The 122,688-nt window shown below is 38.6% G+C and overlaps 1 protein-coding gene, 1 non-coding gene and 3 pseudogenes across 2 annotated transcripts; 3 read left to right on the top strand and 2 right to left on the bottom strand.

Annotated features, from left to right (window-relative positions):
• Window positions 1–29,725: 29,725 nt before the first annotated feature.
• On the top strand, window positions 29,726–80,720 carry LOC130707163 (peroxisomal multifunctional enzyme type 2). Its single transcript, XM_057540382.1, has 18 exons — window positions 29,726–29,834; window positions 31,767–31,826; window positions 33,105–33,126; window positions 33,227–33,273; window positions 34,790–34,874; window positions 35,965–36,152; window positions 42,602–42,693; window positions 45,307–45,331; window positions 46,918–47,046; window positions 50,273–50,376; window positions 51,819–52,055; window positions 54,539–54,590; window positions 60,714–60,785; window positions 65,414–65,517; window positions 69,825–69,890; window positions 77,895–77,964; window positions 78,667–78,773; window positions 80,619–80,720. Exons 1-18 carry the CDS (start codon window positions 29,750–29,752, stop codon window positions 80,718–80,720), a joined length of 1,647 nt encoding a protein of 548 aa, XP_057396365.1. The 5' UTR covers window positions 29,726–29,749.
• On the bottom strand, window positions 63,699–63,807 carry LOC130707429 (U6 spliceosomal RNA). The gene has a single exon (XR_009007324.1). It is a non-coding gene; the product is annotated as a U6 spliceosomal RNA (small nuclear RNA).
• Window positions 80,721–80,948: 228 nt separating the features above from the next.
• Window positions 80,949–81,436, bottom strand: LOC130707069 (60S ribosomal protein L21-like; annotated as a pseudogene).
• A 4,431-nt stretch (window positions 81,437–85,867) lies between these two features.
• On the top strand, window positions 85,868–91,352 carry LOC130707071 (protein FAM170A-like; annotated as a pseudogene).
• Window positions 91,353–103,711: 12,359 nt separating this feature from the next.
• On the top strand, window positions 103,712–104,150 carry LOC130707162 (60S ribosomal protein L32-like; annotated as a pseudogene).
• The last annotated feature ends 18,538 nt before the right edge of the window (window positions 104,151–122,688 follow it).

Genomic DNA, 122,688 nt, shown 5'->3' with positions numbered 1-122,688 from the left:
CACCCACCCAGCAGTTATGGGATTTGATTTTACTCTGATTGCGCCCCTCCTACCGTCTCACTGTGGCTTCTCCTCTGTCCTTGGACGTGGGGTGTCCTCCTTGGTGAAGTCCAGGGTCTTCCTGTCAATGATTGTCCAGCAGCCAGTTGTGATTCTGGTGCTCTCGCAAGAGGGAGTGAGAGCTCGTCCTTCTACTCCGCCATCTTGGTTAATCTCTCTCCCATAGGTTTTTGGTCATCGTGTTTTTGTTGTCATTTGTTTCTAGGTATTTTTTGATTTCCTCTTTGATTTCTTCAGGGATCTCTTGGTTATTTAGTAACATGCTGTTCAGCTATCATGTGTTTGTGTTTTTTACAGTTTTTTTCCTGTAATTGATTTCTAATCTCATAGCGTTGTGGTCAGAAAAGATGCTTGATACGATTTCAGTTTTCTTAAATTTACTGAGCCTTGATTTGTGACCCAAGATGTGATCTGTCCTGGAGAATGTTCCCTGTGCACTTGAGAAGAAAGTGTATTCTGCCGCTTCTGGGTGGAATGTCCTATAAATATCAATTAAATCTATCTGGTCTATTGTGTCATTTAAAGCTTGTGTTTCCTTATTTATTTTCTGTCTGGATGATCTGTCCATTGGTGTAAGTGGCGTGTTAATGTCCCCCACTATTATTATTATTATTTTTAAAATATTTATTTATTTATTTTCGGCTGCATTGGGTCTTAGTTGTGGCATGCGGGATCTTTGTTGCGGTGCACGGGCTTCTCTCTAGTTGTGGTGCAGGGCTCCAGAGCATGTGGGCTCAGTAGTTGCGGCACGCAGTCTCTCTAGCTGTGGCACATGGGCTCCAGAGTGTATGGGCTCTGTAGTTGCGGCACATGGGCTTAGTTGCCCCACAACATGTGGGATCTTAGTTCCCTGACCAGGGATCGAACCTGCGTCCCCTGCATTGGAAGGCAGATTCTTAACCACTGGACCACCAGGGAAGTTCCCCCCCAGCTATTATTGTGTTACTGTTGATTTCTGCCTTTATGGCTGTTAGCATTTGCCTTATGTATTGAGGTACTTCTATGTTGGCTGCATAAATATTTACAATTATTATTTCTTCCTCTTGGATTGATCCCTTGATCATTATGTAGTATCCTTCTTTGTCTCTTGTAACAGTCTTTATTTTAAAGTCTATTTTATCTGATATGAGCATTGCTACTCCAGCTTTCTTTTGATTTCCATTTGCATGGAATATCTTTTTCCATCCCCTCACTTTCAGTCTGTATGTGTCTCTGGGTCTGAAGTGGGTCTCTTGTAGACAGTGTATATACAGGTCTTGTTTTTGTATCCATTCAGCCAGTCTGTGTCTTTTGTTTGGAGCATTTAATCCATTTGCACTCAAGGTAATTATTGATATATGTGTTCCTATTACCATTTTCTTAATTGTTTTGGGTTTGTTTTTGTGGGTTTTTTTCTTCTCTTGTGTTTCCCACCTAGAGAAGTTCCTTTAGCATTTGTTGTAAAGCTAGTTTGGTTGTGTTGAATTCTCTTAGCTTTTGCGTGTCTGTAAAGCTTTGGATTTCTCCATCGAATCTGAATGAGATCCTTGCTGGGTAGAGTAATCTTGGTTGTTGGCTTTTCCTTTTCATCACCTTAAATGTATCATGCCACTGCCTTCTGGCCTGCAGAGTTTCTGCTGAAAAATCAACTGATAACCTTAGGGGGATTCCCTTGTAGGTTATTTGTTGCTTTTCCCTTGCTGCATGTAATATTTTTTCTTTGAATTTAATTTTTGTTAGTTTGATTAATATGTGTCTTCGTGTGTTTCTCCTTGGGTTTATCCTGTATAGGACTCTCTGTGCTTCCTGGACTTGGGTGGATATTTCCTTTCCCATGTTTGGAAAGTTTTCAACTATAATCTCATCAAATATTTTCTCAGACCCTTTCTCTTTCTCTTCTTCTTCTGGGACCCCTATAATTTAAATGTTGGTTCATTTAATGTAGTCCCAGAGGTCTCTGAGACTGTCCTCATTTCTTTTCATTCTTTTTTCTTTATTTTGCCCCTCAGCAGTTATTTCCACCATTCTATCTTCCAGCTCACTTATTCATTCTTCTGTTTCAGTTATTCTGCTATTGATTCCTTCTGGTGTATTTTTCATTTCAGTTATTGTGTTGTTCATCACTGTTTGTTCTTTAGTTCTTCTAGGTCCTTGTTAAACATTTCTTGTATTTTCTCAATCCATGCCTCCATTCTATTTCTGAGATTTTGGATCATCTTTACTACTATTACTCTGAATTCTTTTTCAGGTAGATTGCCTATTTCCTCTTCATTTATTTGGTCTTTTAGGTTTTTACCTTGCTTCTTCTTCTGTAACATATTTTTTTGTCATCTCACTTTTTTTGATGGGTGGGGCTGTGTTCCTGTCTTACTGGTTGTTTGGCCTGAGGCGTCCAACACTGGAGTTCGCAGTCCAATGCTGACAGTTGTGTAGAGCCAGGTCTTGGTGCCAGAATGAGGACCTCTGGGAGTCCTCACACCAATTAATATTCCCTGGGGTCTGAAGTTCTTTGTTAGTCCAGCTGTTTGGACTCAGCACTCCCACCACAGAATCTCAGGCCTGACCCTTGTCCTGGGAACCAAGATCCTGCAAGCTGCACGGTGCAGCAAAAAAAAAAAAAAAAAAAAAAAAAAGAAGGCAACAAACTAAAAGGAGCAGAACAGTAACAAAGAATAAAAAATAAAATAAAGTTAGAAAAATAAAAAATATATTAGAAAAAATAATAATATGAATGAAACAACAACAAGAAGGCAAAACAGAACCACAACAGCAAAAAAAAAAAAAAAAAAATGCCGGAAAAGGCCCATGGGGGTGCGGGGCTTAGGCAGGGGCAACTGGGCCTAGGCTCAGTGTGGCTGGAGGGGGCCCTGGAGGATGGAGGCTCAGGCCCGGGACCCCAGCAGGCTTGCCGGGGCCCGAGCAGGTCAGGAAAATGCTGGCTGCATTCCCCTCTGATTCCCTGATCCCCCAAAGTTCTCTCCCCATCCCCACTGATCCCTTCACCATGAGTGGTCCCCTCCGAGCATGGGAACCCCTCCCCTCCCCCAGCTGCCCCTTGGGGTACTGGTTCTCTCTCGCCTCTACTTCTGCTCCCCCCCTCCCTCCCATGCCCACAGGACATGCGTGACTGGAGGGGGCCCCAGAGGGTGGAGGTTCAGGCCTGGGACCCCAGCAAGCTTGCTGGGGCCTGAGCAAGTGGGGGAAATGCTGGCCACATTCCCCTCTGATCCCCCGAAGGTATCTCCCTATCCCCGCTGATCCCTTAGTGGTGAGTGGGCCCCTCTGGGTGTTGGAACCCCTCCCCTCCCCCAGCCGCCCCTCAGGAGCACCAGTCCCATCCTGCCTCCACTTTTGCTTCCCTCTTCCCAACCCCCACGTCCTACCTGGTTGTGCAGGGGTTCCTCCCGTCCCCTTAGGTGTCCAAGGTCCCCCACCAGAGCCTGGTAGGTGCCCTAATTGTGAGAAGATGTGAACTCTGCATCCTCCTACTCTGCCATCTTGACTTCACCTCCCCCCCCATCCCTAGAATAAAGCTCCTTGGCATGGGTCTTGGTAGTAATGTTTTGAATATGATACTTAAAGCACAAGCAACAAAATCAAAAATAAACAAGTGGGACTACATCAAACTAAAAAGCTTCTGCACAGCAAAAGAAACAATCAACGAAGTGAAAAGACAACCTATGGAATGGGAAAAATATATGAAACCCTATAACTGATTAGAGATTAATATCCAAAATATATAAAGAACTTACACAAATCAGCAGCAAAAAAACCAAACAATGAAAAAATGGGCAAAGAACCTGCATAGACATTTCTTCAAAGAAGATATAAGAAAGACCAACAGGCACATGGAAAAAAATGCTGAACATTACTAGTAACTAAGGAAATGCATTAAAACTGCAATGAGACATCACCTCGCACTTGTTAGAATGGCCATTATAAAAAAGACGAGATAACAAATGCTGGTATGGATGAGGAGAATGGGTTTGGTGGGATTGTAAATTGGTACAGCCACTGCAAAACAATATGGAGGATCCTCAAAAAATTAAAAATGGATTACCATATTACCCAGCAATTCTAATACTTCTGGGAATATATACAAAGAAAATGAAAACTCTAACTCAAAAGATATCTGCCCTCCCATATTCATAGCAGCATTATTTACAATAGCCAAGAGATGGAAACAACCTAAGTGTACATTGATAGATAAAATAAGTAAAGAAGTTGTTGTATCTATACACAAAATGGAATATTATTCAGTCAGAAAAATGAGGAAATTCTACTATTTCTGACAATGTATGGACCTTAAAGGCATTATGCTAAGTGAAATAAATCAGACAGAGAATGACAAATACTGTGTCATCTCACTTATATGTGGAATCTAAAAAACAAAAGTCAAACTCATAGAAAAAGAGATCAGACTTGTGGTTACCAGAGGCTGAGGGTGGGGGGAAGGGCAACTGGAGGAAGGTGGTTAAAAGGTACAAACTTCTAGTTATTAGATAAATAAATATTAGGGATGTAATGTACAACTTGATGACTACAGCTAGCACTGCTGTGTGTTGTATAGGTAAGTTGTTAAGAGAGTAAACCCTGAGAGTTCTCGTAACAAGGAGAAACATTTTTTTCCTTTTTGCTTATTTTTTCTTTTTATTGTATCTATATGTGAGCTGAGCCTATTGTGGTAATTGCTTCACAGTATATGCAAATCAAAAAATCAAACCATCCTGCTGTAGACCATAAAGTTATATACTATGATGTATGTGAATTATTTCTCAATAATTGGAAAACTGGAAAAAATAGAGAAATAAAAAACCAAACGTAAATTAAACTTTTGTTCATTTGAACATTTTCTTTCTGGCTACCTAGAAGATTTCATCTTTTCTCCAATATTCTGTAATTTTACCATTATGTAGTCAGGTTTAGTTTTGTTTGTATTTATCTTACCTGAATATTCTAAAATTAGACGCTTTATATATTTTTCATCAGTTTTGGTTAATTGTCAGTCATTATTTACTCAAATATTGCTTTTTCTTCATGTTCTCTCTTCGCTACTTTGGAATTCTTACACATCTCTTTGACCTTTAAGTTTTTCCAGTATTTCATGTTTTTATTTTTTCCATGTGCTTATTTCACGTATTTTATCTGACCTATCTCAGGTCACTAATTCTATCATGTGTAATTTGATAGTAAATACATTTTTGAAATTCTTTATCTAGTCATTATATTTTTATTATTATTTTAAAAAATCCATTAGATCATTTAAAATTTTCCATTCATGGCTTAAATTTTCAATCATTTTTTATTACCTTGAACGAAATAAGAATAATTATTTTGAAATCTATGTCAGTAACTCTATTATCTGGAAGCCCTTGGTGTCTGTTTTATAACCTTTGTTTTCTCCTGGATTTTGTTCACATTGTCTTGTTTCTTCAAATGCCTGGCCATTTAAAACTATATGCTGTGTTTGGTAATTGCAATCATTGTTGCTTTTGTTGTGGTCATCCATGTACAATGCTTGGTGTCAGTCTATCTATCTCTTGTAAAAATAAAATACAGTGTGTGTGTGTGTGGAAAAAAAAAATAAAAAAAAAAAAAAAAACAAAAAACTATATGCTGGAATATATATGTGTGTGTATATATATATATATATATATATGTATATACACACACACACACACACACACACATACACATGCACACATATATATTCATATGTATATTATTTTATATATAATATATTCTAGAGTATACTTAAATATGTATATTCAGCATATGTTAAATATATATGTATATGTGAAAGATAATTTAAAGTTTTTAATATAGTATAATATGCATAATATTCATATTATCTAGCATAATATATAGTACGCTAGACTTTATATAACACCAGCTGACATTTTTTAAACAATTTTTAAAAATTGAAGTATAGTTAATTTACAATGTTGTGTTAGTTTCAGATGTACAGCAAAGTGATTCAGTTGTACATATGTATATATATCTATTCTTTTTCAGATTCTTTTCCATTATAGGTTGTTACAAGATATTGAATATAGTTCCATGTGCTATACAGTAGGTCCTCATTGTGTATCTATTTTATATATAGTATTGTGTATATGTTAATCCCAACCTCCTAATTTATCTTCCCCCCATGCCCCCTGCTATGCCGTTTGGTAACCATAAGTTTGCTTTCTATGTCTGTGAGTCTATTTCTGTTTTGTAAGTAAGTTCATTTGTATCATTTTTTTAGATTCCACATATAAGTCATATCATATGATAATTGTCTTTCTCTGACTGACTTACTTCACTTAATATGATATTCTCTAGGTCCATCCATGTTGCTGCAAATGGCATTATTTCATTCCTTTTTTGGTTGAGTAATATTCCATTGTATATATATATATACCATACCTTCTTTATCCAGTTATCCATTGATGGACATTTGGGTTGTTTCCATGTCTTAGCTATTGTAAATAGTCCTGCTGTGAACATTGGGGTACATGTATATTTTTGAATTAGAGTTTTCTTCAGATATATGCCCAGGAGTAGGATTGCAGGATCATATGGTAACTCAACTTTTATTTTTTTAAGGAATCTCTCTACTGTTTTCCACAGTGGCTGCACCAGTTTACATTCCCACCAACAGTGTAGGAGGGTTCCTTTTTCTCCACACCCACTCCAGTATTTATTATTTGTAGACTTTTAAATGATGGCCATTCTGACCGGTGTAAGGTGATGCCTCATTGCAGTTTTGATTTGCATTTCCCTAATAATTATCAATATTGAGCATCTTTTCACGTGCCTGTTGGCCATCTGTATGTCATCTTTGGAGAAATATCTATTTGGGTCTTCTTTCCATTTTTTGTTTGGGTTGTTTGTTTTTTTGATATTGAGCTGTATGAGCTACTTATATATTTTGGAAATGAATCCTGTGTCAGTAGCATCCTTTGCAAATGTTTTCTCCCAGTCTGTAGGCTGTCTTTTCGTTTTGTTTATGGTTTCCTTTGTTGTGCAAAAACTTTTAAGTTTAATTTGTTTACTTCTGTTTTTGTTTCCATTATTCTAGGAGATAGATCCAAAAAAGTATTGCTGCAATTTATGTCAGAGTGTTCTGCCTATGTTTTCCTCTAGGAGTTTTATAGTATCCAGTCTTTCATTTAGGTCTTTGATCCATTTTGAGTTTATTTTTGTATATGGTGTCAGAGAATGTTCTAATTTCATTCTTTTACATGACCAGTTTTCCCAGTACCACTGACTGAAGAGACTGTCTTTTCTCCAATGTGTATTCTTGCCTCCTTTGTCATAGATTAATTGACCATAAATGCATGGGTTTATTTCTGGGCTTTCTATCCTGTTCCATTGATCTCTATGTCTGCTTTTGTGCCAGTACCTTATTGTTTTGATTACTGTAGCTTTGTAGTGTGGTCTGAGTTCAGGGAGGATGATTCCTCCAGCTCCATTCTTTCTCAGGATTGTTTTGGCTCTTCGGGGTCTTTCGTGTCTCCGTACAAATTGTGAAATGTTTTGTTCTAGTTCTGTGAAAAAATGCCATTGGTAATTTGATAGGGATTGCATTGACCCTATAGATTGTCTTGGGTAGTATGGTCATTTTAACAATATTGATTCGTCCAATCCAAGAACAGAGTATATCTTTCCATCTGTTTGTGGGGTCTTTAATTTCTTTCATCAGCATCTTACAGTTTTCAGAGTACAGGTCTTTTGTCTCCTTAGGTTTATTCCTCTGTATTTCTTTTGGATGTGATGGTAAATGGGATTGTTTCCTTAATTTCTCTTTCTGATATTTTGTTGTCAGTGTATAGAAATGCAACAGATTTCAGTGTATTTGTTTTGTGTCCAGCAACTTTACCAAATTCATTGATGAGCTCTAGTAGTTTTCTGGCAGTGTCTTTAGGATGTTCTACGTATAGCATCATCCCATCTGCAAACAGTGACAGTTTTACTTCTTCTTTTCCAATTTGGATTCCTTTTATTTCTTTTTCTTCTCTGATTGCTGTGGCTAGGACTTCCAAAACTATGTTCAGTAAAAGTGGTGAGAATGGTCATACTTGTCTTCTTCCTGATCTTAGAGGAAATGCTTTCAGCTTTTCACCATTGAGTATGATGTTAGCTGTGGGTTTGTCATATATGACCTTTATTATGTTGAGGTGTGTTCCCTTTTTTCTCCCTTTCTGAAGTGTTTTTATCATGAATGGATGTTGAATTTTATCAAAAGATTTTTCTGCTTTTATGCTTTTCTGAGATGATCATATGGTTTTTATTCTCCAATTTGTTAATGTGTTGTATCACATTGATTGATTTGAGGATATTGAAAAATCCTTGCATCCCTGGAATAAATCCCACTTGATCATAGTTTATGATTGACAGTTTTATATCCAACTGAATTATCATTTAATACTGAGGGTGAAATGAAGATATTTTCAAGTAAAATAGGAAGAGTTTATCAACAGTAATCTCTGTTGGTGCTGCATTGTGTTCCCTCAAAATTCTTCTGTTGAAACCCTGACCCCTAGGACCAGAAAATGTGAGTGTATTTAGAGATAGGGCCTTTAAAATGAAGATTAAGTCAAAATGAGGCTGTTAGAGTGGGCCCTAATCCAATCTAACTGGTGTCATGTAAGAAGAGGAAATTTGGATGTACAAAGGGACACCAGGGTATCTGCTGCAAGAAAAGACCATGTGAAGACACAGTGAAAGGCAGCCATCTGCAGTCATTAGGAGAGGCCTCAAAAGAAACCAAACCAATCGACACCTTGATCTTAAACTTCCAACCTCTCCAACTGTGAGAAAATAAATTTCGGTTTTTTAAGCCAGTAGTCTGTGGTATTTGTTATGGCAGCCCTAGCAAGCTAATGAAGATTCTTATAAGAAGTACTAATACTTTAACTCCTAAATATTTTCAAATCGCATCACACATATAAAATATTCCTGCAGTATTCTGACAGAAGTACACAGGGGTTGGGGTGCTGAACAGCACAGGGGTTGAACAACCCCTTGAACAGCACAGGGGTTGGGGCGCTGACCCTCTGTGCAGTTGAAAGTCCTCATATAATTTATAGTTGGTCCTTCATATCCATGGTGCCACACCATGGATTCAACCAACCTCAGATCTTGTAGTACTGTAGCATTTACTATTGAAAAAAAATTCACCCATAAGTGGTCCTGCACAGTTCAAACTCATGTTGTTCAAGGGTCAGCTCTAGATAAGAATGGTCACAGGCCAGAGATCAGCCAGGGGGTTCTAGCCATTCTGTTCTCCACAGCCACACTAAGCGTTGAGGATATCAATATTTCATGCACATCTGTAACCCATTCATGACACCTCATCTGGGAAGCTCTTTTCTAAAGGATAAACTTCAGGAAGAAGTAAAATGATCTCATAAGGAATGTCTGACATTCATGGAGGAAGTTTCTTTCTGTATATCAACTGAACCCCAGGCAGAGTTTCAGGATGGCTATTAAAAAATTTTTTTTTATAAACAGAAGGACACTATGGAGAACAGTATGGAGGTTCCTTAAAAAACTAAAAATAGAATTACCATATGACCCAGCAATCCCACTACTGGGCATATACCCAGAGAAAACCGTAATTCAAAAAGACACATGTCGGGGCTTCCCTGGTGGCGCAGTGGTTAAGGGTCCGCCTGCTAATGCAGGGGACACGGGTTCGAGCCCTGGTCCGGGAAGATCCCACATAAAAAAATTAAAAAAAAAAAAAAGACACATGCACCCGAATGTTCATTGCAGCACTATTTACAATAGCCAGGTCATGGAAGCAACCTAAATGCCCATCAACAGACAAATGGATAAAGAAGTTGTGGTACATATATACAATGGAATATTACTCAGCCATAAAAAGGAACGAAATTGAGTCATTTCTTGAGACGTGGATGGATCTAGAGACTGTCATACAGAGTGAAGTAAGTCAGAAAGAGAAAAGCAAATATGGTATATTAATGCATGTATGTGGAACCTAGAAAAATGGTACAGATGAGCCAGTTTGCAGGGCAGAAGTTGAGACACAGATGTAGAGAATGGACATATGGACACCAAGGGGGGAAAACTGCGGTGAGGTGGGGATGGTGGTGTGCTGAATTGGGCGATAGGGATTGACATGTATACACTGATGTGTATAAAACTGATGCCTAATAAGAACCTGCAGTATAAAAAAACAAACAAAACAACTAATACTAAACTTTCATTGGGTTATTTGTATGGAAATATGTTAATATAAATGTTTCAGACATTACATGAAATTTCTAAAAATCTTGTATTTGTATGGAAATATGTACGGAAATATGTTAATATAAATGTTTCAGACATTACATGAAGTTTCTAAAAATCTTATATTTGTATTTGTATGGAAATATGTATGGAAATATGTTAATATAAATGTTTCAGACATTACAGGAAACTTCTAAAAATCTTATATGTTCTGGTATAATGTTATAAGTAATAATCCTAGTTATTACTTTAAAATGTATATCTCAGAAATAACTAATTTTCTTGTCAACTGCATTATTATGAACTTTCATCAAATCTTTAACCATGGTCCTTTTGAAGTCTTTTGTCATTTACAGACAGTTCTGGGTGTACTCTGATGATTTTGCAAATATGTTCCTATAAAAGGGTTTCATCTTCAAGAAATTCATGGAAAAGACTCTGACAAGTACAGGTTTCTGGTAACTGACTGTACTGCTGAACTGAATGAATAAGCATTTTCAGAACTCTAATGAAAAACTGATGAACTCATAAAAGTGCTAAGAAAAGATCAAGATAAAAAAGAAATTAATTACATGGGACTGAGTGAACTGATGAGGATGAGTATAATTTTTGTGACTATCTGTCTGAATTAAAAAAAAAATCCCACAAGGACTCAGAGGCAAAGAATATACAAATCAATTTTCACTGCAAAGTAAAGGAGCTGTTACAGTGGAGGATTACTGGACTGAATGTCAATATTATGACATAGTATGAGTGTGTTTCATGTTTGGTAATTGCAATCATTGTTGCTTTTGTTGTGGTCATCCATGTACAATGCTTGGTGTCAGTCTATTTATCTCTTGTAAAAATAAAATACAGTGTGTGTGTGTGGAAAAAAAAATAAAAAATTTTTTTTTATAAACAGAAGGACACTAACTGATGACTTCTCAGAGAGCTGAGCCCCAATCTTCTTTATCACCTTTACCTTCCAGGTATATTTTCCTGCTTCTGCACTTGGATTCCAGTAAGTTGTGAGGATAGATCTGTGAGTATAGCCCCATTCTCTGCTTTGGGTTACTCTCTGGAAATACAAAGATTTTTGTTTGATCCTAGCTTTATAATTCTCTTTTTGTACTTATCATCACTATGTCTTTTTTTAATTTATTATTTTTAAAAATTTATTTTATTTTTGGCTGCGTTGGGTCTTCATTGCTGCACGTGGGCTTTCTCTAGTTGCGGCGAGTGGGGGTTACTCTTTGTTGCAATGCACGGGCTTCTCATTGTGGTGGCTTCTCTTGTTGTGGAACACGGGCTCTAGGTGCCAGGGCTTCAGTAGTTGCGGCACGTGGGCTCAGTAGTTGTGGCTCGTGGGCTCTAGAGCGCAGGATCAGTAGTTGTGGCGCACGGGCCTAGTTACTCCACATCCTGTGGGATCTTCCCGGACCAGGGCTTGAACCTGTGTCCCCTGCATTGGCATGCAGATTCTTAACCACTGCGCCACTAGGGAAGCCCATATCATCACTATGTCTTTTGGACAGAGATAGTATATTGAGAGTGTGAACAAATGGAGACTTAATCGGAAACCAAGCATAGCCATTATTCAAAAAGTTTCAGATTCCTCTTTGCCTAAGATATTGACTTATGAGACACCACATGAGGATTCATATGTTCAATTCAGTTGTGTTAAAGTGCATGACAATACCCAAAATGAAATTTCACGCTTGAAAATTGGACACCACTGAAGCTATTTAGTAACTATTTAGAAAGCATTATTTTCACCTTGGAAAATAAACATTAAAGTTTATTTATTCTAGTAAAATTATGTTTCCAAAAATGTTACTTCTGAGGCTTAGTTTATCTTAGTATAAACTAGTTGTTCTCTTTCAGGGGTTATCCCCACCCCACCCCAACTGAGGACATTTGGCAATGTCTGGAGGCAATTTTGATTTTTGTGACTTGGGGGTGGGTGCTACTGGCATCTAGTGGGTAGAGGTCAGGGATGTTTCTAGACATCTTACAATGCACTGAACAACCCCACATAACAAAAAAATTATTGACCCCAAATTTCAATAGTGTCAAAATTGAGAAAACCTACATCATTTGACTGTACTCACCATACAAAAGCAAAAATCGTTTAGGAGCACCTGTTGACATTTTTTTGTCCCCTGAGATTCTGTTACCAAGGCTGTTGCCCCAGAATCATACCCCTGCCCCTCCCTCGAATGGAAACCAGTTGTTCTTATCTAAGTTCAGGAGGAAGCTGCAAAGAGAAAAGCAAGGACTGGTTAGAACAACTAGACCCAAGATGACAGAAGATTTGACTTCCAGTAGACCTTGATCCTCATTATACGCTCATTGTAATACGTTAGCATGCTAAAGGGCCCATCCACCGGCACCATGACAGGTGATGATCGCCTTGACAACAACTGGAAAAGCCCATACAAGGACTGAAAAAGAGTGTTGCATCAGTTCTGTGTCCAAACCACAACCCTGTTCTCAGATAAGACGTGAGTATGCCTCCCACTCTTTCCAATTCCCTCCCTTTTACCTCGGCCCTCCTAAACATATGGTGTCTCTGTCCCAATTCGGTTGTGAAGTTGATTTGAGAACTAAATTTGCGCTTCTGCATTCTTTGGCCATTAATGAAAGCTTGTGCTGTTCCAGTCTCAGCATAGGTTTCATTATTGGCTGTGCGAATCTGAGCGGAAAAAGAACCTCCCTGGGTGTCGGCGCCTGGCTAGGACTTTAGTGAGGGTCCAGTTGACCAGTTTGGTAACAGTTCCATTTAGGAGGTCAGCCTGGGGTCCCAGGACTCTGCATTTTTCCAGGTGGTTTCCATCCAAGAGGTCCAACGATTACATTCTAGGAAATCTTTTTTACCCCTTGCTATTTCTGAAAGCTACTTAAGGATAGGGGCTGCATCCTCGCCTAAATCCAGAAAACGCTTGTTGAGTGAATGACAAAACGATGGATGAAAGTATGAATGAAGTTAGGGGAGTCAATCATTTTACTACACAGGTCCCAGCAGCTCCCGTTACTTCCGGCCGCAGAACTGGCCCTTTCAAGCCAAGCCTCTTGGGCAGGCTCTCGCCGCGACTGGAGGCATGCTGGACTACATTTCCCAGAGTTCCAAGGGATCGCTGCGCAGGCGCACTTGGAAAACTCGGGCGTCTCTCTCCTCCGCAGAAACTGGCAGGTCGTTGCCGTCCTGCCCCAGCCTGTCCTCCTGTCCTCCTTGTCCCGCAGTCTGAACTCCAGTAGTTCTGCTAGTGTATGTGTGTCGCTGCAGGCTGGACTTATGGCGTCGCCGTTGAGGTTCGACGGGCGGGTGGTACTGGTCACCGGCGCGGGGGGGAGGTGAGTACGCGAAGGCTAGAGGGCCGGCGTCCTCCAGCGGTCCGGGATCCGCACGCAGCTGTAGCTGCGATCTCAGCATCTGGGCTGCGGGCAGCGGTGGCGGGGCGGCTTGGGGAGCGAGCGACTGGACTCGGTGGGGTTGAGGGTGGGAGGACGGACAACGATTGTTCTCCGGGCGCCTAATCGGCTGAGGATGGTGAGGAGGGGCTGGCCAGCCTTGAGTGGGGAGCCAGAAACTCCTGGTGCAGCCCACTTCTCCACCCGCCCCCAACCCTGTGGGAGCTTCTCAAGGCTTCAGGTCTTGAGAGGAGAGAGGCCCGGCTCGGCTGCGGGTTGCAAAACTAGGTAAAATTCATCCCGACGCCCGTCTGTGCGTATCGATTGCGACTCTTCCTGTTAATAGACTCCCTAGGCCTCTGTCAAGTGTTTTAAACGTGGCGGAAAAGCCGTCTGGGGGCTGGAATCACCCCCGCAGTAGTAGAGATGTCAGCCCCTTGCCTTTGAAAAGTCAATCATCTTTCCCTCTGTCGGATGATTTTAAGTTCTTGAGAGGGCCTTCTTTAAAAAAAGGCATCTGATAAGAGTCCTCCTTTTTGGACTTTGTGTGTTTATCAAGCGGATTGCAAACTCCAATGCCTGCAGGACTCAGGCAGGTGATAGAGGAATAAAATGAGAGTGGGGTGGGGGCAGTAGGAACTGGAGAGCAGAGGCCTTTCTGAAGTGGGCCAGATCTTCCTGTATTTCAGAAGCCAAGTGGAGATTGGTTATGTGAAATAACCCTATTTTTATTTCTATTTATTTATTTATGTCTGCATCAGGTCTTTGTTGCCGTGCGCGGGCCTCTCATTGCGGTGGCTTCTCTTGTCGCAGAGCCGGGCTCTAGGCGCGCAGGTTTAGTTGCTCCACGGCATGTGGGATCTTCCCGGACCAGGGCTCGAACCCGTGTCCCCTGCATTGGCAGGTGGATTCTTAACCACCGCACCACCAGGGAAGTCCCCAAATAACCCTATTTTTAAAGGACAAAATTTAAGACAAAGCACTCATACCCACACGGATGCTTTGCAGTGAGGTTTTACACTATTTCCCACCTGTCCATGATCTCTGTAATCTCCAAGTGCAGGGATCTTGACCTAATGGGCCTTTGATTACCCACTGGTAGTGCCTTATACCTAGAATGGACCTAATGCAGAATTAATTTGAATTATATATTAAAAGTCACAAACAGTGGAATTCTGACAGTTAATTCATACGTATTTTCACGTCTCCATTTATAAAATGGATTCACATGCTTCCTTTCAGAAAATATCTTTAGTATTAATTGGTGGCCAAATGTTTTCTATCCGTAGCTATATTTATTCTAAAATGATTATGTTTTTGGGAAAACATTTTGTTTACACTTTGCTTTTGATGGAAATAATTAAGTAAAGCACTCATGTTTTAAACCTCTTTTGACAGTGAGTGATTCACAGTATGAAATACATTTTATACCAGGACCTGGTATGCACACACACACACACACACACCATATTTGAAACAAGCTCATGACACGGTACATAGTAAATGCAGTGCACTTTGAACGTTTCTATTCTGTTTCATTAAGTAAATGCAGATTACAACCCACTAAATTGATTTTGTGAAGTATTAATGGGTTGTGACTAGACAGTTCTGAATTTAGCACCTCCTGTTCATGAACTGATCCGTATTTTAAAGAGCCTGGATTATGATACAATTACTAGCCATTAGATTTGAATACTGATCTGGGGCAGATATAATTTTGTGGTAAAGTTGAGACTGTCATTAGGTCTACACTGGGCCATCATTATGAAAGAGAGATTGAGATCTAATTCCAGTCCTCTCATGAAGACTGTTGTCCTTGAGGTCTTGGGGTTCTCATTTAAGGATACATATCTGTAGAATTGAGGCACTGCTAAACATCCCAGGAGGGTGTCCGTGAATGCCTGCCAGGCCTGTGTCTGGGAATTAGTCTGACTCCAACCCACGCATGTTCTAGAGATGAATAGAAATATCTTTGCACTATTCAGGTGCTGTTGTTTAGCTTGGAATATTGAATAGTTTAATGGGAGACCTGGAAGGAGAGGTTTAGAATTGTCTAGGATTAAGGGAAACAATTTTGCCGTGATGGGTGGTATAACGGGAATTCGTATTTATTAGCTGATTGTAGTAGTTGCTGGGGATGTAGTTGTGAGAGTGGTGGAGGTGGGCCGTGGAAGAAGGGAGTCTGGCCATTGTGAATTTGAGATGGTTATAAAATAGCAAGCTGTAGCTCTGGAGATAGTGAGAAGTGTGTGAGTAGTTGGAGATTCTGGAGTCAGGAGAGGTTTCGAAGTCATTTGACTTCCTTTGATTGGTAAAGCTAGAAGGTGAAATAGTCCAGGAAGCTAATCTCAGAGGCTCTGTCAGCTTGAAGCAGAGAGAAGTCTAACCCACTGAAGAGAGCACTGAACAAGCACTGTGAGAAAAGAATCAACTGATATTTGACAGTGCTAAAGAAGTTAAGGTCAGAAGAGAAATGGGGGAGAGAGGACGGTTGACAATGAACTTCGGTGTGGGAGAAAGTTAAGACAGGATTTAAAAGAGGATTAAGAGAAAATAGAGGCTCTTGGCTTTACCTTTTTGTGCATTTTGACTGTAAAGATGTGCTGGGCATTGTGGGAAATGTAAAAGAACGACATAATCTCAACCTACAAGGACCTTCTAGTTTAGTTGGGGAGACAAAGACACATAAAGTATTTAAATAATGTTTATGTAAGCACAGATATAAAAACGTTGGAGGACACTTAACGAACCTGTTAATGGACGAGTGGTATTACAGGGAAACAGGGAGGAGAATGTCACTTTTAACTTTATATACAGATTTGTGTACAGTTTGCATGGGCCTTTATGGTAAAAGTAGATTACTGACATATCTTTTCAGAGAATTGTATAGCTTGGTTTTGAGATAATTCTCTGATTAACTTAGATCAATCTCTACGAGAGACATACCCCATTCCTTTCATCTGATGATTTTCTTTGTTACCATTTTTTTTTTTTTTTTGCGTTCTGGTTATGAGTATTTGATTTCTCTGAAAACCTCATGTTTAGAGCAAGTGCTTCAGCCTAGATCTGATAAAATATGAGGAGACTTGAGTTATTATATTGGGTGGGTTCTCTCTCATCCATTCAGAGTGGATTAAATTTTAAAATAAATTATTTGGTGATCTTTTAGTTTTGGAAAACTTTATAGTTTGGGTTCTTTTTAGAAGAGCCTGATAATTTAGCCATCTCAATATTTGTTTACATGTTTATCAATTAATTCAAATTAAATTTAAACTACCAATTAAATTTCTCAATTACATTTTAAAAAACGTGTGCACGGGGCGTCAGGGGCACGAGGCGGCGCCGGCCTGGCGCGGGGCTGCGGCGGCCGCGTGGACCGGCGCCCGGGGCGGCAGAGCGGGGGCGGGGCTGTGGTTCCGGAGCGCAGCCCCGCCGGCCGGGCCGAGGCGCTGGGGCGCCGGGGACGCGTGGTGGGCGCAGGGCAGGGGCGCCGGCCCGGGCAGAGGCTGCCGGAGCGCCGGAGGCCTGGAAGTCCGCGCGGGTCGCCTGGAGACGACGCCTCCGCCAGGCCCTGCTCGAGGCCGCCCCCGCACCGAGGCGCACTTGGCCGCCCGGTGCCCAGGGCGCGCTGGGCCTCAAACCATGCCGGTGTCTGACCAGGCGTTTGTCACGCTGGCTACCAATGACGTCTACTGCCAGGGGGCCTTGGTGCTGGGGCAATCATTGCGGGACCACAGGGCCACCAGGAGGCTGGTGGTGCTGGTCACCCCTCAGGTGTCCAACCTGCTCAGGGAAATTCAGATGATCCACATTGACACCAGAAGAAGTGAAACCCTTCTGCTGACCAGTAACAACGGGAGACATGGAGAATGTTATCAAAGGCTTATCTGGGGGGAAGGACCTGGGCCTGGGCAATTGTAAGGGATGTTCTGTAAAACTGGGCACAGTAAATTTCCATGCAAAAAGAAAAAAAACAAAAAAACAAAAAAACGTGTGCATGTTAAAATAATTTAAACAATGCAGAAGTAAGCTTTCCACTCCTTGTTGCTAGTTACACAATTCTGTTCCCCAGAGGTAACCACTAATTGCCAGTCTCTTATATAGTCTTCCTGAGATATTCTCTGCCTATACAATTTATATGGGCACGTATCCATTTTTGGATGTATAAATTTACACCTCATACCTTTGAGTCTGAATTAAATATTTCCTGTGTGTGGTGATTATGTAGTCAAGGTTCAGAGCAGGATATAGAAACCACTAGATATTTGAAACAGGAAAGGACTTAATTTAAGCAGTTGGGTTTTAGGCAGTTCCTCTTGGAATTCCTTATGGAACAGTATAAAACTGGTCCATTAGGGGAGCCACTACCTCTGAGGCTACCATTGGAACTGCCACAGCCCAAATAGCCACTGGCCCCAGGGATCTAGAGAATGGAAGCCGCCATCCAGAAATTAGGGAGCTGGATCTAGAAGCTGCCACTATACCTGCTTAATACCTAGAAAGCCTCAAGAAATCAGCTTCTTAACCAACAGTAACATCCAAAAGTCACAGTAAGGTGGCTTCTGCCTCATTCCCTCCTTCCACATTTCATGCAAATGTGTTTAATGGTGGAACCCAATTCACATCTAGCATCCATCCTAGAGCTAGGTAGAATGATAGGAAATGGTTGGTAGAATAGGTGGAAAATACAGTTTGAAGCTTTCCAACCCCTGAAAGTAGAAGTAGGTGAAGTAGAGGCTGAGAGTACCAATGAAAGCTCTACCTTTGTAATGTAATTAATTGTTCACCAGTTACTTTGCAATAGGGATTGAGTTGAGTGGACCAGAAAAATTATGCTAACATTTGCTCAACCTTCTGATTTTTTTCTTTTTTTTCAATAGGATTGGGCCGAGCCTATGCCCTGGCTTTTGCAGAAAGAGGTGCATCAGTTGTTGGTAAGTTGATACATTTTTCTTTTCATTCAGTAGCTGGGAACTAAAATACAGTCTTCACAAGCCAGAGGCCTTTGTATTCACATGAAATAATTTGTCAAGGTCAAATTTCATCACTAATTTTTTCTTCTGCCAGCAAAATTTTTTTCCCCATTGAGGCTAACTTTGTAACTTACTTTTTAAAGTGAACTAGTTTCACAGAATTTGCAACTTAATAGAACTGAGAAAGATGAGCTGACATTCATTATATAAAAGGAAATTCTTGAATTTGGTCTATTGTGGGCTGTAATTTTTCGATGTAGAAGACTGGTGCAAGATGAATCCTTGTAAGTCTAAATATATTGATAAGGTAAGAAATAAGTGCATTTTCATAACTAAATGTTTGGAATCAGGGAATCCAAAGTGTTTTCTTTTTAATCTCTTTCATAAAAATTTTTCAAATGGAAGCTTTTATAACAGTTAAAAATTTTTTAAATTAAAGGGGCACTTGCATGAGTTTTATTATGGGGGGATCAGTTGGAAGATGGTGTATTGAAGAATACACCAAAAGTGGGAGGTTTTAGTAATCTCAGTGGTTTGCCTGATGTACTTGGCAGTTGGTATGGACCTAGGAGTGGATTTGTCTGCAGCCAAGTCTTTGTGGGGAATATCTAAATGAGTGCCAGGTAGGTACATAGGGCAGATGTATGGCCCAATATTTATTAATATCTTTCCTGGGCTAAAATTGTTGGCCCACATCATTGTCCTCCCAATCCCAGTTTTCCTACATCTTATCAGGGAATACAGAGAGCCAAATTTATCCCAATTTGTTTACGGAGATGTGTAATAAAAGACTGAAGAAGCAGCCATGTTTTCTAAACAAAGAAGACCTAAGCAGGATATTGAATATACTTTTCTTCCTCAGCATATATCTTTTTTTTTTTTTCATTCATGAGATATTTAATAAAATAACACATTTCGGGAAAAATATCAATACAGTTGTATACATCATTACTGAAAACTGTATACCATCATACAAAAAAGGATTTTATTTTGGGAAATCAATTCCTAATTTATGGCAAGTTTTACTTTCAGAAATAAAACCACAAAACAGCACAATCTAATTCAATCTTAAAGGCTGGCATGCTGAGCAAGGAATGTTCTTATTCTTTGTAGGAGCTCCTTCTTTACACTGTCAGGTACCAGGGCTCTGCCTTTTGGTGTGATTTCAGCCACCAAGTCATCAACAGTAACTGTTCTAGTCCTTTTTCTTTAATTACCTTTACAGTGTGCCTTCAACTGATCCTTCCAGCCACATTCAATTAATTTAGCTCTCAGCAACTCTTTGAGGCCTTCTCTTTCTCCAGTTTCTATCAACTTTTGGTTAATTGCTGCTCTCATCTGCGCACCTTTGTTCATCTTGCTAACCACACTCTTCGGCTGCCCGGACCTAGCATATATCTTTATGAAAGGGACACAGCGACTTTGGATGTTCCTTGTTTAAGGTCATAGCCACTGTCTGTTAATCCAGTCTACTTCTTGGGGCAAGGACAAATTTTGTATTGTGGTATTTGGTCAGGGCATGTATAGTTCAGGCCTTTTTTGCCAGATTTTCCCCAAAATATTTCATGTCAGGGCCTAAAGGCACATGTTGTTACTTTTTTTTTTTCTTTAAAAAAAATATATTGTTATTTATTTATTAATACTTAAAACTTTTTATTTATTTACATCTTTTCCACTCAATTCGGTAAGTGCAAGTATCTCATTTTATCTTTTGTATCTCTTAAAGTTCCGAGAATGTTGCCTTTTGTAAAGAAGGGACTTTGTTCATTCCTTCCTTTATTGTTTGCTGTAGCCCTTTTCTGGGGGTGGGGCGGGCTGGGGAGTGGTTGGTGTGTCTTTGAGATTGGTTGAATAAATTTCTGCTTTTTTTGTTGTGACTAAGTTATAATCTTAGTTTATAAACTTGTTTTGTAAAACCTTTTGCAGCAGTATGTGTTTATGTGGATCAGTTTTCCTATATTTATTTATTACCTTTGAATTTGTTGAACTCAGATTGGAGTTTTTCAGTTCTAAGAAAAAGGTAAACAGGGACAGTGTATCTGTTTATTTTGTCATTGCCTCAGGGATGGTATCGCAGCAAGTGCTTGTGAGAGTCCAAAAAGGCAGAAAATTAGTGTTTTGGGAAAAATATTTACCAAACTAGGCTGGAGAGCCAGATTTAGTTTAGTTTAGTTTCTGTGAAAATGTAGAACTTTTCACTGATATTTTCTACCACTTTTTAGCCTGTGACCTAGCTGTGAACTTTCTGGGCTACCAATGGGTTTTGTTCTTCCTTAACCACCACTACCCTCTGCTTTAACTTTTTTAAAACACAGATGCCCTGAGTCCAGGTTGTATCATGTGCGCTAACATTTCTCCTGTGTTAATTTTGTTCTGCTCAGAATATTTTTACCTGGGTAAGCAAAACATAGTAAAGAGGAGTAAGCAAACCTAGGATTTATGACATCAGAGTATCTTGTTTGTGGAAAAATTACTAATCAGTTAATCCTATGACTAGCTCAGAGGCCAGTAAGAAGTAAGACCTTAAGAAATGGAGTACCTTGTTTCTCATATAAGTCAACTTTTGCTAGGTTATGCTGAGTTAACAGACAAATCTCAATGGTTTATAATAATAAAGGATAATTTCAGGACTTCCCTGGTGGTGCAGAGGTTAAGAATCCACCTGCCAATGCAGGGGTTACAGGTTCGAGCCCTGGTCCGGGAAGATCCCACATGCCGCGGAGCGACTGAGCCCGTGCGCCACAAATACTGAGCCTATGCTCTAGAGCCCACGAGCCACAACTACTGAGCCCGTGTGCCGCAACTACTGAAGCCCACTTGCCTAGAGTCCGTGCTCCGCAACAAGAGAAGCCACTGCAATGAGAAGCCCACACACCTCAACAAAGAGTAGCCCCCGCTCGCCGCAACTAGAGGAAGCCCACGCATAGGAAGGAAGACCTAACACAGCCAAAAATAAAAATAAATAAATAAAATAAATAAATTTATTTTTTAAAAAAAGGGTAATTTCATACCTATCTGACCTTTCAGCTTCTGGTCAGCTGTGTCTCTGCTTTATGTGTCGTACTAATTTCAGGATCCCAGCTGAAGGAGCAACTTTCATCATGGCTGTTCTTCCAGCAGAGGGAAAATAAAAATGGATCCCCTTGGTGTCTCATAAAGCTTCTGTTTAGAAGTGGCATGTCATTTCTACTCACCTTTCATTGGCCAAAGGAAATCACCTGGCCAAGCCCAAAGTTAAGGGTATCACTTAAGATATTCTCTTCATGTAAATATGATTGCTATGTTTTATATTCCGTAATATAAAGCATTATGGGAGATTTAAATCTGGGTATAAGAACTGCTAAGCCTGTGGCTGATAATTACAACAAGGGACATTTGGTTTCGTACACGTTACATCTTTCAAGAAATGTTCGCACATATCTGAAGGAAATGTTGGGAATGGAATAGGTTTGAGATTTCCTCAGTAGGTGAGCTGTATCGAGTTCTCTGAATATTAAGTTTTGTCTTGAGGGCGTGAACACAAAGAAGATGGAAGTGTTCCAGCAAGGAGAACCTCTTTTTGGACAGTAAGAAAGGCAGAATGCTTTCTATTCTTGAACTGGAGGAGTAGCATTTTTGGGTAATTGAAACTGCAATCTTTTGAAGTAAGATCGACATGATTTCTTTTCTGTACTGCAGTTGCATAATCACTGGTAAAGATGAGTTACAAGTTCCTGTGGTCTGATGCCAGAGCCTGTGTTTTTAACCGCTGTGTGATCCTGACAGCCAGAAGGTGAACTGCAGTGGGGAAAGTGAATTGTCTTTGAAGTTAGGTCAGGCTATAAATCCTGTTTCTGCTGTCTAATTACATGACCTCTGAATATTAGTAGCCACCTTACCTAATAACTTCCAGGATTATGATGGGGATTAAATGACATCAAGAATTAAAACCTTTTGTAAAGGGGGTAAAAAGCCAATAATAGTGACTGCCTACCGTGTGCTGGGCACTGTGCTCAAGATTATGTCAAAGTGAGCTTAGGGGGCATCCCAGGCTGGCGTGAAGTCATCTAGGGGAACAAAGTGAGAGATGAGAGATCACAGGAGGTCAGGTCATGTAGGATCATTTAGTTCAGAGTAAGGACTGGCTTTTACCCTGATTGAGATGGGAAGCCATTGGAGAGCGTGGGGGAGCAACATGACCTCACTTAAGGTTTAAGTGGATCATTCTGAGTGCTGTGTGAGGAATAGGTTCTAGGGGAGCAGGCGTGGAAGTGGAGAAGTACGTTGGGCATATTGGGGTCTATTATCCTATTAACAATTCTTGTCCACACTTGTGATTTTTTGTTAAAAAAAAGAAGAGGAAGCAGAGAGATCTGTCAGGTTATTGCAGTAATCTACATAAGAGATGGGGGTGATTCAGACAGGTGGTAGGGATGGAGGTGGTGCAAAGAAGTTAAATTCTGGATATATTTTGAAGGTAGGTATGGCAGGATTTGCTTATTTGCTGATGTGGGTTGAAAGGGAGAGAGAAGGATAAAGTGGTGGTTTACCGAGATAGGAAAGACTGGAGGAGGGCCGGATTCGCAGAGAGGGGACATTCCCAGTAGACTTTCAGATGGGGATAGTAGGTAGGCAGTGGGACATAGGACTCTGTAGTTGGGGGGACAGGTTGAAGCTGTGTAAATCTATTTTCAGTTTCTAGGTGGTATTCAAAGCCAGGAGACTGGATTAGATTACCCAGGTGGTGAGTGCATATAAACAGGAGATAGGGTCCCAGATCTGAACTCTGGAGGGGACTCAGTCTCTCATTTTCAGTTTCTTCTCCCTTTAAGGAGACCTTTGATGCCTTCTTGTTGAGACAGATTAAGTCCCTTAAATTAAAGAGCCCTAATTTAAGACGTTGCTTTCTAAACTGTCATAACATTTTGGAGGTCTTCAAATATTTAGATACATTTAGCGCCATTCTGGAAAAGACTCTGATGAACTAGGGCGATTGCATCTTTCTACCAAACGTGAAAATAGTATGACAGCTCTGTGTTTTCCGCCTTTTCTTCGGCTGTCAAGAAGCTTGAGGGTAAACCTGACACTGTCCCCAAATAGAGTAACTACCATTAGCATATGGTTTGAGTAGGCTTCTCTTTCTCTGATGTAACGTTTTCTTAATTTTTCCGTTTTTTAATAGCCCTTGCACATTTAAGCCACCTTAAATACTTTTTGGTAGCAGTCAGGACATGAACAGAATACAGGAAGAAATCCCCATTGGGCCCACAGCTCTAAAATCAATGAAATGATTCTTAATGCTATTGTTTGCTATCGGAAACTTTATCAAAATAGGAGGAAAGGCATCAAGCATAGAAAACAGAAATGTCTGGAAGAACATCCAAGAGATGGTTAATAGCAGTTACCTCTGGGGTAAGACAAGGATTAAAACGACTTTTTGAATCTGCAGGGTTTGAATTTCTTGAAAGCATTAAAAAAAAAAAAAAGTAAATAACCTCTCCAAAAAATAAGTACACTTGTAGTATAATATTGCCCATGTCATCTTTTTATATGCTTCTCAGATTACTCATTGTAAAGGATGTCACTCACAGAATCAATACATATGCAAGTTATTTTGATTTTGTAAATTTGGAAGCACCATTTTACTTTGGAAATAAAAGTCGTTTATAGATATGTCATTGGTAGTGGATATGACTCAGCTGGTGTCAAACCCTTGGATTGAATAAATATATGAACACGAATATGTGTAAGCACAGTGATAAAGCACTCTTCAAATACAAAGCATTATAACATTATTACTCTTGATAATTAAGGGGCAAGTTAGAAACTGCTATATAAGCAATTTCCCGCACTGAGCTACAGCAAAAAGGACGAACTACTTATAGTAAAGTGAAACAGTAAAGTGAGGGCAGACTTTAAGGGATCTTGAAAGTTAGGCAGTGAATAATTAGGGTTCCACTGCAGATTTTGAGCAAGGGGATGACGTAGTATAAAGGCTGCCTTTGGGCCATTACCCAGCAACAGTCTGCTGATTGCCTGGAAAGATTAAGATTGGAGGCAGAAGACCACCGGGAAGGCAACTGTAGTAATCTGGGCATGAAATTATAGAATAGGAAAGAAATGGCAGTAAACGATTCCTCGAAAGAACTGGAAACTCCTCAGTGCACAAACTGTCTACCTTGCGAGCTTAAAGCACCTAGCACAGTGCTGGATACAGAGTGGGAACAGAGTGAACATTTGAAGAATCATAATGAAATTGATGTCAAGCCTTGAGGACTCAGTGACATGTGCTGTTCAGAAATGGGAGAAAGGAAAGAGTACCTGGGAAATAACTCACCCAGCAAACTGATGTTGAGAAGGTGGGACAGTTTGAGGAAGATGATAATCAATTTGATTTGCTTTTTTTTTTTTTCCTATCAAACTATAAGTGACGTATATTCCCTCAGCTGGTTTAGCAGCCCTGATATCAGGAGACCCAAAGCATGTTTCTTGCTCTAGTCTTTGGAGCCAATAGTCAGGGCTGAAGGATAGCAAGAAAGAACAAGAAAACCAACTTCTGAGAGCAAAGTCCTGTACACAAATAGGATTGCTAAAGACGAATCCAGATTTCTCAATCTGGTTTATGTAACAAAACACTGGAAAACAATGTATGTAATGCTCATCAAATAATATTAATGCTCCAATGTTACCTCTGTTTCTCTTTCAACATTTCAATAAAGGAACTTATGATCTGCAACACATATAAAGAATTAAAATCTTTTATAAGTAAGGGACACGTACACATCTGTAAGAAAGAAAAACACCCCAAATGAAACGTGATTTAAGCAGGCAAAACAATAAGAAGTATAAATGACCAATAAGCCCATGAAAATAATGTTACCTTACTAGTGCTCAAAGAAATGTAAATTAAATAATGAGCTACAACTTGTAATCATTTAATTGTTATACTGAAAAGAATGATGATGTCCAGTGTTGGGAGGATATGGGGAAACAGGCCTTGTCACAAACATGGTTCTGTTTTCAGGCTTGGATAGCTGATAACTTGATACTTTGTATTTAGGTATCCATTTACCTATTAATAGAGTACTTTTACAGGCTCCAAGTGTGTTTTAGAATTCTCTGGATTCTTATATCCCTGCTCTAGTGGTTAGCATATTGCAGGTATTTAGTAAAATCTTGGGGTGGATTTTTAGTAAAAAACCTTATGTAGTCTTTAGTAGACTATCCAAGTCATTGATTTATTTAAAATGACAGAAATAGGAAAAAGATTTTACATCTTAAAAAAAAAAACAAAACTCTTCAGAGCTATAAACTGGATTTTATATGGAGGATTTACAAATATATCACTTTGGGGGATATTTTGATGGTTTTAGCTGAAAAGACTCTGTCCTTAACTATCATAATCTTAACCATTTTTACTCCCTAATTTAAAGCTATTTGTTTGACTGGGGTGGCTGATTTACTGTTCCTTCTATATTCTCCCCAAGCACATGTGTTTTTTTTTTTTTTTTTTTTAGTGGAAATAATTAGGATAAAAGAAACTTGTTTACAGCATTAGAGGAGCAGAGTGGTATTGTGGTAGGTCCAGGTTCTAGTCTGAATTTTGCCATTTCATACAGCCTTGGAGCCTGGACAAGCTTTGGAGCCTGGAACAAGTTACATAACCTTTCCTAAACTTTGCTCTTCTGTGAAAATAGGAACAACTGTTCCTGCCAGACTCCTAAAAAGCTGTATGGAGATCAAATGCAGCAATGTACATAGATGGGTCTTTGAAAATGTAAAGTATATACATACCAGTATAAGGCGGTAATGGTATTTTAAAATATTATTGTGATTAGAATTTTAGTCATATAATTAAGCTGAACAGTGTCACATAGTGTGGATGCATTTCTCTTTCTATACAATCTGTTAAGATTGTTGCTATCCAAGCCCTTCAGCGTGTAACCAGTGCTTTTCTAGTTAAGCCTGAAATCCCTGTGATTTAGCTCTGGTGATAGTGGGATAACTGAGTGGGGTCAGTGTTAAGTTTGTACTCTCTAAGGTAGAGACTTGTCTTGAATAAATCTATTCTGAAACTGTTTCACTGCACATCATTGATCTCAATAATTATTTATACAGTCTTCAGTTCTCACCTTTGCTTGCACTTGGTTGCACTTTGAACAGTTTCCACTTGGGGGTAGTGTTTCATTTCACAATTGAACAATTCTTTCTTTACTTAAGTATGGCCTTTGCCAGTTTGCTCTTGAACTTTCCCTTGCTTAGTTAAAAAGGGTCTTAATAGACTGTTAGCCGCATGTTTTAAAATCTTGATTTTTAAAAACTGTTTCCTGTCATTTGAGTAATTGTACAGAAATGAATAATTAATAGGAATTTAGTCTTGAGAAGCTTAACACTTTTTTTTTTAATCTCTTGAGGGATAATGTAAGCCTTTTCCCCATTATTTTGTGTCTTTGTGGCATTTTTTATTTGCAGTAAGGCTGTTAAGACTATATTGTTAGAAAAAATATATCCCAGTCCACATTTTGAAAAACTCATTTCCTTTAAGAGTAAAAGCACATTAGGCTAGCTTTGCTCGGTATCATCCCTGTATCTCCCTTTACCACCCAACCCCACTTGCAGCCCTCACTCCAGCCCCCACCAAAAGAGAACCATTCTTGAAAAGAAAAAAAGATCTTGTGGGTTTTTCTTTTTTCCCCAGGTATGGTAATTATCCATTTGGTAATATTAAGAGACTTTAAATTTTAGTATATACCTCTGTGCCATTTATTAATTAGTAATTTTTAAATTGTTATATTCTGCACAGTGTGCAATAACCCTACAAAAATGATCACTTTGCAATGCAAATTAATTCTTTGTCCCAGGTATTTGTTTTAAATTCTGTTTTTGCCAAGTTATTTGGCATTGATCTATATATCTTTTCATTTGTTTTTGCATGTTATTTTGTAAATAATTAAATTATTGTATAAATTACCTTCGTTATCATATTATTTAGTTATGTTGGCTTTTATAAACTTTATGATGCAATTAGTGCATTAGTGTAGTTACCACATACTTAACTTTCAGTAGATTATAAACTCTGAGGATAGGCACCATTCTTATACATCTGTAGATTTCTGTAGATTTCCTTGCAAATAGTAAATGTGCAATTAATGTTTGTATCTATATAATTGGATATAGGGAGATGTTATGTGGTAAGTGTGGTCAGTTGTTAAACATATAAATTACGTATATGCTATAAATTAGTGACTGAACACATATTAGTTGTGTATGTAATTTTTGACCTCTTTCAATAAATAGTTTTTATTTCTTTTTTTGGTAGACCATGACACACTATGTTTTATAAAAATTCACGTGTGCTTCTCCAAGAGTTCAATATTGTGCTTGTTCTTTTTTTTTTTTTTTTATAAATTTATTTATTTATTTATTTTTGGCTGTGTTGGGTCTTCGTTTCTGTGCGAGGGCTTTCTCCAATTGCGGCGAGCGGGGGCCACTCTTCATCGCGGTGCGCGGGCCTCTCACTGTCACGGCCTCTCGTTGCGGAGCACAGGCTCCAGACGCGGAGGCTCAGTAGCTGTGGCTCACGGGCCCAGTTGCTCCGCGGCATGTGGGATCTTCCCGGACCAGGGTTCGAACCCATGTCCCCTGCATCGACAGGCAGACTCTCAAGCACTGCGCCACCAGGGAAGCCCCGTGCTTGTTCTTTATCACCATTCCTGTAAACAAAGGCCTTCTTGACATGGAGAAGATATTTCACATTGTGTATTTAACCTTTCTTTTTAATTATGGTAAGAACATTTAATATGAGCATTTAACAAATTTTTAAGTGTACAATACAGTATTATGAGCTGCAGGCACTATGTTGTATGGCAGATAAGATCTATAGAACTTATTCATCTTGCATTATTGAAACTTTATGCCCACCGATTAGCAACTCCCCATTTTCTCCTCCCCCTAATCTTTGCAACCACCATTCTACTCTCTGATTCTATGAGTTTGACTATTTTAGGTACTTTGATGTAAGTGGAATCATGCAGCGTTTGGCCTTCTGTGACTGGGTTACCATATTATCTTCAAAGCTCATCCATGTCGTTACATATTGCAAAATTTCCTTCTTTTTTTAAAGGCTGAATAATAGTACATTGTATTTATGTACCACATTTTCTTTATCCATTTTTATCTGTCAGTTGATATTTAGATTATTTCTACATCTTGGCTATTGTGAATAGTGCTGCATTGAACATTTGGAGTGCTGTTATCTCTTTGGTTCCTGATTTCAATTCTTTTGAATAAATACCTGGAAGTGGGATTGCTGGATCGTGTGGCAGTTCTAGTTGTAATTTTTTGAAGAATGTCCATACTGTTTTCCTGTGTATTTAATCTTAAAAGTGATCTTTAGGTTTTTTTCTTTTCTTTCTTTTTGCTAAAAGTGGGTTGAATCATGGTCTTTTTCTTTCTAAAAAAGGAGAAGCATTGCACAGTTAAAAATTTCATGACATGAACCTGTGTTTAAATATTTTTCTGCTTCAGATCTATATATATATATATTTTTTTCATATCTATATTTAAAAACAAAGAGGCATGTTTTGAAAGTACGTATGTCATGGTGTGTTCAGTAAGATGGGAATATAGTAGTAGGGAATTAGGAAGATGACTGAAGAAATACACTAATAATATAATTTCATTTCCAACTCATATTTTTAAGATCTAGAACTGAATTCTTTTTTTTTTTTTTTAATTTTTTATAGCTACTTTATTTATTTATTTATTTATTTATTTTGGCTGTGTTGGGTCCTCGGTTCGTGCGAGGGCTTTCTCTAGTTGCGGCAAGTGGGGGCCACTCTTCATCGCGGTGCGGGGACCGCTCTTCATCGCGGTGCGCGGGCCTCTCACTATCGCGGCCCCTCCCGTTGCGGGGCACAGGCTCCAGACGCGCAGGCTCAGCAGTTGTGGCTCACGGGCCCAGCTGCTTCGCGGCATGTGGGATCCTCCCAGACCAGGGCTCGAACCCGTGTCCCCTCCATTAGCAGGCAGACTCTCAACCACTGCGCCACCAGGGAAGCCCTAGAACTGAATTCTTATTAGTTTATTTTTGCATTGCAGTGAATGATCTAGGAGGGGACTTCATGGGAGTTGGTAAAGGCTCCTTAGCTGCTGATAAGGTTGTTGAAGAAATAAGAAGGAAAGGCGGAAAAGCAGTGGCCAACTATGGTACAGTATTTGAGAGAACTATACTGCTTGTTTTATATTTCCTCAACTGATGCTGTTTCTCATGTTAATAAGTATTGAGCAAATATCTTGGCATTCCAGTATAATTATGAAATTAGATTTTACCTAAGTCTGCCAAAGATGTTTAGTGACGTATTTTTTAAACTTTTGATGTAGATTATTTCATGAGTCTAACTTTTATTCAGTTGTCTATTTAATATTTTTAATAATGAGCGCATGATATAATCAGTACATTACTGTAGATGTGAATATGAATATGGTCTTTTCTTAAAAGACCTGCCTTAGCTAAAAGGTCTTATGTATTTCTACAGAGTAACATTAAATTCTTCGTTTTAAAATTGCTTTTAAAAAACATTTCTTAAAGTAATATAGTGTAAGAAGTGAAGTGCCCCCTTTCTGCACCCAGCCTTCATATTACATTCTGCACAGGTGATCATTGCTGTATGCAACTTTCTTATCTTTATGAAAACGTAAGAGTCAAAGTTAGGCATTAGAAATAAAGACAGCAAATACAACCTTTATGTTTGATGTATTGATTCTAATAGTATTTGTAAGGAATCCTCTTGAGTAGATTTACTTTAAAAAGCTAGTGCTTACTGACTTTTCTGCAAATTAGATTGTTTTTATGGACCAGGGAGAAAATTAGATTGCCAGTGACTTTATTCTGAAATTTTAGAGGAAAGGAAGTAGGATATGATTTGTTTTGAGAGTTCAAGGGAATAATGAGACAGACATTTTAGTATCTTATTTCCACATTGAGAGTCTAGAAAAATGTTTTCAACTTAAAAAAATTTCTGGGGTTTTAAAACCTATTTTGTAAAGATAAAGATTTCAGACTCTCTTCCCTGCCCCTCAGTTTTGATATTCAACCTGTATCAATCAGGATTCAGTCAAGAAAACAGAAGCCCCTCTCGGTTTTCCAAGTGTGAAGGGTTTTATACAAAGAATTAGAGACTTACCATTGGAAGGTCTGGGCAGGTGCATGTCAGGGAAACTGTCGATGACCATCTCAGCCTGTGGCAGGTGGTTTTCAAGAGCTCACCTAGATGTGCTGTCAGTCTCACATCTGCAGCCTGCTCACAAGATTGCCTGCGTTTACAGTCTCTTCCTACTTTTCCTCCCTTTAAGCGAGTATCTCCTTTTGGCAGATCTAACTCAGGAGCTTATGGGTCCTAGGGAAGGGACCTGGCTCCGCCTGTGATTGCAGAGGAAGTAGAAAGAGGCAATGGTGATGTTGAGTTGACAGCTGACCATTTGACGCACAGCTCTGGGGATATGAGCCCTTCTCCTGGGCTGATTAGCAGAAAATAACAAATCCATAATATTTCATTGAGCTTTACTTTTTTAGTTAGTAATACAAAAACAGTAGGTTTGTTTTCCAAATGTAGTGATACAGAATTGAACATGCTTTTTCAAATTAAACACGCTTCTCCTTCCCTCCCTCTCAAAGTCTCATTTGCATCCTTAAGGGGAAGTGCTTATGTGGCTATTTAAAATTCAACAGAAATGAAATAAAATAGATTATTCCATTTGTCGTACTAGCCACACTTCAGGAGCCACATGTGGTTTGTGGTTACCATGTTAGTGCAGAAATAGAGCATTTCCATCTTCACAGAAAGTTCTGTTCGACCATGGTGTCTTGGATATTATTTGTCAAGTACTTCTCATTTACCCCCTCTCTCTTTTTTTTTTTTTTTTTGGTAGGTTAAAGGATTGCCTTAGGGACTAAATTTCTTTTGTAACATGTTATCATTTATATTTTAGTTTGTTACGTGCCTGCAATATAAATGTATTTTCCTTGGAAATGAGTTCTGTTGAATGAATAGTATCTGTCATGTGCTCTGAGCCACAGAATTTAGAAGTCGTTTGTAAGGGATATTACTGAAGTTTTGTCCTAATTTCCCTTTCCCTCAGATTCAGTGGAAGCAGGAGAGAAGGTTGTGAAGACAGCACTGGATGCTTTTGGAAGAATAGGTAATGTTTCTTTGCATTTATGGTACTAACAGAGCAGCTTCTACCTTTCTAATGAAATATTTTTTATTTCACTTTTGTTTATTAAAAACTCTTTTTTGGTAATCAAATTTTTAGATTTGTTTTAAATTTTAATTTTTTTACATACCCTAATCTTATTCCACAAAGGGCTTGAGGTGACAGTTTTTATGCATGTATGTGTTGAGTTTGTTTTATATTTTTTTGTACTTTAAGAGCCTTTAAAAAAACTTGTAAGTATTCTCTAAGTTTCCTTTTTATAATAATTTAATCATACCCCAAATATATTTAGAAAATAAAAAATAAATCAGTATTTTGGCAATAGAGGACCCAGTGGAATATTTTAGATAATTATAATGATTCAGATGAAAATGATTCAGTATCTTGCAAATTAATTAAGATGAATTATATAAAATAAAAATCTTCATTTTTAAGAAGCATTTCAAGCATTTCAAATATATTGTTTAATTTTCCTGACTTAGTCCCATACATTGTTAGTAAAAGGTTATTGAATTACTAGAGGGAAACTACTGCAGATAAGCCCAACATGTTTATAATCTGAAAAATGTTAATTTTTGTAGTTTGAATATGTTCCCCCCCCCCTTTTTTTGGTCTAGCATATATATTTTTCTAGCTATATTTGGTTGAGCTTGTGAGAGACATGTTCACATAGTGTCTGACACAGGGATAGAGACCACAAAGTTCTGAAGTCATAAGGTGAAAATAGCCACAAGATGGTGGTTGAACCTTAAGAAACAATCCCTTCTATTTTATAGTGAGAATGCAATTATGTATGAAGACAGGCCATCAGTTTCTAACTCTAATGGTTTCCTTTCTGGGCTTTTGACTTTTGAGTGGCAAGGAAAAATCTTTTAAACTTTTAACTTTCCCAGTGAATTTTGAAGTTAATTGAGGGATGGTTTACGATTACCACTGAATTCTAAGAACCTAAGAGTTGTGTGACTGCTAATTCTGTAAATAAGCTCACAGAAATTTGGCAGGAGGTAGAGGTGGAAACATTTAGGTATGTAGACTTGAGAGGAAAGCACTGATATAATGGGGTACTTATTGTGCTTTTGTGAATCAGATTTTTTTTTACTATAGGTATAAAATTGTGTTCTGCTAGCACTTGTTACCTATTATATCTACTTTTCCATGGGCAGGGGGGAGGCAGGGAACGCTTTTGAAAGAAATGTGTTGTAAGCAAAGGCAAATTAATATGCTTGCTTTTATATTTGTGACTTGAATATTTTTATATTGTAGATGTTGTGATCAACAATGCTGGGTGAGTATTTCTTTTTAAATTTCCAATAAAGTAATGTACATGCAAACTTTTTTTAAGTGTTGACTTTCTCTTCTCAACATATATAATATCAATTTTTTAGAATTTTGAGGGACCGTTCCTTTGGTAGAATAAGTGATGAAGACTGGGGTAAGTTATTTTAAATATACGTTCTCTGGAACATACTTATCCATTTAGCCTTCTAATATTTGATACATTTACACACTTAAGGAAAAACTTGCTTCTACCTATTTTTGCTTCTGCTAATATAACTGATGATGAGTAAGCTTTACAACTGAAAATGAACAGTTGGAAGAAAAGGCTTTTGTGACTTTCGTTCGTTTCCCTTTTTCTCTTTGAGAGATTGTCAGCGTTTTCTTGCAGTATTAGTTGTTTCTAACAGCCTTTTGCATGCTTGTCTGGCTGTGTGATTCTTATTTCAAGAGCAAGAGTAGGCTATGACTACTGTAAGCAGACAGAAGGAAATGCTAAAAAAATCAAAAGGAAATGCTAAAAAACAAAAACTAAAAACGATGGAGATCTGAGAACTGGGTGGGAAAAACCTAGATATAATTTTGAAACTTCTAATAAGTAGGAAAAATTTCCATTAGGAATGTCATGTTGGAAAGATTGAGTTTAGATGATGAACAGTCACAGTTATAAAATTTTTTTATCCTGTTTGCTCTTTTTTGCCCTTACTTTCATTGGCTATCAGAACTAAAACAAGCATTGGTGGCTGAGACGGTGGCAGGCATGGTAACTGAGATGAATTACATCATTGTTTATAGAGTGTGTTTCTGGGAAATATTGCCAGAAGTTCTTTTGGAAGAAGCAAGATATCTTTCTGACTTAGAATTAAGCAAAGACGGCTTTTAGCTTCCAATTCCCTTGTAATAACTGGAGAAAAAAAGGAGCTGAGAAAGATAGAATTTGTTGGCAGAGGGGACTTAAGTGGGTGCTTTGCTTTGAGCTCTGATGGGGCTGGAGTGTGTCCTCTTCTGGTTTCATCAGAGTAAGATTAAATCTGGAATTGTTTGTTTATCTGCATCATCCTCCAAGTTGTCTGTTCATTAGATTGACATTTCAGAAAGCAGGCTTCTCTGTCTCTCTTTTTCCCTCTTTCCCTCCCCCTCTTTCCTACACCTCCACGCCCCGACCCCCAGCTCTCTCTAACTCATTTGCAAATCCTGTTAAAAATAGGGATTTAGGGATATACTGAACATTTTATAAACATTTCTTGATGAAGAACTGAGTGGTTTTTGATTATGCTTTAACTAACGTTTGTGTTGAGTCCCAATTATATATGTAAAATTCTTGGTTATTTGTATTATGAATTTTTATATAAAATAGGCAAAAATTAAAGATGGCATTGCACTTAGATATGCATAGGCATCGTATTTAGGTGGCATTATATTTATGATAAAGTTAGATATATTAGATAATAATCTAATCATAAATTATAGGCAAAATAGGTATGAATTATTGATTGGTTATGTAACTGGAACTAAAGCAGAAATGATTACTCAGAGTGCAATGTGACAATAGCTGATTTTGAATGCTAGGTATAAAATGAACATCTTTGTATAAGTAAGTCTTTGCTTATGTTGATTCTGAGATAGGTCTGTCTAAATTTGACAATATTCCTGAAAAAAATTTCTTGTTTTAGATATCATCCAGAGAGTTCATTTGCGGGGCTCATTCCTGGTGACCCGGGCAGCGTGGGATCACATGAAGAAACAGAAATTTGGAAGGTAGAGTTGTATGTGGCTGTCAAGGGGGTTTGGAGATGCCGTGTGTGGGTTCTTATGTCCAGAGGAAAAGAATTGCTTTGACGTTGAAAAATACACCTTCAGATATGCACAGGCTTTTTAAACGTAGTTTTGGAAGATGCCTCCCCGTTACATTGGTGTCAGTCATAGATTAGCGAGGTGGACAACTTAGTATTTCTTTTCACCTCCTACTTTTCATTATTAATGATTCTCCTGCTATTCTCTGATATTTTAGCAGTACAAACATTGAGGATTCAGCAGTACTTTATTCTCTAACCAAAATATCATTTTTTGTGCCCAGTGACCAACTGGGGAGAGATGAGTGGCTGTTTTCTACTGGCTGACACTGGTCAGACATGAGTTAGTCTTTGTAAACTAGGAATGGTAAGACTCTTATAGTTGCGTCTGTGTGACTCAGACGTGGCAGACCTAGTAAGTGGCCCCATGCTCTCTAACATAAAAGTTATTCCTGTTAACTCAGGGTTCACACACATCTACTAGAAGTAAATTGCGTGTGATATCTGTTCTTATTGGAGAGTTCTAGTATATCTTGATACTAGCAGTTTCTGAAAGTCAATGATAGGATTTACTTGTTCTACTAAGTAGAGTAAGTGAGATTAGGTCAGATTATGAGATGGTATTATTTAATATGAGGCATTTAATATTATCCAGAAAGGGAAAGGAGCAAAGTTCTGAGGACTAAAGAATTAGAACTTCATGATCTAATATTTCTTACTAAAATTTTAACTTGTAAATTGGCAGTTTATTTTATGTTTATAAATACTTATTGTTTTCAGTACATAATGAATATACATTCTTACACTTGAATTCATTTGATCCTGACCAGGGATTCTTTCTAAAACAATAAAATCTCACAGTTGAATTTTGAGAGATTACTTTTATTATTTATATTAATTTAGATATATGAATCATGACTTTAAGAACCTAATGGCAGTATACAGAGTTGCTTTTGACAGGTATAATAGTAATGAAAAAGAAAAAAAAATGCTTAGAGTTGCAACAGTATCAAAATATAGAAAAGATGATGTTGAGAGATTGATTTTCCTTTTAGGATCATCATGACTTCATCGGCTTCAGGAATATATGGCAACTTTGGCCAGGCAAATTATTGTGCTGCAAAGCTGGGTCTTCTGGGCCTTTCAAATTGTCTTGCAGTTGAAGGCGAGAAAAGCAACATTCATTGTAACACTATTGCCCCTACTGCTGGATCACGGTTGACCCAGAACATTTTGCCTGATGGTAAGTAGTTTAGTTTTTTTTTAATGCTGTTCCTCACATACCTGTGTGGCGTGAGCTTTGTAAAAGTGTTTAATTTTTTGAGTAGCTAAAATAATTTCCTTACAATTTAAAAAAGCATAATGTGTAGTTTATGTTCATTATAGAAAATTGAGGAAAGCACAAACAAACAAAATGTGACCCATAATTCTGCCACACTGAGCTAAACTTTTTCTCTTTGTGTAGGTAGACATACATACATTTTTTCTTTACAGAATGAGGTAATACCATTCTTACTGGTTTATAATAATAATTATTTAAAACAATTAATAGATTATGTTTTTTAGGGCAGTTTTAGGTTTATAGAAGAATTGAGCAGGTAGTAAAGAGAGTGCCCATATACTCTTCCTCCCACACAGTTTTACATCAGTGTGCTACATTTATTACAATTGATGAACCAGTATTGATCAATTTTTATTTATTTATTTATTTATTTATTTGGCTGCATCGGGTCGTTGAGGCATGTGGGATCTTTCGTTGTGGTGCGTGGGCTTTTCTCAAGTTGTGGCACGTGGGTTTTCTCTCTCTAGTTGCGGCGCATGGGCTTCAGGGTGCGTGGGCTCTATATTTTGTGACACGCTGGCTCTCTTGTTGAGGCACGTGAGCTCGGTCGTTGTGGCACCTGGGCTTAGTTGACCCTCGGCATGTGGGATCGTAGTTCCCTGACCAGGGATCGAACCCACATCCCTGCATTGGAAGGCAGATTCTTTATCACTGGACCACCAGAGAAGTCCCTGATTGATTATCATTAACTATAGTTAATAGTTTACTTTAGGGCTCACTCTTTAGGTTGTATGATTTTATGCGTTTTCACAAATGCATGATGTTACGTACCCACGATTCTAGATCATACAGAATGGTTTCACTCTAAAAATCCCCTGTGTTCCATCTCTTCATCCTCTCCTCTTTTTCCCAAATGTCTGGGAGGATTGAAGCTCATTTCTTTTTATCCCTACATAATATTACATGGTATGTAGGTGCCACAATTTGTTTTTTCATTCACCTATCGTGGAACATTTTGATTGTTTCCAGTTTTTGACAGTTGTGAGTGAAGCTGCTATAAACATTCACGTGCAGGTTTTTGTGTGGACGTAAGTTTTCACCTCATTTGGGTAAATATTAAAGAGGATAATTGCTGGATTGTATGGTAAGAGTGTCTTTAGCTTTGTAAAAATTTCCAAACTGTCTTCAAAAATGGCTGTATCGTTTTTCAATCCTACTAGCAGTGAGTGAGAGTTCTGGTTGCTCCACATCTTTGCCAGCATTTATTATTGTTAGTCTTTTGCATTTTAGTTCTTTTAATAGGTGTATAGGGTATTTCATTGTTTTAATTTGCAGTTCCCTAATGACTTATGATGTTGTGCATTTTTTTCCTGTGCTTATTTGCCATTTATTTGTCTTCCTTGGTGATGTGTCTGTTCTTATTTTTTGCTCATTTTTAAATTGGGTTCTTTGTTTTCTTCTTCTTTTTTTTGGGGGGGGGTTCTTTGTTTTCTTGTTGTTGAGTTTTAAGAGTTCCATGAATATTTTGGAAACAAGTTCTTTATCAGATATGTGTTTTGCAAATATTTTTTCCCAGTCTTTAGCTTGTTTTTTTATTCTCTTTAGTCTCTTTCACTTTTGAAGGATAATTTCACCGGGTACAGAATTCTGGGTTGGTAATTTTTTTCTTTCAACACCTGAAATCTTTCACTCCACTCTTCTTTTGCTTACATGGTTTCTGAAGGAAAGTCTGACATAATTCTTTCCTTGTTTCTTTATGCATAAGGTATTTTTTCCCCTCTGTGTTCCTCCAAGGTTTTCTCCTTGTTTTTTCCACAGTTTGAATATAGTATGCATAATAATAGGTGTAGATTTTTGGCAATATTCTACTTGATGTCTTCTGAGCTTCCTGGATCTGCGGTTGGTATCTGTGATTAACTTTGGAAAATTCTCAGCCATCACTGCTTAAAATATTTCTTCTTCTGGGCTTCCCTGGTGGCGCAGTGGTTGAGAATCTGCCTGCCAATGCAGGAGACACGGGTTCGAGCCCTGGTCTGGGAAGATCCCACATGCCGCAGAGCGACTAAGCCCGTGAGCCACAATTGCTGAGCCTGTGCGTCTGGAGCCTGTGCTCTGCAATGGGAGGGGCCGCGATAGTGAGAGGCCCGCGCACCGCGATGAAGAGTGGCCCCCACTTGCCTCAACTGGAGAAAGCCCTCGCACAGAAATGAAGACCCAACACAGCCATAAATAAAAAAAAAAAAAAAAAAAAAAAAAAAATTAAAAAAAAAAATTTCTTCTGTTGTTTTCTTTTTTTCTTCTACTTCTGGTATTCCCATTATGTGCCTGTTCTATCTTTTTATTTTAATTAATTAATCGTTTAATTTATTTGGTTGGGCCGGGTCTTAGTTGCAGCAGGTGGGCCTCTTTAGTTGCAGCTCACAGGCTCCTTAGTTGTGGCTCGCAAGCTCCTTAGTTGCAGCACGTGGGCTCCTTAGTTGTGGCATGCAAACTCTTAGTTGCGGGATGTAGTTCCCTGGCCAGGGATTGAACCCGGGCCTCCTGCATTGGGAGCGTGGAGTCTTAACCGCTGCGCCACCAGGGAAGTCTCAATGTATCTTTTGTAATTATACCACAGTTCTTGGATATTCTATTCCCTTTTATCTTTTTGTCCTTTTTTCTCTTTGCATTTCATTTCAGTTTGGGAAGTTTCTATTGACATATATTCAAATCAAGCTTACTGATTTTTCTTTTTTCATTTCAAAATGTTATATTGTTTTTGTTTTTTAGCATTTCCTTTTGAATTTTTTAGCATTTCCTTCTGTCTGCTTACAGTAGTCATCTGTTCTTGTAAGTTGTCCACTTTTCTCCATTAGAGCCCTTAGCATGTTAATCACAGTTATTTTAAACTCCTAGTTTGAAAATTCCAAAATCTCTGCTATATTTCAAGCTGGTTCTGAGGCTTGTTTTGTCTCCTCAGCCTGTACTTTTCTTGTCTTTTAGCATGCCTTGAAATTTTTGTTGAAAACTGAACATGATGTATTGGGGTAGTAGAAAGTGTGATATACAGAGCTTTATTGTGAGGTTTCATGTTTATCTGGCTAGGAGTTAGGTTGCGTTTATTGGTTGCTGTAGCTGTTGGTGTCAGAGGCTACATTTTCCTCTTTGTCGTTGTTTTTGTGTCCCCTGTTGTCTTTGGGTTTCCCTAGGTACTCTTTGTGTTTGCAGCTCTCTCAGTTGTAATCCACTGTTGTTATACTGGAGGCCTGTTGAAGTGGCTGTAAATTATGGCGAGGGGAAGTGTTCTATAATCTTATGATTAAATCAAGTTTTTTAGCAGGTCAAAGTCTCTGGACTCTGAGCTTCAGTAGAGTTTTTTAGCCTTTTTTTTTTTCTCCCCTTATTTGAGACAGGAAGGCTAGAGGGGTTCCACTAGTCTAATTGCTCTTCCCTTAGGTCAAATAAGGCTCTGGTAGCTTCCCTTGAGGATAGGCCTTTGTTAAGGAGAACAGAATGCTCTGGGCATATTTCAAAATGATTTTATCTTATTGATTTATTTATTTTGTTACCCTCTCCCTTTTTCTCTGTAACATTTCAAAGCAAATCTTAGATGTTGCATTTCACCTAATAAATACTTGGAAATGTGTCTCTAACAGATATGGACATTATAACCACAATGCCAACATCACACCAAATAAAATAATTCATTACCATTGTCTAATACCAAATTTATATGAAAACTTCCTCGTTATCTAAAAAATATCGTTTTAGAGTTAATTTATTCCACAATGATCTAAACAAGGTTCACAGTCGTTTTGTTACTGTATCTCTTAAGTTTTATTTAACATATGATAGTTCATTCTCCTTTTTGAAAAAGTGCCAATTATTTGTTGAAGAAACTGCGAGTTCATTTGTCCTGAAGACTATTTCTCATTCTTGATTTGGATTGCCTTTGCACTTTTGTGGAAAATCAGTTGACCACGTAGGTATGTGTGGGTCTATTTCTGGATTGTCTGTTCTGTTGTATTGATCTGTGGGCCTGTCCTTTTACCAATACCATGATGTTTTGATTACTATACTTTTATAGTAAGTCTTGAAATCAGGTAATGTGAGTCTTCCAACTTTGTTCTTTGAAAACATGAAATATAAAGTTTTAAATTTAAAAATTTGCATGTATGATTGAGAGCCAATGCTTATTTATTTAGTTATATAAGAAATAGAATACTTGACTGGTGGAAAACTATGGTTTTTGATACTCCTGGTTTTAACATATTTCTAAAAAGAAAATATCTATAATACTTCAAAAGTAGTTTCTGTGAAACAGTACAAAACAATTGATGAGTGAAATTACTTTAGAATTAGCTGCTTCATGGCATACAAATGCTTATTCACAGTACCATTTTACTTCCCACGTTTGAGCTAACATTCATTTTAGAACTTGGGATTTGTAATACCAAGTATGTACTTGCTAGCTTTTCCTAAGAGCTGTGCCTAACCAGTTTGCTTTAGTGTAGAATAGGTATTTGTACCTGAGATCTAATTTTTTTTTTCCTTTTCTTTTGTCAACAGGGCCATTTAAAAACGTCCCTTATTTTAAAAACTCTTTATACTCTCATGTCTTATTGAAGGAATTCTTGTTAAAGAACTGGATTATTTAAGTATAATGCTACATATATATGCACAACAGTGTAGGTTACTGGCAAGAAGTAAAGCATCAAAATGTAATGCATAGTCATGAACTCACTGCTCAACCCAAGAATTGGAACATTACTTGCATCTAACTTTATACCTTCTATTCTGTTCCTCTGCTTCATGCCAAGAGATAACCACTATTTAGAATTTTATGCTTATCATTTCTGTGCTAGACTCCTACCTTAGTCACTTTTTGCCATTGGCTGTAGACTTTCTTGAGGAAGCAGCAAGTTTCCAAGAAAATATTGAAAACTTTAGCTTTTAAATTTGCTTTCCTTTGGGAATGTAGCTTCCATTAATTTTGACCTCTAGAGATGTTAGGTCACTGTTTAATGTAGTATCTTTTATGCCCACCAAACCCTAGTGAAAGATGTTTGGAGAATAAGATCTACTTTAGACAAATAATTTAATGTTTCTGGACCTGCTTTCTCTTCTGTAAAGGAAGAGAGTTGTTACAGATCATTTTTAAAAGCCCTTCAGATTCTGAATTCCTGTTATTTTAAATTTTGGTATTTATTACTTTTTTATAGTTTAGAAAAAGCCGAAAATTTATTTTGCCTCAGCGTTTTTCCTCTTTTCCTCTGAAATATTAACTTACAGGCTGTCAAAGGAATTATTTGTTAAAGAACCAGGTGTTATGAGTAATGTGCGGAGACATTTGCAATTTCATTTCCCCCTTTGAAATATATTTGAAAAATGGAAAGTCATGTATGTGACTTACATGTTTCTTACATGAAATGAAACATAATCTTAGGATGAATACCCATGAACTAACTTCCCAAGCTGTATTAGTTATTTACTGCTGTGTAATAGATTACTTCAAATTTTGTGGATTAAAACAACAAGTATATATTATCTCACAGTTTCTGGGGTCAGGAATACTGTAAAGTGAAAGGTTCTTAGAGCTGCTCTTTAATTTACAGGGACTGTAAATGTCATCTTTGTCACTTTAAAATATAAAACTGTATTTTGTCCCTTCACAGTTAAAATTTACATTTATTTGATTCTTTAAAGATTATAAGATGTATTTACAAATCGTGTCTCATTTGAGCCTTGCAACAACTTAGTAGAATAGGCAGGTAACGCATTTTAATTACCATCTTACAGATGCAGACACACGTCCAAGAGAGTTGAGCGCTGTGCTCAATGCCCTAAATTGCCTACATGGCAGGGCCAGCAGTAAAATCTAGGTGTTCATGCTCCTTGTGTAGTACCTTTCTGCTCTGTTAAGTTGCTCACAGAAGGTATGCAACAGGAAAATATTTCTTACACTTTGTGACTCATCAGTCACGGTTGCAAGGTCCATTTTCCATCATCTTACTGCCATTACAGTTGTCAAGGCTGTTTTGTAGTTTTCTAGCTTCTGGGAGAGCAAAATAGTTTTGGGAAAGAATGATACCTAAGTTCATTATGCTATGTATGCCTTTGCTCACCAGTCTTTGCCAAGGCAGCTTTAACTTGTCTTCTAAACAGTACGTTACCCATCTTGGAAAGGTATATCTGATGCCTTCTATGTTAGAAGCCTGAATATATCCATTGGGATGAAAAGATTCTTCTAAAAGCCTTGGATGTTAATACTAATTATTTATGTATATCTAATTTTTTTCTTATTTATTTAAAAAGTCTCTGAACCTATAATTTTATAAGTGAGGAATTTTCAGAAAGTAAAATGATTGATTGAATATGTATATATTCTTATTGATAGTTTTTTTTTTTTTTTTTTTGGCTATTTATTTCAGATCTTCTGGAAGCTCTGAAGCCAGATTACGTGGCACCCCTGGTCCTTTGGCTTTGCCATGAGAGTTGTGAGGAAAATGGTGGCTTGTTTGAGGTATTCTGCACCTTTGCACTTTCTCCCAAAGCAATATTTGTGTAATTAAATATAAAAAATGATTCAAAAATTAGTATTTTCCAATTGTTCACATTTGTAAAAATCTGTATCAGTTGGTATCACTTGTATATTTTTTAATATTATGTATGTGTTACAGTTAAGGAACAAGTATGACTAATGTCCTTTTTTGAGAAAGTAACAGCAACTTTGTAAATTGTTCTTCCCTAGTTCTTCATTTCTGATATTCTTGTCAAATGAAAATGTGACTGGCTGGTTTGATGTGTTTAGTCAGATACAGAAAGTCTCATTTGGTTAGAGATGCTGAGTAGTAAAGTGAAGGGACAGAGGTGGTGGTTTAAAGTCAGCCAGGCCAGGTTTTGATTTCTTGCTCTGGTAATTGCTGGCTCGCTGGAATATTGTACAGATTAACCTCCCTGAGTTTTAGTTTTCTTGGGGTTTTGTTGTGAGAACTGGAGATCATATTTTTAAACTCTTAGCATACCTAGCAGTCACCCCTCAATTTTAACTATTATATCAGTATAGCAGGAATTCAGTCTGGGTATGATAGATCAGTAAACACAACTTACTATTTGTATTAACTTTAAAAATAAACTTTGCTATGTTTCCCTATCGCAAAGCTTTACATGTTTGCTATAAAAATAAAAACCACACATAATCCTACCATCCAGTGAGGTTCAGTTTTCACTCTATAATCAAAGTCCCTTTAGATTTCCTTATGCTGTTTTATATATTTTTTGGCCCTCATTTGAGTTTGATCTCTTTTTTCTTTTCTAGCATAAACTGTTATAGTTTAGACCACCCCCCTTTATTTGATTCTCTGTGGTAATATAATAATAAACCTGTTGCATGCAGAATACATGACATCCAAAGATATTTCTTGGTAGCAAAATTACCTGGCTCAGTTTGAAGTGAATGATATATTAGCCTGATTTATTTGAATAAAAAGCTGTTTAGTAAATGAAAAACAATCTACACATGTCTATGCAGAGATAGGCACCTCTGCTTTCTTAATCACAGTCGTTGATTGTGAATTGTGGAAAATTAGAGGTGGAAAGAACTTTACAACTCTAGATTTAGAGAAGAGAAATTTAATAATATCAAGCCATGTGGAGCTCCAAATTTGGTCTGCCTGTCTTTTATCTCATTAAGGAATTAAACAAAAATTCTTTGTCTTTTACATTTATATTTGTTATTAATTCTGTGACCAAAAATAATATATGCTTTTTGTAGAAAACTTCAAATATATAGGGGAGTTTATAGAGGAAAATAAAAATCACCCACATTACCACTATCGAGAGATAACTCCTATTAATATTTTTATGGATATTCTTTTCCAGTCTTTTATTAGATGTGCATTTTACACGAGTAGTCTTTTTATTTTAGGTATACAATTTACACACATACCCAGACATGCACAGATAACTAGGATAATGCTGTAGATGAAGTTTTGTATGTTGTTCTTTTAGTTTACTATACTGTGAACAGTTTTAGTAAGGGACATTTGCTGTGTGAGATTGAGTGCAAAATACAGTAAGAGCGGTGTGTAATATCCTGACTTAAACCTTGAATGTAAATTGACACTTTGTTTGCCAAGTTTTGATAGATATCTAGAGTGGCAGATAGAGATTTTTTGGATCGACTGGAGCTGTCGTTTCTAGCACCTGCGAGGAGTTTGCAGCTTGTTGCTTCACTCCCCAAATATGATAAAAGATGATATTTTTCTTGCCTGTTACCAGTACCACTGCCACTTTAACTACTCTGACAGCATCAAGGCCGATCATCCTGTTAATATACGTAAAGGAATGAGTGATTTTTAAAAAGCCATACCCTTGAGCGTAGAGCCACTGAGAAGTGTGCTGTCTGCTGGTACAGTTTCTTCTGTTATATGCATGTGGAACACTGTAGTTGTGGTGTTTGAAGATATGACAAACAGATTTTCTTACATCAGACATTTTCTTCTGAGGATTTCCTTGAATGGCTTCTAGAAAAAATACCATCTTTCTGTACGGTGATTAATGTATTTGGTCATTTGCCATATTTCTATATAAAGGTGTTTCATTAAAATGAGTATATGTAGTTCATTAAGTCAAATCCTGGCTTTATTTTTCTTTGCTTTTTATTTTTTTTTATTCATTAAGTCTTTCTAGAAGGACATGTATTTCAAGTGATGTGCTGGGCAAATTTGGTATTTATATTGTTTAACCTTCATGGTTACTTCATGAAGAGTGTATTATTATCCTGATTTTATATAAGGGGAATCTTGAGTTTAGGGAAGTCAAATTATTTGACCAGGAATCAGACAGCTAGTCTGTAGAAGAACTGGTATCGCACCTTGGTTTCTGTGCAAAGGCATGCTTTTCTACTACATGCATTTCTGCTATATCGTGTTGCTTTATTTTTCTACTCTGATAACATGAATAGTGCAAAGTCATGCCAGCCAACGGAGTTTTGTAGAGCTGCATTATTTTCATCCATTGTCATCTAGCATTCTGATACTCGTAAAAAGATAGCTGCCTGTTTTGTTAATTTCATAAAAATTCTATTAGTAATTTCACATTAGATGGTATAACTTCTTCCTCCTCTTTTTGGTAGGTTGGAGCAGGATGGATTGGAAAATGTAAGTCCCTTTTGGTTTTTGGTTTGCCATACATTATTTCCATATCTTTAAACCTGCATATCCAGGTAGAGCTGGGTAAAGACCTTGTCAAATGCCGAACCATTGTATTTAGTGCACGCATAATCAAACTCAAACATTGTTATAGCAACAGGTCTTCTAAAACATGGAAGTTGTCCTGCAGGCCTGTGGTATTTTCAAGGATCTTTTCAGTTTTTTTCCTATTAGCAGTGCTTATTCAATATTTGTCCTGTCCTATTCAGAACTGGCTGTTTCTTCAGGCAGCACAGTCTCTCTTTATATTGATGTTTGTCTTCCCATGTCTCCGGCACCCCACATGCTTGTTCAGCAGAGTAGTGAGTGGGAGGGAGGGTGTTTTTTGAAGATGGGGAGAGCTCTGTCCTAGGCAAGTTCTCCAATTCTCTCAGTGATTCTTTTCTTCCTTGGAGCATGAGACATCAGAAGGAGACAGTGGGGAATCACACTGGACAGCTTTCTAGAAGAGAAATTGCAGCTGATCTATAGAAATTATTCTCCTTCAGCCCAACAGTAAATTCATCTGGCTTAAGTCCTCTTTTACCCCAGTTCTTAAACCTTGTGAGCTCCAAATTGGATAATTACTTTATGGTGTTTAAAAAAAATTGTGAACATTCCAATATCCCAATTCAAGTTTTCAGTTGGATGCTGGTATCAAAATTAATTGAATTATTTAAAAGGCTGCCATTACTGGATGACATTGTTACAACATATTGTAGAATATTATTAATGACTGTTCTCTAAGTTATGAAGTAACTTATTCAAACATTTTTAAGTGTCTTATGACATCTTTTAAGAAAGGAAGATCAGTTGTTGCAATAAAAGCTGTATATGGGACTTTATCAATAAGAAACCTCTAGAAGCTTCTGTCATTCCCCAGGACAAATCTTCAATTTAGTAATCATCAAAGTCTGACCATTCTGTTTAAATAAGGTTCTGTTTATTCCTCAGGCTTTTTAAAAAAGACACAATGTTAAAAATTATCTTCATGGAACTTACGCAGCAATGGTGATTTTTGTGAATCTGGGCAATCTAGTTGACTTCCCATGGACAAGGAGGAAGAGCAAAGGGAGGAAACGGGAGAACTATGTGGGGTTGTCTGATATATTAATTTGATTATCTGGAGTCTTTGGCCTGTTATCACCACTAGTTTTCAGTTTGCTATTCAACAAAGCTCTATTCTGTTCTGTTACCTTAAAGTGTATTATCTAAGTGATCTGTGGTGATGAAGACAGTCTTTTGGTGTGATTATATATAATTTAACTTTCTGATTCAGCATTTCATCCTACCTTTAGTAGTATCTGGCATAGTCAGAGGAGGGAGAGGTTTTCCCTTCAGCTTCAAATATTAGAAAAAGAAATTTGACATCCTAATGGGTTTGTTATTCTTTTAAAAAAAATTTGTAGTAAAAATCTTTAGAAGTTAGAATCTTTTTTCCAAATTCCATTTTTCTTGAAGTTAAAAAAAAAAAAATTCAGGGGACTCATGAATTCTGCTTTCTGTCTCCCTCTTAAACTATGTGTTCAGTATCTTAGTTTTGTTTCTATAACCAGTACGATGGGAGCGGACCCTTGGAGCCATTGTAAGACAGAGGACTCAGCCAATGACTCCTGAGGCGGTGAAGGCTAACTGGACGAAGATCTGTGACTTTGATAATGCCACCAAGCCTCAGAGAATTCAAGGTAAAGAGTCCCAAGTCAGTTCGGTCCTGGTTGGGGAATCAGAGGCAACAAAGCATTCTCTTCTCTTATGGAATTGTCTTCTTAATTGTGATAACTTAGATGCTCAAATCATCTACAGCACATTTTCTGCTCCAGTAGGTATTAGAACTCTCCAATTTAAGGTATGTATGTTACTCCCACTGTCAGTTTTTCAGTTTTCTTATGATCCTGATTTTTTGGTATATGTGTGATTGAGAGGATGGTAGGAGGTGTTTACCCATTTGTGCTCAATGCATCTTTTCCCCATCTGGTGGTTGGTTTCAAAGTCTTGCCTTATCTAATCACATGCTCCTTATCTGACCTGATTTTTCTTTATTTCCCCAAAAGTTTATTTAAGTCTTATATTATTTAGGCTTAGGTCTTTTCTCTCTAGTGAATAGATTTTGCTTTGTTTTAGCACTTTGTTTTTGCTACTGTTTCTCTGCCTTTCTAAGATGCCTCTTATTCCTTTTATCACCTCTGCTAATCTCGGTGCTTCTTTAGAAAAACTCAAGCCCCAGATGTTCAACAAAACCTCCCCAGATATTCTGGGCTTCATTGATCTCTTTCTTAGCTGAACTCTTACAACTTGAGCGTCTAATCATGACTGCTTTCCACTGCTTTTGTTTCATAAGTGTGTGGTTTCTTAGCTGCATAATAAGTTCCTTTGGAGGCAGAGAATGTATCTTGTATGTCCTTTTGTATTTGGTGCTAGTATAGTGCTGAACTCATAGAAAGGATTTAGTAAATGCTTGTTACCTTGAATTATTGAATCATCTATGATATGCCACAGGAAGAGATGGCCAATAAAAGTCACATTATTTTTTCTAGTATAACTCACATATGTATATAGTATATGAAATTTAAAGGACCTTTCTGGGAAGGATCATGAATCAGGATTATTTTACAGAAAAATCTTTTTTTTTCCCTTCCTAGTATTATATTTAATGTTTGATAGAAGAATATATCTGAAAAATGACTGTTCTTTTTTTTTTTGTTTAATCCCAATGTTACTTTCCTGTCTGCTGGTACACTCACTGAAATTTTCATTGTACTTTTCTCAATCAGAGGATAACATGATTGTTATGTCATTAGCGGTAGCATTTTCTGTATTCTTTTTTTAGGTATTTGAGATAAATTTAGTCTCCGAATAGCAGTCACCTATCAATGAAAATTAGGAAAAGGAAAAAGGAAGAAATATCTTAAAAACTCTTCTCTGAGGTCAGAATTCCATTTCATTACCTTAAAAGTATTAGACTAATATAAAGAAAAAGCTAACAATGAATTATATAGTTATAAATGAAAAGATACCCCTAGTATTTGAAGTACAGTTAGAAAAAAAATCTTACACTTTCTGTAGAATCACGACTTTCCAAGCACCCATTTTATCATTCTCATTTTACAGATGATGGAACTAAATCCCAGAAAAGCTGAGTAAATGGCCCAAGCTTTCTCAGTGTTTGAGCCAAGAGTTAACTCCGGTGGTCTGTCTTTGAGTACAGTACCGCCAGCCTGTACCGAGGTTACTTTCAGTTAAATAGCCTCCCATCTAGGCAGCAGCCTAAATGGGGTGGTAAGAGGAGGATTGGTAGGCAAGAAACCTACCTAGTGTCACCAGGAATGGCAGAGAGCCCTGGTCATCTCACATTCTGTAGTTTAGTTATAGTTTTTGTCTGAGTTTAGAAGGAGGCCCGTATATCTAAGGTTTGTTAGAAAGGTCCCAGAGCTTTTGGAACCTTATGGCATATATGGATACTCCGTGAATCTCCTTTATTAACCTTTTAGACCCCAGAATAGCAGCTTCTGAATTCTGTCCGTAGTCACTGGTCATAACGGTGGTTTTCTCTGGAAGAATTTTCAGTAATATTTTCTGAGCAGTTACCTGTACAGAGACCTGGGGGGTAATCTTGACATTGTTACATCCTGGAGGAGGGGTGATGGTGGGGAGAGAAGGAAAATTAGTTGTCCCTCCACCAGATGGAAATTGCACATCTGTGGACAAGGATCTGACTTTACAGAGTTGTAAAATCACTCAAAGAATTTGCAAAGCTCAGAGCCTCTTTGGAATCATAACGTGGGGAGAGTATGTTGGAAACACCCTGTTATCTTTGGTCTATTCAGAGCCTTTCATGATTTTTTCCTGCAATAGCCTGACATCATGCAGTCAGTTCATGAATGCCCGCGAAGGTTCTGCAGCAGGCTTGCTGGATGTTATAGGAATGATCGTCTAAAGCATTGTAGCTTTTCTTAGTCACGTCTGTAACAAAAGCTTTCTTTTTTTTTTTTTTTTGGAAATACCTTACATTTATTTGGATTTCACCAGGAGAATATTAGCTCTTTAGGATATTTGAAAGATGATGCTTTTATGATCTTTATGTAATAGGTTTACCAAAGCACTCTGTCTTATTTAAATTCCAGTGATCCTAAAGAGAAAATTCAATTCGTTCATCCTTACTTATCCTGAAGTTGATGGACTTGAATCATTCATGATTTTAAATTTTTTTCAGTAGAAATGAAATATAGTTCAACTATATAGGAAAAATCTGGAAGTTTGTCCTGTAGGTCACTATTTCAATAGCACTGTAAAATAACTGGCTAGATATTTCACATATGCAAATGCTCTTCCCACACCATAGTGGGACTGATTTTTCTTTTAATTAATTTTTATTGGAGTATAGTTGATTTACAATGTTGTGTTAGTTCCTGCTGTATAGCAAAGTGAATCCATTATACGTATACGTATATCCACTGTTTTTTAGATTCTTTTCCCATATAGGTCATTATAGAGTATTGAGTAGAGTTCCCTGTGCTATACAGTAGGTTCTTATTAGTTATCTATTTTATATATAGTAGTGTGTATATGTCAATCGCAGTCTCCCAATTTATCCCTCCCTGTCTCCCTCTCACTTGGTAACCATAAGTATGTTTTCTACATGTATAACTCTGTTTCTGTTATGTAAATAAGTTCATTTTTACCATTTTTTTAGATTCTACATATAAGTGATATCATAGATATTTGTCTTTCTCCTTCTGACTTAACTTCACTCAGTATGACAATCTCTAGGTCCATCCATGTCACTGCAAATGGCATTATTTCATTCTTTTTTTATGGCTGAGTAATATTCTGTTGTATATATGTAGCACATCTTTATCCATTCGTCTGTTGATGGAAAAAAGCATTATTATTGTTATTTATTCCTTTTTTTAGAATCAATTGGCGGTATAATTGAAGCTCTAAATAAAATAGATTCAGATGGAGGAGTTTCGGCAAATCACACCAGTAATGTGACATCAACAGCTACATCGGGATTTGTAAGTGGAAGAGAAAGCCTAACGCTTTGCCTTCTCTGGAGACTTTTTCTTTTCTTTCCTTTTTTCTTTTTTCTTTTCTTTTATGCAAAAAATGCTTTTCCAAGCTATTAATTTATTGTTAAATAGGAAAGGTGAGTGACCATAAAATTTTATAGAACATGTACTGAATGTTTATAAAATTTGAATGAACATAAAGCTAAAATATTAAATGTAACTTTTACTTTCTCTTCTTCAGTGTAATAAACAAGTGTTTTTTTTGTTTTTTGGAGCATTTTTGATAATCGTCCTTCAGTCACTTTCTAACTCTTTAGAAAAGGATATTTAACTTAGTGCCTCTTTTGAGTCATTTCTTTTAAGGAAAAGCATTGATAGGTTGTATTTTGGAAATATTTCAACATGGCTGCAAGTAAAAAGTCTCCCATTGTGTCAGAAATTCTAATAGAGCTGTGGTTATAGCTCTTGTGAAGTTTGCTGATTAACTATCGCCAGTACTTCTTTTTTTAAAAAAAAATTATAGTGCATAAATAATAAGAAATAAGTCATTTGACATATTCACTTGTGGTGTTTTGTGACTCAGGGGAGACATAGTGATGAAATAAACAATCTAATTGTAACCCTGAGAATATGATCAGTTTATAAATGTGATTTTACTTTAGAGCAGGGGTTGGCAAACTTTTTTGGTAAAGGGCCAGATGGTAAATATTTTAGGCTTTATGGACCACGTACTGTTTCTGACACATTATCTTCTTTTTCTTTTTTTAGACCACTCTTAAAAAAATGTAAAAACCATTCTTAATTCTCAGCTGTTGTTTGCTGACTCTTGCTTTAGAATGAAAGTGATCAAAAATTGGACATGATTCTTTTAGAACCTAACATATGCTTCACAAATTAGCTAGGCATGTCATCACTAAATAGAAAAATATAATATCCAATTAGATAAAGGACAGTCCTGGGTAGGAGCTTACAGTAAAATCTAATTATAACCAAAACCATTATGAGGGAGTCTGATTTACAAGCATTAAGCAGTGTTTTGCTCATCTGTTTCTACTGACTTTTATAAAATAGATCTTATAGAGCCATTCATTATCCCTGTTTATAATAAGTTTTTTATTTTTTGTAATTTTGAGTAGCTAACAGTCACTGTATTACTAGGCTTTTCCATCATCAGAGACAGGAAAGTTGAAAATGAGATGTACTATCTGTTAGCAAGAAGCAGGCAAGAAAAAAGTACTTATTTGTAAATGAGGTCTTTTTCCATACATTATAATTGATTTTATTTAAAAAATGTAGTGAAACAATTATTATACCCTATCATATTTACTAAAATGATATTCTATTCACAAAGCTAAGTATGTAGCAGTTAATAGTTTTGAAAAGTCAGAAATTTAAAGATTTGACAAGAATATCAGTGAAAAAAATAACTTTCTGCAATTGTTCCATAGGCTGGAGCTATTGGCCATAAACTTCCTCCATTTTCTTCTTCTTATACGGAACTGGACACTATTATGTATGCCCTTGGAGTGGGAGCATCTATCAAGGAACCGAAAGATTTGAAATTTATTTATGAAGGGAGTTCTGATTTCTCCTGTTTGCCTACCTTCGGAGTTATTCTAGCTCAGAAATCTATAATGGGTGGAGGATTAGCAGAGATTCCTGGGCTCTCAGTCAACTTGGCAAAGGTATGCATAATAAGAAACCTTTATTTTGCTCTTCTTCTCTTTCTTTAAATATGATTGGTAAATGTCACATGCTGTGTGTGTGTGTGTGTGTGTGTGTGTGTATGGTGTCTTAATACAATAGTTTATAGTGGTTGATTCAAGGATAAAGGTTTAGCATGTCTTTTGATTTTTCTTAAAAAGAAAAAAAGGGTAGAGAGTTAGTTGAAAAGGCAAGCAAAAAGAAGACAACAATAATTATGTACAGTCCATAACCCTGGCATAATGTTACTAATTCTCTCTCTGCCATTACATGCTATTTGACCAAGGGTAAATAACTTCTCTAAGCTTCAGTTTCCTTATGTATAAAGTGGGTATGATAATCCTTACCTGACGATAGTGATGAAGGAGCAAGAGTGAAGAATATTTGAAGCAGAGAGAACAGGTGTAAAAGGCCCCGAGGCAGGTGCATACTTACCTTGTTTTTGGAACAGCAAGGGGGTTGATACAGCTATAGAATGAGCAAGGGGGCAGTGGTAGGAGAAGAGGGCCTTGTAGTCATCATAAGAATTTTACCTCATACTCTGATTAACATGGGAGGCCATTTGTAGTGCTTTGAACTGAGGAGTGGTATGATCTGGCTATGTTCACTCACAGGCTCATTTTTGCTCCTCTGTGGAGAATAGATTTATGGGAGCCAAGCATGGAAGCAGGGAAACCAGTTTGGAGTTGATTATGGTAATTCCAGCACTAGTCTGGATATGCATGGACAGAAAGAGGAGTCAAGGAAGAAGGTTTTTGGTCTGGTTAACTGGGATGATATATATGCATATATACCCATATATTTAGAATTAATTATGTACAATGTATTTAACATGTATAGTAGTTACATATGATATATTACTATGTATAATAAAATAGATCTATACAGTTACTTTAAGGTGGGGATGATCAGGAGTTGGTTTTGGACAGATTTGAGATGCCTATTCTACATTCAAGTGGAGATATACAGTGGGCAGTTAAATATGTGAGTTTAGAGTTTGCGGGGGAGGCCCTACTGGGATTCGTAGCATTTAAGTGAGATTTAAAGACATGAGGCTGGGTGAAATCACCCATGTGTGAATGTAAGTAGAGAAAAGCCTGAGTTTGGTGAGAGGTGAGAGGTGGAAGAGATGAGGAGGAGTGAGCAAGAGAGACTGGGAAAGAGTGTCTGGTGAGGTATGAGGTGTATCAGGAGAGTGTGGTATTTGAAAAGCAAAGTGAATAAATGGTTTCAAGAAGGGAGGAGCAAACAATTGTGAGAAGGCTTTGGGGTTATTTTATTTCTTGAAGTGAGGGTCAGGCCATGAGTCCAGTTGATAACTGTTGAATCGTAGACTTTTGAACTGATTTCTGTGATTTTGACTGATTGGAGAACCCATTTACTGGAGGATCGATTAGCTCATTGCTGCTCTGAGTCTATGAGAATCTACGGTTATTTTATTAAAGTATTCGATGAAGTTGGGAGGGAGGCAAGAAATAGATGCCAGGCAGTTTGTTGTTTTAGTCACTCTCCCATGGTATTTGTTGCATACAGTTCTTCTGTTTGGGTAATGTCAGTACAAACAATTAAAGTAAATGTTTCAGAATTCTTCCTCAGAGTTGGAAGGAGTTGGAAATCATGAATAGTGTTCAAAATCTGTCACTGGGAATGATAGCCGTCTTGGGATTTGAATCCCAGTCTTCCTAACCTTGAGCTTCCAGGTCGTATGATAGTGAGGCAGTCCTTCATTTGTCCTCCCATCACTACCCTCACCCCTTTTCTTTTTCCCTTCTGGGTTCTGAGGAAGACTGGGAATTAAACTGTCCCATAGCAGTTGAGTGTGGTCATTCGGATATATGGGTCAGGTTTTGTTTTTACTGTCCTATTGTATTCCTACATATATTTTTATATTCTTGCTTTGATACATTGAAGTTAAGTGGCTCTGATGTTGCACGGGGTCTTTAGTATTTACTCTTACACTAAGGAAATGTTGACATTGGCAGTGCTTTTACTTGACTGTGGTTGTAAGATTTATATTAATGTTTTGGTTGTGTCATTTGTATTTGGCAGGTGTGACCTGAAATTACTTTACTAGTACTGACCTATTTGTTCATTTTTATTCAATAGATATTTATTGGATACCTGCTATGTTCCAGGCGCAGTGACGAGCACTGGAAATGCGCCTAGTTTAGTGTCTCCATTGGCAAATAATCCACAGTTATCAGTCAACAAAAATTTATGAATGTCAAGAAAGAACACAAATGTATCTTTTCTATTCTAGAGAGCTGACAGTCTTTAGATTGGGGGACTGATTATTTCTGAATCATATAATTAAGAAGTGGGAGCCAAATTGAGACAGATAGTTTGGGGGAAGTAGTCGCGTGAACGTGTGGACAGTGAAATGCCACTTGTGATTAGCGGTATCCACAGAAGAAGCTGTGGAAAAAGAAAGTCTACTAATAAAATTTTGCTTACCCTAACGTAGGTTCTTCATGGGGAGCAGTACTTGGAGTTATATAAACCACTTCCCAGAGCAGGTGAGTTCTTGATGGTTTTATTTTCTGACTAACCTTCCAAACTGTGTCAATGTGTTAAACTGGCATAGAGCAACCTAAATAAACAATATTATAAGTTATTTATGTGCATGTCAGCCATTAGAGTAGATTGATGTTAACTAGTACCTATTTTGGTTGCCTTAAACTTTGTCCTATTTGAATAGTCTTATTTAATAAATTATTTCAAAATACTAAACATCTGGTCAACAATTGAAAGGAGCATATTCTGTGTGTGTCCTAAACTTAGTGATTGTGTATAATCAGTTATGATTCCCATGAATATGATTCTTCATTCTTTTCTCAGGTATTTGTGTTGGTACTGATTTTCATAAGGCAAACAATGTTAAAAGATACAGAATGTCTTGTAATTAACTTTTTTCTATTTTCTTTTAGAGTAAGTAAAACCAAGGCTGTCTTAATAATCAGTTTATTTTTCTCAATAATATCTTACTTGTTCAGTAAATCTTCTCGTTATCTTTTCACTTTACTTTGATATGTTTGTTTTATGTTGCTACTCTGATGTCAGAATATTAATTATATACTGACCATGTAAGGTGGTAAAATAAAAAAAAAGTCTTTTTCATTTCACATTATATAATGTAGAGGTCAGCAAATAGCTAGAATTATACTTTAATTTTTTTTGAGATTTTAATTAAAAAAAATTCTTATTGCTTAATGCTGAATAGTTCTGTTTCAGTGTTAGTGTTACTTGTTTCTGGTTGTTTTTGTAGTTCTTCCCTGTTTTTTTTTTTTCTTCTTTTAGTTTTTTCCTTTGTGGTTTCATGCTTTTCTTTTGCTTGTGTTCCTTTCTCTTTTGTTTTTGGGTATCTGTTGTAGATTTTTGATTTGTGGTTACCATGGGGCTCATAGATGTTGATCTATGACTGTGTTTATTTGTTTTAAACCAGGTAGTCCCTTAAGTTCAAACACATTTTAAAAGCTCTACATTTTTTACTCGCTTCCCCCGTACTTTGTGTTTTTTTTTTTTTAATTAATTAATTCTTATGGCTGTGTTGGGTCTTCGTTTCTGTGCAAGGGCTTTCTCTAGTTGTGGCAAGCGGGGGCCACTCTTCATCGCGGTGCGCAGGCCTCTCACTATCGCGGCCTCTCTTGTTGCGGAGCACAGGCTCCAGACGCGCAGGCTCAGTAATTGTGGCTCACGGGCCCAGCTGCTCCGCGGCATGTGGGATCTTCCCAGACCAGGGCTCGAACCCGTGTCCCCTGCATTGGCAGGCAGATTCTCAACCACTGCGCCACCAGGGAAGCCCCCATACTTTGTGTTTTTCATGTCATAGTTTACATCTTCATGTTTATCCCTTTACTGATTATTGTAGTTATACTTGATTTTACAATTTTTTTTGTTTTAGTCGTTGTACTAGCTTATTTAAGTGGTTGAGCCTCAGCCTTCCCTATATATTTGCCTTTACTAATGGGATTTTTTCTTTTCTATAGATACTTAATTCTTGTTACAGCTTTTTCTTTTCCACTTAGAGAAGACCCTTTAACATTTCTTTTAGGGTTGCTTTAGTATTGATGCTTATTCAAGAAGTTCTTTATCTCCCCTTCAATTCTGAAGGATAATCTTGCTGGGCAGAGTATCCTAAGTTGTAGGTTTTTCCCTTTCAGCACTTTAAATATACCATGCCACTCCCTTCTGGCCTGCAAAGTTTCTGCAGAACAATCAGCTGATAGCCTTATGGGCATTCCCTTGTATATGCTCTTTGTTTTTCTTTTGCTGCCTCTAGAATTCTCTCTTTAAGTTTTGCCATTTTAATTATGATATGTCTTGGTGCGGGTCTGTTTGGATTCATCTTGTTTGGGACCCTCTGTGTTTCCTGTACCTGGCTGTTTCCTTCTTCAGACTTGGGAAATTTTCAGCCATAATTTTCATTAAATATATTTTTACCCCCTTCTCCCTTTCTTCTCCTTCTGGGACCCCTATAATGGAAAGTTGGTATGCATGATGTTACCCCAAAGATCCTTTAAAATGTTCTCATCTTTTTTCTTTTTGCTGTTCTGATTGGGTGATTTCCATTTTCTATCTTCCAGATCACTTATGTGTTCTTCTGTATCACCTAGTGTGCTGTTAATTCCTTTTAGTGTGTTTTTCTTTTCAGTTGTTGTATTCTTCAGTTCTGATTGGTTCTTTTTAGAATTTTCTAGCTCCTTGTTAAAACTCTCACTGTATTCAGCTATTCTTTTCCATAATTCAGTTAGCATTCTTATTACTAATGCTTTGAATTCTTTATCTGGTAAATTGTTTGTTTCTATTTCATTAGTTGTTTTTTTCAGGAGTTTTCTCTTGCTCTTTCAGTGGAAACAGATTCCTCTGTCTTTTCATTTTGCTTATCTATTTCTTTATCTATTGAAATTTGGTGAAATAGTTACCTATGGTGGTCTTGAAGGGGTGTTCTTTTGTGGGCATGTCCCTATGCAGTCTGCATGTGCCCAGTGGCATTGATGGGAGAGCTGGATTTGATGTGAGCACAACTTATGTCTTTTCTCAAGGTGTGCTGGCAGCTGTCATCTTGGTAGGGGGTGGAGCTGGAGATGGAGGGGTAGGGCCAAGCCAGATGTTAGGTAGAGCTTCCCCTCTGCTTAGTGGCTGTTACCCCACTATTTGGTGCGGGGGCAGGTCCCAAGTTGCTGGAGCAGAAGCCCTGAGGGTCGGGTCTGAGCTGGCTAAGTTTCCTTTAAGTGTGTGCTTCCTCCCCCTCCCAGCATTGGCACCCTTACTCCAGAGGGGAGCAGTGGTGGAGCAAGAGGGGCGGGTGTAGGTAATCAGTGACGGTCGGAGCATGGTTTTGTTTTGTTTGTTTGTTTGTTTTAACATCTTTATTGGAGTATAATTGCTTTACAATGGTGTGTTAGTTTCTGCTTTATAACAAAGTGAATCAGTTATACATATACATATATTCCCATATCTCTTCCCTCTTGCATCTCCCTCCCTCCCACCCTCCCTATCCCACCCCTCTAGGTGGTCACAAAACACAGAGCTTATCTCCCTGTGCTATGCGGTTACTTCCCACTAGCTATGTATTTTACGTTTGGTAGTGTATATATGTCCATGCCACTCTCTCACTTTGTCACATCTTACCCTTCGCCCTCCCCATATCCTCAAGTCCATTCTTTAGTAGGTCTGTGTCTTTATTCCCCTCTTGCCACTAGGTTCTTCATGACCCTTTTTTTTCCCCCTTAGATTCCATATATATGTGTTAGCATACTGTATTTGTTTTTCTCTTTCTGACTTACTTCACTCTGTATGACAGACTCTAACTCCATCCACCTCACTACAAATAACTCCATTTCGTTTCTTTTTATGGCTGAGTAATATTCCCGGAGCATGGGTTTCGTTTGGCATGGCCACCGTCAGAGATCTGGGGCCCCTGTGCAGCCACCAGTAATTGCTGCCCCCTCGCTGCTCAGTTGCCACGTAGGGTTTGAACCTCCTCAGTGTCTCATGGCTGAGCCTTTTCCTCAATCATGGCAGCCCAGAGTGTGAAGCTGCGACACGAGGCTCATGGTGCTGGTGTGTTCTCTCAGCTCAGGCTGGGGACCAGGGCAGTCGTAGGAAACCAGTCAGCTACCCAAGTGGTTTCAGTCTGCCCTCTCTGCCCTGCCTCGGGGGCACGTAAGTGTTCACCTGCTCCCGGAGTCCAGGCTTCCCACAGCCCTCCTGTTAATCCCACTGGCCCTCCAACCAGCCAAGGGGACTCGTGTTCCCCTTGTTGGACACCAGGGCTGGGGCACCCAATACGTGGCTTGAACTGCTCACTCCCCAGGGAAGGTCTCTTCCTGTGTAATCTCCTTTTTCCTCTGAGTCCCCTCTCAGGGACACAGGTCCTGACCTGATCGCTTTTCTTCCCTTTCTACCCAATTACCGGTGGGTCTTTCTTATAGTCTTGGTTGTACAGGTCTTTCTGTTAGTCTGCACTTAGTTTTCGGTGAGAATTGTTCCACATGTAGATGTATTTTTGATGTGTTTGTTGGTGGGGAGGTGAGTTCCGTGTCCTCCTGCTCCACCATCTCAGTTTGAGTCTTCAGTTTAGTGTCACAGCCTAAGTTTTCACACAGCCCTTTTTTTTAATCTGAGGCAGTGTGCAGTGTGTGGTCAAGTGAAGAAGTTTGGCTTTTATTTTAAAGACAATAGATAACCACTGAAGGACCGAAAGGAGAGAATTATATGATCAAAAGTGGATTTTAGAAAGCATCAACTTTGGCTCATGTTTGTAATGCTTGGATTTTAAGGGAATGAGATAGAGAGAAGGAGATTTTCTAAGAGACTGTTGTAATAATCTAGGTTAGAGACCATGGTTGATTGAATAGGATTGTGAGCATGAGGATGGATATATGTGGAGAAATTATAGAGATATGTAGGGAGTAGGCTTGGTGTTTGATTGGATGTGGAGTTGATCACCTGAGGAGATCATCAGCAATTTGACCATTATTTTTTGATTACTTCCTAACTTCTAGGCTTTCTGCTAGGGTTGTGAATAAATGGAGAATGGAAACAAATCTGGACTCTGCCCTCATGGAGCATATAACCTAGTTGGTGGGGAGGGCAGCTAGTAATCAAAAAGCCACACAAATAAATGTACACTTGCAACTATATGTGATAAACATTACAGATGAAACATACGTGATACCATTAGAACTTAAAATAGAAGGATTTGGCATAATCAGGTTGGTAATCAGGTTGACTTTGGGAAAAAATAACTTCAGACGTAATAGGAGAGCATGTTTTAAAGTTGGTCAGAGTGGACGTGCAGGTACCTAGTTAGAAGTCTGTTGTGGTAGTTCAAATGAAATGATGGTAGCTTAGGCTAAGGTGGTGGTGGAGAGATGGAGAGAAGTGGGAGAAGCAGAGAGAGATTTAGGAGGTGAAAGTGACAGCAATCTAGTTATCCTTAGCGTTTCTTTTACCATCTTTCACACGCAGGCAGGTACCAAGTTCTTTGATTCTCTCCCTTCAATACATTTAGAATCCTATTTCTGTCCCCCTCACTTCGACCACCATCATCTCTCACTTTCTAAGTGTTCTCTCTTCCTCCATTCTTTTTTTAAAGAGATTGGAGTTTATTTATTTATTTATTTTTGGCTGTGTTGGGTCTTCGTTTCTGTGCGAGGGCTTTCTCTAGTTGCGGCAAGCGGGGGCCACCCTTCATTGCGGTGTGCGGGCCTCTCACTATCGCGGCCTCTTGTGGAGCACAGGCTCCAGACGTGCAGGCTCAGTAGTTGTGGCTCACTGGCCTAGTTGCTCCGCGGCATGTGGGATCTTCCCAGACCAGGGCTCGAACCCGTGTCCCCTGCATTAGCAGGCAGATTCTCAACCACTGCGCCACCAGGGAAGCCCTCTGCCTCCATTCTTGCTCCCTTCAGGTCTGCTCATCTTACTGCAGCCAGAATATTATTTCCAAAATGCAAGTGTATTTGTCACTTCCCTGTTAAAAACCCCAGATGGCTGATCATAGACTTCAGGACGAAGTCAGAAACTTTTCATATAATTTAGCTCCTCCCAGTCTCTGCATACTCAAGTCTTGCCACATACTTAGACACTATTTTATGAGACAAGGGTCATGCTGAAGTTTCTGGCTTGGCAGTTGGGTGGATAGTACCATTCATTCGTATAGGGAACAAAAGAGAAAAACAGGTTGGAGAAAAAGATTATGAGTTCACTCCCAAATAATTGTTAATCCATCAAGACATTACCAGTTAAATAATGGAACAGTCCCTAAAAGAACAGAGTAGTTAGAAAGAAACACTGTCTAACTGAAGCCCATAGAGATTTGAGAAGGAATGGGGTAGATGGTGTTGGCTGTATGCTTAACAAGTGTTCATTGAATGATTGAAAATTGTTACTTTTTACAACCTAATTTATCAGAATTATTGATGTTTCAAATTTGGTGACTCAGGTATTCTGATTGCTTTTAATGTTTATGATTCAACATTATATTGAAAATTATTCTAAATCATGATTTTTTAGCTTTGCTGAACTTACAGTGGAAGTTATGTTAATTTCTCTCATGTCTTCATATAACTTATGGTCTTTAAAACAGTCTCCTTATTTATTTATGTATTATTTATTTATTTACTTTCCATTTTTAGGAAAATTAAAATGTGAAGCAATTGTTGCTGACGTCCTGGATAAAGGATCCGGTTTAATAATTCTTATGGATGGTAACTCATTTCTAGTTCTTATAATAATATTGTTAGATTCATAGGCTTTGTATGTAACATAATACTTTATCACAGAAGTTGATTAATAAGTTTCTATTTATCTTCCAATTGTGAGAAAGCAAGATTAGTGTTCTAAAAATTCATAAGCTTTTTTAGAAAATAAGGGAGGAGGGGGTGGAGTAGATTGGGGTAGAGGTCCAGAGAGTGGGACATTTCAGGAGATTTGTAACAACATAACCAAAGCACAGAGGTGAGAAATGTGGCTGGTATAGCAAACGTAGAGGAGAATTATGCTTCCTAGAGTATGTTTTTTGGCAGGAATGAATACATAGACTGCCCTCAGTTGATAATTAGGCTATGTTGTAGATACTCTTTTCTGTGTTAGCTCTTTGGAACTTCAAACGTATTTGACCCCTGAATCATTCTTATAAATGGTAGTTAGGTTCTTAACCTTGCACATTCAAACCTATTGAACTTATAATGGGGTTTAAACACCATAGCCACATTTTTTTTGCAGTGGAAAAAAAGATTATAGTAGTTTAATAAATGTTGAAATACTAGTAACTAAACATAAGCCAAAGATACATTGCTTAGAATTTATTTGTTTTAAAGTTTAAGCACATAAAAAAAAATAAAAAAAAATAAAATAAAATAAAAAAAAAATTTAAAGTTTAAGCACAATAGAAATAGATAAACATTATAAAAAATTTTGGAAATAGCAGTGGAAAGTTTTTGTCTGGTATTTGGAATATAGGCTTTATCATTTTTGTTCTAAATACATAGGAGGTTATACTGAATATGTTGTTTTGGAACTTGCCTTGTTTTTACTTAATAATATATTGAGAACATTTTTAATGCTCTTAAATATTTTTCTACTACATTGTTTTTGTTAACTCATAGTTTACAAAGTAAACTATGTATTTCATCATAGACACATAGAACATGTGTCTGTTCTCTCTCTTTCCCTCTTCCTCCTTACCCCTCTTCTTTCTTTTTTAAGGTTTTGGTATTTTCTTACCATTCCAAATATTGGCTAACATTTGGCTGGAACTCTCCTGGTTTTCTTTAAGTCTTCTCACCATTCTACCAAATGTCTACCACAAAAAAGTTTTGCAGTAACCTTAGCTTTAATTTTTACTATTCTTTCTTGATCTACTCCATTTATTTAGCTATAGCTTGGTAATGGGTAATAATGTATTAGAATTTGTAGATAAAATATAGATGAAATTAGATATCCAATTTTCTGTGTAATAAGGATAAAAGTCTTATTTTAAATGCAAATCACCATGACTTCCCTTATTTTTTGTTATAATTATATTTTTCCTTATTATACAATTCAAAATCATATTCCTAGTTTTATAGTGCTGGTGATTTAGGTGATGCTCAAACTGTCACCAGGAAAGTAGTCAGTAGAAAGAGGGACAGCTGTCTTTCATTCATTACTTGCTTACTTATTCACTAACTTGCTCAGTCACATCGTTTGTTCATTGATTTACTAATTAATTTAATACATATTTATTAGGTGCCTTTTCTGTCCCAATTACTATTCTAATTGCTGGGAATATGATGGTGAGCAAAAAAGCCATGATCCTGCCCTCCTGAAGCATATACCTTCATTCTCACTTATTTCTTCTTTTACATTCCAGGCTCTATTGAGGACTTCAGCAGAATGTTTGAAAATTTGGGAGTGTGGTTATCTGTATTTTATTTTATTTTTTTAATTTTATTGAATTATTGAATTTTAGTGGATTTACAATGTTGTGTTAAATTCTGCTGTACAGCAAAGTGATTTAGTTATACATATATACATTCTTTTTCATATTCTTTTCCATTATGGCTTATCACAGGATATTGAATATAGTTCCCTGTGCAATACAGTAGGACCTTGTTGTTTATCCATCCTATATATAATAGTTTCCATCTGCTAATCCCGAACTCCCAATCCATCCCTCCACCACCTTCCCTTCCCCTAGGCAACCACAAGTCTGTTCTCTATATCTCTGAGTCCGTTTCTGTTTCGTAGATATGTTCATTTGTGTCATATTTTAGATTCCACATATAAGTGATATCATATGGTATTTGTCTGTCTCTTTCTGACTTCTCTTGGTATGATAATCTCTAGGTGCATCCATGTTGCTGCAAATGGCATTATTTCAGTCTTTTTTATGGCTGAGTAATATTCCAGTGTGTGTGTGTTTGTGTATCACATCTTCTTTATCCATTCATCTGTTGATGGACTTTTAGGTTGTTTCCATGTCTTGGGTATTGTAAATAGTGTTGCTATGAACATAGGGGTGCATGCATCTTTTTTTTTTTTTTTTTTTTTTTTTTATTTATTTAACATCTTTATTGGTGTATAATTGCTTTACAATGGTGTGTTAGTTTCTGCTTTATAACAAAGTGAATCAGCTATACATATACATATATCCCCATATCTCCTCCCTCTTGCGTCTCCCTCCCACCCTCCCTATCCCACCCATCTAGGTGGTCACAAAGCACCGAGCTGATCTCCCTGTGCTATGCGGCTGCTTCCCACTAGCTATCTGTTTTACATTTGGTAGTGTATATATGTCCATGCCACTCTCTCACTTCATTCCAGCTTACCCTTCCCCCTTCCCGTGTCCTCAAGTCCATTCTCTATGTCTGTGTCTTTATTCCTGTCCTGCCCTTAGGTTCTTCATAACCACTTTTTTTTTTTTTTTTAGATTCCATATATATGTGTTAGCATACGGTGTTTGTTTTTCTCTTTCTGACTTACTTCACTCTGTATGACAGACTCTAGGTCCATCCACCTCACTACAAATAACTAAGTTTCATTTCTTTTTATGGCTGAGTAATATTCCATTGTATATATGTGCCACATCTTCTTTATCCATTCATCTGTCGATGGACACTTAGGTTGCTCCCATGTCCAAAAATATGGAATGCTTCACAAATTTGCATGTCATTCTTGCACAGGGGCCATACTAATCTTCTCTGTATCATTCCAATTTTTTAGTATATGTGCTACCAAAGCGAGCACTTTGGTTTTTTTTTTTTTTTTTTTTTTTTTTTTCCCACACACACACACTGTATTTTATTTTTACAAGAGATAAGTAGACTGACACCAAGCATTGTACATGGATGACCACAACAAAAGCAACAATGATTGCAATTACCAAACATGAAACACACTCATACTATGTCATAATATTGACATTCAGTCCAGTAATCCTCCACTGTAACAGCTCCTTTACTTTGCAGTGAAAATTGATTTGTATATTCTTTGCCTCTGAGTCCTTGTGGGATTTTTTTTTAAATTCAGACAGAAAGTCACAAAAATTATACTCATCCTCATCAGTTCACTCAGTCCCATGTAATTAATCTTTTTTTTCATCTTGATCTTTTGTTAGCACTTTTATGAGTTCATCAGTTTTTCATTAGAGTTCTGAAAATGCTTATTCATTCAGTTCAGCAGTACAGTCAGTCACCAGAAACCTGTACTTGTCAGAGTCTTTTCCATGAATTTCTTGAAGATGAAAGCCTTTTATAGGAACATATTTGCAAAAGCATCAGAGTACACCCAGAACTCTCTGTAAATGACAAAAGACTTAAAAATGACCACGGTTAAAGATTTGATGAAAGTTCATAATAATGCAGTTGACAAGAAAATTAGTTATTTCTGAGATATACATTTTAAAGTAGTAACTAGGATTATTACTTATAACATTATACCAGAACATATAAGATTTTTAGAAATTTCATGTAATGTCTGAAACATTTATATTAACATATTTCCATACAAATACAAATATAAGATTTTTAGAAATTTCATATAATGTCTGAAACCTTTATATTAACATATTTCCATACATATTTCCATACAAATACAAATATAAGATTTTTAGAAATTTCATGTAATGTCTGAAACATTTATATTAACATATTTCCATACAAATAACCCAATGAAAGTTTAGTATTAGTTGTTTTGTTTGTTGTTTTATACTGCAGGTTCTTATTAGGCATCAATTTTATACACATCAGTGTATACATGTCAATCCCAATCGCCCAATGGCAATTCTATTTTTAGTTTTTTGAGGAACCTCCATACTGTTTTCCATAGTGGCTGCACCAATTTACATTCCTACCAACAGTGTAGGAGGGTTCCCTTTTCTCCACAACCTCTCCGGCATTTGTTATTTGTAGACTTTTTAATGATGGTCATTCTGACCAGTGTGAGGTGGTACCTCGTTGTAGTTTTGATTTGCATTTCTCTAATAATTAGCGATGATGAGCATCTTTTCATGTGTGTTAGTCTGCATTTTATAGTGGAATTGTTTGAAAGGTTTGAGAAGGAGAGAATTGAAATATGAAAGGCAGTTGGGGCACTTTAAGAAGAGGTGAGATGAACTGCTGTTTCATAGTCCAGAAAGGATTTGTCAAGATCCTCTTCTCTCTGCCTTCCAGAGACTGGTAGTGAATGATTAAAATGAGTGCTCTGTATCCCAAACTTGGGTGTCTTTAAATTGCAAAGCCTTTTAGTAATTGGATTTTGTTTCTGAAACTTTTAAAAGGATTGTTGATCACATATTGGGTAACTAGTTATGTCTTTTGGTAATAACCTCTTTTTTTTTTCATTTGCTTTTCAGTCTACTCTTATTCTGGGGAGGAACTTATATGTTATAATCAGTTCTCCATCTTTGTTGTTGGCGCTGGAGGCTTTGGTGGAAAACGGACGTCAGACAAAGCTAAGGTAGGCTATAACTTCATAAGTGAGATACATGTGTCGTTAAGGATCCTTATCTGTATTTTGAACTTACCATATATGTAATTTCATAGAGTAGGATTTCAGTAATCCACACTTCTTTGAATCAGAATGTGTTCCTTGGATTTGAAATGCTGTTTATATTTGTATATTTTAATATATAACATATGTTATATATAGAAAAGTCTGGCTGACGTAAGTGTAATGTAGCTGAGGTAACTATGGGAATATCTTTACTTTCTTATGCAAACTTTGCCTGCATCCAAAACTCTTTAGAAAAACCTAACACATACAAGTGATCCTGGTATAAATGCAAATCATCATTCATTAAATGACTTGAGCATTTCTCTTGTATAAAACAATTCTAGTTACTCTTTAGTTCTCAAATTCTATCCAAAGACATGTTTTTTTTCCTAAAAATATTTTGTAAATTGGATTTTACATCAATTTAACCTAGCTTTTACCTCTGCCCTCAGTTCCCAGAATAGGGCTGCACATGTCTTCCTAGGAGGAGCAGCTCACTCATTTTTCCTATTACCCCCACCCCGGCTCCCTGGCCCCAGCTTGTGTTGCAGAAGCTCAATTCCAGGTAAAAGTGGCTGAGAGTTACGGGGCTGTCTTCCTCCACCCTGCCCCCACTTGTAGGGTGGAGACTGTATTCCACTGTGGCAGGCTGAGAACACTAGGGCCCTGATAACTCTTGCCCAGGCTGCTCATAGCGTGGGGATCCCCTGCTGCTAGAGGCAAGCTGAGAAGACCAGAAGCTCCGACCTCTGCCTAGGACTCTTCTTGTAAAGTGAGGATGTCACTTGGAGAGAAGTGGGCCACTATCCTTGCCCTCATGTCCGTGGCAGTGGTGCAGAGGTTTTGCCTGGGGGGCAAGGCAGGCTGTAATGATAGAGAGCTCTGAAGCCCTTCCCATGGAAACTGACTCATTTTGGTACCAAGTATTTGGAAGCTCAAAAGTAAGGATGGTTTCAAAAACAAGGTTACTTTAGTGATAATCAAGAGGAGGCTGGTAGCTCCATGAAAGCAGTAAACTAAACTAGTCCAACTAGAAGTTTGCCAGAGAGAACCATGGAAAGAGACAGCTAAGAAGAGTTGTCATGGGATCATAACAAACCTCAAAGACTGGCCTCAAAGACTACACCTCCAAAAAGGCCTGACTTTAATTGGATCAGACTGTGGAACAATTTATGCCCCAGGGCACTGTTGAAAATAATAGAGCAGTCAGTCATCTGGCAATTTGTGAAGCCGAACAGCTGGACAGACAGTTTAACAGAGAGATCAGGGAGAGATGGTCACAGAGCGCCCTGCTAGAACCACTGTCATCCCAGGCTGACTGTGCTCGCCCAAGGCTGTACCCTCTGAGGAGCAACATCAGAGTCTGCACACTGTGGGGGAAATACACTTAACTAAAATCGTCTAGCCAAGTCACTAAACAAATGAACAAGTTAACAATAACAACAAGCCCTGGAAGGGGAAAGGGGTCTCAGTATCCAGAGTTGCTGCAATATATTATCTAAAGTATCCAGTTATCAACAAAAAATTACAAGATCTGAAAGAAATAAAAGAGTATGACCCATAGATAGGAAAAAAACAAAACAAAACAGAACAGGCAACAGAGATTGCTTTGGAGATGACTTAATAGGAAAAGACTTCAAAGCATTTATTGTAAATATAGTCAAAGAAGTAAAGGAAACCATGCTTAAAGAAGTAAAGTATGTAAAGAAGTAAAGTATGAGGACAATGTCTCATCAAATAGAGAAAAATTGGGGAATTCCCTGGTGGTCCAGTGGTTAGCATTCCGCACTTCCACTGCAGGGAGCATGGGTTCAGTCCCTGGTCGGGGAACTAAGATCCTGCAAGCTGCGTGGTGTGGCTCAAAAAAAAAAAAAAAAGAGAGAAAGAAATCAATAAATAGAAATTATATAAAAAAAGAACCAAATAGAAGTAGTTCTGGAACTGAAAGTACAATAACTGAAATGAAGAATTTACTAGAGGGTCTCAACAGTAGATTTGAAGTGGCAGAATTAAAATCAAAAAGCTTGAAGATCGATCAATCTATCTATGTCTGAAGAACAGAAAGAAAAAAGGTGAAGAAGAAGAATGAAGAGGCTCAGAGAAATGTGAAATACCATTAAGTACACCAGCTTTTACGTAATGGGCATACCAGAAAGAGAGGAGAGAGAAAGAAGCAGAAAAAATAATTGAAGAAACAATGGCATTGATGAAAAACGTTGATCTACACATCCAAGAAGCTCAACTGCTCCAATTAGGATATAAATGCAAAGAGGAAGATCTAGACAGACGTTTCTCCAAAGAAGACATACAGATGGCCAAAAAGCACATGAAAACATGCTCAACATCACTAATTATTAGAGAAATGCAAATCAAAACTACAATGAGATATCACCTCACACTGGTCAGAATGGCCATCATCACAAAATCTACAAACAGTAAATGCTGGAGAGGGTGTGGAGAAAAGGGAACCCTTTTGCACTGTTGGTGGGAATGTAAATTGATACAGCCACTACGGAGAACAGTATGGAGGTTCCTTAAGAAATGAAAAATAGAGTTAGCATATGATCCAGCAATCCCACTACTGGGCATACATCTGGAGAAAACCACGCACCCCAATGTTCATAGCAGCACTGTTCACAATAGCAAGGACATGGAGGCAACCTAAATGTCCATCAGCAGAGGAATGGGGGCTTCCCTGGTGGTGCAGTGGTTAAGAATCTGCCTGCCAATTCAGGGGACATAGGTTCAAGTCCCAGTCCTGGAAGATCCCACATGCCGTGGAGCAGCTAAGCCCGTGCGGCACAACTACTGAGTCTGTGCTGTAGCACCCACGAGCCGCAACTACTGAGCCCGCGTGCTACAACTACTGAAGCCTGTGCGCCTAGAGCCTGTGCTCCGCAAGAAGAAAAGACACCGCAATGAGAAGCCTGCGCACTGCAATGAAGAGAGCCCCCGCTCACTGCAACTAGAGAAAGCTTGCACACAGCAACAAAGATCCAACACAGCCAAAGTAAATAAATAAATTTATTAATAAATAAAAAGATTTATGCACTTAAAAAAAAAAAGAAGAATGGATAAAGAAGAAGTGGTACATATATACAATGGAATATTACTCAGCCATAAAGAAGAATGAAATAATGCCATTTGCAGGAACATGGATGGACCTAGAGACTGCCATACTGAGTGAAGTAAGTCAGATAAAGACAAATATCATATGATATCACTTATATGCAGAATCTGAAAAAAAAACATACAAATGAACTTCTTTACAAAACAGAAATAGAGTCACGGATGTAGAAAACAAACTTATAGTTACCAGGGGGAAAATGGTGGGGGAGTGATAATTTGGGAGATTGGGATTGACATATACATACTACTATATATAAAATAGATAACTAATAAGGACTTAACTGTATAGCACAGGGAACTCTACTCAATATTCTGTAAGGACCTATATGGGAAAAGAATCTAAAAAAGAGTGGAGATATAGATATAGATATAGATATGTATAACTGATTCACTTTGCTGTACACCTGAAATTAACACAACATGGTAAATCAACTATACTCCAATAAAAATTAAAAAGAAAATAAATGCAAAGAGATCCACACCCTTTGTAAAGTGCATTTAAAGATTAAATCAATATAGATGGGAATTGTTGGTCTAATTCTTACAGTTATTGTCATCTTTTGCATTGGGAAAAGAGTCTTTACCTTTTTCTCCTTTGTGGCCTAAAGAATGAATCTGGTTATATAATTCCTTTCGTTAAACAAGGTCATTTCAGGGAAATCATAATGTAGATGAAGCTAGCAGTTATGAAATTTTAAATGTCATTATGTGCTGAAAATAAAATATTAAAATAAACTTTTTATCCAGCTTGCAGATTTTGTTACAGTCAGCCCTCCATATCTGTGGGTTCTGTATCCACAGGTTTGGAATCTGCAGATTGAACCAACCGTGGATCAAAAATATTCAGAAAAAAAAAATTCCAGAAAGTTCCCAAACTATTTACACAGCATTTCCATTGTATTAGGTATTATAAGTATATGGGAGGATGTGCATAGATTATATGCAAATACTACACCATTTTATATAAGGGATTTGAGCATCTGCAGATCATGGTATCCATGAAGGGGTCCTGGAACCAATCACCCTTGGAAACTGAGGGATGACTGTATATTGAAACATGGTTGTTTATCAAATATCAGTTTGGGTAAAGAGAATAACAATTATTTTGTTATAATTTAACGTGTAATGTTTTTTGATCTCAGGTAGCTGTAGCCATACCTAATAGACCTCCTGATGCTGTACTTACAGATACCACCTCACTTAATCAGGTAAGAATGTATTTTTGAAAAGTGATAAAGCCACCTGACTCCTGACACTTTTTGATTTATAACTCTGATACCCTGTAATTTTGTTGAGTCCAAAAGTAGTGGCTGTGTTCTTCTACATAATAAAAATAACGGCATATTTCTGTAGTTGAAATTCGTTCTTTCTGAATTTTTACTTAGCAGTTTTTTTCCCCACCAGGTGTCAAAAGAAAATGTAAAATGGCTTTTCATTAGTCAATTGAAAAAGCATCATGCTTTGTTGGCAATGGACTGCTTGCCTTAAGGAGACTGCCTAGCTTAGTAGTGAAGAATTTCATTAAAGCCTTAGAGAGCAGGATAAAATAAAAGGCAAATTTCAGTTATCCTTTCTTCTATTGGAAAAGAAAACTGAGCTACATTGCTTCGAGAGAGATTATTTTATGCTAACTTTAGTGGACAGGTACAATAAAGCATCTGAGAAAGGAGTAGATGATTTAATCTCATTTGTTTGGCATAAATAATATGTTTTCTGATGGAGGAGTTAAAATGCCCTGTCAGTTAACAAATTCTGTAAGCATGCAAAGATTTATCTAAGAAGCAAAAGGTGACCATAAAGTTGAGAAAAGCAACTTTGTTTTTGAGAGACCTGACGATTCTTCCCTAAGATGGCCAGAATACTAACCATGCAAATATAGAGCAGAATATGTAAAGCTCTGAAGTTATGCTGTGAATGAGCAGGTGATGACAGCACATTATTTGTAAAATTCACTTATTTTTTGATATTAATTTTGATATACTTGATATGAGAACTTCTGCAGGATTTATGTATGCTGGCAAATAGGAATATAATTTCATGAGCCAGAAAGAATTAAGTTTGGAACATATTAATTGTATTTTTTTATACACTATATAATTGGGTGATAGAACAATACTTTCTACCTCAGATTAGTTTTTGCCTTTAATTGTTCTTCTCATCCCTATTTCTTATCAGTTTCTTAAGAGAGCACTCATATTTATGTTTAATTAAAGCTTCATAGTGAAATTAATTTTATTAGCACACTAAAGAACAGAAGACTTCATGGTTTCATGGTTCAGAAAACCCAGAAATGCTCCATTATTATTCTTGTGTTACTGAAATAATAAAATGTATCTGCTGTAGATAAGAAAAGCTGAATAGTTTCCATGGCTTGAATTTCTTTATACAGTAAGCAGAAAGATTTTCTTGTTTTCTTTTTTCAGATGAATAGAACTTTTTGTTAGCTTTTAGCAGACTTGAGTATTTTGCTGTGTGACAAAGGACAGTTTATAAGTTAACAAATCTTTTTTGTATAAATAATGGGCACCCATCATTTGACAGAGGTTCCTGACCATTTGTATCATATGGTCACTCGAGAATATGATAAAAACTACCGACTGTTTCTTCAAAAACATTTTGCATAAAACTTTGCATAAATTTCAGGGGATTTGTGGGCTGTTTTAAATTGGATCTGTGCTATAGGAGATACAAATCAAGTAGAAGAAGTGTGATCTATTGTCAGGGAACTGAAAGGACACTTAGATATAAGGCGTAGATGTCTTCATTTCTAGGGCACCTATTCTAAGCAACGAATGATTAAATACAAGGCTTTGAATTATAGAGTAAGCGCTGTAGACATTCTGAGATGGGCTACTCATTAGAGAATGACATACAGAAGAGTTTGGTAGGAAAGATGGGGCTTCTGAACTAAAATGGTGTATAGATCTTCTCTCTTGCCAGGGATATAAGGCTTGCAGTATGGCCTGGAAGGGGATAAGAACTTAGTAATGATAGCAGAAAAGAGCATGATGTAGGTACAGGGAGTAAGAATTAGAGCATTCACACCGGAGAGTGGTGGGAGATGATTGTGGACGAACAGACCTTTAAGGAGAAGTGGAAATGGAACAGATTATGTTGTTATAGCATAAACTTTGTGCCAGGTATTTAAATTAAATAAGTAACTTTTCAATCAGTAGGGAAACTGGCAACCATAGCTCTACCAATATCACTTCTGGAATATTTTGTTTTTCATGTCTTTAGGAGAATTTCTTCATCTTCAAACTGGTATGATATTACAGGTATACTTCATGGTTTTTCATAATTAATAAAGAGAAAATTCTTCCCCAATAATCTAGAAAGACCAAAGTATAAATAGGTAACAGGTGTCAGGCTTTGTATTTGAGGAGAATGAAAACAAGTATCTTTAGTTTCCCTAGATACATATCTCATACTACTTATTCTAACAATTAGGATCTTAGCTACCATCATTCTTAAATAAAGTTAATCTTTGGAATATTGGTTATACTATCCATTAAAATATAATTCTTTATTATATTACCATGTGTATTTTAAGTACTTTTAAAATTTTGTTTTTAAACAATGATTTATTATTTTGCATGACTGTGGGTCGCCTGGGTGGTCCTTGTGCTACAAAGGGTGTTGGCTGTCACTCATGTGGCTGTTCTCAGACGGCGGCTGGGTGGGGCAGGAAAGTCCCGGATGGCTCTTTCACAAGTGCAGGGTCTTAGTGCTCCCTGTTGGCTGGCGTGCCTCTAATCTCCACCCGGCTTCTTCTCCGGGTGGTGTCTCATCTTCCAGGGCCTTTCTCTGTGGCCCTCAAGGGGATTTCTATTTCAATTTCTGGAGCTGTTTCCTGTGTAGCTTCCTCCTTTTCAGTACGTCTGCATTCCAGCTGCCCATTCTCCCAGAACTCTGATCTTTATCTCTTTAACTCTTTGAGACTGTTTTGCTATGTTTCGGTTTCCCTTTTTGCACTGCAGTCTAGAAAGTGCTGTCAGGCAGAGCGCTGTGGCCATTGTAGAGTCCATCTTGTTTGTTTCTTTTCTATCAAGAATCATAATCCTGTCCTGCCTACTGTCCAATGTCTAAGAACAGTATCTCCCTCGCCCACTTAAAAATATTTTTTTTTCCTAATTGTTTACAGTGGAAGAGTAAGTTCATTCCACTTATTCCATCTAGGCTGAAAGTGGAAGTCCTATACCTTTTTATATGCCCATAGTGCCCAATTTTCTCATTTATTACTATTTGTTTTCTCAGTTTTTATTGCTGTGCTTTGTTTCCTACTTGTTTCTAACAATTAAAGAGCCTATTTTATTTTCTTGTTTCTCTTTCCCTTACAGTTCCCATTTTGGGGAATGCATTAATTTTACTTTTTCAGAACAATTTAACATTTATATATTATTCTTCCCTCTTCCCCACCTTTGTTTTAGTCTTAGATTTGCAATCGAATATATATCAATCCTTTTGCCAAAGGTTCTCCCATATCTCCTGGTTGGATAAAGCTCCTCCTGTGGTAGGTTCCCCAAGAAGGCCTCGTGTATAGTATTCCTTTGGTTCCTATGTATTTATTTATTTATTAAATAAATTTATTTATTTATTTTTGGCTGCGCTGGGTTGTCGTCGCTGCGCGCAGGCTTTCTCTAGTTGTAGCAATCGGGGGCTACTCTTCGTTGTGGTGCGCGGGCTTCTCGTTGTGGTGGTTTCTCTTTGTTTCGGAGCACGGGCTCTAGGCGTGCGGGCTTCAGTAGTTGTGGCATATGGGCTCAGTAGTTGTGGCTCATGGGCTCTAGAGCACAGGCTCAGTAGTTGTGGCACATGGGCTTAGTTGCTCTGTGGCATGTGGGATCTTCCTGGACCAGGGCTTGAACCCATGTCCCCTTGCACTGGCAGGCGGATTCTTAACCACTGCGCCACCAGGGAAGTCCGGTTCCTATGTATTTAAAACTATTTTTCTATACCCTGGATACTCAAAGGACAGCTTGGCTGGATATGAAAACTTGAGTTTCTTAAAATGGTGTTCCATTGTTGCCTGGCTTTCTATATTGCTGTTTAGAAGTCTGATGCCAGTCATTATCTTCCTTTAAGTTACTTGATCTTTATCCTCAAGGGCTTTAGGATTTTTTTTTCCTTCATCTTTAAAAATCTAATAGTTTTACTAGGATAAGTCTCAGTGTTGCTCATTCCAGGTCAGTTTTCCCATGTACCTGGTGGGCCTTTTTAATATGTGTGTTCAGATCTTTTATTTTCAAAAAGTTTTCTAGGGTTATAATTTTAAATATTAGTTCTTATTCATTGTTTTATTTTTATTTCTTCAGGTACTCTTTATGTACATTGGATCTTTTTCTATCTTTCTTCCAACCATTTTCTGTCCTTTTTTAGTTCTTTATTAATCTCATTTCCATTCTCTTGGTTTTTTTCTTCTTTTTCTTCTATGCCCCTTATTAAAATTTTGTTTGAATATGTTCTCCTTTGGGAACATTATAATTTAGTCTTCAATTTCTGGTATGACTTTGATTTTTCTTTTATTTCTTTCCCAAGTTTAATCATCTCTTACTTCATTTCTTCATGTTTGTTGTCCATTTATATTTTTGGTTTTTGAATTTCAGATTCAAGATGTTTATTTCCTATCCCCAAATGCTTGAGTATTGTGTTATCGTTTTCTTCTGTTTGCTAGTTGTTTTGTTTGGGAAAATTTTATTTATTATAATGTTTTGGTTCTTATTTTCTTTTTTAGTCTTATTGTAGCTTTGTACAGGTGAAGATTACTTACCTATATGCATTTTGTAGGTAAAGTTAGTAGTTTGGGACAGTTTACAAGGTTCTTTCTTAAAGAAATTCAAGATTGTCATCTGTCAATATAGCAAAGTGCCTTTTCTTTAATGGATGGCTTTTTGGAGTAAGGCATAGTGGGGAAGTGTTTTATTAAATTTTTTTTTAGTTCTCTTTATCCTGCAGGATCATAAATTTCCCCTCTTGCTTCTCTTTCTTCACCATTCGTCTTCGAAGGAGACATCTTTGTTTTATCCTCTTCTTCCTCAGAAGTATTGCCTTTCTAGGACTGCCGTTTGGAGGCCCGCGCACTTTTAATTCTTTTCTCAGTAGTCAGTATTCTAATCTTCCAGGATTCTTCTCAGTATTTTTGTCCTCGAGGTAGACTGTCTGTGTCTCGAAGTGATTTTTCGTTGTTTCCTTTTTTCTCTTCCATGAGCTTCTGCTATACTCCCCCTCCCCACCCCTACCACTCTCTCTAGCAGTTTTGAGAGGGTGCTCAGAAGACAGTGCTGCTGGATATAGGTGTTTTTTTTTCTACTTATAGGAATTTGAAGTATGTGGTTTTTCTCTTCTAATTACACTGTAGGCCTGGGATCTGTGTAGTTTTACTTGTTTTTCTTGTCGATCTGTTTGCTTTTTTAGGGGACGTGAGGATTTGGGAAGAACTAATTCCTGACCTTTTTTATTTAGCATTTGGTTTAACTTAATGTACACTTTAAAAAAAAATTATTTATTTATTTGGCTGCATTGGGTCTTAGTTGTGGCACACAGGGTCTTCGTTGCGGCATGCGGACTCTTTCACTGAGGCACGTGGGCCCTCTAGTTCTGGTGCGCAGGCTCCAGGGTGTGTGGGATCATTAGTTACGGCACGTGGGCTCTCTAGTTGTGGTGCGCGGGCTCTAGAGGGTGTGCGCTCAGTAGTTGTGGCGCAAGGGCCTAGTTGCCCCTTGGCATGTGGGGTATTAGTTCCCTGACCAGGGATCAAACCCATGTCCCCTGCACTGGAAGGCGGATTCTTAACCACTGGATGACTAGGGAAGTCCCTAATGGTACACTTTAAATAAATAAAACTAGGAACTAATTTACTCATATATGGAAGATCCTCCCACTTACATTTAATACTCAAGTAAGACAATATAGAGCTATTTTTCTTAGTTTGTATGTGTGAATTTTAGTGATTTTTACATCTAGGCAGAAATGAAACACCAAAACACGAAGCTTTTTGCTTTTCTTCTGAAATACGAAAGTCCTTCAAGATATTCAGAAAATAAACCTTGATAGTGTTCTTTATTGTTTGGAGAATGGTCATTTTGCATTATGATTGAATTTAGTCAAACATCCAGTCAGTTGACTTTAGTCATTTCTCATCATAGATCTTTTATGTCTTTGCTAATTCTGCCTTCTGTTGGAAGCAATGCTGTCATTGAAATAATATGAAAATTTTCATATTCCTTTAATATGATTTCTCTAGAAAAGTTGTTTCTTTTCATTTATAGGAATGATATCTGTGGGGTAAGAACACTGACACTAATCTTAAAAACTTGATTGTCTTATACTGTTGCTGAAATCTTTTAAATCATCATAATAGTTCACATTTATTGAGGTATGAATATTTATCAAGGATAATGCTCTGTAAGAGTTTGATTAGCCTCTCAGTTTTTTAAATGAGAAGGTTGAGGCTTAGGGTGATAAAGAAAATTGCCCACTAATGGCAGAGCTGGATTTGAACCTAGGTCTGTCTGGTGCCAAAGCCCATGATCTATTATGTGTTTGACACCTTCCGCTTTGGGCCCTGAAATTCGTCATTCTTTTACCATTTGTATGCAACATGATGATGTATATTTGCCTAGTGTTTTATTTTTTTTAAAGTGCTTTCTAAAATTTATCATTTAATCCTCTACCATCTTATACAGAATCTTAAGTCACATCTTTTTGATAATTGTTGATTTTATTTAATTATTTTTAGAAGTCATATAAAGGGAAAAAATACTGAGTCATTAAAAAAGTGAATAATTTAGAAAACTATCATATAGAGTGATGGGAAAGAGAAAGAGCTTATTAAAATTGTACAAAACATATTAAAAAGTAAACAACATTTTCCTATGAGTTATAGGAGATGTTATTTAATATAAATAAAATTTGTTAAAAAAAATAATCAATAATTAAAAACAACAAAAACTCATTAAGAAAGTCAGGTATGCTGACATGGCTAGTCTCTACACATTTTAATAGTCTTGGAAAGCTTAACCTAGCAATTGATAAGAAAGAGATGTCTAGAGGCAGACCCAAAGTTAATACACAGATACATTAAATACTTACTGTTAGCTCTTTTGTGAATTTCTTCCCTTCAGTACTGAAAAGTACTCTCTCAATTGACCAATGCACAATTTAAATGCTGGGAAGTATGGTGACTTTTTTCCTATTGTTATCTCTATCTTTCTGCTAATTCTGCCTTATCTAAGTACAGAAGTGATGTGAGGATCTGGAGTAAGCAGGAATATAATCTTAATGGCAAGTTATTAGTCTTTTTTTTGCAGGATGAGCTGATCTCAGGATTTAGTGTACCCAGTAGAATGAAAGTTTGTGAGAAGTGTGTGATGTTTATATATCTAGTATTGGGTTACAGGCTTCAATTTAAAACACCCCATTAAGAAAGTTGGCATAAATTTTGCTTGGTTAGAAGAGGCTATAAACATTTACACCTTATCTTCATTGTGTTTTTTAAAAAAAAAGTTTATTTTATTTTTAAATAATTAATTAATTAATTAATTAATTTTTGGCTGCATTGGGTCTTTGTTGCTGTGCGCGGGCTTTCTCTAGTTGCGGCGAGCGGGGGCTACTGTTCGTTGTGGTGCACAGACTTCTCATTGTGGTGGCTTCCCTTTGTTGAGGAGCGTGGGCTCTAGGGCATGTGGCCTTCAGTAGTTGGGGTGCTTGGGCTTCAGTAGTTGTGGCTCGCGGGCTCTAGAGTTCAAGCTCAGTAGTTGTGGCGCACGGGCTTAGTTGCTCCACGGCATGTGAGATCTTCCCGGACCAAGGATCAAACCCGTGTCCCCTGCATTGGCAGGCGGATTCTTAACCAGTGCGCCACTAGGGAAGCCCTTCATTGTGTTTTAACGAGAGTAGATTGATGGATTCCTTTTTGTGAATTTCTCCTTCGGCAGTGGTAACCAGTGTTGTTCCCAGATGTAGTTCTTGGTTCCCCTTCCTATTATTTGACAGTCCTCACGCCTTATGATCTCAGTGGCAGGTGTTACAAAAAGCATTTGATTTACACTTAATCTTTTTTTGTTAGAAATAGTTATTTTTTAATCAAAGCTACTATTAGGTACATTATAATGCATTTCTTATGCAATAATCAGCCATATTTCCTGTTTTTATTTTAATGTATTCTAAGAAGGCACTGGGTGCTAGTTTCTTTTATAATTCTTTCTCCACAGGCTGCTTTGTACCGCCTCAGTGGAGACTGGAATCCCTTACACATTGATCCTGACTTTGCTAACTTAGCAGGTGAGTTGCTAATAATGTGAGCCAATGAAAATATTAGCTCAGTTATCTAAATAATACTTAAAGCCGTCGCTACTTATGACTGGAAGTTTGAGTAACATTTTAAAAATAGCCCTCTCCTAATATGTTTATGCAAAAGACATGGAAAGGTGGGAAGTAGTGTTCAGAAAATGGTGTACGTGAAATTCAGATTATGGTGGAAGGTAGCTCCTGCTAGTGCAAGGTCTAGGATAGGACCATGGGGATGGGTGTCTGAGTTATCATGAAGGTCAAGGCCATTGGAGGGGAGAGCAAAGAACTGAAAGGTTGAAGAAGGATCATCTACATACATGGATATTGAAATCACTGTGGATGATTTCATGGTTACAACCAAAGCGAAACAAAATAATTATTTGTGTCCCCAGATCTCTGACATTCCTTCCTTTTTTTTTTTCTTTTTTTGTTTATTTCATAATTTTTTTCCCAGGAAGTATTATTTATAAAATATTTTCCATGTTTCTTAACACATTATTGACTGGAGATGTATTAACACCATAGGCGTTAGTTTCTGCAAAAATCCCCCTGGTCAATAATGTGTTAAAATAGATGGTATGATTCAGTCTAATGCAGTTTAAAAATGTATTTTTGAAGTCCTGAATGAACTGTTCTTGGTTTTTAAACATGAAATGTGCCTTTATCTAACTAAATTCTCTCTCTCATTTTTAGGTTTTGACAAGCCCATATTACATGGATTATGTACATTTGGATTTTCTGCCAGGCATGTTTTACAGCAGTTTGCAGATAATGACGTGTCAAGATTCAAAGCAATTAAGGTATGTGTAAATTATTAATAATTTAACTACTTGTTCCTTTTTAGTTTTAGAGGAGTCTTAGTGACTTCATTTAAAAATAGGTACTATACCGAAGTTATTATTTTTATTGTTTCATTGACTTGGCAATCAGCAAGTTTTCTTTTTGTAGCTATAAATGCCTCTATTACACATGCATCATGAAGGATATTATATACAGTTATACTTTTAACAGATTGATTTGATTGTTTTGTAAATTAATTAGGAGCATACATATATCAGCATATATGCCTTAACAAACTCAAGATTTACCTTTAAAAATTTATTTATTCATGTTTTACTGTTTTATAATTTGCCTTAATTTAATTGAAAATGTTAAGTGGCTGCATTTGAACTCTAATAAACATGCACCTATATCAGTATGTTGGTTGCATATTGATTTTAGTTTTGCACTTTTTTTTTTGTGGTCACTGTAAATTTATTTATTTTTTGGCTGTATTGAGTCTTTCTTGCTGCGCGCAGGCTTTCTCTAGTTGTGGCGAGTGGGGGCTATTCTTCATTGTGGTGTGCGGGCTTCTCATTGCAGTGGCTTCTCTTGCTGCGGAGCACAGGCTCTAGGTGTGCGGGCTTCAGTAGTTATAGCACGCGGGCTCAGTAGTTGTGGCTCGTGGGCTCTAGAGCACAGGCCCAGTAGTTGTGGCACACGGGCTTAGTTGCTCCACAGCATGTGGGATATTCCTGGACCAGGGCTCGAACCCGTGTCCCCTGCATTGGCAGGCGGATTCTTAACCACTGCACCACCAGGGAAGCCCTAGTTTTGCACTTTTAAGTTAGCTTCAAGTTTTCATCCATTATAAATTGCAAAGAAAACTGACTCTGCACAGTTTTGCATAAATCGAAAGACATACACTTAAAACAAAACAAAACAAAACTTTAAGGCAGTGTCAAATAGCTCCAAAAGCTTTTATCAGTTTGTGCTCCATGCAGCAGTAGAAATTTATTTTCTGATGTCTTGCCTTTGATAACACTGATTATTCTCATTATTATAACTATTTTATAGTTATTATTATAATTATTTAAAAAACCAGCCAATAATATATACACAGAGCAAATAAAATAGTAGAGAAAATTAGGAAATAAAAAATGTAATTATTCTGTCCTATACAACAACCCCAGGTCTTATTCCTCAGACTTAATTAGTGCTACTTTTTTTTTTTTTTTAATTTTATTTATTTATTTATTTATTTATTTATTTTTGGCTGTGCTGGGTCTTCGGTTCGTGCGAGGGCTTTCTCTAGTTGCAGCAAGTGGGGGCCACTCTTCATCGCGGTGCGGGGACCGCTCTTCATCGCGGTGCGCGGGCCTTTCACTATCGCGGCCCCTGCCGTTGCGGGGCACAGGCTCCAGTCGCGCAGGCTCAGCAGCCGTGGCTCACGGGCCCAGCTGCTCCGTGGCATGTGGGATCTTCCCAGACCAGGGCTCGAACCCGTGTCTCCTGCATTAGCAGGCAGATTCTCAACCACTGCGCCACCAGGGAAGCCCCCAATTAGTGCTACTTTTAACTGCTTCTCTTAAGTTGTTCTGGTGGTTACCTATATAACTCTACTTAATATGATTATTCTTCTGTGTTTTGATTTGTCAAGATTAAACTATTTATTGATTCTATATTTTGAAAGACAAAGAATTAACTTTTACTAACTATATCTCTACTAATTTTATCATATTACTATTTTTATGAATTTAAGTATAGTCCAGTCTCTGTTTCTTCCTTTTATGCTCTCCAACCTTCCCCCCAAATACCACCCCCCCGCAAAGTGGAAAAGTTTCATATTAAAACATTCTTAACCCTAAAACACATTTTTTTGAAAGGTTCGTTTTGCAAAACCAGTATATCCAGGACAAACTCTACAAACTGAGATGTGGAAGGAAGGAAATAGAATCCATTTCCAAACCAAGGTATGGATAATGTAGTTAGAGGTACATTGTTTCGTTACCCTCTTCACTGTATCCTATAATTATGTTCCATCCTAGCATTGTTTTGGTTAATATTATGGATATGAGATAAAACTTAGAAGGTTTTTTTTAAAAAATCAGTGGTAACTTTTAATTGAAAATAAGATGCCTCCGTACCTTGTTTTTTATTTTCTGTTTTTTTTTTTTTTTTTTTACAGTCCAGGTCTTTTATTTTCTTTACCCCCATCATGCCATGAATTCATAGGGAATGGGCTCCAGCAGTTCAGGCTTCTTTCCATTGGTTCTCACGAAGTGTGCTTCCCTGGGGGAGCAGGCTGGCGCTTCAGCTGAACCCAAGTACCTTTCTCTTTGGCTTCCTTCTTTTTCTGATCATTTTCCTTCACTCGTTTCAGGAAGCTATCTCAGCTCTTAGAGTGCGTAACATGCTCGATACGCACATTAATTCTCTTGGCAAGAATCTTGCCCTTAGCTTGTATGTTTACAATGATGCCAACAGCATGCTGGGTAACATTGTAGACTCTCCCAGTTTCGCCATGGCAACATTTGTGGGGCATTCCTTTTTGAACAGTGCCCATTCCCTTGATATCTACAATATCACCTTTCTTGTAGATTTGCATGTATGTGGCCAAAGGAGCAGCTCCATGTTTTCTAAAAGGCCTAGTCTAGAACATGTAGCAGGTGCCCCTCCTCTTTCTCTTTGTGTTGGTCATTTTGGCGAATTACTGGAAGATGGAGGTTCTGGCCGAAAAGAAGCTATTTTCTGTTTTTTATTCTCAGCTAAATTGGTGCCTGTCTACATAGCATTTCTGAAAACCCAACCAACCATATCTTTTTGGCTCAACCCATCATTCAAGTTGTTGTCAGAATATAATCTTCAGAAAATTAAAGGCATGACTCTCAGACAGATATAAAATGAAAATGTGACACAAATTAACATCTTATGTCACAGAGTCTGGGCTTAATTAATAGTAAGTAACAAGACAGAGTATATCTCCCTATAGAGTTAAGTAATTTTGGGGTGAGGCTGTTAGCAGTGCTCCAGTAAAATACTAAAAGGACATGCAATCAGCCTTTTATAAGTTTTTTACAGATTATTTTTGTTAATACAATTGACCAGGGTGACACTTTTTGGCCTGATCATTTGTACTACATTGATGGTTTGTGTCGAGCAGTTTAAATACCACCACCAACAATAATAACAGCTTAAAGTTGTCGAGTACCTATAAGCAGGCTATCCCATTATTTCTACTATGCGTAACAGCTCTACATTTAATTTAGGAAAATCTAGGTTCAGGTCTCCTAAATAACTTGCTCATGGTCACATAGAAAGTGGTGGAGCTGGGATAGACACCCAGGCCTGCCTGGCTCAAGGCTTCCTTCCTAGGCCCTAACTTTTTTTTTTGTTTTTTTTACTGTATCATGATTTCTTTTTTTTTTTTTTTTTAACATCTTTATTGGAGTATAATTGCTTTTGATTGTTGTGTTAGTTGCTGCTGTATAACAAAGTGAATCAGCTATACGTATACATATATCCCCATATCCCCTCCCTCTTGTGTCTCCCTCCCACCCTCCCTATCCCAGCCTTCTAGGTGGTCACAAAGCACCAAGCTGATCTCCCTGTGCTATGTGGCTGCTTCCCACTAGCTATCTATTTTATATTTGGTAGTGTATATATGTCCATGCCACTCTCTAACTTCGTCCCAGCCTACCCTTCCCCCTCCCCATGTCCTCAAGTCCATTCTCTACATCTGCATCTTTATTCCTCTCCTGCCGCTAGATTCTTCAGAACCAATTTTTTTTTCTTTTTAGATTCCATATAAATGTGTTAGCATACGGTATTTGTTTTTCTCTTTCTGACTTACTTCACTCTGTATGACAGACTCTAGGTCCATCCACCTCAGTAAAAATAACTCAATTTCGTTTCTTTTTATGGCTGAGTAATATTCCATTATATATATGTGCCACATCTTCTTTATCCATTCATCTGTCGAAGGGCACTTAGGTTGCTTCCATGTCCTGGCTATTGTAAACAGTGCTGCAATAAACATTGTGCTACATTTGTCTTTCTGAATTATGGTTTTCTCAGGGTATATGCCCAGTAGTGGGATTGCTGGGTCATATGGTAGTTGCATTTTTAGTTTCTTTTTTTTTTTTTTTTTTTTCCACACACACACACTGTATTTTATTTTTACAAGAGATAAATAGACTGACACCAAGCATTGTACATGGATGACCACAACAAAAGCAACAATGATTGCAGTTACCAAACATGAAACACACTCATACTATGTCATAATATTGACATTCAGTCCAGTAATCCTCCACTGTAACAGCTCCTTTACTTTGCAGTGAAAATTGATTTGTATATTCTTTGCCTCTGAGTCCTTGTGGGATTTTTTTTTTAATTCAGACAGATAGTCACAAAAATTATACTCATCCTCATCAGTTCACTCAGTCCCATGTAATTAATTTCTTTTTTATCTTGATCTTTTCTTAGCACTTTTATGAGTTCATCAGTTTTTCATTAGAGTTCTGAAAATGCTTATTCATTCAGTTCAGCAGTACAGTCAGTTACCAGAAACCTGTAGTTGTCAGAGTCTTTTCCATGAATTTCTTGAAGATGAAACCCTTTTATAGGAACATATTTGCAAAAGCATCAGAGTACACCCAGAACTGTCTGTAAATGACAAAAGACTTAAAAATGACCATGGTTAAAGATTTGATGAAAGTTCATAATAATGCAGTTGACAAGAAAATTAGTTATTTCTGAGATATACATTTTAAAGTAATAACTAGGATTATTACTTATAACATTATACCAGAACATATAAGATTTTTAGAAGTTTCCTGTAATGTCTGAAACATTTATATTAACATATTTCCATACATATTTCCATACAAATACAAATATAAGATTTTTAGAAATTTCATGTAATGTCTGAAACATTTATATTAACATATTTCCATACAAATAACCCAATGAAAGTTTAGTATTAGTTGTTTTGTTTGTTTTTTTATACTGCAGGTTCTTATTAGGCATCAGTTTTATACACATCAGTGTATACATGTCAATCCCAATCGCCCAATTCAGCACACCACCATTCCCACCCCACCGCAGTTTTCCCCCCTTGGTGTCCATATGTCTGTTCTTTATATGTTATAGACTTACTTCTTTGTTGGCTATGTAGTTTGTAAATATTTTCTCCCAGTCTCTAGCTTGACTTCTTATACTCTTAAAAGAATCTTTCACGTAGCAAATGATTTTAGTTTTGATAATGTCTAGTTTACCTATTTTTCCTTTTATGGTTCATCTCTTTCCTGGTTTATTGCAATAGGCCCACTGTTCTCTCTGATTCTGACCTTGCCTCCTAAAAGTCTGTTCTTAACAAAGCAATTAGAGTGATCTTTTAACATGTAATTTCTCATTTAAAACTCTCCAAGCTTCCCATGTCACTCAGAGTAAAAGCCAAAGTTTGAGCAGTAGCCTCTAAAACCCTATATAATTTGGTTCCTCATTATCCCTCTGACTTCCCCTCTTACCACTCTCTCCCTCCCTCAGCCACACTGGCTTTCTTCCTGGTATTCAAACAGGCCAGGCAACCCCTGACCCAGACTCCAGTCTCTTTTTGCCTGAAAAATGTAACCTTGGCTCTAAGCTCCCTTATTGCCCTCAGGTACTACTGAGATGAGGCCCTTTTAGTGAAGCCTTCCATGATCTCCCATTCAGCATAGAAATTGCCCTATTTCCTATAGTCCCATATCCAGTTGCTTGTTTTCTTTTTCATCATGGTACTTGAAAATATCTAACCTACTAGGTATTTTACTTATTTAAAAAAAATGGTCTATCTTCTCCTCTAGAATTAAGCTCCTTGAGAGAAACTCTTTGCATCTTTTTTGTTCTTAAATGTTCAAGTACAGAATCTAGAGAGCCTGGCATATAGTAGGGGCTAAATAACGGTTTCTATAATGAAGAATGGACAGAGAAATGAAGGAATGACAAAAGTATGTCCCAACCTAGCTGGGGCTTGCTGTGATGAACCCATTGGCTCTAGGTTGGAGAACCTGAGCTGGTACGTTTGGAATCATCTTTCCTTTTCTGAGGAGAGGTTCATTTCTTTCAGAAATTCAGGGTCTAAGAAAGATGCCTTAAGAATCATCCTCCTTGGAATGACGGCATTAGAACTTCTAATGAAAGTTCAGCTCCTAAGGAAGTGGTGATTATCACCGGTTGTTAATACTCTTTGTTGAATGGTTGGTGAGGAGCATTGTGGTTCCTCATCATTATGGATGGAGGGACCAAGCTGACAGTACCTGAGCTCACTGATCAATCTTAACTTCATTAAAAACCGGACAACTTTTTGTACTTACTGTTGCAAAGCAATAGGAAGGTACACAGCATCACTTATAAAATAATCTTGTAGTAACATGAAATCGAATCTAAATCTAATTAATTCTCTAGCTATAACTACCTGTTTATAAGGAAATCGAGGTAATAGGGAACATCTTAAATGACATCACAGGAATACAATCAACAGACTCCTGTGGAAAATTCTACAGGATAAATTACTTAGTTTCTTCAATAAATCGGTGCCAAATCAAAGGGAGGGAGAACTGTTGTAGACTAAAAGACACATGGACATATTGCAAGGCGTGGACCTTCTTTAGATCTTGATTTCAATAGATCATGTATAAAAAAGACATTTAAACACATTTGGAGGCAATTGAGTATGGCTTAGTTATTGTGGTAAAAGAAATGATGATTAAATTTGTTGGGCGAGAGAATGATGTTATGTTAGAAACAAGTTTTTATCTGTTGGAGGTAAATACTGTGGCATGTAAGGAGAAATGACATAATGTCTGAGATTTACAATAAAAAACAGCACTTCCCCCACCCTCCCCAAACTCCTAAACCAAAATAAATACACAAAGAAATGAAAGTGTGCAAGTGAGTGAGTGTGTTTGTGTGTGTGTGTGTGTGTAGCAGAAGAAGAATGGCAGACTTTTGATAATTGTTGAAACTGGGTGATGGGTAAATGGTGCTGCATTCCTTTTATATCATTCTCTTTACTTTGTGTATGTTTGAAAATTTCTACCACAAAAAAATTAAGAAAAAAAATCCTCCTTGTCCCTTCTTTTCTAGAGATTTTCCAAGAAGCAGGAAGATTGAATCTCATCAGCAAACCCTCACAAGGCTGAAGTTGTCCTCTCTTCACTCTCTCGGTGCCTGAAACTTTAAGTCATTCTGCAGTGCCTTTTCAAATTGGGACCCGCCTCAGTCCATGTGGTATTTCTAATGAAAGCAGTGACTTCTGGGAGGCTACCTCATCCCGTGCACCAATCTTCCCACTGGATCATCCTGGCCACTACCTCAAAATGAGGTGTCTCTAATTCTAGAGTGGAATCAGGAGGATCCAGATGCATTGCCACTTATAACTGGTATAAATTACAGCCCACAAGCAGAGGTGTGCAAGAAATAGTACGAAAATTTTTTTATAACTCCATGTAATTTGTATTTGAAGCCTTGATCCTGCTGGTGTCCTGTTTGGATTTCCGCCATCCCTATTTGGAAGTCATACAGGGCCAAGGTTTTGAGAGAGTGGGTGGAAGCATGATCATTGTTGACTGGAGCCCACAGTTGTAAGTGTAGATGCCCATCAGCTCGGGGGCCGTGCCTCCTGTAGGTTTGGTGGCTCCTGTGCCATGCGTGGGACAGGTTGCCATGATTCTGCTTGTATGCACACTACAGCCATCTCCTTTTGGAATTTTTGCTCCATTTACCCCTCCAGCCACACTTGAGAGGCCTTTTCTCCTCCAGGATTTACAGACATCTCTCTCTGACTTAATTAGCACATTTCAACACTCCAGTAGGGAAACAAGACAGTACCTAATTTCAAAAACCTGCTTCTGTTATGTTTCTGCTCAAGTATCCTCTCTTTTCCATGGAGTTTGCGATTTTAGAAATAAAAGCCAAGATGATCAGCATGCTATTTCTGCTATGCCCTGCCGGGCTCTTCCACTGGCCAGTGAACATAGGGTCTGCTACCCACTTGAATGCAGAAGGGAAAACGTGAAATAAAGGAAGAAAAGGAAAAAAATGAACAGGAACAGATTAACATCTCAAAGTATCCTGCCACATTTGAAAGATGTGAGAGTTGAATTCATGGGAAAGGTTCTGCTGGGAAAAAGGAGTTGTTCTTGAAAATGGGGTCTGTGCTGTTGCAGAGACTGTTGAACCTAGGTCCACAGAATGCTCTGATGTCATCACTGAGGTTAGAGAATTCTGCTGTAGGCCTGGCAACCTTTGAAACTTAACAGCCCTGGTGAGCACTAAGCAGTACTGCTTGTTCACTAAGTGGTCCAAGTTGTTCAGCCATTTAGGAGACTTGACTATTTTTATTTGTATTGAATCATTTCAACGGATTTCCCAAAAGCCAAGAAGGGCCAACCTGTAGGGAAGAGGAGGAGTTGGACGTGAGGCATCTTCTAAGGGAATCTTCCAGTTGGTACGATGAGACGGCGACAAAAGAGGAAACATCTGGAAAGTGAAGAGTCCCAGGAAACTGCCGAGAAGGGAGGAGGTATGTGGGGGGCAACTTGTGGGGGGAACATGGGTTTCTGCCAAACTGAGCCTTCTCTAGGAAGGGGGGTACTGAGAACGTGTCACCTGTGAAGCAGGGTGCGAGAGACCTTGTCTCACTGATGCTGCCGTATCCACGCAGAGGGTCCCTGTGGTGTGAGACGGCACAGAACGGCCAGGTGCCCCTGGGAGATGGGAGGTCAGCTCCGCTGGTCTGAGGACCCTCTCCTGGGGCTGCCGGGCCTGGAGCTTTGTCGGACTCACAGCAGGCTGCATCCTGCTTGCACAGACCTAGAGGTGCAGCTTTTCTCAGTCCCCGAGTTCTCTCTTATTCTCTTTGATCTTCCCCTGGGGTCACGAGGTGGGGGGTGTGAAGGATGCAAGGATGCTGAGAGAGACCCATGAGCTGCTTGGCCCCTTTTGCCAAAGTGGAAAGAGAAGCCCCATGAGTTGAAGGCCTTGTTGAAAAGTATCTTGAGAAGTGGAATGCAGTTCGAAAGGAGATTGTTTGTCTAGGGATGGTGTCATTGAAAGCAAGGAGGTTTTATTCCTTCGACAGGAAGAATTTCTCAAAGGAGATCAAGGGAAGGGAAGGGCTTTCCAGAGACTGAGCCCGCATGGGCGGGGGTGAGAGATGTCCTCAGGGTCCTGCGGGGAGCTCTGAGAGCCACGGGCCACCTGGTGCCTGCGTGCCTTAAACGTAGGCGAGTAGCTTGCCCTGGGAGAGGGGTGGTCACGTGAGGAAGTGGGGCAGAGTGGAGCCTACCCCAGACTTCCAGCTGGAGGCCTCTGCCCCAGATTAGAGCCCAGTAGCTCCTACCAGGCCTAGGGTCCTGGAGACTAGGATGGGCCCTGGGAGTGGAGGTCTAGACAGCAGGCAGATTTTCAGGCAGTGGCTGGGACAGGCTGGGGAAGGCAATGACTGCCCCTGTCTCACCATTCAGAATATTTTTCTCTATGTTCCAGTGTGTGTGTGTGTGAGTGTGAGTGTGTGTGTGTGTGTGTGTGGTAGTGGAGAGAAGAGCGGGATGAATGGGGGTAGAGTGCTCATCAGATATAAAGTCTGCATGGTAAAGTTCTTGTCACCCTGCCTGGACCTGGGTGACACTCGGTGTATGTAAGAGTGTGTACAGAATTCTTGTTAGGGGTGTTTTATGAGGCAGTAACTCATACACCCATGTACACTCTGATACAGCAAATATATCACACACCCCACATATAACTTCCTTATCAAACCACACACAGCACATGTAGGTATATACACGCATCACTCCTGAACTACGTTCTCATACAACCCACCTGTGTCACAATCCTCTCCTCCAACACCAAACGCTGGAGATGAGATATGTATATAGACACACACACTATATATATATGACACACACACTATATATATATGTATCTCCTCAACTCTCGCAAACACAGCTAACTTCAGCTATCTCTAAATACCTCTGTAAGAACCAGTCACATGTCATACACACCACACTTCTAACACATTCTTTAGTGATGCCAGACCCGCTTTGTACAAACCACAGTAAAGCACAGTCTCACTAACCCATGTCAGGGTTGCCAGATAAAATATGGGCTGTCCAGTTAAATTTGAATTCCAGATAAACAACAAGTAATTTTTCAGTATGAGTATGTCCCAAATATTGTATGGGCCATACTTACACGAAAAATAAGTAAGACCAAATACTGCATGGGAATACTTACACTACAAAATTATTCTGGGTTTATCTGAAATTGAAATTTAACCGGGTGCCCTGTATTTTTGTTTGCTAAGTCTGGCAACCCTTATATACTTACCGCCAGCTGATGTGTTATATTGATTGTATTGTTGTTTAGTGTTTGTCTTCCTCTACTAGAATGTGCAGCCTTACCAGAGACTAGAACAATGGAAGAGTGCCGGATACATAGGAGTAGCTGCTTACTGAACCTTGGTGAATGAATGAATGAACACACACCATAAATACAAGCCACACCGTGTGATGAGGAAAAGTTACATGTCCCAGAATTCCTGACTTGTGAACAGAAATCATGCACACAGAGGCCACAGATACAGATACACACATCTGCACTGTGCTCCCCACGCCAACCCCACACTTACCACAGACTTAAGTGATAGACATCACTCACTCTTCACACATACTCACAGTCACCACCTAGGCCCACATTACCCACAAGACACTGACAGAATAAGTACTGATTTTAATTAAATACTGGAGTATCCACTGGGAGCCACACTCTCAACTGTGTGTATTCACTGCACCTGACACATGTCAGACCGTCAGTAAATATTTGTGGACAGAGGATTGAGGAACCCACCCTGAGCCTTTCATTCCTCCCTCAGGAATCTCGAAGTCACAAGAGGATCCCCCTCAGCTTGGATCTCCTGTGGTGGCCCAAGGCTGCAGCCCAGGGGCAGGGGAGGTCCCCTCTGCCTCTGAATACTTCTGTGCTTCTTCTCCACGCAAGCTCATCCGTGGTGGTAAGGGCGCGGGGCTCCTCAGGTGAGGGGCTGCTTGGCTGGGAGGCAGGAGGCACACAGATCCCAGGGAGGCTGAGAGGAAACCCAGGGTCATCAGAGGCGCTGAGGGCTCTGTGGAGGAGCCTGAGCAGGATGGCTGAGCTGTACGAGGGCGTGGATCTCAGCTGAGTCTGGGGGCGTGTGAATCCTGGTACCACCATGGTGGGGAAGTTAAGGAGCAGGGGCCGGAAAGGTCTGGGCTTGAGGTGGAGGGCAGAGGGACCAGATTAAGCATCTTCAGAGGAAAATGTAGGGTTTGCCTTTGCCTTTGCTTCCTGAGAAGGACAGAGTTCTTCATCATAGACCTCCAGCCTGAGAGCAGGACCATCCAGCTGAGGTCCACCCAGCTCACACATACATCCGCTCTCCAGGCACAGCCATTCTCAGTGCACACGTAAACCCCAAGCACGTGATCCACAGTGCTCCTCTCCTACACCCCCATTCCACAAGTAATGCACCACCGATATTCCCAAACTCACACTCCTCGTAGTACACGCATCCTCCCACATCCCTCACATACCACAGCCCTCACCACCATACTCCACACCCCTGTATACAGACACCGCTCCAGTATCCCCCCACACGCAGATGAAAAGCCCACAGATGACACCAGATACACCACTCCATCCTACGGCCAACAGACACCAAGCTCATGACACAGCTACGTCATGCAAATGTCCCTCTCTCATCTACCACACCTGCTCCCTCAGCTTCCAGCATGGCCCGCGCATGTTATTATGTTTTTAATTTCCTTTCCCAGGAATCTGGAGATTACATCGAGACACTCCCCGGCCTAGAGCAGCCCTAGCCCGGGTTCAGGAACAAGGGGAGACCGCTCCCCCACCACAGTGTGTCGCCTTCTCATCCCCTTCATTCAGTAAGACCTCTCTGTATACAAACAAAGAGGAAAGAGGCATGAAAATATACTACATGCGGGTGAAAACGATCAAGGGTGTAGCTGTCTCCTGGGAGACAGAGAAACCCTTGGGGTTGCTAGAAAAGCGGCTGAGGATAGAAGAAGTGACCCTTCCTGAGGATGTGCGGGTAGGTTCTCCCCGCTCTGCTGTGTCCACCAGAAACCGCCTGTCTGACAGTGAGCCCACTGGGGCGGAGAAAGAGTGTGAGGAAAGGGCAGAGCCATACAGCCCATCAGGGTCAGCTGCAGTCCAGGAGAGACCCAGGGCCAAGACACCGGACTGGCTGGTGACCATGGAGGCCGGCTTCAGGTGCATGGCCTGCTGCCGGGTGTTCCCCACCTTGGAGATCCTCCGGCAGCACGTGCGGTACGGCGTCCAGGAGGGCTTCAGCTGCCATGTCTTCCATCTCACCATGGCCCAGATGATGGGCGATGTGGAATCCGAGAGCACCACCGAGGAGGAGGTGGAGGAGGAGGAGAGGAGGAGGAGAAGCAAGGAGCAAAGGAGAATGAGGAGGAGCAGCCCACGGGGGAAGACCTCAGCCCGAGGAGACCGTGGAGCCAATGTCCAGGCTGCGTGTTACATTCTCCGAAGGAGAGGAAGTGAGCAGGGGCTGGGGCTGCGGAGGGAGCTGTACCTTCTCCGAGCCAGTCCCATCTCTCCACCCCAGACTCATGCTTCCAAAAGGGAGAGTTGGGGGCTTTAGCACCTCAGGGGGACCTGAAGGGGAGATAACCGGCTCCCGTGCTTCTGGCCCAGTCATGTAATAATAAAGTCATGACTGTAAGTGGGAATTGATCCTGAGCTTTTCAGCTTCCACAGGAAATTCTCTTTAGCGAAGAAGTGTTTTTCTCTCTTTTGATTTCCACACAGCAACTGAGATTCATGGGACAAGATCCTAGAAGACGGTGTGGCCTTCTGTTGGAAGAGGTAAGGCTTGAGGCTGGCACAGTCTTCTGAGCCTATGTCACGAGGGCCCCGAGGAGTGTAAGGGAAGGGGCCGCAGAGATGTGCTGGTTTATCTAATGGCTCTGCAGTTGCATCAACTTGGGACACACCCAGCACTTCCAAAGGAATTGACCTCTGTTGACTTAAACAAGAATGTGGAGCGTTTTGACTAGGAGTTTTCTCAGGGTCTGCATGATGGACCTCAGCTCTTAAGAGGACGTACTGCCAGCAGCTCCTTCTCGGCAGAGAGAGCCAGGGGTGGTCTGAAGAGAGGACAGGGGGCCCCGCAGGACCAGAAGTTTGAGGTCTGAGAGCCTGTGGCCTGAGCTGAGATCTCACCCTGACCAGTGTACCTAGCCTTCTGGGACAAAGGGAAATGTGAAAGGGAGTCAGGTGGAAATGAGGTCCCCCGAGATATGGAAATGTTCCAGAAGCTTCGTTGTGCGGTAGTTGATCTGGAGCCAAGCTCACTGTGGTGTGTGTGGCTCTGAGCTTTAAGGCAACGCTGGAGGGTAACCCCGACCAGCAGAGCTTATAGTGCTTCTTGTCTCTTCCTGTTCTGCCTCATTTGTTTTATCCCTTCCAGGGAGAAGAAAGGACCCTCGGGATAGTAGTAGCAGACAGAGTGCCAGTGGTCTGAAGGAGGATGAAGGGCCCAGCACTCAGTCTAACATCATATGACAGTCTAAATATCATAGGCAATAAAGGGCATTTTCCAAACCTTTCCTGGATGTTTCATTTAATTACATTTATCTATCTATGCATCTATCTATCAGTCATCTACATCTGTATCTTTCAGGGTTCATGAACAAGCTTTCACATAAGCACTAGGGACGTCCACCAGCATTTTCCAGAAGGAGGCCTGAAAACTGCTGGGGACTTCTCACAAATAGGGAATGGCCACAACCCTTGCCACACAGACTATGTGCGTGGCCCTCCTGACTTACTCCCACTCACTCTGTGAATTGCCCGAGGCCTGAGATGGGGGTGCTGGCTGGAGGCAATGATCACGTGCAGGCTGGATCTCCTCCAGATTCTGATTCTCTTCCTGGGCATGTCGTCCTCAAGCACAGTTTCCATGTCCCTGGCCACACTGATCTCCCTCCTTCAGTCCTTCCCTCCCTCCCTCTCCTGCCTCCTAGTGCAGAGAATACTTTTTACATTTGAGATGAGATTTATATTTTGTTCACAGAATTCTCACCTGTTCTACTGTGGCCTCCGTTTTTAACATTCCAAAGCTGAGAAGTTTCTTTTTTTCTCCCTCATTTCTGCTGAGTCTTTACCTTCCTAATGCAGTGAACTCAGAGTGCCTAGCTGACTGGATGGGGGAAAAAAATCCAGGGAGCAAAGAGAAATAATAAAAAATATATCAGTTAATTTTTCATAGTGTTATCCAACTATATATTTTTAAAAATTAGGAATAATATTAGGAATGTTCTCTTTATAAAAAAACTGAATTATTGGGCTTCCCTGGTGGCGCAGTGGTTAAGAATCTGCCTGCAAATGCAGGGGACATGGGTTCGAGCCCTGGTCTGGGAAGATCCCACATGCCGCAGAGCAACTAAGCCCGTGCACCACAGCTACTGAGCCTGCGCTCTAGAACCCCCATGCCAAAACTACTGAGCCCCCGTGCCATAACTACTGAAGCCTGCATGCCTAGAGCTTGTGCTCTGCAACAAGAGAAGCCACTGCAATGGGAAGCCCGTGCACCACAGTGAAGAGTAGCCCCCGCTCACTGCAACTAGAGAATGCCCGCTAGCAGCAACAAAGACCCAAAGCAGCCAAAAATCAATAAATTAATTAAAAAAACAATTATGTTAAAGGGTACAATGTATAAAAGTACAATAAAATTCTCCCTTCATAACCCCCCAACCCCACTGTCAAGACTATTTCCTTTTGTAGAGATTATTGATCACTAGCTGTCTGATTTCAAGACTTTTGGTCCATGAATTTACATATGTAGGTGCTTTATATGTGATTTATAGCTTTACAGAGATTTTTTATTTATAAATTATATCATACCATGTCCATTCTAAAATTAACATTTTGATTGGAGATATTTTGATGTCTTTAATATAGAGATTTAGTATAAATCTTTGCTGTAGGGCTTCCCTGGTGGCGCAGTGGTTGAGAATCTGCCTGCTAATGCAGGGGACACGGGTTCGAGCCCTGGTCTGGGAAGATCCCACATGCCACGGAGCAGCTGGGCCCGTGAGCCACAACTACTGAGCCTGCGCGTCTGGAGCCTGTGCCCCGCAACGGGAGGGGCCGCGATAGTGAAAGGCCCGCGCACCGCGATGAAGAGCGGTCCCCGCACCGTGATGAAGAGTGGCCCCCACTTGCCGTAACCAGAGAAAGCCCTCGCACGAACCGAAGACCCAACAGAGCCAAAAAAATAAATAAATAAATAAATAAATAAATAAATAAAGTAGCTATAAAATTAAAAAAAAAAAAATCTTTGCTGTAGGTCTATCCCATTTTTTAGGCCAATGTTATTTATTTACTTCTAGTGACAAATCATAATATAATTATTCCCCTATTGATGGACATTTCGAGAAAGATACTCTTTTTCTCCTGCAATTGCCTTGTGACTTAACCTGTTAACCAGATTGTGTTTCTTCTAAGTATTTTTGATTTATAAATTGTATCATACCATATCTATTCTAAAATTAACATTTTGATTGGAGATCTTTTAATGTCTTTTAGATAGGGATTTAATATTAATATTTTAAATAGTCTCCCGTTTCCCTGTGGATTATTGACATTTTAAACTCTGCACTTCAATTTTCCCTCAATACCTGTAATTTTGTCATGGCTATTTCTCTACTTAAAGATGAGTAACTCTATGATTGATTTCTTCATTTTTTCCCATCTCTTTCCAAGGTACTGAGTTTGATTGTGTCTTATGAATTAGTGAAAAATGCTAGTCCTTGAGTCAGGACATTGGGCCCTTTACCAAGTAACTCAACCTATGTGGGCTTCAGCTTCTGTATGCGTGATCAAGAGGCTTGGACTAGCTGACTTTTCAAATGCTGTGTTTCTTTGATTCACTCTCACTTTCTGATCTGCTACTTAAGAAGAGGGTCTGTTCTCATAAAGTAAGAACAGTCTTTTTTTAATCCTTGGGTTGGGCAGAGTTTAATTGGTCATACTCAGTTTGTTATATTTACTTTTACATATGCTTAACTCTAAATAATTTATATAGGTCTTGTGACTTTTTTTTTTTTTTTTTTAATTGCTGACACAGCAAGAGGCTTTATTGGGAAGGAGCGCCCGGGCGGAGAGCAGCAGGGTTAGGGAACCCAGGCGGACTGCTCTGCCACGTGCCTCGCAGTCTCGGGCTTCACGGTAACGGGGTTAGTTTCCGGGTTGCCTCCGGCCCATCACCTCGCTTGGCCTGTAGTCGGCCTCAGGGTCCTTCCGGGTGGCGCGCGCATCTCTCAGCCAAGATGGATTCCAGTGCGAAGGGCTCTGCGAGGTTGGTCGTCTCCGCCGTCTTCTGGCCCCTCCCGAGTCCTGCTGGTTAGTTTTCCTCGGCAGCACCGTGTTCCGTGTCGGGACCTCCTGTTGTGAGACGCCTCAGGCAAGTGGTCATCGTCGTGCCGGGCCGAGGCGGGCGGTTTCGTTCCCTCACAGAATTACACGCAGCTTTTCGAGGACGGGGCTGCAAAGGGGAGGAGAAATGGGGCAACAGCTGGGAGGGAAGTGGGCTAGGAGAGGGTCGTTGTCCTTTAAAGAGAAGAAATAAGACCATGTTTGTGTGGCGGTGGAAGGTTGCAGTGGAGAGGGGAGAGTTGCTGGTGTGTTAAGCACTGAGAGAGGAGATGGGGACCCGGGCCGGAGGTCCCTCTCCGGTACCAGAGGGAGAGGGGACTGAGGCAGAGCGCAGAGGAGGGGGCGGGAGAGGGGCTGTGGGCTTCCCTCCAGTGGCTTCGGCCTCCTCTGTGCAGTAAAAGCTGGTCACCAGTAAGAGGCAGGGAAGGGGCAGGAGCTGGCGGTTTGAGGGCTGGTAGGACCGGAAAAGGCAGAAAACCCTGGAACAAGGGCAGGACTGAGGTGGGGTCATGACTGCCGCTTGGGCAGGAGAGAAACTCCACACAGGAGTGCGTACACCTGCTGCCTTTCCTCCAGCCACGGGCAGGACGCTCAAAGGGAGGAATATGCTGGTGTCTTGGCTGCTTTCTGCCTCAGGGGAATAGGCTCTCACAAGGGAAAATATCAAGAGCAGAGAGTAAAGCTAGAGCCAGACATTATTCCTCGTAGGCTGTCTGTAGTCAGATAGAAGTAGCCTGCCATCTACCAGTCAGTCCATCAGTCAGTCAGTCAACAAACACTCATCTTACAGACACCTGCTAAGCTCCAGGCACTGAGCGGTTGCTGGGGATATTAAACTACTGTCTTTCTTACTAGACTAACTGTTATTTAATGTGGCTGGAGCTCCGTCAGTGAGGACACTCTGGAGAGGGAGCGAGTCTTTCCGCCCAAGGGGAGAGGGCAGAGGAGGATCCCCACCAAGAGCTGCCCACGCTGCTCTCCTGGTTGGACCCTCTCTGTTCCTTGAACACACCTCACGCTGTTCCCTCTGCCCAGGGCCCTCTGCCCTGGCTCTTTGCATGGCTGATGCCTTCGTTATCTCTCACGTCTTATCTCAAAACCCTCTAGGCCTCTACCTAGAGCACCTTTGGACTCTGCCTGGAAGGCTCCTCCCCCACTCACCTGTGGCTTCCTCCCGTGTGTCTGTTCTTTTTTTCCACCTCAGCCTTAAGGAGGTCTAGTTGACAAATAAAATCGTAAGATACTTAAAGCATACGTGCTGATTTGATATACATATACATTGTGGAATGATTCCCCCAGTGAGTTAATTACCATATCCATCACCTCACATATTTACCTTTTCTGTGTGTGGGAGAACATTTAAGCTCTACTCTCAGCAAATTTTAATTACACTATACAGTGCTATTAACTAGAGTCACCACGTTTTACATCAGATCCTCAGGCCTTATTCATCTCATAGCTGAAAATTTATACCCTTTTACTTTTACCAACCTCTCCCTATTTCCCCCACCACCAGCCACTGGCAACCACTTTTCTACTCTCGGTTTCTATGAGTTCGCCTCTCTTTTTTTTTTTTTTTTCACACAGGCACACTGTATTTTATTTTGACAAGAGATAAATAGACTGACACCAAGCATTGTAAATGGATGACCACAACAAAAGCAACAATGATTGCAATTACCAAACACGAAACACACTCATACTATGTCATAATATTGACATTCAGTCCAGTAATCCTCCACTGTAACAGCTCCTTTACTTTGCAGTGAAAATTGATTTCTATATTCTTTGCCTCTGAGTCCTTGTGGGGATTTTTTTTTAAATTTGAAGCAGAAAATCACTAAAATTATAATCATCCTCATCAGTTCACTCAGTCCCATGTAATTAATTTTCTTTTTCATCTTGATCTTTTGTTAACACTTTTATGAGTTCATCAGTTTTTCATTAGAGTTCTGAAAATGCTTATTCATTCAGTTCAGCAGTACAGTCAGTTATCAGAAACCTGTACTTGTCAGAGTCTTTTCTATGAATTCCTTGGAGATGAAACCCTTTTATAGGAACATATTTGCAAAAGCATCAGAGTACACCCAGAAGTGTCTGTAACTGACAAAAGACTTCAAAAGGACCATGGTTAAAGATTTGATGAAACTTCATAATAGTGCAATTGATAAGGAAATTTAGTTTTTTCTGAGATATAAGTTTTAAAGTAATAACTAGAATTATGAATTATGACATTATACCAGAACATACAAGATTTTTAGAAATTTCACGTAATGTCTGAAACATTTATATTAACATACTTCCATACAGTTAACCCAATGGAAGTTTAGTATTAGTTGTTTTGTTTGTTTTTTTATACTGCAGGTTCTTATTAGTCATCAATTTTATACAAATCAGTGTATACATGTCAATCCCAATCGCCCAATTCAGCACACCACCATCCCCACCCCACCACAGTTTTCCCCCCTTGGTGTCCATATGTCTGTTCTCTACATCTGTGTCTCAACTTCTGCCCTGCAAACCGGCTCATCTGTACCATTTTTCTAGGTTCCACATACATGCGTTAATATACGATATTTGTTTTTCTCTTTCTGACTTACTTCACTCTGTATGACAGTCTCTAGATCCCTCCACGTCTCAACAAATGACTCAATTTCGTTCCTTTTTATGGGTGAGTAATATTCCATTGTATATATGTACCACATCTTCTTTATGCATTCGTCCATCGATGGGCATCTGGGTTGCTTCCATGACCTGGCTATTGTAAAGAGTGCTGCAATGAACATTGGGGTGCATGCGTGTTTTTGGTTTTTTTTTTTTTTAACATCTTTATTGAAGTATAATTGCCTTACAATGGTGTGTTAGCTTCTGCTTTATAACCAAGTAAATCAGTTATACATATACAATATGTTCCCATATCTCTTCCCTCTTGCATCTCCCTCCCTCCCACCCTCCCCATCCCACCCCTCTAGGTGGTCACAAAGCACTGAGCTGATCTCCCTGTGCTATGTGGCTGCTTCCCACTAGCTACCTATTTTACATTTGGTAGTGTATATATGTCCATGACACTCCCGCACCCTGTCACATCTCACCCACCCGCTCCCCATATCCTCAAGTCCATTCTCTAGTAGGTCTGTGTCTTTATTCCTGTCTTGCCACTAGCTTCTTCATGGCCTTTTTTTTTTTTCCTTAGATTCCATATATATGTGTTAGCATACTGTATTTGTTTTTCTCTTTCTGACTTACTTCACTCTGTATGACAGACTCTAACTCCATCCACCTCATTACAAATACCTCCATTTCATTTCTTTTTATGGCTGAGTAATATTCCATTGTATATATGTGCCACATCTTCTTTATCCATTCATCTGTCGATGGGCATCTGGGTTGCTTCCATGACCTGGCTATTGTAAATAGTGCTGCAATGACCATTGGGGTGCATGCGTCTTTTTGAATTACGGTTTTCTCTGGGTATATGCCCAGTAGTGGGATTGCCGGGTCATATGGTAATTCTATTTTTAGTTTTTTAAGGAACCTCCATATTGTTCTCCATAGTGGCTGTATCAATTTACATTCCCACCAACAGGGCAAGAGGGTTCCCTTTTCTCCACACCCTCTCCAGCGTTTGTTGTTTGTAGATTTTCTGATGATGCCCATTCTAACTGGTGTGAGGTGATACCTCATTGTAGTTTTGATTTGCATTTCTCTAATAATTAGTGATGTTGAGCATCTTTTCATGTGCTTCTTGGCCATCTGTATGTGTTCTTTGGAGAAATGTCTATTTAGGTCTTCTGCCCATTTTTGGATTGGGTTGTTTGTTTCTTTAATATTGAGCTGCATGAGCTGTTTATATATTTTGGAGATTAATCCTTTGTCCGTTGATTCGTTTGCAAATATTTTCTCCCATTCTGAGGGTTGTCTTTTCGTCTTGTTTATGGTTTCCTTTGCTGTGCAAAAGCTTTGAAGTTTCGTTAGGTCCCATTTGTTTATTTTTGTTTGTATTTCCATTACTCTAGGAGGTGGATCAAAAAAGATCTTGCTGTGATTTATGTCAAAGAGTGTTCTTCCTATGTTTTCCTCTAAGAGTTTTATAGTGTGCGGTCTTACATTTAGGTCTCGAATCCATTTTGAGTTCATTTTTGTGTATGGTGTTAGGGAGTGTTGTAATTTCATTCTTTTACATGTAGCTGTCCAGTTTTCCCAGCACCACTTATTGAAGACACTGTCTTTTCTCCATTGTATATCTTTGCCTCCTTTGTCATAGATTAGTTGACCATAGGTGTGTGGGTTTATTTCTGGGCTTTCTATCTTGTTCCATTGATCTATGTTTCTGTTTTTGTGCCAGTACCATATTCTCTTGATTACTGTAGCTTTGTAGTATAGTCTGAAGTCAGGGAGTCTGATTCCTCCAGCTCCGTTTCTTCTTTTTCAAGATTGCTTTGGCTATTCAGGGTCTTTTGTGTTTCCATACAAATTGTAAAATTTTTTGTTCTAATTCTGTGAAAAATGCCACTGGTAATTTGATAGGGATTGCATTGAATCTGTAGATTGCTTTTAGTAGTATAGTTATTATCACAATATTGATTCTTCCTATCCAAGAACATGGTATATCTCTCCTTCTGTTTGTGTCATTTTTGATTTCTTTCATCAGTATCTTATAGTTTTCTGAGTACAGGTCTTTTGCCTCCTTAGGTATTTATTCCTGGGTATTTTATTCTTTTTGTCGCAATGGTAAATGGGATTGTTTCCTTAATTTCTCTTTCTGATCTTTCATTGCTAGTGTATAGGAATTTCACATCAGGAAGTGTTTTAATATAGTCACTATGAAAAACAGTTTGGAGTTTCCTCACGTAATTAAAAACAGAACTGCCATATGATCCAGCCATTCCATTTCTGGGTGTATATCCAAAGAGAACAAAATCATTATGTTGAAGAGACATCTGCAGTGTCATGGTCATTGCAGCATTACTTCATAATCAAGACATGGAAACAACCTAAGTGTTGACAGCTAAATGGATAAACAAATTTTGATACACACACACACACATCAGAATATTATTCAGCCATGAATTATTGAACTTTGAATTCATGAGTATTTCATGAATAATTGAACTTCTTTCAATTGATATGTCTGTGAGTTTCATTTATATTGTTGTACGTGGATTTTGATTTTTATTCTCATTGTTACATACTACGATTATGGACATATACCACAGTTTATTTATCCCTTCTAGTGCTGATAAGCATTAATAGTGTAGTTGGCAGTTTTGGCCTATTATAAACAGTGATGTTATAAACATTCTAGTTCCTATACTTTTGTAATCCATCTATGTATTAGGTGTACACCTAAGAAGGAAGGAAGAAAATAGAGAACAAAATTATATAGTTCTAAAATTAAATGACTTTAAAATATAAATAATAGACGATAGACTCACACATGACCATCTGCTTAAGCAAATAATCTGAAATATTTTCCATTAGATATCACACATGGCTCTACTGATGTTCAAAGAGAGAAAATTTAACCAAATAGACTTAAATGAAATTAAACACATCTTTGTCTGTCTTTGATGATTCAAATGTACCCTGGAAGGACCTTACATATATAAATAAAAGTTGTTAACTTTGGACTGTCACAGTGGTGAAAGACTGTTTAGAATAGATCAGCTTAAGCAGATTGCATTATATAAACTGAAAAAATCCAACTCTGGGGAAATTTTTTAGAGTATTTAAAGTTTTGTCTTTTCATCTTTATTTTCATTTAAGAAAACTATTTTTTCTGAAAACAATTGGCTCTGAAAAGTATCTTTTAATAAAGATTTTTAAAAACTGTTTTCTAAACCTCTAACCCATAAAAAAAACTCACTGAATTACAATATGCTGCATTAATTTCCATCTATTGTTAATTTAAAACTCAGTGGATTTTCTTACACTAAACATACTGTGTAACCAGCACTGAGATCCAGAAATAGGTCATTACTGTACTACAGTACTATACGATCTGCAGTTGCTGAATCCATGGATGCAGAACTGTGTATAAGGAGGAACCACATAGAAGGAGGGCCAATTATAAGTTATACTCAGATCTTCAACTGTGTGGAGGGTTGTTCAACAACTCTCTCATTGTTCGAGGGTCAACTGTACATTGTGATTCAGCTTCTCCTTCTGCCAGATTCTGCCTTTCTCACATTCTTCCAGGTGAACTTCCTAAGAGCATTGTCCATTAACTTTCCCATTAAAAAGCCCCATTTTCAGGAAACCCGATCTAAGATAGTACCAGCACAAATCCCAGAACATCCATATGGAGAACTATTAGGCTTGCTAAGGAATGAGGAAAACTATGTGCTGCCGTTGCTGCAGGATTTGGCTAATATGTACCAATATAGCATGAGGAGACAAGAGTAGATGCACAGGATTGTATATGTTGAGGATGCTGAATGAGGGGGAACAGAACAAAAAAGAAAGTTGGGGATGGGGGAGTTTATCAATATGGGAGATAGTCCTGTGAAATAGAATTTAACACTCTGGCATCTACAGTGGGAGATCATGCTATTCTCTCCTAGGATAGCTATTAGAAACATGTAAAAAAAAAATAGTGACACAAAATAAATTAGGTAGGAATGTCGGAGTTATCAGGGCTGATGATGGAAAAAGGATTCCGAAAGAGAGGTAGGTAGGATATATTACATAAAGCTGGATAAACAGCTGACAGTATTTCATGCGAAGGCCTAGAGGACATGCCAGGTGACAGTACTAAGCAAGTAACTGGTGAAAGGGGAACAAAAATTGTTTAGGAGCTCAGGGATGGCTGTTCTCTCTAGGCTATGAATGACAGTAAAAGATGCTGTTTTAGGACTGGGAATCCTGATAGCAATTAATTTGATTGCATCTCAAAATAACAAAGCGGAGATGGTAGTGCTTAGCAATGAAAAGCAAGGTAAGTGCAATGATCACAACGAGCAACAAGATCTGTGTGGCAGATGAGGAAGCTTGACTCACAGTGAGATATAGAAATGGTTAACAGGATATGTTAGTCCTTACAGAAATCTGAATATGCAGCAAGCAAGCATTTTGCATAATATGTACAATCAAAATAAATAAAAATAAATGATAAGGAGGCAGAGGGAAGCTGCCCATTAAAAAGCTGCCCACAATTTTTTCCCCCTAGATTCCAGATGTGATCTGATTCTCAGACCATGAACCCATTGACTGGAAGAGAGGCCTATGATGAAAGATCATTTTTCACTGTGACAAATGTATAACAGTAATTCCCCTGTACTTTACCTAGGTGACCCCTGAACTTTAATTCAGGTGCCTCAGCACTGGGAAAAGGGAAATGTCCAGATCATTCAAGGGTTGATGTAAACATGAACATAGTGAGGAAGAAATTCCATATATTAAAAGGAACAAAATAGAATGTCTAGAACCCAAAATACGTTATGTGCAGATTAAACACCACAGAAAACATATCAGTGAGCTTAAAGACATAACAATAGAAATTATCCATACAGATATATTTAGCTTTGGTGAAATATGGGATGGTACTAAGAACTCTAACAATAGTGTTATTAGAGTTCCAGGAAGGAGGTTTACAGGAATTGAATAAATAATGGCTAATATTTTCCAAATTTGTTCAAAATTATAAGGCTGCATGTCCTAGAAGCTCAAAAAATTCTAATCAAGAAAAAGAAAAGCAAAGGCACATAATTCAAATTTTATAAAATCATTGTTAAAGAGAAAATTTTAAAAGCAGCCAGAGAAAAGAGAGATTAAATGCAGGGGAATAACCATAAGAAAGTTGTTGACTTTTTATCGGAAACAATGCAAACCAGAATATTTTGGAACAACATCTTTAAAATGTTGAAAAAAGGTCTGTCAACCTAAAATTCTATATCCAGAAAAAATATTCTTCAGAAATGAAGCTAAAATAAAAATATGTTCAGGAAAAGAAAACCTTGGAGAACTCATCACCCAAAGATCTGCACAAGAAGAAAATTTATAGTAAATTTCTTCAGGCTGAAGAAAGAGTAAACCAGAGTTTTACTAAGAAATAAAAAATACTGTGAATAGTCACTATGTAGGTAAATTTTTTAAAAATTCCTTCATTTTAAAATTTCTTTAAAGTGTATTTTATTGTTTAAATTATAAAATAATATATTTGTGGGGTTTATGACATATGAAGATGTAGATTATTTGACAATAAAAGTATAAATAAGAGGAGGGCATAATAGAAATATACTGTTATACATTTCTTACATTAAAACTCAAGAGGCATAATATTACTTGAAGAAAGACTGTGATAAGATGCGTATTGCAAACCCTAGAGCTCCTACTGCATAAACGTAAAAGTTATAGCTAGTAAGACCATGGTAAAGAAAAACTGAATATTGAAAATATTTAAATAGTCATACAAAATGCAGGGACGGAGAACAAAAAATATATGGGACACGTCCTCCTCAGCATCATGGCCACCCTCAGACCTCTCATGAAGCCAAAGTTCAAAAAGAGAACCAACAAATCCATCCAGCACCAGTCAGACCGATATGTCATAATTAAGAACTGGCAGAAGCCCAGGGGCATGACAATAGGGTGTGCAGGAGATTCAGGGGCCAGATTTTGATGTCCAACTTTGGTTACTGGAACAACAAGAAAACAAAGCACTTGCTGACCAGTGACTTCTGAAAGTTTCTGTCCACAATGTCAAGGAGCTTGAAATGCTGCTGATCTGGAACATATATTACTGGGCTGTGATTTCTCACATCGTCTCCTCTAAGAACCACAGGGCCATTGTGGAAAGAGCAGCCTAGCTGGCTGTCAGTACCAATCCCAATGCCAGGCTGCACAGCGAAGAAAATGAAGAGGCAGCTTGTGTGCACATTGTATTCGTGTTAATAAAACCATAAAACTCAAAAAAGTATACGTATGGGACAAATTGAAAACAAATAGCTGGATGGTACACTTAGAAACAACCATGTAAATCATTAGATTAATTATAAATGCTCTAAACTTTCTTAAAAAAAGCCAAAGAATATTACACTGGATTTAAGAGCTAAATCCAATTTTATATCATCTGGAGGAAGTGCATTTTAAATATGGAGTTACAGATAGTCCAACAGTAAGAGAATGGGAAAATATACAGAGAAGTCCTCACAACCAGGAATATTGACAAAGATGAGAAGGGGAATTTCATAAAAATAAAAGTGTCAATTCTGAATCCCTGTGAACCTAGTACCAGAGATTCATAAATCTATGAAGCAAAAACTGCAAAAAATCTGCAAACAAAATGAGACAAATCCACATTATAGTTGAAATTTCTGCAGAAAATTACTAAGGATATAAAAGATGTGAATAAAATATCAACCAGCAGGACATACCTGAAATTTATAGAATAATTCACTGAACAATGGAACATACAAAGTCTTTTTAAAGAGCACATTCAACAGGTGGAACAAAAAATAAAATTAATTAATGAATAACTGAAAAAAAAGAAACTGAACAGTTGTTTGGGACACCTTCCATCTGATTTCACATTAAATGGAGGCATATTGTGGAAATGAATCCTTAATGGCTATCCAGACTTTAAAAGTGCTCACATCAGTTATTAAAGCTAATAGGAACAATTTCAGTTTAAAAGCAGGACTTCCTGTCCACTTAATACTACAGTAGTATTGACTACATTACTTGGAAATGCCCTATGTCTAATTTTCCATACCTTAACTGGAGGAGAATATTGTCTCGAATGCAGATGCCTCAGATACCTTGTAATTTTATGTAACCAATTTCAATGGACTTTATGCCATTTTTAGCTTGTCACCTATGTGTGATTATCCCAGAAAACAATCTCTTTTCCCCCAAACTCACTATTTATGTACTTCTTATGTTTAATTACTGAACCTTAGTACTTCCCCATTGAAGAATGGGCTTATAAGTATACTTCCTCATGATTATATGATTTTTAGACTAGATGGTTTATTTGGTAGATTTCCTAGCATCATCTCCCTGGGCTCTAAGTTATTTAATACATTAATTTTGGGCAGTTCATCATGATGAACTGATGGTGTTAATTTTTTATTATAGCCTATTTAGTACTTTCATCCTCTAAGATCACAAAGATTTTCTTTGATATTTTCTTAAACAAATTGTGGTATAGCCAAACCATAAAAAGAAACAAACTACTAGACACACAGCATTGACGAATCTCAAAAAATGTGCTGAGCTACCTAGGACACAAAAGAACACATACCATATGAACCCATGTATATACTATTACAGAAGAGATAAACCTAATCTATAGTAATCTCTGGCCTAGGCAACAACGGATAACATATCAGTTGTTGCCTAGGCCAGAGGTGAGGGTGGGTAAAATGCAAATGGATACAAGGAAAATTTGGGGGGTGATGGAAATATTCTGTATCCTGATGGGGTTGATGATCATATGGGTGTATACATTTGACAAGCTCATCAAACGGCAAACTTAAAATAGGTGCTTTTTTATTGCATGTAAGTCACACTTCAATAAAGTTAATAAGGAAAAACAAACAGAAAACTATTGTGTAGGGAGAAGAATGGAAGCAGGGAGACTAGCTAAAGTGCTGTGAATAATCTGAGCAATGATGGTTGAAACAGTAGAAATGGAAAACAAGAAGATAAATTTAGGATATGTTTTGAAGGCAAATTTTACATGATACGTGGATAATTTATATGTGTACATTTGGGAGTGGGGATTCTGATGGACAGTGAGAAATAAGGAAAAATCCCTGAAAGTTTGGCTTAAAAAATTGGATAGTGTTATTTATTCAGAACAGTTAATGTGAGAAAAGAGTTTGGTAATTGAGTTCTATGGAGAATCAAGAGTACTATTTTGGCTGTGTTAATTTTAAAATGCTTTTTAAAAAACCTGTGGACAAATATCCAGCAGGGTGTTGGGTATATGATTCTGGAGTTCTAGGGCATGTTTGAATCTTAAGGTACAGATGTGGAAGTGATAGCGGACAAGTTCTATTTAAAGCCATAGGCTTGAAAAAATGTCACCTAGAGAGCCCAGGACATTTAGTGGTGGAGGAGGAGAAAAGGACCAGCGAAGGAGACTGTGATGAAGCAGCTAACAATGCAGGCACTCAGTTACAAGCACATGGGGTCCTAGACATTAAGAGATGAGAGAGTTTTGTGAAGAAAAGTGAGCAGTTATGTTGAAAGCAATGGAAAGGTCTGGTTAAGGAAAGAACGGTGACCACTGGATAAATTTGTGTGTGTGTGACCCTGACAAGATCTTTTTCTGGAATAGAAGGGGTGGAAACTTGATTGGACTGGATGTAGAAGATCATATTGACATGACTCTATATTTGTCAAGAAAACGTACAATGAATTGGGAAGGAATGGAAGAGTGGTGGGAAGATGATTCAGGTCAAAGTCATGGGAGGTTTTATTTGATTTGATTTGAAAAAAACCAGTATTAGTGCTTGTTTGTATGCTGATGGTAATATTCCATCAAGAACTGAGAATTGGTTGAAGCAGGAGAGGGGGTGTTTGAGGAAAGTCTTTGAGAAAACATGGGATGCAAACCCCAAGTGGAGGAATTCGTATTTAATACCATGCTTCATTTTGGGATACATAGCATTATGCTAAGAGAATGTATTGATGTCATTGCGCTCTATGCTTTAATACTCAATTTAGAACTAAAAAAGAAGACTTAGCAAAATAAGATTTGGTTCAAGTTAAGATTTGGTTAACATTCTGTGATTTCTTTTTTGGTTTGGAACACACAATTTTCCCAGTTTTGCCTATCCTTCAGGAATATCTTGCCTTCATTAGATAACTACTCTAAAGTTAAAATGAAAAGAGAGCATTTTCTAAAGGTTATATACTATTTAAGGTTGTATTTATTGAAGGAAAAAAACTTCTAAACAGTTTTATCCTGATGGAAAAAATAGTTTCACCTGAGCCACAAATGAGACTGGAAACAAAAGACAGAATCTGAGAATTTGTTTGCAGGGTCTTCTGTTCAAAAGAATACCGTCCTTGAAAAATCTGCAGCCATAGTAACAGCCATTCCCAGTCCTGTGATCTACAGAGCATAGAACCCTGTTAGGTGTCACAAAATTATACACCATTGCACGCCAGTCACTAGTGAAAGGTTGAATTTTTTTTTTTTTCTTTTTTGGTTGCTTTGGGTCTTGGTTGCTGTGTGCAGGCTTTTTCTAGTTGTGGCGAGCGGGGGCTACTCTTTGTTGCAGTGCGCGGGCTTCTCATTGTGGTGGCTTCTCTTGTTGCGGAGCACAGGTTCTAAGTGCACAGCCCTCAGTAGTTGCAGCACATGGGCTCAGGAGTTGTGGCTCGTGGGCTCTAGAGAGCAGGCTCAGTAGTTATGGCGCATGGGCTTAGTTGCTCTGAGACATGGGGCATCTTCCCGGACCAGGGATTGAACCTGTGTCCCTTGCATTGGCAGGCGGACTCAACCACTGGGCCACCAGGGAAGTCCGAAATGTTGACTTTTTATTGTCAGTTCTTGAACAGCCACTAATAATCATTCGGAGCTAAAGACACTCTTCATCTAATGTGGTGAATGGAGCTAATGAAATACTTAAGGGCCAGAGCAAGAAGTGAGGAAAAAAGCTGTGACTTTAAAATCCCCAAAAACAAAGGATGTCTTACAAATGAGAAGAAAACTTGAGACTGTGAAAGCCTGAGGTCGGGTCTCAGGAAAAAAGAAAGTGAAAAAAGCAGATTATTTTCCCAAATACTGGCATTTAAGCTGCTAGTACTTCCACGGGGGTGACCACCAAGGTCGTGAGAGGATCTCCTACTCCTGCTGGTAGATCTGCGGATCTTGGGCTACCCCCTCACTCCTTCTCCTACCTCCTTCAAACATAGATAATAACACTAAAACAGGTGTATCAGCGAGGATCCTTTAGGTGCAAGTCGCTGAATAAATGAAAAGTGGCTTCAACAGCGAGAATAATTCGCTACCTCGCATAACAGGAAGTCCCAAGGTCGGCGCTATCAGAGTTGGTTACCTCCTCAGCTCCATGATGTGAGGGCTCCTGGTCACTCTCTCTGGGAGTCTCTTGACTTTCCCCTTTTGGGCACAAAAAGAATACAAGTAGGTCTTAACATAAAGGCCTCACGTGGCAGTGTCAAAGGCAGGAACAAGCAAGTCCCTATTTTATTTCTCCTTTTTTAATTATGAGGAAAACAATCCCAGAGGCCTCTCACTAGACTTTCCTCTTTGTCTTGTTTTTCTAATACTTGACCATGTGTAACAAATCACTGATAAGGGAAATGAAATTATAATGGCTGGCATAGACTGATGAGCATCTACCCCTGGGGGTAGGGAAGCCCCTTAAAGATACACAAAAAACTAGTTCCTAAATAGAGCTGGCTTTCTGCCAGCAGAGCAGAAAGGATAACTGTGACCGCTGAGAAGAGAGGGCAATGCATGCGCAGTGATGAGCAGAGTGGCTGGTGCCCAAATGCATTTAGTAAATATTAGCTGCTATTGTTGTCCTATCAAGCCGCTCTTCTGGGAAACACAATAGAAGACCCCAGCCTCACACCCCAGACTATGTATTCTGACCTCCATCCAATCTGTCATCAAATAGTACAGTTAACCCCTTAGCTGTAGCTTTACTTTCTTTCCTTGACTGTAAATCCTTTTCCCGGGCTTCCCTGGTGGCGCAGTGGTTGAGAATCTGCCTGCTAATGCAGGAGACACGGGTTCGAGCCCTGGTCTGGGAAGATCCCACATGCCGCGGAGCAGCCGGGCCCGTGAGCCACAGCTGCTGAGCCTGCGCGTCTGGAGCCTGTGCCCCGCAACGGGAGGGGCCGCGATGGTGAGAGGCCCGCGCACCGCGATGAAGAGCGGTCCCCGCACCGCGATGAAGAGTGGCCCCCACTTGCCGCAACTAGAGAAAGCCCTCGCACGAACCGAAGACCCAGCACAACCAAAAATAAATAAATAAATAAATAAATAAATAAATAAAAAATTAAAAAAAAAAAAAAAAATAACACTGGAATGACTTTAAAAAAAAAAAAAAAAAAAAATCCTTTTCCCTTGTCGTCCTGTTTGTCTCAAAAAGTGGTAGCTAATGAGTTGTCTGCCTCCAGCCTCATCGATTTTCAAAATTTTTTCATATTGTAGCCAAACTGATCTGTCTTTTTTAAACTTTTTTTTTTAATTTATTTATTTATTTTTATTTTTGACTGTGTTGGGTCTTCGTTTCTGTGCGAGGGCTTTCTCTAGTTGCGGCAAGTGGGGGCCACTCTTCATCGCGGTGCGCGGGCCTCTCACTATCGCAGCCTCTCTTGTTGCGGAGCACAGGCTCCAGACGCGCAGGCTCAGTAACTGTGGCTCACGGGCCAGTTGCTCCGCGGCATGTGAGATCTTCCCAGACCAGGGCTCGAACCCGTGTCCCCTGCAGTGGCAGGCAGACTCTCAACCACTGCGCCACCAGGGAAGCCCCAAACTGATCTTTCTAAAGGCAGATCTAATCATGTCACCATCTTCCTTAAGAGCTTATCACAGTTCCTCATTGCATTACATCTGAAGGTTGAACTCTTCAGGATCATGTCCATGTAGTTGTTCTTCAGTGCAGGTGGAGGGAGGCTCTCTGTCCTTCAGCTCTGCCGTATGGAACATGCAGTCCCCTTGGTGCAGGAGGAGAGAAACAGAAGACTCCCAAGTAGGGTCTCCATTGCCCACAAAGAGTGGGGTGCCCAGCCCATCTGTAAGGGGCTGAGAAGCACCATCTGGCATTCACCCGGAAGGGGAGGAGGACATACTTTTAGGGAACACTATTGTAATAGATCCAGAGATGTGCCTCCCAGATCCCCCTTCAAGGAAGGGCTTGCTGCCCAATTTCAGAGAACTTGTCTGTCTCAGTGGCTGAGAGCTGCCTTGTCTGAGGTCACGACTTTCCTGGGGTAGCCCACTTGTAACTGAGTGAGGCAGAGGGATAAAGACATGGCCGTTTTGGCCCATGCACATAACTCCGAGAGGCGCTGCTCACTTGAGGACTCCCTGCTGGGGTGGCCAGGGCTTCCTTGTGCTTGCTTCACAGTTGACTTCTTCCTCTTCTCTATCCTGTTTCACCATTTCTTTCATAGGTTTTGATCCTTTATGAACATCTTGTACCGCATACTCTACATGGTATCTGCTTCTGGAAATTACAACCTGCAACAACTAGTAATTTCTAGCAGAAAGTCCTTTAACCCTCAACTCTCTTTTCTGCCTCAATGATCATTATCTAAGTTGATAATTTTTCACTCCAGATTTATAGAAATACAGTTACCTGAATGCATCACCAAAATTTTGCAGATAAAATACAATTTATTTATTTATTTATTTATTTATTTTTGATATTTAAGTATCTTTATTCAAAACATCTCTAAAATAATAAAACAAAAGATAACAAAACAAATTATAACATTTATGAGACAATTAGACATTTGAACACATACTGGACATTTGATGATAATAACTTTTTAAAGTATAATAATGCTATTATGGGTGTTTTAAAAAGAAATGATTAAAAAAAAAAAAGTCCTTATCTCCTAGAATGCATGCTCAAATATTTACAGGTGAGGGACCATGTGGGATTTGCTTCAAAATAATCCAGGGACTCCGCTGGTGGCGCAGTGGTCAAGAATCCGTCTGCCAATGCAGGGGACACGGGTTTGAGCCCTGGTCCGGGAAGATCCCACATGCTGCGGAGCAACTAAGCCCTGTCTGTGTGCAGCAATGAAGCCCCAATGCAACCAAAAGTAAATGAATAAGTTTATTTTTAAAAAGTTGTATGTGATTTCACCAAAATATCACTTAAAACAAAACAAAAACAAAAACAAAGTAATCCAGATGGGAGGAAGTGGGAATCTGGGGGGAGAAGAAACAAGACTGAGTTGATAACTGGTGTTCATGTTATACAATCTACTTTTTTTTTTCATTGTGGAAAAATATACATCATATAAAATTTACCATTTGAAGTATTCTGAGGTGTACAGTTTAGTGGCATGAAGTACATTTTGCTACTTTTTTGGGTTTAAAATTCTCCAAAATCAAATGTTAAAATAAAAATTTTAAAGAAGCAAATGGCGATCCAAGTAAAATATGTTGGTAGATCCAATTTTTAAAATTATTTATTTATTTTATTATTTTATTTATTTTTGGCTGCATCTGGTCTTAGTTTCGGCATGCAGGATCTTTGTTGAGGCATGCAGGATCTTTCATTGAGGTTTGTGGGCTCTTTGTGCATGGGCTTCTCTCTAGTTGTGGCATGTGGGTTTTCTCTCTCTAGTTGTGGGGCGCAGGCTCCAGGGCATGTGGGCTGTGTAGTTTGCAGCACGCAGGCTCTCTAGCTGAGGTGCCGGAGTTCAGTAGCTGTGGCCCGGGTGCTCAGTTGGGATCTTAGTGGGATCTTAGTTCCCTGACCAGGGATCAAACCCTCATCCCCTGCATTGTAAGGTGGACTCTTTACCACTGGACCACTAGGGAAGTCCCTCAATTTTTTTTCCCACTATTTATTTATTTGGCTGTGCCGGGTTTTAGTTGTGGCATCAGGGATCTAGTTCCCTGACCAGGGATCCAACCCAGGCCCCCTGCACTGGGAGTGCAGGGTCTTTTTTTTTTTTTTTTTTTTTTTCCACACACACACAGTGTATTTTATTTTTACAAGAGATAAATAGACTGACACCAAGCATTGTACATGGATGACCACAACAAAAGCAACAATGATTGCAATTACCAAACATGAAACACACTCATACTATGTCATAATATTGACATTCAGTCCAGTAATCCTCCACTGTAACAGCTCCTTTACTTTGCAGTGAAAATTGATTTGTATATTCTTTGCCTCTGAGTCCTTGTGGGATTTTTTTTTTAATTCAGACAGATAGTCACAAAAATTATACTCATCCTCATCAGTTCACTCAGTCCCATGTAATTAATTTCTTTTTTATCTTGATCTTTTCTTATCACTTTTATGAGTTCATCAGTTTTTCATTAGAGTTCTGAAAATGCTTATTTATTCAGTTCAGCAGTACAGTCAGTTACCAGAAACCTGTAGTTGTCAGAGTCTTTTCCATGAATTTCTTGAAGATGAAAGAGTGAAGTAAGTCAGAAAGAGAAAAACAAATATCGTATATTAATGCATGTATGTGGAACCTAGAAAAATGGTACAGATGAGCCAGTTTGCAGGGCAGAAGTTGAGACACAGATGTAGAGAATGGACATATGGACACCAAGGGGGGAAAACTGCGATGAGGTGGGGATGGTGGTGTGCTGATTTGGGCGATTGGGATTGACATGTATACACTGATGTGTATAAAACTGATGCCTAATAAGAACCTGCAGTATAAAAAAACAAACAAAACAACTAATACTAAACTTTCATTGGGTTATTTTTATGGAAATATGTTAATATAAATGTTTCAGACATTACATGAAATTTCTAAAAATCTTATATGTGTATGGAAATATGTATGGAAATATGTTAATATAAATGTTTCAGACATTACATGAAATTTCTAAAAATCTTATATTTGTATTTGTATGGAAATATGTATGGAAATAGGTTAATATAAATGTTTCAGACATTACATGAAATTTCTAAAAATCTTATATTTGTATTTGTATGGAAATATGTATGGAAATATGTTAATATAAATGTTTCAGACATTACATGAAATTTCTAAAAATCTTATATTTGTAGTTGTATGGAAATATGTATGGAAATATGTTAATATAAATGTTTCAGACATTACATGAAATTTCTAAAAATCTTATATTTGTATTTGTATGGAAATATGTATGGAAATATGTTAATATAAATGTTTCAGACATTACATGAAATTTCTAAAAATCTTATATTTGTATTTGTATGGAAATATGTATGGAAATATGTTAATATAAATGTTTCAGACATTACAGGAAACGTCTAAAAATCTTATATGTTCTGGTATAATGTTATAAGTAATAATCCTAGTTATTACTTTAAAATGTATATCTCAGAAATAACTAATTTTCTTGTCAACTGCGTTATTATGAACTTTCATCAAATCTTTAACCATGGTCATTTTTAAGTCTTTTGTCATTTACAGACAGTTCTGGGTGTACTCTGATGATTTTACAATTTATTAAGTAATTACATGCTGCCAAGTGCTTTTTAAAAAATAAGTTTATTTATTTTATTTATTTACTTTTGGTTGTGTTGGGTCTTCGTTGCTGCGCGCGGGCTTTCTCTAGTTGCGGAGAGCGGGGGCTACTGTTCATTGTGGTGTGCGGGCTTTTCATTGTGGTGGCTTCTCTTGTTGCAGAGCACGGGTTGTAGGTGCGTAGGCTTCAGTAGTTGTGGTGCATGGGCTCAGCAGTTGTGGCACGTGGGCTCTAGAGTGCAGGCTCAGTAGTTGTGGCACACAGGCTTAGTTGCTCCGTGGCATGTGGTATCTTCCCAGACCAGGTATCGAACCCATGTCCCCTGCACTGGCAGGCGGATTCTTAACCATTGTGCCACAAGGGCAGTCCCCAAGTACTCTTTTTTGTTTTGTTTTTCTTTTTTACTCTCTCATTCTCTCTAAGGCTCCCTATGAGTAGATAGATGCGTAGAAGAAAAGTCATCTGCCCAGACCCAATAGTTATTAAACCAGGGAGTTCAGACTCTGATCCTCCTTTGCCCTTTATAACTTTACAGCCTGTTTCCTTTATAACTAGTTTAAACCACCACTGCCTGGAGCACCCTTTCCCTCTTCCCTTTGAGGGGCTCACTGCTACTCACTCAGCTCAGCATCAGTAAATCCAAAAAACTTCCAAAGTTGTCCCCTATCCCTGCATGCACTGTCATGCTGTGTTGTGCCGATAGCTAATACCCAAACATTTATCCCCATCTTGGTACTTATCAATACTGTATGATAGTCGTCGTTGCCTGTCTAGCATCTCTAATGGCTGACTAGTGCCTGGTGCATCCTTCTTTACCTACTTCTCAAAAGGATTTTTAGTGATTTAGTGTCAGCACATCGTAGGTATTGAAAAGTGTTTACTGAGTGAATTTAATAATGCTCTTTTTTTTCTCTAGCTTTGCACGAACTCTATCATCCTAGGAGATTCAGTTAAAAGAGGAAAAAATACTGCCATTCTAGAATGTATGCAACAAACATCTGTGAGTCTAAAGGAATTTGGCTCATTAATGTTTCTTTTCCAGTTCTGATAGTTGACTATGCTCGTGGCTGACTACACAGTGTGACGTAGCGCCGATAACTTGGGAAGGGCAGAGGTGTCTAGTGAATGGAGAACTCTTCCTAGACAGAACTATTTTCTGTTCATTTTTTTTCCCCACAAATCCACGTTCAACATCTATGACATGCAAGACCCCTTCAGGGATGACTATCTCAGTCAGTTTAGATAATCACATTCAAGATGTATGTGTGTAACAGGAATTATGATATGAGTATTCACATTCTGGTTCTCTTCCCTGCCCCCCAATACTATCCCCATTAATTTTATTTGCAATTAAGCAAGATGAGGGGAGAAATATTCTGAGCAAAATGTTTTATTGTCTGATAACAAATGAAAATTATGCAAGTGGAAAAAAACTGAACCACTCTACAAAAGAACCATGTTGGGAGACTATAATATCCTTCATGGAACAGTACTTTATTAAAAGCCAGAAAAAATCTTTTATCAATGGTTGCATCCAAAAATCTGCCATTAATCTATGACAGTGATGCCAAGGAGAGTATCATCTTCCAGGTAGAAAGTTCATTTACTTAACTGAATAAAAAGAGAGTATTTTATAGCATTTTTATTTCACTCCTCATTGCTATGTGCTTTAAATAAGACAATTTCCCTTATTTTTCATAGAAAAATAAAAAAACACATGTACATTGTCTATGCAATTTAAAATAAAAATATGTACATATTTTATTGACTTCATTTTAATTATTATTAAATAGACAAATATAAAGACATAACATGAGAACCCACTTTGTCTTGCACAATATTTAATAACTATGTCCTATAAATGGGTGTGACCAAGAGAGTGCCACGTTGTGACAAGGTGGGCAAGGTGAAGATTACAAATAACATTTAGTCAATTGTGGGCCTGCAGAAACCAGTGCTCAGGTGAATGTCAAAGTCAGGCCACGTTTCCCAGCTGTGACGACAGCCTTTCTACTCCATTTTTGGACACTCTTCACATTTTTAAAAGTACACCCACCAGGTCCCCCTCGCTCCCTCCTGAATTTTCTCCTTCCCTTTTTTCTTTGTGTCTTTCTACCTTTCCTTCCATCTGGCTTTCCCTCCAATTCTCTCTCCTTTCTTCAAACGAGTAGCCAGCACCTGCTCTGAGTTCAGCCACATTCTGACCCGGAGGGATACAAAGATGAATAAGTCAGCCGATTATTGTTTCCAGGGGCTTTTATTTTTGCCTCTCTTCTCATTTTAGACTTAACATTTGCTTTCCCATCTATCACAACAGGGCTTCAAACTACTGAAGTTTCTGTAACTGTCTCCTTCCAAATCAAAAAGTTACTCCTTTCTTCTTCCATTGGATCACGTCAGAATATGTCCCACTTATGTGCAAGGGATGCTAATGGAATAAGGATGTCCCTCACAGACAAATTTTCATATTTTTAGCATCCTGGGTTGTGTTTATCCTTAAAGGATATATCTACCTGTAAGAATTGTGGGCTCTAGGTAAGACATATTTTTGAGGATGTAGGTCTTGAGAAAAGGATTTGTGAATGTTGTTCAGAGTTGAGCTCATGGAGAGAGAGGGTTTGGGAAGCAGTTAGTCCTCTGGTCCATTCCCAGCTTGGCCATTTACTAGTTATGTGAAGCTGAGACCCTCGGTTTTCTCATCAGAATTCAGTAATGGGAATTAAATCAGCTGCAATTTGTAAGGTGTTATAAATTAATGTCTGTGTTATAATTCTTAAGCTATTCCTACCCTAAACGTCTTCTCTTTATGTACGTGTGTAAAACCTCATTAATGAGGAGTTGGATCCTTAGAATATATTATTATTATTTCTAGTTGCTTCTCGTTTTTTGCCAGTGTGTATGGCTAAAAAGCAGTGTGATGTGGTTGAGTTGGCTGATTCTACCTCTGAAGACCTGATTGTGAGCCTTTCTTCCCAAATTCACATTGCAGTGTCATTAAATTGATAGCTTGAAATAGGTCATCTTGGGAAAATTTATAGCGTGGAAATTAACAAACACTACAAAAAAAGGCTCTGTTTTCTTCTGGAGGGAGAAAAAAAATTGTTAACCCTTTACTAGCACACCACTGCCAAGAGTCCAGGCAGAGACAGAGAAAATCCTCTTTTTTCTTTTCCCAAATAACAGAATAGGACACTACAAGTCCCGAGTTCCCATTTCCCTATGACTGTGCTTCTGCTAGGAGGGGAACATATTTCCGAATTCTCTCCAAACTCAACTCTACCTTCTGATCAAGGTGGCCTTAATGTTCTCTCCTGCCTTTTGTTTCCGGAGCTGAGTTCAATTTCTCTCCGTGATTGCAGTAGTCTTGACCCCTAAGCAATACTCTTTTTTTTTTTTTTTAATTAATTTTTAGTTTTGGCTGCATTGGGTCTTCATTGCTGCACACGGGCTTTCTCTAGTTGTGGCGAGCGGGGGCTACTCTTCACTGTGGTGCGTGGGCTTCTCACTGTGGTGGCTTCTCTTGTTGCGGAGCACGGGCTCTAGGTGCTTGGGCTTCAGTAGTTGTGGCACGTGGGCTCACTAGTTGTGGCTCATACGCTCTAGAGCATAGGCTCAGTAATTGTGGCGCACAGGCTTAGTTGCTCCGCGGCACGTGGGATCTTCCCGGACCAGGGCTCGAACCTGTGTCCCCTGCATTGGCAGGTGGATTCTTAACCACTGCACCACCAGGCAAGTCCCTAAGCAATAGTCTTGAATGAAGTCTTCCTTGCCTATTTAACCCCATCAATGCAGTTTTTCTTTGACACTGTCCCAGTTTTTTGACACTGACAATTCCATTTTTTTTTTGCAATATCAATCTCTATTCACACCCCTCTTAAAGCATGTACAATATTTCATGCTCCTAACATGAAGTGCCTCTGAGCTGTCAAATTCTTTGACCATTTATTAGATAGTCTGGCTTATTTTGTCTCTATCATAAAAAAAAAAAAGGACAGGTTGTCTGATATTTACAGAGAATCCCAGGTAAATTTTATTGGCATCATTTGAAAAGTACTTAGTGGATTCTTTTTTAAATATAAAAACTATTTTCAAAGACCAGATTGAAAAATAGAAAGTTGTTCCCTTTTAGTTCCCCAAACTTCTATCTGGTTCTGCAGGGTATTTCACACAGCTGTGCTTTATGAGAGGCAATGAATTGTATTTATTCAGCAGCTTCTCTGGGGCAGTGAACTCTGAGCTCTTGCTCATAATTAGCATAAGTAAGCAACACATTCCTGGTTGTCAGGCTCTTTTGAGCCTCCAAGTCACCCTCAAGGGAGGCATAACACACACCAGCCTAGAGTGCTTCCACCTATTTCAGCTCTGTGCTTGCTGCCCTACCGATCACTTTCAAATGCAAATATCTCCTTTACTATTTGAGGATTCATGCCTGCTTCTCCCTTTCTCATTAAATTATCCCTCCACCCACCCCACACCAAGGTGGGTCTCTGTGGATTGCAGACCAGTTGCCAAGAACCTTAAGAAGAACTGAAAACCTTTCACTTTCTACCCTGTGTCCTCTCCTTTTTTATTTGCTGTGGTCTCTGTAGCTGAGAACTATTTCTGGAGCAGCGCAGGCTAACAGCCAAGCCTTAGTGTGCTTCTTTCTTCAGGTTTCACCTAAGTAGATCTCAATATCATGCTGGCCTCGGGAATAGAGGCTCCTTAGAATACTTTGCTGCCTTCCCACCTGCCTTTAATGGTAACTAGAAATAGATTTAATGATCTCCAGGTGCATCTATCACCATCCTCAAACAATCTGGTTTTCAATTATTCAGCTTACTGTGGCCAGGGAACAGGACTCACCTTTCTTAGGGAACTGTAAGTTCTACTTCCTAGTTCCTCTCCATTTGGGCTCTTTACTGCCCTTCCTGTCCCCTGCCTGCCACCATCAAATCAGGAGAATCTTTGGCTGTCATGGTGTCATGGTAGGAAGTCTATCTCTAACTCTCTGTCTTCAAATCTATTCAGACTCAGGATTTTGCCTTTAGAATCCCAAATGGCTTCTTTTTGCTATAAAATTATTTTCTTTATGAATGTCTCACAGTTTAGGTGCGTGAATGGTGAAAAGGCCACGGTCTTACCAAAAAAAAAAAAAAAAAAGACTAAAAGAGGAGAACTTCTGCTGATATTTCAAAATATTGTGCCACCACATAAATACCATGCTGACTGAAGAAGGCATTTTAGTGTAGATGCTGTCTTTTAGTATCTTTAAGCAGAAACCCACTTAAAAGATATAAAAGCCCAAGCTCTACTTTTTATGTTCCTTAACCTCAAATAAAAGGGAAGTTGATTTGGGCAGAGATTAAACATAACAAATACAAAACTCACTTTCCTACCCATAGATGAGTTCCATTTAAAATAAATATTTTTTATCAAATCATCCCATTGTACACTTGAAATATCTTAGTTTTATTTCTCAATTATACCTCAGTAATGCTAAAAACTAGAATAATTTTTTTTCAGGAGCACTTTTGTATTGGTGACTGTAAATTATGATTTAAATCTGGTACAGTCACTGGTAAGTGTTGCTTGAAATGCAGGCAGGGGATAAGCAAGCACTTCATAGAGTTTACAAAATGCAAGTAGGATACTACCACAAAGTCACAGTTGTCTTTCACAATGTGTATTAATATTTGCCTGCTGAAAATTCCATGCATTTTGCCTGTTAATGAAGACCTTTTAAGTTAAAATTCCCTTTCTGAACAGGAATACTGTCCCTATATACTATATATATACACACACACACTAATATTACACTACTATTATTATACTATTATATATCATTATATATACTATTATATTTATGTGGTTTTATACACATAATAGATTTACTATTAAACTAGTTATTTACTATTAAGCTATTTAGCTATCACAATTAAGCAAGTTTTCAGAGATTCTTTCCAAATGTGTGCTTCTTTCCACAATACCCATTATAAATATTTCAACAAGGAAAAGAATATGAAATGTTTGCAGACTTCTTGTCCGCAACACATTTTTGTTCAGCAATAATGACTTCAAGGTGTTTCTATTCAAAACTAAAGCTTTGCAGGAAGTTGAAGAGGAAGCCCTTACTCCTTGCCCCTTCATTTCTTTGTGTCCTGAAATTTGTGAGTCAGTGCAATGAAAATAATCAGAATGAAACCTTGCCCAGAGGGAAGTCCTCTCAAATGCTGGCGGGGTTCCACTGCCCTCCTCCAGCATCATCCCTCATTTTCTTTGGAATATTGTAAATTTTAAGACCTGCTAGTAGAATCTATATCAAATATGTTTTATTGGGAAAGAGATTTTGAGGTGGAATAAAAGCATATTTTCTTAACCCTTTCATATTCTGATCGATTTACTTTAATCTGGATTAACTAAAATCCCTGAAGACCCTAAGAAATTACATGAGATTTCACCTCAGAGAACATTCTCCTATGTTAAACTACATTGCAATTAGGAAGCCAGGAATGGAGTTTGAGCTCAGTACTCTTGAAGCTGAGAAAAGAAGTTTATTTGCCTTTACACAATTTTCATTCTTTTTGTGGCTTTTCTTAAGTCTCACTCAGGGCAAGATTCTCTATTGCTAATAAGCATTCCCAGTAATTTAGGGCACTGACCTCCTGTTTTCCCAAATAATATTTGTTGGTGCAAATCAAATCTGTTTTTCTCTTATGTTTTTCCCCCCACATTTGCAGGGGCCTATATTGATGTATTTAATTTTGAAAAGTGTTATGGGATACCTTAAAAGAGAGTCAGTCCTTCTCATGCCGAGAAGTTAAACCTAAGATACATATTGTTGAGTTTTAAAGGTATGTTGGGTGTAGTTTGAATCAAAATATAGGCCATGTGGCACATTTGAAATGCACCTTATGCCCTTGGGAGTGCCCCAGAGAGAGGGGTAGTCATCTTCCAGAGCAGATGGAATGTTGTGATTAGAGACCCCAGTGACTGTTAATGGTAGGTGGCATGGCATATATATCATGACATTTGGATAGTAAAAACAGATGTTTCTAATAAAATTCTCAGATCAAAGCTCTAAAAGCAGACACTCTAATTTGAATAACTTTGTAGCATGTTTCTGGGTGACGAGTAGCAGAAAGTCATTTTGCAATAGTTAACAGTTTTCCTGAGCTACAATCATCAGGCTCCCTACTGATCAATAAAAACATGCCAGGTTCTTTGAGGTTAAGTTACTTGGGTAAGTTACTTAAGTTCCCTCAGCATGAATTTGTTTATTCGTTACATGTACACAGGACCTGGCTCTGTAAGCACATGGTAATCACCTGATTTTCAACAAATGAGTGCACACCTACCTTATTAATAGGTAGGTATTTAAAAGATTAAATGAGATAAAATAATATCAAGTAAGCAAAAGTTTCATCACGCACTTGGCATGCATTCAACACTAACCACTTGAGCGTCTTTATCCCTTTTTCACAAAGTGTCTTCACATCGAATACCTTATTTAGACCAGACAATTTCTAGTTTTTATTTAGGGTACATGTTACCTTCATTTTCAAACAAAAGACTGAGATTCAGACAAACTAATTGGCTTTCCAATGTCCATGTGGCCAGTGCATATCTGAGCCTGGAGTAAATATTCAGATAGTCAAGGTTCTGTTTCAGGGCCTAACTTCCAGCCCTGCCACTACTATCCATCTGCTTCCACTTGGGGGTCTGGTTTTCTCCTCTATAAATTGAAGGAGTTGACGCTGTTGGGTGTGGCATCAACTAATATATGGCACGATCCACCACATAATCTCAGTATCCCACAGCAACATGCATTTACCTAGATCACAAATCCATAGGTCACCTGAGGGTCTCCTGTTCTAGGCTGGGTACATCCCTGGCTGGCTCAGCCCTGTAGGTCTCTAATCCTCCTCCTCAGCTAGCCCAGGCTTACTCTCCTGATCTGACAGGTGTGAAAGAGAGCAGGCACAATAGCACAAACAGTGTTCTGTTAACAGTCCATTAACCCAGGCAGATCATGTGGCAAACCCGAAAGCAAGGGGTAGGGAAGTATCTTCTGTCTCTTTCCTGGGAGAAGGTACTGCCAGGTGGTATGTGAAGGATGTGGATAAGGGCAGGGTAAAGAATTGAGGACATTAATGCCATGTATTTCAACTGCTAAGATTGCTTTTAGCTCCAGCACGTTGTGATTTTCTTCCAATTTACATTTGGTTGGCAGAGTCTCTTTTCCTTATTTCTTTTCTTAATGTTTTTCTTTTTTAAAAAAGTGTTATTTTTTAAAATGAATTCTTATTGGAGTATATTTGCTTTACAATGTTGTGTTAGTTTCTGCTGTACAGCAAAGTGAATCAGTTATGCGTATACATATATCCCCTCTTTTTAAGATTTCCTTCCTGTTTAGGTCACCACAGAGCACTGAGTAGAGTTCCCTAGTGCTATAGTGCTATACAGTAGGCTCTCATTAGTTATCTATTTTGTACACAGTAGTGTATATATGTCAGTCCTAATCTCCAGTTCATCCCACCCCCCCCAAACCCCTTGGTATCCATAAGTTTGTTCTCCACATCTCTGTCTCTATTTCTGCTTTGCAAATAAGTTCATCTGTACCACTTTTCTAGATTCTTCATATAAGAGATATTATATGATATTTTTCTCTTTCTGACTTACCCCACTCTGTATGACGGACTCTAGGTCTATCCACGTCTCTGCAAATGGCACTATTTCATTCCTTTTTATGGCTGAGTAATATTCCAATGTATATATGTATCACATCTTCTTTAACCCATTCCTCTGTTGATGGACATTTAGGTGGCTTCCATGACCTGGCTATTGTAAATAGTGCTGCAGTGAACATTGGGGTGCATGTGTCTTTTTGAATTATGGTTTTCCTTGGGTATATGCCCAGTAGTGGGATTGCTGGGTCATATGGTAATTCTGTTTTTAGTTTTTTGAGGAAACTCCATACTGTTCTCCATAGTGGCTGTACCAATTTACATTCCCACCAACAGTGCAAGAAGGTTCCCTTTTCTCCACATCCTCTCCAGCATTCATTGTTTATAGATTTTTTGACGATGGCCATTCTGACCAGTGTGAGGTGATACCCCATAACTTCTTCACACTCTTTTCAGATCAAAATCCCTATATTCTGCATCTAGGAAGGACTAATTATTTCCTTCTTTTCTGTTTAAACAAAAAAACCTGCATCTGTGTGAACCCTGAAAGCATATTCACGATGAAGAAAATATAGTGCTACAACCTCCTATGAGATTGTTCTTTAATATTGCCTTCTGGAACAATAT

This window comes from Balaenoptera acutorostrata, chromosome 2 (genome assembly GCF_949987535.1).
Source record: "Balaenoptera acutorostrata chromosome 2, mBalAcu1.1, whole genome shotgun sequence".
Classification (NCBI taxonomy): Eukaryota; Metazoa; Chordata; class Mammalia; order Artiodactyla; family Balaenopteridae; genus Balaenoptera; species Balaenoptera acutorostrata.
The sequence above is the reverse complement of the archived record's forward strand: the minus strand, read 5'-3'. Positions and strand labels throughout refer to the sequence as shown.

What these genes read in the sequence shown, in the direction of transcription:
- LOC130707163 (XM_057540382.1), top strand. Translation starts at nt 29,750, where the DNA reads ATGGGAGTTGGTAAAGGCTCCTTAGCTGCTGATAAGGTTGTTGAAGAA. An exon ending in ATACCACCTCACTTAATCAG is followed by an intron (nt 69,891 to 77,894) that starts GTAAGAATGTAT and finishes CTTTCTCCACAG; the next exon opens with GCTGCTTTGTACCGCCTCAG. An exon ending in TGACTTTGCTAACTTAGCAG is followed by an intron (nt 77,965 to 78,666) that starts GTGAGTTGCTAA and finishes TCTCATTTTTAG; the next exon opens with GTTTTGACAAGCCCATATTA.